General features: G+C 43.4%; 2 protein-coding genes and 2 long non-coding RNA genes across 5 annotated transcripts; 2 read left to right on the forward strand and 2 right to left on the reverse strand.

The window, feature by feature from the left end:
- The first annotated feature begins 16836 nt into the window (after positions 1 to 16836).
- Positions 16837 to 82898, forward strand: MAP3K2 (mitogen-activated protein kinase kinase kinase 2). Its single transcript, XM_007534710.2, has 17 exons — positions 16837 to 17532; positions 43519 to 43587; positions 46910 to 47028; positions 48855 to 48895; positions 50690 to 50789; positions 52205 to 52318; positions 52676 to 52763; positions 54579 to 54709; positions 57393 to 57472; positions 59038 to 59105; positions 59480 to 59572; positions 61616 to 61822; positions 63699 to 63847; positions 64760 to 64891; positions 67681 to 67810; positions 72748 to 72925; positions 74210 to 82898. The coding sequence occupies exons 2-17, from the start codon at positions 43581 to 43583 to the stop codon at positions 74433 to 74435; spliced, it is 1863 nt and encodes a 620-aa protein (XP_007534772.1). The 5' UTR covers positions 16837 to 17532; positions 43519 to 43580; the 3' UTR covers positions 74436 to 82898.
- LOC132534267 (uncharacterized) lies at positions 42078 to 88985 on the reverse strand. The gene is made up of 4 exons (XR_009545977.1): positions 88899 to 88985; positions 74736 to 74772; positions 44172 to 44213; positions 42078 to 42345 (listed from the first exon to the last, which is right to left on the reverse strand). It is a non-coding gene; the product is annotated as an uncharacterized LOC132534267 (long non-coding RNA).
- Positions 87704 to 88890, reverse strand: LOC132534266 (uncharacterized). Its single transcript, XR_009545976.1, has 2 exons — positions 88667 to 88890; positions 87704 to 88281 (listed from the first exon to the last, which is right to left on the reverse strand). It is a non-coding gene; the product is annotated as an uncharacterized LOC132534266 (long non-coding RNA).
- Positions 88986 to 89014: 29 nt separating the features above from the next.
- On the forward strand, positions 89015 to 112828 carry ERCC3 (ERCC excision repair 3, TFIIH core complex helicase subunit). Of its 2 annotated transcripts, XM_007534712.3 has the most exons (15): positions 89016 to 89135; positions 89225 to 89430; positions 91447 to 91683; positions 92474 to 92523; positions 92873 to 93008; positions 93252 to 93422; positions 93856 to 94060; positions 95229 to 95543; positions 98226 to 98410; positions 100162 to 100364; positions 102095 to 102191; positions 102680 to 102797; positions 104354 to 104472; positions 107833 to 107985; positions 112528 to 112828. In XM_007534712.3, the coding sequence occupies exons 1-15, from the start codon at positions 89108 to 89110 to the stop codon at positions 112660 to 112662; spliced, it is 2358 nt and encodes a 785-aa protein (XP_007534774.1). In that variant the 5' UTR covers positions 89016 to 89107; the 3' UTR covers positions 112663 to 112828. The 2 variants fall into 2 exon arrangements, with proteins under 2 accessions (XP_060033922.1, XP_007534774.1); XM_060177939.1 differs by lacking the exons at positions 102680 to 102797; positions 104354 to 104472 and having other exon boundaries at positions 89015 to 89135.
- The last annotated feature ends 3057 nt before the right edge of the window (positions 112829 to 115885 follow it).

Below are 115885 nucleotides of genomic sequence, written 5' to 3' on the forward strand. Positions count from 1 at the left end.
GTGTATTCCTCTACTGTGTGGGATAGAATGTATCACTGTCTCTGCCACATGTCCATTTAAGCTTGAAGCTTCTCAGCTGACTTCTGTAGCCTCTCTCTCTCTCTCTCTCTCTCTCACTCTCTCTCTCTCTCTCTGTGTGTGTGTGTGTGTGTGTGTGTGTGTGTGTTTGTGTGTGTGTGTGTTGCCAGACCAATGTTCAGCTCTGGCTTAGGTAGTGATGGGAATGGAACCTGGAACATCAGAGCCTCAGACAATGAAATCTTTTTGATTTTATGCTATCTGCCTGGTCCTTCCATGGACTTTTAACATACCCCTCCTCCCCATAATTTTCAAAGAATATCTGCTCTCTCTCTAACCAGAGATTAGAGAGATTGATTGCTGGAGATTGATGCTGGTACTACAAATCCACTGCTCCCAGAGGTCATTTTTTTTCTTTCTATTTTTTTTTAATTGCGTAGGACAGAGAGATTTTGAGAGAGAACTGGGAGATAGAGAGAAAGAGAGACACCTACAACCTGCTTCATCATTGTAAAGCATCCCCACTGCAGGTGAGGAGCAGGGGCTTGAACCCAGTTCTTTGCACTTGGTAATATGTGTGCTTAACCAGGCACTCCCTCAGAGAACTTCTTTTTCTTCTTCTTTTTTATAAATCCTAATTATTTTTTTAAATCTTTTAAAAATATTTTTGTTATCTTTATTTATTGGATAGAAACAGCCAGGAATGGAAAGGGAAGAGGGAGAGAGAGAGGGAGAGAGAGAGAGGGACACCTGCAACACTGCTTCATCACTCGTAAAGTTTTCCCCCTGCAAGTGGGGACTGGGGGCTCAAACACAGGTCCTTGCGCACTGTAACATGTGCACTCAACCAGATGCACCAAACTACCCCGCCCCTCCCCCACTAGAACTTCTTTACTGTTGTTTTGTAAGGTGTCACACTCTTGTGTTTCTGCTCTGACCCTGGTCTCCGTTAGTGGAAAATGGTATTCAGAAATCAAGATTGGGGTTAGACATATACTTGCCATTACTGCTGTTTCCAACTTCTAGACCCCCTCAACCTGCAGGCTTTTAAGGCAGCAAATTAACTGAATGGGAAGATATAGATGTGGACTCTTAACAAGAGCTTAGCAAATTTAGGCTGATGACAATACAGAAGACACACTAAGTTCCAGGCTCATGGGGTGGGAAGCCCAGGCTGGGACAACCAGGTAGTGTAGCTTCAAGCTCTGAAGTATCTCTATAAATCTCCTGAGATAACAGTTTTCTGCTATTCTTGCATTTTGTTTTGTTTTCTGTTGTCAACAACAGGGCTTCGTGGCTCTGGGCCTTTGTTCAGATAGAAATGGAAAGACAGATAGAAACAGGCTGGTGGTATGGATCCACCTGCCAACGTCCATGTCCAGCAGAGAAGCAATTACAGAAGCCAGAACTCGCACCTTCTGCTCCCCAAAAAGAATTTTGGTCCATGCTCCCAGAGGGATAAAGAATAGGGAAGCTGGCAGTTAGGCAGTAGTGCAGCGGGTTAAGTGCATGTGGCACGAAGTGCAAGGACCAGCATAAGGATCCTGGTTTGAACCCCTGGCTCCCCACCAGCAGGGGAGTCACTTCACAAGCAGTGAAGCAGGTCTGCAGGTATCTATCTTTCTCTCCCCTTCTCTATCTTCCACTCCTCTCTCCATATTTCTCTGTCCTATCTAACAATGATGACATTGATAACAACAACAATAACTACAACAACAATAAAAAACAACAAGGGCAACAAAAGGGAAATTAATAACTGTAAAAAAATTTTTAAAAAAAGAATAGGGAAGCTTCCAGTGGAGGGCTGGGACATGGAACTCTGGTGGTAGGGACTGTGGAGTTGTACCCCTGTGATCTTATAATCTTGTTAATCATTATTAAATCATTAATAAAAATTAAAAAATTAAATTTTCCATATAAAAATAGTAACAAATAGAAGAGACTATAGATATTTTCACAAATTCTGTAATATTTTTCATGTAAACAAAGAAATGGAAAGACAAAGTGAGAAATAGCATGCATTGAAGAGCTTCCCTCAGTGCCTTGGGGCTGGGCCCAAGCCGGGGTCATGCACATGCCATAGCATAGCACTTTTCTAGGTGAGCTGTCTCACTGGCCCCAGTCCCTCTTGGTATGCTATGAGTTACTTTCCGGGCAGAAACTGTGAGAAACTGGTTCTCAGATTGGTGGTGGAGAACCAGGGAGATTGGAAGGCATACATAGCAGAAGACTGGTCTAGGGGCATAAGATTGAGCTTGTGTGACAGGGAACAAAGGATTTCTCCTGGCATCTGTGATCAAGGTTGACTGACCCCTGGCTACTGAGCCTGACTGTAGGCGTGAACTCCAAGAATCAGAGATGGTGACTAATGACGTTGAGTCATAATCTCAGAGTTGATCTCCCCGAGAACTGTGCTTTCTGGTGTGCTTGGTCACCATCCACTGTCAAGGGACAGCTTGCTATCTTTGCCATTTCCTGGGGCAGAGCCCCTTCTGGGGACAGGTGCTCTCTGTTTCTACTGGCTTTCATTCCCCACAGGTATCTGCCACAACCCCCCAAGCAGGATGCTTTTTTTCTTTTTTATCATATGTCTACCAGATGAGGAACTGAGCGGGTGAGGTGAGAAAGAGCCATCTTCAGTTCCTTCCAGCCCTCATGTTCCCTGGCTGTCAATTTACGGCACAGGGAGTTCCTCTCTCTGAGGAAGCATAAGCAGCCTGAAGGGACCAAGGTGGGAGGGTGGGTCAATGGGACTGTTGCCTCTCAGGACCCAAGCTTACCAAGGATAGAAAGCCTGGGCTTCAAAGGGCACTCACCCTGTGACAGGATTTTTAGGAACCAGTTATGGAAAGAGCTGTGTGTATGCATCATGCTAGATTGAGAAATGACTAACTCATGCCATGTTTTTTTTAATTATTTTTTTAGTGATTTAATATTGATTGACAAAATGAGAAGATGATAAAGTGTACAAACTCTGCACCATTCCCACCACCAGAGTTCTGGATCCTCATTCCTTCCATTGTAAGCTACAGCAATTCTCCCAAGGTCACAGAAAACTATTTTTTCTAAAACTATCTGTCTATATTTGTATATATTTGGCCTTTTTTTTTTTTTAACATAGGTCCTATCTTCTCTTCCTTTCCAAGTCACACCTACACCCATTACTACATCCAAATGTCCCTCCCTCTTTTCTCCTCTCTCTCCTCTTCCTGATGGAGTTGGAGTTCAGAGACCTCTGGTTATCTTCCCCCTAACATTTCTCCTTCTCTGGGAATATGGACCAAAATTCTTTATGGGGAACAGAAGATGGGAGGTCTGGCTTCTATAATTGCTTCTTCACTGGACATGAGCATTGGCAGGTGGATCCATACCTCCAGCCAATTTCTATCTTTCCCTAGTGGGACAGGGCTCTGGGGAGGGGAGGTTCCAGGACACATGGGTGAGGCTGTCTGCCCAGTGAAGGCCATGACTAACTCTTCACCCTCAGAGTCAGAGTGCTGAGGACCCTGTGAGCCAGCTCTGAGAGGCTGCTGGAGACATGTTGTGAAGGAGGCCTGTGGGAGTAGGGTGGCACGATTGAACGTAGACTCAGCACTTCAGGTACTGGGAGGGACAGGCAGAGGCCAGGACACTGAGTGGCACTCCGGAGCTTAAGCAATCAGGGAGGGGTTCTAGCTTCCTTAGGGAGGCAAGGCAGACATCAGACACTAGGGAGGGGAGGACAAACTCTCTTCATTGGCCCACTGGGTATCTCAGCCTAGTGACAGTCAACAAACTTTCTCTGCCACTTTTTCCTCACACAAAAAGGAGAACAGTAGTCCTACTGATCAACTTCTCAGGAAGTTTGTAAAAACAAAAATTAATTAACTGAACAAAAAAAGACTAGAGAGGTACTCAATGGTAAAGCATAATAGGACTTGCATGCATATGCACAAAGCACCAGAGTTGATTCCTGACAGTATAATATATCAGAGTTTGAGCAGTACTCTGATATCTTTCTCCCTCCTTTTTTTGTAACATTAATTTTATTTATTCCTTCATTTATTAGATAGAAACAGAGAAACTGAGATAGAAGGGGGAAGGAGAGAAAGAGAGAGAGGGAAAGAGACCTGCAGCTCTGCTTCACCGCTTGTGAGGAGACTGGCTTGAACCTAGGTCCTTGTGGACCTCTCCTCAAAGTTCTTTAAGTTTAATAAAATGTGGTAACCTAAACATATTGGAGAAGAGACAGTGACAAGAAGGAAAAAGAGGAAAAGGAAAAGAAGATAGTGTAACAGGAGACAGGAAAGAAACATGAACCTTGTTTTGCTGTGAATACTCAGCAGTCAGAAGCAAGGAAAGAATCTGAAAGGGGCTTAGCAGGGGACCACTAAGAAGCAATCAACTGATCTAAAAACAATAGATAATGATGTCTTCAAAGTATCTCTAAAAATAAATTCTAAAATGTACTGTCTCCCGTAAACAGTACAACCTTTATATCTGTGTCCTTTTCCAAACTAGAAAGCCCCCCCACACACACACCAGATTGCATCCAAGAAGATTCCGTTTGCATTGTTCCCAGAAAGAGAGCAAAATTAATGTTAGCAAGAGGACTAAAAAAATGTAAAATGGACAATCATTCCCTGTGAGAGTTTCACTTATCAAATTTAAGCCAGCCTTGGTATCCACTTGGTGGCCCTCACTAAGCCAAAATAAAAAATGTATCTGTTTTGTTTAACACCAGCAAAGAAATTGTTGTTCATTTGTTTATTTTAACTCTATATCCATTTTGTTTTCTAAGGGTCTTTCTTTTTAAGCAATTACAAGAAAGCTGAAAGGCTAACATGCAAATGTGAGTTATTAAAATGTGCTAGATCAAAAAAGAAACAGAAACTATTCTTGCTGTTTGTGTGGAAAAAGCAGGGTCCACAATTGCCTGTCCTCTGCACATTTGTGCTGGTCGTCTGCCAGGGAGGAGGGCACTTGCAGATAGGGCAGGAGATCCATTTTTGTCACCATGTACCACTCCTTGTACCTGGATTTTTCCAGTGATGGAAGATTAGGAAATTTAGGCTCCCCTGCATTTCAAAGACCTGCCTGTAGGTTAGGAGTTAACAGGTGGAGAGGTTGGGCAGGTGCATTGAGAGGTTCAAGTGTGCTTTCTTGACACAACATGACATGTACACACACACAATAATAATAAATCAAGAGGAGGAAAAAAGACATGGCAGGGTCTCTAGGACTGTTGACATCCTGGGACAAGAATATGAAATTCTACCAGAGTAGAAAGGCCTTGTCTGCACTCTGTGTGACTGGTACAGGGGTGTGTAGGTATGGAATATCAGAAACAAATGTCCAAGCCAGACCTGGTCACCTTGTAGGGAGCTAAGGGCAGAGCCTGGAGGTATGGAGTGGAGATGTAACCATATCACCAAGAGGGCAATCTCTTGTCTGAGGCTTCCATGCTCTAGAACCTTCTCAAAAGGGAATCAAGTCCTCAAGCTGCCCCTTTCGTGTTGTCTGAGGGTCTATAAAACTTCACTGCTCCTCTTTTGCCTCTGATATTCTGCAAAAAAGACCTGTGTGCCTGTTTGAAGAATTCTTTTACTGTGTTTTACTTTACACAGAGGTGAGGGCAGAGCTCCCATCTGGCATCTGCAGGGCAGGGAATTAACCTCCCCTACCTTCAGCCATTTCCCTGACAGTAAGGTTTCTATGTTAAGACACTTTTCAGTGCTGATACTGTTTCATGGCAAAATGTACAGGGGAGTGATGGAAATATTGGAATGTGGTTTCAACATCTCAAGAATACTGGAAACAGATGCTATATTTTCTGCTCTTCTTTACAGTGGCTATTATGTAATGCTGGTTCTAAGGCTTTAGATCTTAGGGTATAACTCTAAACCTTTTCACAGGTGCCTGTTATCACACCAGGTACACCAGCAATATTTCTCCAAAAGTTCCACTCTATCTCCTCCTCACACCTATCTTTACTTAAAAAACCAAATCCTCTTGCAAATTCATTCACATTTAACAACAACAAATCATTTTTATTTTCTACTTTATTTCCAGTCTTATAGCAATTTCAAGCATGGCTCTAAAAAAATTCAGACAGTGATTTTATCAGAGCACAGAGCATCTCTCTAAAATGAAAACATCTGCTCTTCCATGTCACTGGTCAATGATCTTTGTAGAACTAACATCTGTATTAAGTAATGCTAGAAATTTCAATACTAAGGGCCAGGAGGTGGCATACCTAGTTAAGTGCACTTTTTACCATACGCAAGGACAGGGGTTCATGCCCTCACTCCCCACCTGCAGGGGAGAAGTAGCTTCATTTCCAGTGAAGCAGGTCTGCAGGTTTCTATGTTTTTCTTTCCCTCTCTGTCTCCTTACTCCTCTCAATTTCTCTCTGTCCTATCAAATAAAATAGAACTAAAGAAAGAAAGAAACTTAGGGTGTCGGGCGATGGTGCACAGGGTTAAACGCACATAGTGAGAAGTGCTTGGACTGGCTCAAGGATCCCGGTTCGAGTCCCTGTCTCCCCACCTGCAGGGAAGTCACTTTACAAGTGGTGAAGCAGGTCTTCAGGTGTCTATCTTTCTCTCCCCCTCTCTGTCTTCCCTACCTCTCTCAATCTCTCTCTTTCCCATTCAACAACAATAGCAACAATAACAAAAATGGAAAAAATAGCCTCCAGGAGCAGTGGATTCAGAGTGCAGGCACTGAGCCCCAGCAATAAACCTGGAGGCAAAAAAAAAAAAATTAACTCTATTCTTGAGTAGCTTCAGGGATGAAATCTATTTGTATAATCATTATGCTATGTCTCTAACCCAATAAATTTACAATGACTGCCTTACTTCTTATTTTCTTTTATTTGATAAAACAAAGAGAAACTGAGAGGGAAGGAGGAGAGAAGGAGAGAGGAGAGATACCTGCAGCACTGCTTCACTGTTCTCAAAGCTTCACCTGCAGATGGAGACCAAAGCCTTGAAGCCGGTTTTTGTGTATAGTGATGTATATGCTCTACTGAGTTAGCCACTGCTCAGCCCTGACTGCCTTGCTTCTTAATAATTATTTTATATTTGTCTTGTTTGGTAAGAAACTTCATAAGACTGTCTTTTATCCTTTCCCTTTCTGATTCAGTCTGTGTCAAGTTTGTGGTTTTACTCTTCAAATTTTGATATCTACTTGAATATCAATGTGTTTTATAAGAAGTGAATCAGATCATTAATAGATGCTTATGGTGTGGAGGCTTGAATCTGGGACTTCAGAGCCTCAGGCATGAGAGTCTTTTGCATAACATTATGCGGTCTCCTCAGCCCAATTTTTTAATTTTATCTAGAAATGAGGTTTCTGTCATGTCTAGGGCATCACTGCTCAAGACTATTTCAGGTGGAGAGACAGAGGCAGAGAGAGGTAAAAACCCACAGTGCCAAAACTGAGGCGTGCCCGTTGCAAAGCAGTGAATTATTCGGCTGCGTATTTTGCCTGCCTGACTTACTTGCCTTTGCTTCCATAGACTGGATTCTAACCTTTACATTTCTATAAGAACAGCAATAATGGATTAAGAATAAATCTCACCCACCTGCAACAGGGTCACCTCACAAACGGTGAAGCAGGTCTTCAGGTGTCTATCTTTCTCTCCCCTTCCTGCAGGTGTCTTACCTTCCTCTCTCAATTTCTCTCTGTCCTACCCAACAACAATAATAATAACAATAACAACAACAACTAATAACAACAACAGTGGCAGCAAAAGGGAAAACATGGCCTCCAGAAGCAGTGGATTCCTAGTGCAGGCACCAAGCCCCAGCAATAACCCTGGAGGCAAAAATACAAAATAAAATAAAATAAAATAAAATAAACAAAATAAAAGTCTCTCTTGTATACTGAAAATTATGAGTCACTACTCAAAGAAATTGAAAAAGACACAAAGAAGTGGAAAGATATTCCATGTTCATGGGTTGGAAGAATTAACATCATCAAAATGAATATATTACCCAGAGTCATCTACAAATTTAATGCTATCCCCAAGCACATTTTTTAGGAGGATAGAAAAAATGCTACAAATGTTTATCTGGAACCAGAAAAGACCTAGAATTGCCAAAACAATCTTGAGAAAAAAGAACAGAACCGGAGGCATCACACTCCCAGATTTCAAACTGTATTATAGGGGCATTGTCATCAAAACTGCTTGGTACTGGAACATGAACAGACACACTGACCAGTGGAATAGAATTGAGAGCCCAGAAATGAGGCTCCATACCTATGGACATCTAATCTTTGACAAAGGGGCCCAGACTATTACATGGGGAAAGCAGAGTCTCTTCAACAAATGGTGTTGGAAACAATGGGTTGAAACATGCAGAAGAATGAAACTGAATCACTGTATTTTACCAAATACAAAAGTAAATTCCAAGTGGATCAAGGACTTGGATGTTAGACCACAAACTATCAGATACTTAGAGGAAAATATTGGCAGAACTTTTTTCCGCATAAATTTTAAAGACATTTTCAATGAAACGAATCCAATTATAAGGAAGACTAAGGCAAGTATAAACCTATGGGACTACATAAAATTAAAAAGCTTCTTCACAGCAAAAGAAACCACTACCCAAACCAAGAGACCCCTCACAGAATGGGAGAAGATCTTTACATGCCATACATCAGATAAGAGTTTAATAACCAACATATATAAAGAGCTTGCCAGACTCAACAACAAGACAACAAATAACCCCATCCAAAAATGGGGGGGAGGACATGGACAGAATATTCACCACAGAAGAGATCCAAAAGGCCGAGAAACACATGAAAAAATGCTCCAAGTCTCTGATTGTCAGAGAAAGGCAAATAAAGACAACAATGAGATATCACTTCACTCCTGTGAGAATGTCATACATCAGAAAAGGTAACAGCAGCAAATGCTGGAGAGGGTGTGGGGTCAAAGGAACCCTCCTGCACTGCTGGTGGGAATGTCAATTGGTCCAACCTCTGTGGAGAACAGTCTGGAGAACTCTCAGAAGGCTAGAAATGGACCTACCCTATGATCCTGCAATTCCCCTCCTGGGGATATATCCTAAGGAACCCAACACATCCATCCAAAAAGATCTGTGTACACATATGTTCTTGGCAGCACAATTTGTAATAGCCAAAACCTGGAAGCAACCCAGGTGTCCAACAACAGATGAGTGGCTGAGCAAGTTGTGGTATATATACACAGTGGAATACTACTCAGCTGTAAAAAATGGTGACTTCACTGTTTTCAGCCGATCTTGGATGGACTATGAAAAAATCATGTTAAGTGAAATAAGTCAGAAACAGAAGGATGAATAGGGGATGATCTCACTCTCAGGCCGAAGTTGAAAAACAAGATTAGAAAAGAAAACACAAGTCGAACCTGAAATGAAATTGGAGTATTATACCAAAGTAAAAGACTCTGGGGTGGGTGGGTGGGTGGGTGGGGAGAATACAGGTCCATGAAAGATGATGAATGACATAGTGGGGGTTGTATTGTTAAATGGGAATCTGGGGAATGTTATGCATGTACAAACTATTGTATTTACTGTTGAATGTAAAGCATTAATTCCCCAATAAAGAAATAAATTAAAAAAAAAACACACACGAGGGGGAAATTCCAAGATTATTTTTGTAGAGATGTAATGCATGAATGCAAATAAAGTACTCCAATTAAAAATAACTTCAGGGTGGTCAGTGGGCAAACTGTTTTCAAATGGGAAACCAGGGCATAGTAAAGTAACCAGGTCAGCAAAGTCACTGAGTAGCTTTGCTGCCTTTCCAGCTCTTCTTCCTTCTATGACTGGAGGTCACTACTACTCTTAAATTTTAAGAACATTTGAAGAAAAAAAAAAAAAAGAAAAGAAAACACAAGTCGAACCTGAAATGAAATTGGAGTATTACACCAAAGTAAAAGACTCTGGGGTGGGTGGGTGGGTGGGGAGAATACAGGTCCATGAAAGATGATGAATGACATAGTGGGGGTTGTATTGTTAAATGGGAAACTGGGGAATGTTATGCATGTACAAACTATTGTATTTACTGTTGAATGTAAAACATTAATTCCCCAATAAAGAAATAAATTATTTTAAAAATAAATAAATAAATAAATAAAAGTCTCTAATGTCTCTGGATGTTTGTCCATAACATTTTCACTAGAACTTTTTTTTTAAGATTTTATTTATTAATTAATGAGAAAGATAGGAGGAGACAGAGAAAGAACCAGGCATCAAGGTGGTGGTGCACTGGGTTAAGTGTACATAGCAAGAGAGAGCCAGGCATCAATCTGGTACATGTGCTGCTGGGAATTGAACTCAGGACCTCATGCTTGAAAGACTAATGCTTTATCCATGGCACCACCTCCCAGACCACAAAGATCAGAATTTTTTTTTTATTTTTATTTATAAAAAGGAAACACTGGTGGTCTGGGAGATGGCACAGTGATAAAGCTTTGGACTCTCAAGCAGGAGGTCCTGAGTTTGATTCCCAGCAGCATATGTGCCAGAATGATGTCTGGTTCTTTCCCTCTCCTCCTATCTTTCTCATTAATGAATAAATAAAATCTTAAAAAAAATAAAAAGGGAGTCAGGGGGTAGTGCAGCAGGTTAAAAGCATGTGGCATAAAGCACAAAGACTGGAAGTGCAAGGACGGGCACAAGGATCCAGGTTTGAGCCCTGGGCTCTCTACCTGCAGGGGAGTCGATTCACAGGCGGTGAAACAGATCTTCAGGTGTCTATCTTTCTCTCCCCCTTTCTGTCTTCCCCTCCTCTCTCCATTTCTCTGTCTTATCCAACAACAATGACATCAATAATAGCTATAACAATAAAACAAGGGCAACAAAAGGGAATGAATAAAAAGATATATATATATATTATTTTTAAAAATTTTTTAAAAAAAGGAAACAAAAAACATAGGATAGGGGGTCGGGTGGTAGTGCAAGTGGCGTAAAGCGCAAGGACCGGCACAAGGATCTGGGTTCGAGCCCCAGGCTCCCCACCGGCAGGGGCATCACTTCACAGGAGGTGAAGCAGGTCTGCAGGTGTTTATCTTTCTCTCCCTCTCTCTGTCTTCCCCTCCTCTCTCCATTTCTCTCTGTCCTACCCAACAACAAACGATATCAACAACAACAATAATAACCACAACAAGGCTACAACAACAAGGGCAACAAGAGGAGGGGGAACAGGCCTTTAGGAGCATGGTGCAGGCACTGAGCCCCAGCAATAAGCCAGGAGGCAAACAACAACAACAACAACATAGAATAAGAGGGGTACAACTCCACACAATTCCCATCACCAGAACTCCTTATCCCACCCCCTCCTGATAGCTTTCCTATTCTTTATCTCTCTGGGAGCATGGACCCAGGGTCATTTTGGGGTACAAAAGGTGGAAAGTCTAGCTTCTGTAATTGCTTCCCCACTGAACATGGGTGTTGGCAGGTCAATCCATACTCCCGCTAGAACTTTTTAAAAATATATTTATTTATTTATTTCCTTTTTGTTGCCCTTGTTTTTTTTTGTTGTTGTAGTAGTTATTATTATTGTTATTGATGTCATCATTGTTGGATAGGACAGAGAGAAATGGAGAAAGAGGGGAAGACAGAGAGGAGGAGAGAAAGATAGACACCTGCAGACCTGTTTCACCTCTTGTGAAGTGACTCCCCTGCAGGTAGGGAGCCAGGGACTCGAACTGGGATCCTTATGCTGGTCCTTGCGCTTTGCACCACCTGTGCTTAATCCATTGCGCTACCGCCCGACTCCCTTATAAACAGTTTTAATATATTTTTCTGTGAAATTTTACTGCCATGAGATAAACACAAAAGATTCATGATGCTTTCTCCTCATAGATCAGTACTCCTGAGCGAACATTACAGATATGTATAGAAGAGGGTTTTTTTGCTTGCTTGTTTTGTTCTTTCTTTTACCATAGCACTGCTCACTGATGGCTTATAGTGATGCCAGTGATTGAACTTGAGAGCTCAGAGTCTCAGACATGAAAGTCTGTTTTGCATAGACATTATGTAGAAGAATTCTTTTTTTTTTAGAATAGTATATCTATGTTGTGTTCTGGATTTTTTTTTTTTTTTTAGGTCAAACTAGCTCTTATTCTTTAGAGAAGAGAGAAAGAGAGAGAGGGAATTTTTTTCTCTCTTTCATTTATGGGAGATCTTATCTAAAGCTGAGATAGCCAACTCCAGAAATCACAGTTCACTGTCACAGTCTGCTTTGGGACCACCCACTTTATTGTTGTTAAATGAGAAAATGAGATTCTCCCTTTCTCCCTCAGCCCTGTTCAGCTCTGGTTTATGGTGAGGCAGGAGATTGAACCTGGGACTTTGGAGCCTCAGGCATGAGAGTCTCTTTGCATAACCATTATGCTATCACCTCTGCTCAAAACAAGATTCTCTAGTCTAGCTGTCTGGGACTAGATGTCTTGTTGCCAGCAGTTGAATGCATCCCAACTGATATTTCTTCCTAAGTGTTTAGTCTGTACTAACATTGTTGTTTTCTTTTGTTGTGGCTCTGGCTTCACCACTTTGAAATGACCTTTCCAGGCAGAAAAACAGAGAAACAGAATGAGGAAAAGACACTATAGTACGGAAGCTGTCTCCAGTGCAGTAGGGGCCAGACTTGAACCTCGATTGTGAATATAACTGAGCAAGGGCATCACCCAGCTAAGCTACCTTGCTAGCCCACTAGCAAGAATCAGTAGATTTCGAATCTCTTGGTTACTGTGTCTCTTCCTGAGCCTTATCCTCTACCTACATCTCTCCTGAAGCTAGAGGCACAGTTGACTTTAAAATTAGACTATCTGGGGAGTCGGGCTGTAGTGCAGCGGGGTAAGCGCAGATGGTGCAAAGCACAAGGACCGGATCCCGGTTCAAGCCCCCAGCTCCCCACCTGCAGGTGTCTATCTTTCTCTCCCCCTCTCTGTTTTCCCCTCCTCTCTCCATTTCTCTCTGTCCTATCCAACAACGATGGCATAAACAACAATAATAACTACAACAATAAAACAACAAGGGCAACAAAAGGGAATAAATAAATAAATATTCAAAAAAAATTTTTTTAATAGACTATCTGGCTTTCTCTCTTTCTGCTGAAGTGGGCCTGCCAAAATGTGAGTAAAAAGCTCTTTACTTTCTCCCTCTCCCTCTCCCTCTCTCATGGCCCACATGTACTCCAACATGTGGGTGTTCTCAGTTTTCTTGAATAAAGTGTAAAATTTCTTGGAGAAAAAACAAAGAATAGATTATGTGGATAGGACTGATCTAGTCATGTCAACTCTCTGACTTCAGAGTTCCCTCCGTCTGGTAGCAAAAGAGGAAGTCAAACAGAGACCTGGTGTACGAAGGATTTGGTGTGCAGGGTTCTCTGTTGTTGGCTGTGACCATGGAGGGTATCCTGTGGCAAAGAGTGTGGCTGGCCACTGGAGCCAACAGCAGGCCCTGGCTGACTATGGGCAAGAAACTGGAATCTCAGTCTGATCCTCATAAGGAACTGACTTGCATCAATAGCATGAGTCTGGAAGAGTTTTCCCATCTTCTGGTGGGAAGTCAGCCTCGGCCATCTCCTTGACACCTTGATTTCAGTTTGTGATGCCCTGTGGAGAAACCCAACTGCCAGCCTTGATGGAGTTTTAAAGCTGCAAGATTCCACTGCTCTCCTGCAGATTTTGTTTTGGCTTTTAAGTTACAGGTAGAGTGTGAAACACAGGGAGAGAAGGAGAGACACAATGACACAGCTCCCCCATTTATGAATCTTCCTCTGATGCTAGGCAAGGTGCTCTTAGATGGTGCTAGAGGTTCGAACCCAGGTCCCTACCTGGGTGTGCTACCCATGGGTTGTCTGTTTGCTTGCTACCAGACTTATCACTGGGGATCAGTGCCTACGTAAGTCCACTACAATAGCTGAGAGATAGAGGTAGACAGAGAAGGAGAGACAGAGAGACAAAGAAGGAGAGATACCTGTAGCACTACTTCTGCATTCTCCATGCAGGTGGGGACCAGAAGGCAGCTTGAATCCAGGTCTCCCACAGAGCAATGTGTGCACTCTACTAGGTGAGAGACAGAGAGGGTGGGAGGGCCTAGGGGGTGGGGAGGAGAGAAGGAGAAACCAGAACACTGCTGATCTCTGGCATATTGTGACTCCAGATATGGGGCTTGAGTTTGGGACCTCTGGGGCCTCAGGCATGACAAACTGGTGCTCTGCCTCTGGTAGTTTGTTAAGCAGCCACAAGAAAATGAGCACACCATTTGTTCTTCTCTGCCATCTCCCCTCAGTCCTCAAGCACACCTGAGAAACCTCCTCTTGGCTTGCATGTTAGTCCACACACACCTCTGCTATGGGACAAATCACCTGTTCATAATGATCTGTTTATCTGTCTACTTTTCTCACAGCACTGAGTCTCTGGAAGTTGGTAAGTGTATTACAATCTCAAGCAAAGCACAGAGAGCAAAATAAAAAAAAAAATTCTTTTTCAAGAAAAACCATAAGGTCTGGAATTTGTAATCACATATACCAAAATAAGAAAAGTTATCAATCTAAAAAGGGAATGAAGGGAAAGCAATATTATTAATACGTGGAATGTTTCTTTTTTATTTTCCCTTTTGCTGCCCTTGTTTTTTATTGTTATTGTAGTTATTATTGTTGTTGTTATTGATGTCATTGTTGTTAAATAGGACAGAGAAATGGAGAGAGTAGGACAGAGAGGGGGAGAGAAAGATAGATACCTGCAGACTTGCCTCACCACTTGTGAAGTGAACTCCTGCAGGTGGGGAGCCAGGAGGCTTGAACCAGGATCCTTAGGCCGGTCCTTGCGCTTCACACCACGTACGTGGGATGTTTCTAAGGAGCCAGACGCCACGTACGTGGGATATTTCTAAGGAGCCAGAAGGAATGAGCAGAGGTATGAGGAAAAATTCATCTCTGAAAGACTAGGTAAATAAACAGCAGCTGAATGCCAGCTATGTGGTCAGGCCAGGAACTGTGGCGAACAAGGCAGAAGTTTAAGATTCAAATTTGATTCAAATTAGACTCTCAAGGACACAAGACCCTCTTTTCTGCTGCTCACCAGACTTGAGACTTTTCAAACTGAAAGGAAGCTGAGAGACCTAGATGATGTGTGCACACTGTGTTCAAGTACTTCACTCTCTCAACAGATACGGGCAGCACGATCCCTTTTCTTTTCTCCTTTCTTTATTGGCGGGCCAATGGATGACAGTGTGCAGGGGTACAATCTCTCACCTCCCTGCAAGACGCTCTCAGCCTTGACACAAGTCCCTTCCTGTTGCTTTAGAGGGTTTCTGTATTTAGCTCAGAGTGCTGGAGGTCCTTGTCATTAGCCCTTTTTTGTGCTGACTACCTAAGTCTCAGCCAAGCAGATGAAACTATTATTCATATCTCAGTCTGACAGTCATTTTGGCGGTTTTCAGGCTTTCACTATTTCATACACATGTTAATGAATATCCTGGCTCCTGCATCTTTGACACCTCTACTTGTTGGGTTGGTAGTAAAAGTTCCAGGAAGGAGAAACAGATGTTCTGATGTTACACAACTGCTCTGTCCCTGGGCCCCTGACCCACGGATGCCTGCTCCTTTGACCATCATAGGACCTGGAGCTGGAGCCCTGCTTCCCTCTGGGACCAGCTCATTCACTGGGACCAGTGCTGTTCTCATCTCCTCATTTCAGCTGGTGGATGGACATGGGGTCTGGCACTGAGGGAAGCAGGTGGTAACCACAGCGCACAGTTGAGCCAAGGGCAGAGCAGCACCAGAAGTTTAAAGAGCTATTGGAAAAAAACATGGGGCAGTTTCAGCCACCAAGTTGCAGATGCTACTATGACGTCATCCTGTCCTCCCCTGGGCAGATGACCTCACCAATGTGTCCTGGAACCTCACCTCCCCAGAGCCCTGCCCCACTGAGAAAGATAGAAACAGGCTGGGGGTGTGGATCCACCTGCCAACACCCATGTCCAGTGGAGAAGCAATTACAGAAGCCAGACCTCCCACCTTCTGCACCCCTTCTGGTGGGAACTGTGTGGAATTGTAGCCCTGTTATCCTACAATCTTGTTAATCATTATTAAATCACTTCAATTTTTTAAAAAAATTAATTAATTCATTAAAAATCAGAAGAAACCATCAGGCAGGAACAGGCTTTCTGGCCAGGAGAGATGCTGAAGGCGGGTGGGCTCAACACGACTTTATGTTTTGTTCTGTGGTGGATGGGGAGGCCGAAAAGGACTGTGACCCGAAGCTGCCATTATCCTTTTGGGGGTGGGATGAGGTGTCAGTTCCTTTCACACTTGCCGGGTGTGACAGCAAAGAAAAGAACCAAAGAGAAAAGACATGTAATGAGATGGTCCATCTCAGGAGTGGTAGCTTTTTCCCATGAGCTGACAAGTCCACAAGAATTTCTTTTTTAAATTTTTATTTATTATTTGATAGAAATCGAAAGAAATTGAAAAGGGAAGGAAGCAATAGGGAGAGAGACAGAAACACCTGCAGCCTGGCTTCACCACTTGTGAAGCTTTCCCCCTGCAGGTGGGGACCAGGGGCTCGAACCAGGGTCCTTGTGCTCTGTAATAATGTGTGTGCACTTAACCAGGCGTTACCACTTGGCCCCTGGACAAGAATTTCTACTTTCCTTAAAAAAAAAAAAGCTGTTAGAATCTTGTAAACCCCTATTCGATAAACATCATCTAAAATTAAATCCCACGAGTTGGAATAAAAAAGAGAAATCTCAGATGAGCTTAAATCCAGAGGCAGAAGGTTTTTCCCTTGCAAAACACTCCTCGAGGGGGACTGGGATGCCTCTTGCTTCAGGCCCAGATCGAAGGCTGCAGGGCCTGGGGAAGCCGAGTTCTTCTCGGCAGCAGGAGGCTCCAGCCGTGGGCGGGGCAGTGGCGGGGGCTGGGCCGGGGATCCCCGCGCCGCGGAGCCGGCTGCGGCAAAGGGGCGTGAGTAGGCGCGGCCGCACTGCGCAGGCGCAAACTCGCGTCCTCAGGGCTGGGCGCGCACCCGCTGCGGGGTCGCGTGCACGAGCCGGTCGGCGGGCCGTGACGTGCGCCGTGCGACGCTCGACGTCACGGGGTCGTGTGGTAGTGGTGGCCGAACTTCACGAGCGGCTGCGCTTGACGCGGGTGCGGCGGCCGCTGGGTGCGGCGTCCCGGGGTCGCAAGGCGCCGCCGCCGCCGCCGACGAGGAGCGGAAGGCCCAGCGTGCCCCTCCTCCACCACCTACGGGGTCGCCCGCCCCCGCCCCTCCCGGCCCGCGCGGCTTCCTCGCTTCCAGTGCGGATTGGCGGGGCCGCGGCGGCCAGGGGAGCGGGGCCCGAGCGTGACGCGGTGCGCGTCCCTCGCCGCGAGGGCTCCGGACTCCATGTGAAGGAAGGACGGGCCTGCGCCGGCCCCTGACCCCTGACCCCCGGTCGCCGGCCCTCGGCACGCGCGGCCTCGGGACTGAGCGCTGGGCGGAGGGGGAGGCGGCGGGAGGCCCGTCCCCGGTGGAGGCCTCGCGGAGCGCCGGTATGTGCTGCTGAGACCGGGCGGGCGGCGGGACGGGGCTGGTCTCCGCGGGCTCACCCCCAGCACCCAGCCTGACCCCCCAGCACCCAGCCTCACTCCCAGCACCCAGCCTCACTCCTAGCACCCAGCCTCACTCCCCCAGTACCCAGCCTCACTCCCAGCACCCAGCCTCACCCCCCCAGTACCCAGCCTCACTCCCAGCACTCCGCCCCCCCCCCCCCCCACTTTACAGCTCAGGAAGTCTGGGACAGGCTGCGGCTCCCGCAACGTGGGCAACCTCGCATGGGGAAGTGTTTCTACTCTGGCAATTGTGTGTGTGTGTGTGTGTGTGTGTGTGTGTGTGTGTGTGTGTGTGTGTGTGTAATGGGGTCGCTGGAGTGTGTGTGTTACAGAAGTGTGTGTGTGTGTGTGTGTGTGTGTGTGTGTGTGTGTAATGGGGTCGCTGGAGTGTGTGTGTTACAGAAGTGTGTGTGTGACTGTGTAATACAGACGTATGGAATCGAGGTCGCTGTACCCCCTAGATTGTAAACACAGCTGGTTTACTCTCTTCCAAGGTAAAATATTTGCTCTGTGTCGCTCTAGTCCAGCTGAACCATTTTCTTGGCGTATTATAAAAACACTTGTTTATTCCTATTGACCCATCTATTCTGTGACCTGAGCGCAGCTCAGCTCTGACTTAAGGGGTACCAGGGATTGAACCTGAAACCTGGGAGCCTAGGCCGTGAATTATTACTATTACTAGTATTATTTTGCATAACTTTTTAAAAAATATTTTTATTTATTTACTATTGGATAGAAACAGAAATTGAGAGGAAAGGTAGAGACACAGACACCTACAGTCCTGCGTCACCACTCGTGAAGGTTTCCCCCTGCAGTTGGGGACCAGGGGCTTGAACCCGGGTCCTTGTGCACTGTAGTGTGTGCAGTTAACCAGGGACATCAACACCTGGCCCCCTATTTTGCGTGACTTTTATGCTGTCTTCCAGGACCTAAACATACTATTTTTAAGATTTTTTTAAATTATTATTATTGGATACAGACAGAAGTTGAATAGGAACAGACCAATTGTGGCACTATTTCATTGCTTATGAAGCTTTCCCTCAGCAGACTGGGATGGGGACTTGAACCCAGGTCCCAGCACACTGTAATGTGTGTGCTCAACCAGGTGTGCCACCGCCCCCTTGGTTTATTTTCATTCAGACAGACATTCAGAAAAAAGGTGAATGTAGAGACCAGAGCACTGCTCAGCTCTGGTTTATGATAGTTCTGGGGGTGGAACCTGGAACTCCAGAGCAACAGATGTGAAAGTCTTTAGCATTACCACTATGCTATCTCTCCATTCCCTAAAAAATAAATTTAAAAAGGTGGTTCTCCGCACCTTTACCATTTTTTTCTAAAAGCTAAAGAGGAAAAGTTTCTCTTGTTAAAAATACATATGTTTAACCGCATGTATTTTGGTAAGACTTGAGTGCCGTTTATTCTTTATGCATATAGGGAACTCACGAGTCATTTGCTTGAGATTTCCTTATTGCAAAATGTGTTGCAGCGTATGTGGCAGTGACAACACAGTCATTTCTGCATTGTCTTATGCAACATTCCTGAATTAGGATAAAATTTTCATTTATAGAGTGTTGTAGAAAGTTAACTTTAAAAAAAAAAAGTTATTGTCACCAGGATTATCGCTGGGGCTTGGTGCTAGCAATGAATTCACTGCTCCTGGCCGCCATTTTTTCCTTTTAACTTTTTATTCTTTGACAGGACAGATAGAAATCTATAAGGGAAGGGGAGATAGAAAGGGATGGAGACAGAGAGACCTGCAGCCCTTCTCCGCCATTCGACAAGCTTCCCCCCTGTAGGTGCTCGTTCAGCAAGTACACCCCTGCCCAGCCCTGAAAGTTATCCTTCATTGTTGGTTTTTTTTTTCCCTTTCACCCTCTGCAGTGTCTAGTCTGTTCATAAACTGACAGTTGTGGGCTTGTACCATTTCTTAATCTGGTCAGTGAAAAGGAGCCTTTACCTTTCTCTTTGTAGATAGAATATTAACATATTTCTCTTGAGTGACTGAAGCATAATTCATGACTGTAAGTAAGTGTTTAAGAAATCAGCTGATGCCCAGCCATAGTAGACTCGAATTCTCTCTAGTGTATTTGAAAATTGGCCGTTGGGTATCTTTGTGATGCCTTTGAAAAGCTGATCCGATTATAGGGTTAACCAGTGAGAGATTCACAGATTTAACCAATCTGTTTAAAACACAAGAGTGTTGAGTCTCATTGACTTACATTCAGAGCAAGTGGAATGGTAGGGTCACCACGTGTCTTGAGAGAAGTGACTGCTGAGGGTGTATCTGAAATGCTCAGGCCCATCACAGACTCAGTCTCCCAAGAAATGTCTTGGTGGAGCCTTGCTTCCCAACCCTCGTGCCTACTGCTGGGGGGTGAACAGTGTAGGCCAGGCGCGGTGCTGGAGTGAAGTCCTGCTTGGTTCTCTCATTCCCTGTGGAAGTCTCAGGAAGACTTGGATTCCTTGTGCAGCTGTGGCGCTGTGCACTGCCCCATCCCTGGCCTTTCTGCGTGAGTCCGCTGCAGGGTGGCGGGCAGCTGACCGCAGTGCACATCCAGTGATGGTTCTCTGCACTCGGTGGGTGTTGACATCTGTCAATGTGTGCGTGTCATCTTTTCAAAGGGCTACTTGTTTCCATAAGCGACCAGAGGACTCTCAGCTATGGCATAGCCAGTGCTGGAAGCTGAGCCCAGGCCCGAGGCAGCAAGTCCTGTGCTCTGCTGCTGAGCCCTCTCCCTTACCCCTGTGTTATTTTAGACGGAACCATTTGAAGCTGAGCCTGAGATACGATGGCTCAAACACACCAGCATGCATCTCCAGAGTCAACGGTTTTGCTGGTCAGAAATACCGTTTTCTTGGTTCACACACACTTAGTGAAAAACTGATCTCTTTTTCTGTTTGGGGTGATTACTAAGCTTCCCACTGCTCCCCACCAAGGCATGTGGTGGTGGAGCGCCACCGGCTGTGTCCCCCGGGCCCCCCCCCCCCCCCCCGCAGACTAGCCTGCCCTCCCCACCTCTTCTGCCCATCAGTCTGAGACTTGCTGAACCTTCGCAGTTGAAGGGGCTTCACTGCTCTCACCTGAGTTTTTCAGACAGAGGCAGAAAGAGGGGCCAGGTGGTGGCATACTCTGTTGAGCACACATATTCCCATGCACAAGGGCCTGGGTTCGAGCCCCTGGTCCCCACCTGCAGGGGGAAGCTTCACAAGTGGTGAAGCAGGGCTGCAGGTGTCTCTCTCTCTTCACCTATGTTCCGTTCCCCTCTCGATTTTTCTTTGTTGTATCAAATATATAAAATGCATATGTAAGTAGTCATGGGGAGGGGAAGATGGGGTGCTGAAGCTGCTGCGGTGCTTTGGAGTCGCTCAGACCAGATGACGTGTGGCAGAGCAGGTGGCTACGTGCTGCACCTTGGCGTCGACCATCTTGTGTTGGTCTATAGAGAGAGTCCTAAGGTGCTTGTGCAGCTGGGTCAGTCAGACTCGGACTTCATGGGGTTTTAAAGTTTCCCAGTGAAGGCAGGCGTCTGCTGTCAAGAATTTTTTTAAAAAATTTTTTTATATTTATTTTCCCTTTTGCTGCCCTTGTTTTTCATTGTTGTTGTAGTTATTGTTGTTGTTATTGTAGAGGACAGAGAGAAATGTAGAGAGAAGGGGAAGATGGGGAGAGAAAGATACCTGCAGACCTGCTTCACCACCTGTGAAGGGACTACCTTACAGGTGGGGAGCCAGGGGCTCAAACCGGGATTCTTATGCCGGTCCTTGAGCTTTGCGCCATGTGCGCTTAACCCGCTGGCTACCAACTCCCAGGAATGGTTTTACAGGCCTGACTTGGGACACGTCCTCGCCTGTGCACTCGGTGTCTGTCTTTTGGGTTTTCCTTAGCCGGTGTTTGCTGCACCAGAGTAGTCAGAAGTCAGTGGAACAGGATGATTCATGAACATTTACAGAAAACTCTCCACTTGCGCTGTCATGCAAGGAGTGCTGAGGTGAATTAGCGTGCATCCGTTCTAGCTTTGTAGCATTCCAAGTTCAGGAATTAGACGGTTTTTAAAGTGTGATGACTCTTACTAAAATTCCCCCCCAAAGACTTAATTGATTGTTTCTGAGAATGAGAATGAGGAAGGCAGACCAGAATACTGCGTAGGCCTGTCATACCGTGGTGCTAGGGATCGAGCAGTCTCTCTTTCCTGGGAACGTCAGTTCTAACTTCTCCATGTTTTCATCTCCTGATGGTTGGTGGTGAATGCTTGCTGATGACTGGTGAAGAAGCAGCTGGTCTTTGTTTTGATTAAGCCGGCTATAGAGAAATAGAAGTAAGTATAACTGGATCTGTTTCCCAACCAGTAAACTGCTCCTTAGTGGGTGACTGTTTCAAGTAGAGGTTGACAGTAGGATTTCTGTAAGTAACTGCTCATTGAAAATGTGATTGAAGTCACAGAACATGTGCAAGTTTTTTCCACACATCCTTGTAAATCACTTGAACTCTCCACATAGAATCAAATGCCTCTCCTCTCACTCCCAGCTCTTGTGTGAGGTGTCTGTCTGTCCTGTGTCTGTGTGTAGGCATGCGTTTACAGAACACGACTCTGAGTACTTGGGTCTTGCGCCTTTGGTGTGCCTGAGGGACACTGGCTGCCTGCTCTCCTCACAGCAGCTCCTCATCTGCTTCTTCTGTGACACTGCTTGCCTTCTTGCCTCTACTGCTACTTGGCTCTTAGGGTGTTGCTTACCTTTTTTTTTTATTATACATTGCCTTCCCAACTTAGAAGAGCATAAGACAGAACTATTTGGAGTCCTTGTAATTAACAGGCTGCTAATTCTGTTAAGAATCTCGAGAGATTTTTAAGAGTCAGAATACTGTGAATTTCAAGAGCAGTGAGGTCTATAGAATTAGGAGTCATTTTCCTAAAAGTAATCCCTTCTCCCACCCCCATTGTGCTGCTACTTTAGTTATTATTTTGTTTTTTTACTAGGCACTGCTCAGCTTGGGGGATTGAACCTGGGATTTTGGAGCCTCTGGTGTGAAGGTGTTCTTTGCATAACCATTATACTATCCCCTCCACCCTGCCCATCTTTTAGTGTGGACTTTAATAATGACAAAACTAAAAGAATAAGGTGTGATTTGTCACTGTTCTGATACTTTTCAGATCAGTCTCTGTTGCCCCTGCCTGGGGCAGGACCCAGGAGCACTCTTAGCCCCATATTTGTGCCCTCCACTTGGAGGTGACTCTCCAGGTGCACAGTCAGTTTAGATGCCCAGCAAGCGGCACAGTGCCTGGGGCAAAATGTCTGTAAAAACACAATTGACAACAGCAACTTTACTGACCAATCACAACACATTTTTTTTTAATTTACTGGTTTTTTTGTTTTGTTTTCTTTTGTATTAAGGACCTCTGTTCTTTTTTTTTTTTTTCTCTTCTAATTGTGTGTGTGTGTATGTGTGTGCTCTGCCATTTGAGTGCCGGGCATTGCCCCCTGGCCTGTGGCCTAGCGTGGACACCACCATTGAGTCAGCTTGCAGGCTCCTTTACTGCTTGCTTCCTTCTGAATTTGCTGTTTATTTCCTCTCTTTTGGTACTGTTTCCCATTATGTAGCAAACTTAATTTCTGTATTTTAGACACTGATTTAAGTGCTACTTTAAAGACACTACTTTAATTGATATAACAGTCCAATAAATTAATTTCTTTAATATCCATATTACAAATAAGGAGCTGAAACACAGAGACAGTGAGAAGCCTGTCCATGCTTACACTGTGTGTGTGTGTGGTGGAGGTGGGATTTGAACGTAGGCAACCTAGCTCCAGAATCTATGCTCTATATTATTATTATTTATTTTACTTTTTTCAATTTTTTTATTTTCTTTATTTTATTGGCTAGAGACAGCCAGAAATCTAAAGGGAAGGAGGTGATAGGGAGAGACAGAGAGACACCTGCAGCATTGCTTCACCACTTATAAAGCTTTTCCCCTGCAGGTGGGGACTGGGAGCTCGAACCTGGGTCTTTGCACATTGTAATATGTGTGTTCAGCCAAGTGCGCCACCACCGTCCCCTTACTTTATCTTTTAAATTTATTTAAAAATAAATATCGACAAAGCCATAGGATAAAGGTGTACACAATTCCTACCACCAGAACTCCGTATCCCATCCCCTACCCTGATAGCTTTCCTATTCTTTATTCCTCTGGGAGCATGGATCCAGGGTCATTATGGGGAGCAAAAGGTGGAAGGTCTGGCTTCTGTAATTGCTTCTCTGCTGGACATGGTTGATGACAGGTTGATCCATACTCCCAGCCTGTCTTTCCCTTGTGGGTCAGGGCTCTGGAGAGGTGGGACTCCGGGACACATTGATGAGGTCGTTTGCCCAGGGAAGTCAGGTTGGCTTCATGGTAGCATCTGCAAGTTGGTGTCAGGAGCTGAACGGTTGACATCATAGGCCTGTGGACACAGTCTGAAGTGAAACATGTTGAGGTGGTATTAGTTGCATTGATTAGGTTGAGGTCAGCAAATGCATTATCAGTTGGTATGGGCCGAGAGAAGACTGCTGAAAAACGAGCCTCACCGCTGAGTTTCCAGAACTGGGAGAAATTCGGATTTTATAGAGAATGGGGAGGGTTCCTGATCTTTTAGGATAGCTATTATCATAGCCAAGTTGTTTGGAAATTTGATTGACTTGGAAAATCCATTGTTAGGATTTTCTGTATCATACAAGACGTCACCATGATTTATGTCATTTTATTTATTTATTTTTAAATATTTATTCCCTTTTGTTGCCCTTGTTGTTTTATTGTTGTAGCTATTATTGATTTCGTCGTCGTTGGATGGGACAGAGAGAAATGGAGAGAGGAGGGGAAGACAGAGGGGGAGAGAAAGATGGACACCTGCAGACCTGCTTCACCACCTGTGAAGTGACTCCTCTGCAGGTGGGGAGCCGGGGGGCTCGAACCGGGATCCTTCTGCCTGTCCTTGCGCTTTGCGTCATGTGCGCTTAACCTGCTGTACTACCGCCCGACTCCCTCCATTTATGTCATTTTAAATAGATTTACATATAGCTGTAGCTAATATAGTGATACAGTCAGTTGCTTCTGGTCTTTCTGGTCTAAGATTATAGGTGATTTAATGTTTCAAAGAAAAAGTCATTATTAGAGAAGTATTGACAATTTAAGCTCACCAGAATCTGTTCTCTGAACATGTGCACTGTAATTCCTCTTAGGGCAGTCAGGAAATTGGGCTTGCATGACCAGAGTAATATTACCATTTGTGGGATACCTAATCTGTACTGGGAAATGGGCCTGGGGGGCATACAGGGGACCTCCAGAGGCCTTAGGAAGGAGACAGTAGGTGAACTGAATTACCAGATCCTACACATTGACTATGATTATAATATTTATTCTAAACAAAAATAAATAGAGAAAATATGAAGTGAGCAGATGAAAGTATGAAGTTAAGAGCCAGCTCTAAAAGACTCGGCTTTGCTGTTGAACCTTGCTAGCAAGCTTTGTTTTCCTTACCTGTGAGAGATGATTTGCCTAATTTTGTAGGTTTGCTATGAAGTGTGACTGAGATCAAATATCTAGTGTAGTACCTTGCAGATATGTTTTTTTTTTTTTTACAATGACAACAATAATAACTGCAACAATAAAACAACAAGGTCAAGAAAAGGGAATACATTTTTTAAAAATGAAAAAAAAAAAACAAAACCAAAAACAAAATGTCAACCTATTTCTAAGACCATGGGAGAACTAGAGTGGTTATTTACAGGGGTGGGGATGGAGACACAGACCTCTGGTGGCAGGAGTGGTGGAAAATAAATACATTGATTAATAAATAAATGCCAGACCTTCTTATGGACAGAAGCTGAGAAATCGGAACAGAAGTTGTCAACCATTAATCCCCTAGTTGAGAAAAAAAAAAGGGTTTGATAAAAGAAAGAAAAGAAAAAAGAAGGAAAGGTGGAAGGAGGGAAAGGTTGTTTTCGCCGGGCTGGCTTCACGGGCGGGTAACAGACGACCAGGGACTCATGGCTGGGCTGTAGGCAGTATCTCTTTATTCATGCAGGACGCACAGCACAATCTAAGACGAGCTAAGTTAAACTCAAGTACAGTACCGATATGTTTTTTTTTTAAAAGACATTAGCAGTGTGGTCCTGGAGGTGGCACAGTGGATAGGACATTGGATTCTCAAGTGTGAGGTCCTGAGTTCAATCCCCGGCAGCACATGCACCAGAGTCTGGTTCTTTCTCTCTCCTCCTATCTTTCTCATTAATAAATAAATTAAATCTTAAAAAAAAAAAAAAGACATTAGCGGTTATTGTAAAAAATCCTTCCTCAATCTACACAGATCATGTTTTCTGGACATAGAAGCCCTGTTACTTTATGTGAGTAGGGTTTGTGTTCCATTTAAGTAAACAAGATTAATATGAAAACAAAGATGATGCTCTTTTAAATCTTAGATACTTAATTTTGTTTTACAATGCAGAGATTCAAAGTAGTCTGCACATATGACATAGCTTATTAGCTTATACTTTCACAGCTATGTATATGTGTTAGAGACAGACGGCAGAGAGTCAGAGGAGAGAGAGACTGCAGTACCACCGGTCCTCTAAGGGCAGTGGGGCCCAGGCTTGAACCTGGCTGTGCCCATGATAAAGCAACACGAGACCCAAGTGAGCTATTTCACCGGCCCAATACTTTAATTTCTTTTTTCTTTTTCCTTTTTAATTAAAAAAAATTTTATTTATTTACTTTCCCTTTTGTTGCCCTTGTTGTTTTTATTGTTGTTGTTGTTAGATAAGACAGAGAGAAATGGGGGGGGACAGAGGAAGAAAGACACACACCTGCAGACCTGCTTCACCGCCTGTGAAGGGACTCCCCTGCAGGTGGGGAGCTAGGGGCTCGAACCGGTATCCTTACACTGGTCCTTGTGCTTTGCGCCATGTGCACTTAACCCACTGCGCTACCGCCCAACTCCCAGTTAATTTCTTTATTATCAGAGCAATGCTTGGCTCTGTCTAGCTCACGGTGGTGCCAAAGATTGAACCTGAGACCTCAGAGCCTCAGGTATGAATGCATTTTGCATAAATACTATGTTATCTTGGTCCTCAATAGTTCTTGAAACCTTGAGTCTTTCTAAACACTCCATTTTTAAGGAAACCTCTCTGTTCGCATTTACACTTTCATCAGTTTATGTAATAGTAAGCTCATGTAAATATTGTAACAGGTGTAGAAACAGGTCTGATTCTTGATGAGGTTATGGTGGTGATGGACTGGTGAGAAATGAGCTTAGTAGGATTGGTAGATCATCAGCAACTTATTGGAGGACTATAGAAAGAGTGGAGAATGTCGACTTATCAGTCGGTTTGTTCAGAGGCTAAGAATATGTACTGTTTTCTTTGCCTCCTACTGTTTCTGAGATGAGATGTGAATATGTGTATTATAAAGATATTTATGCATGGGGTTCACAGTCATAACATCTCACTTTTATTTCAACTCCTGTAAGATTTTTTTCCTTGCAAATAGGCTCTTTTGATTTTTCTGTGTATTGGGAGTCCTGGGCGTTGTACAGGCTTTAAGTTCAGCGCCATCCTCCAACCTCCTTGTTTGCCTAAGCTCAGCATTTTCACCTGCATAGTTTACGTGGCATTCTGGGAAGCTCTGTGCCGTGGCCACAGAGCTGGTCTATCATGCCACCAAGAATTTATGGAAAGTATTTTTTTAAATATTTATTTATTTATTTATTTATTTATTTATTTATTCCCTTTTGTTGCTCTTGTTGTTTTTATTGTTGTAGTTATTATTGTTGTTGTTATTGTTATTGTTGTTGTTGTTATTGATGTTGTTGGATAGGACAGAGAGAAATGGAGAGAGGAGGGGAAGACAGAGAGGGAGAAAGATAGACCCCTGCAGACCTGCTTCACTGCCTGTGAAGCAACTGCCCTGAAGGTGGGGAGCCTGAGGCTGGAACTGGGATCCTTACACCAGTCCTTGCGCTTTGCTCCATAACCTGCTGCACTACCACCCGACTCCCAGAAAGTATTTTTATCACAACATTTTACTTCTGTTATCTTGGCAATCCTTGGTTTTACCCCCTGCATTCTTGCTTTGCATTTTAGCCTAGCCCCTCTTTTACTTGCTTTTTTTTTTTTCCAGAGCACTGCACAGCTCTGGTTTATGGTGTGGTGTGGGGATTGAATCTGAGACCTTGGAGCCTCAGGCATGCCTGTCTTTGTGCGGAACCATCATGCATTCTCCTCACCCCTCCCCATTCTTGTTTTTTAGACACCTGTCATGGGGAGATGGTTGTGTGTTAACAACCATCCTGTAAACCATTAATTCCCATCTTCTCAATAAAATATGTTTAAAAAAGATTATATTAGCAAATAAGAAATTCAGTTGAAGTTACATCAAAGCAAGCATAGTAAGTAAATGTCAAAGAAAATATATTTAAAATAGAACAAAGTTATCATACAATTTAATTAATTTTCACCAGAACATTGCTCAGCTCTGGCTTATGCTTGTACTAGGGATTGAACCTGGGATATCAGCACCTCAAGCATTAAACTCTTTTGTGTAACCATTATGCTATCTCCCCAGCCCTGTCATGTAATTATATATAGGTCTCAAAATACATCTTGGGAGGTAGTAAAGATAATATTTTAGTGTCTGTTATATATTGGAGAGTTTACACATTGATTTTTCAACAACTATAGTAGGCCACATTATCCAGATTTTGCATGTAAGAAAACTGATACAGAGACAGCACAGAGGTAAAGCACAGGACTTGAATGTAAAAAGGCCCAGAGGCTGAAGGTCTGATCCCTAGGACCATTTATATAGCCTGAGCTATGCAGTGTTCTGGAGACTCACACACAGCAGAATTTAAAAAAAAAAAAAAAAAAAGTCAAGAAGTTATTCAGGCTCTTCTTTCTGGTTAGAGTGAGGGTTTCTAGCCACTTGGCCAAGTGCACGTTGGTTATATACCCTTGTTAGAAGAGAGTATCTGCTCTGGACTTCTAGGGCTAGGGCCAATGTGTGGTTAAGTGCACATGGCACAAAACGAAAGGATCCCGGTTTGAGTCCCCGGCTCTCCACCTGCAGTGGAGTCACTTCACAAGTGGTGAAGCAGGTGTCTATCTTTCTCTCCCCTTCTCTGTCTCCCTTTCTCTCTGTCCTATCCAACAACAATGATATCAATAACAACAATAATAACTACAACAATAATAAAAACAACAAAAGGGAAATATATATATATATATATATATATATATATATATATATAAGAAACTTAAAAAGAAAACAGTCACTCATATACAGATACTCTCATCTGTCATTTCTTATAAGTGGCAAGTCAGAAAACTGCTAAGTACTTGTATAAGCATGAATGATTTTTGAAATTCTATTAAGTTCTCTTTTTAGTGGAATGAGAATAAATAAACTGCTCTGTTTTCAGTGAGGAGTGTGGGAACTGGGCTCATTTCTTTAATACCTAGGAGAAACAGCATGGTAAAATTCAATATACTTGGCCAGAGACTTGTTGACAGATATCATGAAATGAACGGGGAGAACGGACATTTTATCTTTATTTACTTGATATAGACAGTCAGAAATCAGGAGGGAGACACCTGCAGCCCTGCTTTACCACTCACAAAGCTTTCCCCCCTGCAGGTGGTGACCAGGGGCTTGAACCTGGGTCCTTGAGCACTCTGATGTGTACGCTTAACCAGGTGCACCACCACCCAGCCTGAACATTAGAAATTTTCATTGTTATTTTTTGAGGGTACGTTTTAGATTCTGTGTCATTCTGAATAGCTGTGGACATTAACTCTCAAGTCTCAGTGTCTTGAAGAAGTAAAGGTTTTCTGGTTCATGCTTGTTTGTTGAAGGTCATTTGGTGGTGGTGAGGTTCCACTATCCATTGTCATTTCTTTGGGACCTCACTTGGGAGTAGCCACTGTGTGGAAGATGACAGATGGCTAGATAGAAAGAAAAATCTCTCTCTTTCGTACCACATTCTTAGTACTCTTGACACTCAGGTCACCAAATATCTGTGGGGGAGGGGTGCAAGGACTCTACACACCTGACATCCAGTGATACCAGGTAGGTGTATTACAGTTTAGCTCAGTTCTGACATATCCTGGAAATAGTGTTAGATTTTTTTTTTAATTTCTTTACTGGGGGATTAATGGTTTATAGTCTATAAATACAATAGTTTGTACATGCATAACATTTCCCAGTTTTCCACATAATTACAACCCCCACTAAGTCCTCTGCCATCATGTTCTAGGACCTGAACCCTCCCCCCACCCACCCCCAGAGTCTTTTACTTTGATGCAATACACCAGATAATGTTAGATTTGTTCTAAAAGAATTTGTTAAGGATATCGAGAATTTACACTGTTCTTTCCCATTATGTAACTCCAGTGCCAGAATGGGGACAAGGATCAAATAGATTTTTCGTATTCTAAAGCAGCGTCACACTAGGACAAAGGGGAAATAGAAGGGGTCAAAGCATACTCTGGCATGTAGAATTTTTAAAAATATTTTTATTGAGGAGTCAGCGGTAGTGCAGCGGGTTAAGCACAGGTGGCGTAAAGTGCAAGGACTGGCATAAGGATCCCGGTTCAAGCCCCCGGCTCCCCACCTGCAGGGGAGTCGCTTCACAGGCGGTGAAGCAGGTCTGCAGGTGTCTTTCTCTCCTCCTCTCTGTCTTCCCCTCCTCTCTCCATTTCTCTCTGTCCTAACAATGACGACATCAATAACAACAACAGTCATAACTACAACAATAAAACAAGGGCACAAAAGAGAAAAATAAATATTAAAAATATTTTTATTCATTTATTATTGGATAGAGACAAAGAGAAACTGAGAGCAAGGGGGAGATAGAGAGGGAGTGAGACAGACACCTGCAGCCCTGCTTCACCACTCATGAAGCTTCCCCCCTGCAGGTGGGGATCAGGGGCTTCAACCTGGGTCCTTGTGCATTGTAGTGTGAGTGCTTAACCAGGTCCGCCACTGCCCAGCCCCAACATGTAAAGGTTTTAATTGGAGAAACGCTTAGCACTGGTACACCTGGCACCCACATGACTGACCAAAGGAAGTTTCAGGATTGACCTTAGTTGAGTGGGGAAAAGAAATTCAGTATTTCCATGGCCAGAAGAAACTAATCAATTATTTGTGAGTATCCCTACTACTGAGGTGACGCTTAAGTCTTTGAGAATTATGAATAGGACTGAGAAAATAAATTAGTGCTTCTGCAAAAGACTGCCATGCCTGATGCCCAGAGGCCCCTGGTTCAGTTCCTGGCACCATCACAAGCCAGAGCTGAGCAGTGCTCTGGTAAATAAAAATAATACAAGAAAATAAAAATTATTAATGTATGTCAGTGACAAGATGTTGAGTTGATATTTATTTTTTCTAAATCTCTGAAACAGATCTGGAGTTCAAAGTCAGTTTTCGTTTCTGAGCTAGTATTTCATATTAGTGAAATGCTTCCAAGTTGTATCTTGTTCCAAGTTGTATCTTGTTTACTTGTGACTTCAAGATCATTTATCGCTATGTACTAAGTTTATTACTGCTACAGATTTGACTTAGCTACATTTTAGTAGTATTTGTATAGTCTAAATTTAAAATATTTTGTTGCTTTTTTAATATGATAATACAATTCTTCTTCTTCTAGCGTTTGCCCTTCTTCCATAGCCAGTCAACAGCGTCAGGTTGAGCCTGATGTAAAGTTTCGAGACCTCCTAATACAATGAGACCAGTGTACTCTGATTTAACTTAAGGATAGATTAATAGCAAGATTTACATGACAGCTTTAATTTACTTTTATGTAAGTACAGGCATTTTTAAGAAGCCTGTTGATGCCTTTTACAAATCAGTCATAGATAGAACATGAACTACTGTGTGTCTGGCTGGGACCTCAGCAGGTAGAGCGCACATTTTGCCCTGTAGGAGGATGAGGCTTCTGCCCCCGGCCACTAGGCCACTGCGTGGGAATTCCATGGCAGGGGGACTTTATAAGTAGTGGGATGGTGTTCTGATGTCTCTCCTCTCCTTTGTCTCTTCCCTCTCTGATGTCTCTCCTCTCTTTTGTCTCTCCCCTCTCTGTCTTTCAACCTCTGTCTGAGCCACAAGGGAGCCCTGGTGACAAGACACATGGACGAAACTTTTAAAAAGAACAAGATGTAGGGGGGCAGTTGGGGTGCCTCTGGTTGAACACACAGGCTACAGTATTTAGGGACCCAGGTTCAAGCCCCCGCACCTGCAGATGGGCAGCTTTGCAGGTGGTGAAGCAGGGCTGCGGGTGTCTCTCTGTCTCTCTCCCTCTCTACCTCCCCCTTCTTATTTCTTTCTGTCTCCATCCAATAAATAAACTGTTAAAGAACAATATGTCAAAACAGATTTCTAGAGTCTCTGAATCATTCATACCCTGAAAGTAAACACCAGTATTGGGGAGATAGGGCAGAAGCAGCGCACCAGACTTATATGCCCGGACAGACTTAGACTTATATGCCCGCACCTCAGAGGTGGTGCTTCAGTTCCTGGCACCACAGTAAGTTAGAGCTGAGTAGTGTTCTCTCTTCTCTCTGTCTGATCAAAATAAATAAAATCAATCTTAAAGAGAAAAGAAATAGAGGCCATCAGCCTTTGCTGCTGCTACCAACCACCTGTGAGCGGCCATGTCTGCTATTCTAGTGGATGGCTTCCCTGCAACCAGCCTGCTTCTATAGCTGCATGCACATGGCTACTTTACTACACTGTGGGAAGGCTTCCCAGCCTTCAAGCTGTGCCCATGTGAGAGACTGCCATGTGCCGCCTCCGGGCTTTGCTAGGGATGTGCCCATAGGTTCTGGCCCTGACTGTGGCTTCTGAAGAGTGCACCGCAGACTCCCTCAGACTGTTTGTAGAACACTGATGGTACTCACAAGTTCAGCCTTAAATCTGCCACTAATTAGACGTAGATCATGACAGTAACTTCAGCTTTACTGAATTTTAAAAGGTTGCCCACTCTGATTTTTTGTTATTATTATTATCATCATCTGTGGTGCTTTAACGTGTGTGTGGAAAGAAACCGTTACATAAGGATGTAAAGCTCTCCTCTCCAGTTTAAAAAGTTGGAACACACCGCAAATTGACAGACCACTTTTTTCTTCTTTGAATCTTTCTGTATCCTTGCTCTGTCTCCATTTTCACAGCTCTAAAAGAGATGTTGTAAGCGTTCTTAGCTAGTTTTGCTTTTAATTAAGAAGTTGGAATTGCCATTTTGTTGATCTGATACTCTTGCTAGTCTTCTCTCTAGTCTTTTTCCTCTTTCTTTCTTTCTTTCTTTCTTTCTTTCTTTCTTTCTTTCGAGAGGACTGAGCAGAGAAAGATGACTTCTTTAGAGTAAGGAGTATTCCAGTTTGGAGGTAAATATGGCCAGTGTGGAACTGATAGGACATGGTTTGAAGGGAGGCTGTGAAAGTACTGAGTGGACTTGAGGTTTTGATGTAGTCATTTGTGAAGATTATAGAACAGAAAGTTGTAGGTTTTTTGTGTGTGTGCAGAGCCAGGATCTTGCTATATAGAGAGTGGGGGAGCTAGAAATTGGTCACACACAACGCCACAGCTGCCTTCAGTGTTTGCAGCCAGGTTTGCACCTAGCTGGAGCATACGGTCAAGCAGCGCACTGTCCAGGTGAGCCAGTGTACTGGCCTGACCCACAGCTTGGTCATGAGCAGTTTCACTGCTGTGGGAGCCATTTCCATTCGGTTAGTAGAGAGGAGGAGACCTATGACATTGGAGTTCCTCCTAGGGCTTTGGTTCTTCTGTGGTGTCAGGACTCAGATGTGGACCATATGCTAGACCAGACTTGTGCCCTCCTGGTGGCAAGCCTTTTCTCCAACTAGGAGTTTCTAGCACTTGGCTGGGCTAGTGTCAGTTGGGGAAGTAAAATTACTGTTAGTTATAAAAGAAGAGAATTATTATCAATAAAGCTTTACATTCTTAAGGGAGAAACATAGAAATTGGAATATGTGGGAGTCAGGCGGTAGCGCAGCCGTTAAGCGCACGTGGCGCAAAGCGCAAGGACCGGCATGAGGATCCTGGTTCGAGCCCCGGCTCCCCACCTGTAGGGGAGTCACTTCACAGGCAGTGAAGCAGGTTTGCAGGTGTCTTATCTTTCTCTCCCCTTCTCTGTCTTCCCCTCCTCTCTCCATTTTTCTCTGTCCTATCCAACAACGAGAGCATCAATAACAACAGCAACAGTACAAACAACAAGGGCAACAAGAAAAGGAAAATAAATATAATAAAATTAAAAAAAATAAATTGGAGTATGTAAGATGGAATTGGCAGGTCAGAGAAAAGTTAGCTGATCATACTTCCTGAAACACTGGTTCTCCAAGAGTTCGCAGGTGAGTTGAGAAGCTCTCCACCTGGCTGCTGGAATACAGAGTCCAGCTGTTGCAAACTCTGTGGAAGGCTGTTCCCTTCACACAGCTAGCTTTTCCGGTCTTCACAGAAGACCATCTGTGAAGCTATGAGGTTGCCCTTGGGCCAGCTTGTTGTCAGTCAGAAAGTAGAGCTGCACGTGAGTGGGAGAGGTGGGAGAGTCACTGCCAACTCTGTGTGCCTGGACTATATGGGGAGGGGATTCTGGGAAATGTGAGCTTAACCTCATTGATTCAGTAGAGTGAAGGTGGGGTGAGGCACCCCACAGGGGACCTTACAGTTGTGGGAGTCCACAACTGTAACGAAACTGACTTTGCATCTTCAAATATTGATTTACTACATATGTGAGAGTTCCACATGACAGAGAGTAAAAGAGAGAGACAGCACAGACCACCACTCTCGTACATGTGGTGCTGGTGATGGAAACAGGAAATTCTGGCATGTTAGTTTGATGCTCCACCACCTAAGCTGTTTCCGAGTCACAGGGAACTCAAGACCTCACACATGGGCAGGACCACTGAGCTGCCTCAGGAACCAGTTTTTTTCAGTTTCTTATCTAGAGAGAGAAGAGAAAGGGGGTTAAGCGCACATGGCGCAAAGTGCACAGACCAGCATAAGGATCCTGGTTCAAGCCCCTGGCTTCCCACCTGCGGGGGGGGGGGGGGTCACTTCATAAGCGGTGAACCAGGTCTGCAGGTGTCTTATCTTTCTCTGCCCCCTCTGCTTTCCCTTCCTCCCTCAATTTCTCTTTGTCCTATTCAATAACAACAACAGCAATGATAACAATGACAGTACAACATGGGCACCAAAAATGGGGGGGGAATGGCCTCCAGGAGCAGTGGATTTGTAGTGCAGGCACCGAGCCCCAACAATAAGCCTGGAGACCAAAAAAAAAAAAAAAAAGAGATGAGAGAGAAAAAGAGAGGTTGGAGCCATACCGCAGGACCAGTCCATCACCCTTGGAATCCTGTGCCATCTTTGGTGACCCTGTGTGTTCTGGGACTTGAACCTAGGGCATGGGACCAGGTGGAACAAAGGTTCTTCCAGCATGTAAGGTCTGTCCCCAGCCCTCACAGTGAGACTTCTATAAAGTCTGCAGGTTCATTCTGATATAAGAGCAAGTTCACTAATTCTCCACCACACCTCTGTCCTTTGTGCTGGGGGGACATAAGGGATTTGTGTGAGGAGTGAAGAAATGTCTATAAAGTTTTTTTTTTCTGAATGTCAGCACAAGAAAAACTATTAGTAAGCAGTAACTAATGGTAGTGAGAAGCAGTCAAGACATAGGAAGGGTGGGGACTGAGAGGGTGCTCCTGTGAGAATGCCACCATGTCCGTGGGGAAGGCCCCGTGGTACATGTGCTGTCTTTCCTCTCTTTCTGTCTCTGTGCAATAAAATGAGTGGGAAAAGCTGGCCCAGGAGCAATAAGATTAATTACACGTGTGAGACACCAGTGCTGCAAAAAAAGAAAAGAAAAAGAAGTAATGAGGTTGTATTTTGAAAAGGGCAGAAAAGTAGAGGAGATGGACAGAGATGGGAGCAAAGTAGTGTTCAGTTCCTATATTTGAGGATGTTGTAATCCAGCTGCAGATAGTACACATAAACGTGGAGTAGTTAGGAAACTGTTACATCTGGTATTAATTCTCGTGCCTCTCTGGTGTTGGGATTGTAACACTGTGCATCTTGAGACAGATAAGAAAAGTAGAGAGAGTGAGTCGGGTTATGCAAAATAGCTTTCATACCCAAGGCCCAAGACCCCAGGATCAGTCCTCAGCACCCCATGAACCAGAGCTGGACAGGGCTCTAGTCTTTCTCTATGTCTCCCATTACAATAAATATTTTTTAAAAAAGAATTTCTTCCACACAAGTGATTGAGTCATTACAAGTCATGAGTGACAGATGCCCATTTCAAGCACAGGCAGTTTTATAGTCTTGAGTTTTTACCACTATCCTTTCCGTGTTTATCTTTTTTTTCTTTCATCTATTGAAAACCATACAATTAAAAATATATTCAGATCCATGCAGTACTGTTTAACTGTAAACTGTAACCATGGCCATTTACTGCACATACTATGGAACTAGTAGAGACAGAAATTGGAGTCAGAAGTAGGTGGTCTGATACTTTTTATCTGCCCACTGAGATCTTTATTTTTGTAGGGAGCATGAATCATTGTTCAGATACATGGAGTAAAGTAAAGGTTAGAAATATGTTCAGTTTCTGTGTGATGTTTTCAAAATAAAATAAAAAATCATTTCTTAATTTGAGAGGACAGATAGAAATTGAGAAGGGGAGACAGGAAGAGACCCGGAGACCCTTGCTTTATCACACACACACCCCCGCCATGTATCTTTTGTCTGCTTTCCGCCCCTCACCCACTTTACGGGGGACGGGGATTGGCGGTTTACAGAGCAGTTTAGGTAAAGACTACCTCAGATTGTTTGTACCTGTGGGCAGTATTCCCTCTGCCGTCCTCCCACTCTTGTAGTCTGCACGTTTTCCTAGCCCTGAAAACTAATGGTTTCCTTTCTGTGTCTGTGTTTGCCTACTTGGGCATCTGACATCAGCGAAGCCACACAAGGCATAGAACCATGCATTGTCTTCTGTGGCTTCCTTCTGGCTTTAGCTTGTTTTCAAGACTCATCTGTGGCAGAAAACCGTTAAGCTTTGTGCTTCCACCACAGTTGTTTAGTCATTCGTTAGTTGATGACCATTTGGATTGTCCACGTTGGGGCTGTTACGAAAATGGCACTGTGAGCCTCCCTCCTTTTCTATTGCCACCAGGGTTATTGCTGGGACTTGGTGCCTCCAAGACTTCACCACCGTTTCTGGCCACCATCTTTTTCTTTTGGCTAAAGGGTGAAAGAGATAGAGAGAAAGCTCTCCGGAGAAAGAGAGTCACATGCAGCTGCTCTGCCACTTGTAGAGCTTGCCCCCTACAGATGGGAATGGCATTTGGACCCATGTCCTTGAGCATGGTGACATGTGCTTTATAGTGGGTCCTCCATCAACAGACCCACATACCTCTCCTTCCTTCCTTCATTCCTTCCTTCCATTTTATCAGGAGGTACTGGTTTACAGCAGAGTTGTCGAGCATTTTTTTGTGTTCTTTGGGTAAATACAAGGAGTAGAATTCCTACATTGTCACACTGTTTTTAATTTTCTGAGAAACCTCTGTGGTTTTCCATAGGGGCTGAACAAATTTGCATTCCCACCAATAGTGTACAAGAGTTCCTTAGAAAAGTATTTTAAAAAGATCTCTAAGTAATTGTACAACACTGTAATAAAAGCCACCAGGCTATTACTGCTCAGACTCTAAGCCTGTATAATCTCTCTGCTCCTGGTGGACTATTTCTTGTTCAGAGAGTAGGAGAGCCATAGGGAGAGAGAAGAAACATTACAGTGCTGCTTCACAATCCATGAAGTCACCACTTTGCTTGGTGTGCTTCTGTTGAGTCAGCTACCTCCCCTGCCAGCTTTCATTTTTGTCATTGCTCGGATTTCACCACTGGGCTTTCTCATAGCAGAGGGAGAGATAACCACTTCCCCTGGTGTTGTAGTGCTCTGTGAGTGCACTGGGGAAATGTGTGTGTTACTGTGATTAGTAGTGGGTCACAAGATTATAAGGGGATGTGATGTGTACAGTTCCATACCACACCCACCATCACCACCACAGCTCTGTAGCCCACCCTCCCACCTCCCAGAGATAAACACCAGAGTTCTCACAACGCTTACAGTTTGCTTGCTTCTGTTTTTTTTTTTTCCAAGTGTATGTGAATCAGATCTCTAGATTCCACATGAGTGAAACCATCAGGTAGTTGTCTTTCATCTCTTATTTATTTTATAGAAAGTTTTTTATATATTTATTTATTCCCTTTTGTTGCCCTTGTTTTATTGTTGTACTTAATATTATTGTTGTTGACATCATCGTTGTTGGATACGACAGAGAAATGGAGAGAGGAGAGGAAGACCAAGAAGGGGAGAGGAAGATAGACACCTGTGAAGCGACTCCCCTGTAGGTGGGGATCCTTACGCCAGTCCTTGCGCTTTGCACCACGTGCACTTCACATACTACACTACAGCTCGACTCCCCTCTTTGCTTATTTTGCTAAGCATAGTCACCTTCAGTTCCATCCATTTTATCCCAAAGGACACAATGCCATCATTTTTTATTGCAGAGTAGTATCACATGGAGTATATAACTTTTCTAGCCTGTCATCTGTCGATGGGCATTAGGCTGCTTCCACTCTCTAGCTGCTGTGAATGATGCAGCCATGCACATAAGGGATGGGGACTCTCGCCTAGGGGTACACATAGTAAAGCAGACAGTCTCTGTGGCACACTATCTAATAGCAGCTTTTAAAACATAGATTTCAAAATGTATTTTTAAAATATTTATTCCCTTTTGTTGCCCTTATTTTTTATTGTTGTAGTTATTATTGATTTCGTTGTTGTTGGGTAGGACAGAGAGAGGAGGGGAAGACAGAGACGGGGAGACCTGCTTCACAACACTTGGGAAGTGACTCGCCTACAGGTGGGGGGCCGGGGGCTCGAACCAGGATCCTTACGCCAGTCCCTGCGCTTTGCACCACATGCACTTAACCCGTTGCGCTACTGCCTGACTCCCTCAAAATGTATTTTTAATGCCTTGTTTATTTAATGAGAGTGACCCAAGCCCACTCTGTCACATGTGTTACCAGGGAATCGGCCCAGAAGTTGTATAAGCAGAAAACGTGCCATACTTCCTGAGCCCTGTCTTTACTCACGAAGATAGATAAGCTAGAGACTAAGCCCTTCTTCGCTCTATAGAAAAGCAGTTCCTGCCATTTGATTTGAGGCCTCGCACATGCAACCTTTGTTTCTACCCAAGCAGCCACCTTCCTGATTATTACAACTTTGGTTTTTGTTGAATCTTTAGGCATATCTACTGTCGTCTGAAAACAGATAATTTAATTCTTTCCAGGTTAGATGAATTTCTTTTGTTTAATTTTATTTATTTTCTTTTCTTGGTAGAGACAAATCAAGAGTGAAGGGGGGAGCTAGAAAGAGATCCCTGAGGCCCTGCTTCACTACTTAATGAAGCTTCCCCACTGTAGGTGGGGACCCAGGGCTGTCAGGGTTGGTTCACTATCTTTACTAATGATAGGTATTTCTTTTTCTTTTTTCTTTTTTTGCTTCCAAGGTCATTGCCAGGGCTTGGTTCCTGTACCACGAATCCACTGCTCCTGGAGGCCATTTTTTCCCCTTTTGTTGCCCTTGTTGTTTTATCATTGTTGTGGTTATTATTATTACTGTTGTTGTTGGCTATTGTTGGATAGGACAGAGAGAGGATGGGAAGACAGAGGGGGAGAGAAAGATAGACACCTGCAGACTGGCTTCACTGCCTGTGAAGTGACTCCCCTGCAGGTGGGTAGCTTGAACCGGGATCCTTATGTCAGTCCTTGCACTTGTGCCACGTGCGCTTAACCCGCTGCACTGCCTCCCGACTCCCACTCAGATACTATTTCTCCACTCTACAGTCTTAGTACGTTTTGTGTTTCTACAAAGTTTTCCATTTCACTTGTCACTAATAATTCTAGTCTCATATGATCCTTTTTACTTCTGTATTATTCTGTCTTTGACTTATGATTTTAATTAGTCAAATCTTTCTTTTTTTCTTACTCTAGCCAAAGGTTGTTAGTTTAGTTGATATGAACTAATTCTTTGGGTTTTGATAGATTTCACCTATTATCTGTTTCACTTCTAATCTTTATTCCTGCCATCTGCCAGTTTGGGATTTAGATTACTCTTTTTCTTATTCCTTATTTACTTATTTATATTTGTAGAGACAGAGAGAAATTAAGAGGGGAGGGAGGATAGGGAAAGAGACAGAGAGACCCCTGCATCCTTGCCCACCACTTGTGAAGTGTCCCCCTACAGGTGGGGACCAGGGGCTTGAACCCGCATCCTTATTCACTGTCATGTGTGTGCTCAACCAACTATGACATCACTTAGCCCCTTTTTCTAATTACTTCACAAGTAAAGTTAGGTTGTTGGTTTTAGATCTTTATTTACTAGTCGTACATTTGTAGCCATAAATTTCAGCAGTGCTTTTGCTGCACCTTTAACATTTGGTTTGTTGTGGTTTATTTTCATTTCTTTGAAGATTTCATTTTGTTTTTCTTGTGGTTTCTTCTTTTGACTCATTGGTTAAGAATGTGCTATTTGATTTCCACATATTTGTGAACTCTTCAGCTTTTATCCTGCTATTGGGCTTTAGTTTTACTCCACTGCAGTTAGAAAAGAAATTTTGATTCTAGTTTTAAGCCTTTTCTTGCGACCTCCCATCAGGTCTCTGGAGAATGTACTGTGTGGAGTCGGGAAGGTATGTGTCCTGCCCTGCACAGGTGCAATGGAGTGTTCTGTGTATTTTTGGCCAGTTGGTCTTTAGTGTTGTTCAAGTCCTGTTTCCTTATTGATCTTCCATATGGTAGTTTACTGTTGAAAAGGTTACTGGACCTCCCAGCGTTACTGTGTATTTTTCTCTAAAAATCCATCAAAATTTGTTTTATCTGTTTGGGAGCTCTGATGTTTAGTATATGTACTTACCAGTTGTTATGTCTTCTTTATGAATTGCCTTATTTTAAACACGATTTGTTTTTATTTTGGATAAAATCAGGGAAACTGAAAAGGAAGGGGGCCATAGAAGAGAGAGTAAGAGAGAGAGAGAGACAGAGACAGAGAAGCACAGACTTGCAGCAGTGCTTGACTACTTATGAAGCTTCCCCCTGCAGGTGGGGACCAAAGGCTCTATTTAGCCCAGCTTCTTATATACTGTTGTGTGTGTGTGCACTCAACCAGGTGTGTCACACCCAACCCCCATTTACTGATATCTAATTTCTTCTGTGTTTCGTGTAGGCTTTTGACTAATAGTCTGGTTTGTGTGATATTAGTAGAGACATCACGGCCCTTCTGGGAGCACTATGGGCTGGCATAGGTTTTGCTCTTTTTACTGGCAGTGTTTGTGTCTTTAGACCTGACATTTGCCTCAGGTGGATATCTTGAAGTAGCATCTATATGGGACGATTGCTCATAGGGAAATATATATATATATAAAACCTTTTTTTTTTGTTATAACTTCCCCCCTCATTTCTTCCTTTCCTGTCTTAATGTTTCGTTGATTTTTTTGGTAATGTTTTGGCTTGGTTCCTTTTTCACTGCCTCCTATGTATATTCTGGACTTTTCCTGTGATTCTCAAAAGGACTACCATAATGTCCTAAAGTTATAAAGGTTTGTGAGGTTAGCAAGGGTAGTTGGTGGGGAATGGGCTGCAAGGTTGGAAGTGGTCCAGAGGAATTTGGCAGAGGGATATTGGTACTTTTTCGGTAGGTGAGATACAGTTACTCATTGTGAAGACATGAGTTGTACTTCTAAAATGTTTGTAGTCTTGTAACCCAAGGTTACTTAAAAAGTTTGATTTGAATTGACATTTGGAATTAACATGATTTGAATTAACTTCAAACATTTGCCAAAACTCTGTGCCTATATACCTCCCTTCAGTTCTTAAAGTCAGAAGTTACATCTTTTTTTTTTTTACAGGTGTCTATCTTTCTTTTTTTATTTTATTTTTTTTAATTTATTTTTTATTTAAGAAACCATAGGATAGGAGGGGTACAACTCCACACAATTCCCACCACCCAATCTCCATATCCCATCCCCTACCCTGATAGCTTTCCCATTCTCTATCCCTCTGAGACCATGGACCCAGGGTCATTGTGGGTTGCAGAAGGTGGAAGGTCTGGCTTCTGTAATTGCTTCCCCGTTGACTGGTCGGTCCATATTCCCAGTCTGCCTCTCTCTTTCCTTAGTTGGGTGGGTCTCTGGGGAAGCAGAGCTCCAGGACACATTGGTGGGGTCTTCAGTCCAGGGAAGCCTGGCCGACATCCTGATGGCATCTGGAACCTGGTGGCTGAAAAGAGAGTTAACATATAAAGCCAAACAAATTGTTGAGCAATCATGGACCCAAAGGTTGGAATAGTGGAGAGGAAATGTTGGGGGGGGGGTACTCACTGCAAACTCTAGTGTACTTCTGCTTTCATGTATATATTTTGCACTAGTTTATGGATATGTGTGAACATATGCTCTCTCTCTCACAGAACCTGGTCTATATCTAGGTTTTGGGACTTTGTTAGAAAGTGAACCACCTGGGATGGAATTAGACAATATTATGAAAGGAAAGGTCTCACCCGAGTAATGAAGCTGAAGGGTTGTCATTCCTCACCTGAAGTCTCTGGACACAGTCTGAGCTGAAGCATGTTGAGGTGGCAATCGTTGCGTTGATTAGGTTGCTATCGGCAGATGCAATATTATTTGATATGAATTGGGAGAGGCATGCGGGAAAGTGGGCCCTATCCTAAGGTTCCAGGACTGGGGGAAATATAGGCTCTATAGTGGAAATGTGAGGTTCCTGCTATCTTAGGGTTCAAAAAGACAATGGATAGTTATTGTTATCATCACATTATTTGGTAATTGGGTTAACTTTGAAAAGTCCTTTTGTTAGGGTTTGCTGTATAGTACCCAGTATCTTGTGTATAGCTGTGCCACAGAAGTTACATCTTTATGGTGTGTCCACAACCAGAGATATGTAATTACTCTGTCAGCTCTGTGCCTTGTCAAAAAAGAAAGTGGAATTGCATACTAATTTGCATTTGTGGTTGTTTTTATGTGTAGCCATTTATCTCTACAAAAGATCTCTATATCTTTATATATCTAAGAGACAGTGTTAATATTCTTGATTTCAGCCTAGAGAAGTCCTGTTAGATATCTTGTCTGGGCAGCTGTCCTAGTAGCTAATTCCTTCAGGTGAGGGTAGCTGTATAGTTATTGGTGGGCAGGTTTTTCTTTCAGCGCCTTTATGTGTCATCTCAGTATTTTTTGGCCTGCAAGGTTTTTGCTAATAATCTTTTTCTGTATGTGGCATGTCATTTTTCTCTGGCTGACTTTAAGATTCTGTCTTTCAGCACTTTTTTTTAAAATGAACTGTTACTGGGTGGGGGATAGGGGACAACATAATGATTATGCAAGCAGACTCTCAGGCCTGATGTTCTGAGTTCCCAGGTTCAGTCCTCCACACCACTGTAAGCCAGAGGTGAGCAGTGCTTTGATTTAAAAAAATTAAAAAATAAAATTATCTGTTACTAATTCTAGAGTACTTACTGTGCCCTCTAAGAGCCAAGTATTATCCTAAACATAGGAGATGCAGTGAAAGTCAATAAAGTCCTGCATAGATTGACAAGTCTAAAAAGACCGAGTCTTAAAAAAAAATTCTGCCTTCTACTAAAATAATTGAATATTTAGAGAAAATATAGTACTTCACAGCAAAAGTTGATAAAGTATTAATATTGGTGTGGTGTTTTACATTGAGTGTGTGTGTGTGTGTGTGTGTGTGTGTGTGTGTGTGTAAGAGAGAGACTGCTGCTTCTGTTTCTTCTTATCATTAATGCTTTTTTCCTTTTCTAAAGGCAGTAAAGAATGCTGCTGGGAGAACCGTTCCCCTAATCTTCAAATTATCAAGCTGGTTGCTATGATGGGTGAGTCCCAGTTAGAAACATTTTTATCTTATCTGAAGGCTACAGCATGGAGAAAGATCTTTCTCTATGTGCCTACATGAGTATGGTGGAGGCTGTGTGCAGGCTCTTCTAGTGAGCACACATTTGAACATAACGCAGGGATCTGGCTTTGAGAGCCTGCTGCAATACAGGGGAGCCAGGCAGTGGGGAAGTGCTGTGTGCTTCCCTTCACTCTCTCACTCTCTGTTTGGGGGTAAAAGAAAGAACCTGGGGGCCGGGCAGGAGCACAGTGGGTTAAGTGCAACCACCTGCGCAAGGATCCTGGTTCAAGCCCCTAGCTCCCCACCTGCAGGGGGGTTACTTTACAAGTGGTGAGGCAGGTCTGCAGGTGTCTATATCTTTCTCTGTCTTCCCCATCTCTCTTGATTTCTCTCTGTCCTATACAACACAGCAATAACAATAGCAACAAGGGCAACAAAATGGAAAAAAATGGCCGCCAGGAGTAGGAGTTTCGTAGTGCAGGCACCGAACCCCAGTGATAACCCTAGAGGCAGAAAAGGGGGGGGGAAGGGAGGGAAGGAGGAAGAAAGAAAGAAAGCACCCACCAGGTGTTGTGGAATCATATAGTCATAAGCCTCAGAGAAGTCCTGGAAAGAGAAAAAAAAAATACAATTACATTTTAGCCAAACGAACCTCTTTGATTTTTAATCTATAACAGAAAATAGTGATTAAAAAAAAAAAGGAAGTAATTATATGTTAATGATAGGAAATGTAAACCAGAGCCTTTCTGGCCATTTATTTTAGCATCCTGATGCTTGAAAATGCCTTCTTTTGGGGCCAGGCAGTGGTGTACCTGGTTAAGTGCATCCACTACAGTGCCCAAAGACCCAGGTTTAAGCCCCTGGTCCCACTTGCAGGGAGGAAGCTTCACAAGTGGTGAAGCAGGGCTGCAGGTGTCTCTCTGTCTCTCTCCCTCTCTATCTCCCCCTACCCTCTCAGTTTCTCTCTGTCTCTATCAATAAATAAAATTAAGTGACTTAAATTTAAAAGAATAAAAAAGGGCCTTCATTCAAGTTTAAAAATGTTGGGAAATTATGCAGATGTGGTCAAACATTGGCAGGGCCTACAAACTACTATATTTCCATGCAAGTGTTATTTACAGATATCCACTACGTTATCCACTCAGGGTATTGCTAATTCAGTTAAAACCGTTGTAACAGTTGCTAAGGACACTTCCACCTTCCCAATATGCCTTTTGCCTCTCTCCACCCTCTTTCCTAGCCAATCTTGTCCCGACTTGCCACTTCTGGAATCCTCCCATAAAAGCCTCTCCTATTTCCGCTTTCACTCTCTTTGCTCTTTTCTTTTCCATGACCCGACCTAGAGAAGGGCTGGTGGGCATAGTGGGAGGCGGCCATTTTGCTAGTTCCACATGGCCTGAACTACTGTGCTCACACTCAATTCTGGGGAGTCTTCGTGAATAAAGATTTGCGTTCCCACTCCGCCACAAGTTCCTGGTCTCTTCTCTCTCCTCTGTGATGCAACCTAACATAAAAAGTTTTTTTTTTAATTAAGAAAGTAGACTGATACATTTAATAAAAATATGTTTAAGGCAGGGGTGATAGCATAATGGCTATGCCAACAGGCTTTCATGCCTGAGGCTCCCAGGTCCCAGGTTCAATCCCCTGCACCACCATAAGCCAGAGCTGAGCAGTGCTCTGGCAAAAAAAAAAAAAGTTTCAGTACTGGCATTTCCTTCTTAGCAGTGTAAATTTATGTATCTTGCTTTTTCTCAGAAACAACTTGTCAGATCATTTCATTCCATTTGAGATCATTTTCAACTTACCTGTTTCCTTTGGAACCAGTCTTCTACTCAGATTTGTAGACAGCACTGGCTTGGTGGCTTGGCTCAAGCAGTGCAATGGTGAGACTTTGCTTGACAAAGGCTGCTCAATGGGGCTAGGAGGCAAACTTCCTCTGGGTGTGTGACGCCTGGGAGGGAGCAACAGGAGAGCAGTGAGGCCAGCACCAAGGGAGCTCTAGGCATGGTGGAGGGATGCTCTGGTGTCTCTCAAAATGCAGAATAGAAGGGGACTTGGGGCTGTGTCTCAGTGGTCTTCTGCAGACGTGGTCCTCAGCACCAGATTGAAAAACAAAAGCAGATCCAGCAAGATAGCTCCCTAAGCTGCATGCCTCACTTGCCATGCCTGTGACCCAGGTTCCAGCCTGACTGACATGCAGCACTGCCGGAAATTTTGATGCTGTGCTGTCATCCCTCTCTGTCTGAAAAAAGTTGACTTGTGGCTGTAAAACCCTAGTGATGACAAAGAAAGAAAATAGAAGAAGAGAGAAGAGAGGGGAGAAAACAGGGCCAGGCATTGACACTGAGTAGTGAACTCATCAGATGTGCAGATACCCAGGTTCAAGCCTCCCGGTCCCCACCTGCAAGGGGGAAGCTTCACAAGCAGTCAAACAGTGTTGCAGGGGGCTCTCTTTTCTCTCTCCTTCTCTCTTTCTCTGTTCCCTCTTAATTCAATTCTGTCCCTGTCAAAACGGAAAAGAAAGAAAAACTTGTCAGAATCTTTTGTAAAGGATCATAGGCCCACATTTAATAAATGCTTGGACCTACTAATTAAAGTTCTTTTTTTTAACATCTTTTTTATTTTTGTTTATTTATTCCCTTTTGTTGCACTTGTTGTAGTAGTTATTATTGTTGTCGTTGTTGTTGGATAGGACAGAGAGAAATGGAGAGGGGGGGAAGAAAGACAGACACCTGCAGACCTGCTTCACCGCCTGTGAAGCGACTCCCCTGCAGGTGGAGAGTCGGGGGCTTGAACTTTATTTACTGCTTTTTGATTCACATTAGTAGAGCTGAGTTAATATTAGAGAAATCAAATGATCTCTTGGAGTTTTCCATAGAGGGTATAATGGGTACTGCTAAAGAAGGAAAGTCCTAGAGGATCCCTACCCCAGGTTGTTTTAAATAGGTCATTTGATGTCTTGTGGACTTTTTGTTTAGGAGTCAGGGAAGAGTTGCTTTCTAGAAAAGAATGTCCATGTTTGAAGCTGTTGCATCTGTAGAAGAATTGGAATGATATCCTCACCTGTAAATGTGTGGTACGATGCTAGAGCTTGAGTCAAGATCAATCTGATGTTCCTTATCGTCAGTTTTTAGCTAACAGAGATTTTATTTCATCAAAGTAGCAGAGGCATGGGCATTGAAAATGTTCCAGATGTGTTTTTGTGTGAAAGGAATGCATTTTTATTGTACATTTTGTGTTTACCAAGTGAGAATGAATGTTAAGACAATAATTCTGTTTTTCCTCATTTTGAAAATGCTTAGATGACCAGCAAGCTTTGAACTCAATCATGCAAGATTTGGCTGTTCTTCATAAGGCCAGTCGACCAGCACTGTCTCTACAGGAAAACAGAAAAACAAAATCTCTATCCCCCAAAAAACAGGTATTTCCTTCAGTAATATTTAATTGTGTTGTTGTTCTGTGAATAATTTCCCTTTATGTCCTGGTCTTATAGAGGAGTTGCTTAAAGTGCTGTTTCCACAGTTTGAATATAATACTTTCTAATTGCCAAGTATTTTCTGGCTTGTTTTTATTGAAGAAATACTCCTCTACATGACTGTTGAGATAGGCAAGTTTCATGTCTCCTCCAGATAGGTGACAGCACACTAAATTGTATCTCCTTTCACCACAGGGCCCCCAGCCCCTTTTAGTCCTCCCCCTGCCTTTGAATCCTTACCTTTGCTAAGATAAGCCATAGTTTGTTGGGTTGGTTTTTGCCCTCTATTTTCCTCTTGTTTTATTTTTTAAATCCCAGTTCTGAGTGAGGTCAGTTAGTATATATCTTTATCTTTCTGGCTTATCTCATTGAGCATGTTTCCCTCCAGATGTTTCCATGTTGTAGCAGAAGAGAAGATCTCAGCCTTCTTAGAGCTGAGTAGTTCATTTTGTATCTATGCCACAGTTGCTTACTTGTTTGTAAGTTGTAAGTTGATACTTGGTTGTTTACAAATCTTGGTGACTACATAAAGCACTGTGATGAACACAGGAATGTCCAGATCTCTTTGGATAAGTGTGCCTTTTGGATAGGGGAATCACTGGAGCATATGGTAGGCATCTTAATATTTTGAGGCATCTTCACACTGTTTTCCAGGAGTATGATTTGTAAAGAAGGATGAGCTTCACTTACTGTGTTAACTATTGATATTTTGACCATCCTTAAACACTTAAGATATGTAGATTGCGGGGCTGGGTAGTAGTGCAAAGAGTTAAGTGCACATGGCGTGGAATGCAAGGACCGGTGTAAGGATCCCAGTTCAAGCCTCCAGCTCCATACCTGCAGGGGTCACTTCACAGGTGGTGAAGCAGGTTTGCAGGTGTCTATCTTTCTCTCCTCCTCTCTGTCTTCCCTATCCAACAACAACAACAGCTATAACAACAGTAGTAATAACAACCACAACAAGGACAACAAAATGGGAAAAATAGCCTCCAGGAGCAGTGGATTTATAGTGCTGGCACCGAGCCCAAGTGATAACCCTGGAGGCAAAAAAAAAAAAAAAGATATGTAGATTGTTTACTGGTTGACTTCCCTCAGAAGTGGAAACTAGGGCAGACATGAAAAACACAAAATAAAGCTTATACTGGGTTTGGTATACTGCGCCAAAGCAAAGGTCTCTGGAGGGTAGGGAATTAGGGTGGGAGGTGGGGGTTTTGGGGTTTTGAGGCACGGTGCTAGCAGAGGACCTGAGTTGGGGGTGAGAATGTCTTGCAGACACCTATCTAGGGAGATGAGGAGTGGTGCCCATGTGCATGTCAACTATTAACCCCCATGTGTATGTTTTAATACTGATGAGTAGATGTGTTTGGCATGCCCAACATGAAAAGTGAAAATATAGCTTCCTTTGTTTACCTTTAACAGGGATACCAAATATTTTATACCCGTGGTACCTGCTATTAGTGACTGTCGGACTGTTGGAAAAATCATGATGATTTGTTAAGAATGATGATACTTTTTCTGTTTGTGTGCAAAACTATGTCATGACTTTTCCATCGACCCAGTATTTTGGTATTCTTTCCTGTTGAGCCTAGATCCAACATGATTTTGAATTCAGCTCTTTGGCAGATACTGACAATTAATTGGAGTTGGCCTTGAAAATTAAAACTTCCAACCTCTCTGCTCTGTTTCAGATGAGTAACTAAGGAAGGAGTCTTTCTCTTGTTCGTTCTAAAAATTTTATCTGATCCCTGAAATCATTTATTATTTTATTACAGAATGATGTTCGAGTCAAATTTGAACATAGAGGAGAAAAAAGGTAAGGAAAGAAGCACTCGTCATTATTGATTTAATCAGGTGTGTGTTACTAGATCAACTATTGGAGGTTCTTTCTAGATATTGAGGAAGCTTCAAGGTTTACATTTGGGAGTGGAAGAGTCCTTGACAATGTGTAACATGAGCTTAGACTTAGCATAGAATCTGTCACAGTTTAGAGTAAGCATTAGAAATGATTGTTTATAATACTTTATAATACTGGTCAGTAATTAAGGGCATTGCATTATGCAGCCTTTATAAACATTTTCATTTTCTTTAATTTTTAATCAGTGGACATTGAACATATTTCTCCTCACCATAATTGTATTATCCTTTCAGATACTATACAGAATTTATATATGTGGACTTAATATGCACAGTTTTTATTATGTGCAAGAGACTTCGGTTATATGACATGTATTTAATTAGTAACATTGAACAGGTGAGTTGAGTTGGAATGTGGCTGTCGATTACTTAGCAGAGCTGGAAGCCTGGCCTCCTGCTGTCTGTCTGTACCTTAGTGCAGTGGGAGAGGTGGGATAGCTGACCAACCACTGGCAGGACCTTAGAGAAAAGATAGGATTTCCATTTTGTTAGAGTGTCTTGGGAAGTACATTTCAGGAAAGGCTTATCTACTTTAACCACATTTTATTTTTTAAAAGATGTGTTAATTAGTATGAGAAACAGGGTGGGACCATCCCTAGCAGGTGTCCTGCTGAGGATCAGACTTAAGCCCCACACGTGTGAGCCCAGCACTTTATCTACTGTGCCTCCAACTAGGCTGCATTAAGAAATTTTCACGAAAGGCTCACAAATTGTATAACCCTGTGATGTTAAAATGTTTTTTTTAAGATGCTATGCCACACAAGCCATACAAATATCATCCAGTCTGTTTTTCTTACTCATCAAGCTCCATACACCGCCCCCAGTCCTCCATAATGCTTCATTTAAAAAATCTCATTACATACTATGTACTGAGTACTGGCTCACGAAAGAATTAAGTGGATAAAGAAAAAAACACACCACAAACTGGACATGGTTCATTTCCCTGCAGAGCTTACAGTCTAGGTTAGGAGTATTCAGGGTTAAGGTGTGTGTTTTCTCAGGGAGAAAATACTAGGTCTTAAAATATTTAATCCTGTAAAAATATTTACTGTATTGTATATGTGCTCAGAAATGTTGAGTAGATGAGATGGTAGAAATTGAGGCTTGAATCTTTAGAAGATCATTTCTTTAATTATTGATATGACTTCACCACTCCTGGGCCAAACACACATCCTTTTTGGTTCAGATAGTGAGAGAGGAATAGTTCCCACAGCAGGTAGCGTCCCCTGGCACCGGGACTTGTGCGGTGCCAGGGCTCAAACCTGGCAGCACACATGCCAGAGCACACGCTCTGCTGCCTTGGCTGCCCTCTGCCCCGACTTCTGTGCTTGTCAAGTTGTTCTGCATTCTGTTGTATAGACTATACATAGTAAGCTTAATCATTCTCCGTTCTAAACATGTTTCTTTAGAAAAAATAAAAAGCTCCTGGACCAGTTTCAGTGCAGTTATAAGCTCACAATATTTTGAGAGTTTTCTTTAAAAAATTTATCAGAATAGAACATACTTTAGATTCTTCGTACTTCATCTTGAGAAGTAATAAGCTTGATAAAAAATGAATCATAGTAGTGTTCAAGCAAAGTGAGTATATGTGTTTACTTAGTTTTGTGATTTTTCTACCAAAGAGATAACTATTGTAACAATGTTGTTTAACTCTACCTAAGGAAACAAATATCTTGAAATTGTATCTCTGTAGAATCCTTCAGTTTCCTAGACCAGTAAAACTAGAAGATCTGAGGTCTAAAGCTAAAATCGCCTTTGGACAGTCCATGGATCTACACTATACCAATAATGAAGTAAGCATATAAAGTTTAATTCTTAGAAGTTCTTGTTTTAAAAAGTAGTGCATTCATTTAAGAGATGGTTTTAGACTGTTGTGATTTTATTTGGTAGTTGATATGGCATGTTAGAGTAATATCACAAATAAATTTGTGAATTTAACGGACTAAAATGGATGTTTTTTTTCCACTGTAAAAAATACTACTTCGTGGGAGTCTGGCGGTAACGCAACAGGTTAAGTGCACATGGCTCAAAGCGCAAGGATCTCGGTTTGAGCACCCAGGTGCCCACCTGAAGGGTGGTCGCTTTCATGGGTGGAGAAGCAGGTCTGCAGGTGTCTTTCTTTCCCCCTCTCTGTCTTCCCCTCCTCTCTCCATTTCTCTGTGTCCTATCCAACAATGATGATATCAATAACAACAATAATAATAACTACAACAATAAAACAGCAAGGGCAACAAAAGGGAATAAATAAATAAACATTTTAAAAAATACTGCTTTGTGATATGTGCGCTGAACTGAGTACACCACTGCCTGGCCTCCTAAAAGGTGCTACTTGGCAAATAACCGAGTGGAAACTTAGTAAAGGAGGAAGTTGTGTATTAGTACAGGTGTGTTATTTATTTATATCTTATTACTATTTTGTTTTCTTTGTATTTTATTTTATATTTTATTTTTATCCCATGTAGTTTATTGATGAACTATTCTCTCATGTACTATTTTTGGCTACAGGGGTAATAGAACTTAGTAGTTTAATTAAAAATTAAAGAGTATTTTTGTGTTAGTTAGGACATTAGATCTGTATATATAGAAGAGAATGCAGTATTCTTTTTTGAAAGATTTGTCATTTTTTAACTTATAAAATTATTGGATAAAGACAGAAATTGAGAGGGAAGGGGTGAGAGAGAGGGAAAGAGAGACAGCTGCAGCTCTGCTTCACCACTCACAAAGTTTCTCCCGTACAGGTGGGCACTGAGGGCTTGAACCTGACTTCTCACACATGGTAATTTGTGCGCTCAGCTAAGTACACTGCCATTTGGCCCCTTAATTATTTATAGCGAGAGAGAGAGAGAGAGAGAGAGAGAGAGAGAGAGAGAACGAACACCAGGACGTGTACAATGCCAGGGGTCTGACTCTGGACTTTGTGCTGTGAGTGCACTGCTACCCCCACCGCCTCCATGCTGCAACCACAGACCCCTGCATTCCTGAAGCCTCCCTGTGGGAGTCTATTCTGGAGAGACCCCCTGAGCCCTCTGTAATCTACATGTGTTCAGAGTTGATTGTATATTGCATTGTATATACTATAGATGTTGACTCAAAACTTGCTGGACTGATAAATCAATGAGCACAGTATCTTGAGATTTATAATGCTGTGAGTAATGGAGAGTCTCCTGGCAGTAGGACTACCTGATTCCTTATGTCCCATTTTGCTTAGTTGGTGATTCCATTAACAACTCAAGATGACTTGGACAAAGCTGTGGAATTGCTGGATCGTAGTATTCATATGAAAAGTCTCAAGCTATTACTTGTAATAAATGGAAATGCACAGGTATGAATTGAGTTTTTTTTTCAGTATAGATTATAAGATTTATGCCTTTAAAAGTCAGTCTATAAAATAGCTACCTGTAATCATTATTTTCAAATGACTTGAGTTTCAACTTCTACCTTGTAACTTCTTGGTTTAATAGCTTTGCTTATCAGAACTCTGTAAAGTGAGCATAGTATATTGTACATATGAAACTAGTAGAGACAGAATTCAGGAGGAAGTAGAGTCAACAATTTAAAGAGTAGATTTGTTAAAGCCTGCAACTGTGTAGATCATCTGGGTTATCTTTGTTATGAAAGAGGGTTCTGCTTAAACCCCTGAAAGGAAAGAATAACGTCAATCATCATTTTTCCTGTATAGGTTACTAATTTAGAACCATTGCCATCACTAGAAGATTTGGATAACACAGTATTTGAAGCAGAAAGAAAAAAGCGGCTTTCTGTCATAGGTGAGGAAGCTAGTGTCTGAATCATGCTACAAGTGATGTTTCAGCTTACTCTCCAGCCTAGAATGTAGGCAAAAGTGGATGTGACCCTGTTAAATGACAAGCTGACTCTGTACTCTAATTCAGTTAGCTCTGCCCACTAGAAACTCTTCCAACTTGGAATGGCTTTGAGTAGTACGTGATAATTTTTTCTTACTTGCCTTTATTTTCATAGAAAGTAGAAGGGGGAAATCACGGGACATGAATAATGTTGCTGGTGTAGAAGTCTGTCAAGAATGCATTGGCACACTTATTACTAAAAAAACGTTAAGGAAAAGGGAGTTTCTTCAAGTAAGGAGATGAATGAGTACATTGAATTATATTTATTTAATGGACTGGCTACGGAAGAAGGGCAAACGCTAGAAGAAGATGATTTAATGGATTTTTTTTTAAATTTATTTTATTTATTTATTCCCTTTTGTTGCCCTTGTTGTTTTATTGTTGTAGTTATTATTGTTGTTGTCGTTGTTGGATAGAACAGAGAGAACTGGAGAGAGGAGGGGAAGACAGAGAGGAGGAGAGAAAGATAGACACTTGCAGACCTGCTTCACAGCCTGTGAAGCGACTCCCCTGCAGGTGGGGAGCCGGGGGTTCGAACCGCGATCCTTATGCCGGTCCTTTTGCTTTGCGCCACCTGCGCTTAACCCGCTGCGCTACAGCCCGACTCCCTGGATTGTTGTTTTTAACCAGAGCACTGCTCAGCTCATTTCGCAGTCAAGTGTAGGACATTTTCTCTGCTACGCACATCTTCTGATAATCATTTCCCCCCCCTTTTCACTACTTCCTCAGTACCAAATACTAGTATATCCCTAAATGACACATTACATAGGCAAAAAAAACTTTTCTGCTTTAAACCTGACCAGAGTTAAATGCTACATAACTTCTCTGTTAATTTCAAGACTTAAGAGGGGAGGGGAGGAATTGTGTCACTACTCACAACATTTCTGTAGAATTTGGCATGGGTAGGTCATTCATTACCTTATAGAAAATACTGTGGTTAATTAAACAAACTATATTGGTTTCTCTAAACTACAGAAAACACAGATTTCAGAAATAGGACTTGACACCAAAAAGCCTACATTTAAGTACTCACAAATAAAATGTAGATTCCAAGTTGAAAACATTCTGATATGGCCTAAGTGACAAAGACTTAGACTCATTTCAGGTTTCTGAAGATTATTAAAGAGAGGGGATACAGAGAACATTATGAAGTCAAATGTGTGTCACAGATATTCATTGCAAATCATTTTACCATTAGGAAACCCTCGCAAAGGAGGGATCTGTTCTCATGTTACAGGCGTGGAGACATGAGGTTAATAATGATATGAAGGACAGGCATTTAGAAAGCTATAAACATATTTAAAGTTTTATAAGCATAAATGTTTTGGTAAATTTAGTAAAAACTGGATTTTAGGGAGTCGGGCGGTAGCGCAGCAGGTTAAGCGCACATGGTGCAAAGCGCAACGACTGGAGTAAGGATCCTGGTTCGAACCCCCGGCTCCCCACCTGCAGAGGAGTCGTTTCACAAACAGTGAAGCAGGTCTGCAGGTGTCTTTCTCTCCCCCTCTGTCTTCCCCTCCTCTCTCCATTTCTCTCTGTCCTATACAACAAACAACAACATCAATAACAACAACAATAAATGGGTAACAAGGAAATAAATAAATATTTTAAAAAACTGGATTTTTGTGGTTAAAATGATTGGTACTGTAGGTCTTGACTTGTTGTGGCCATCATTTCCCTGTGGATACTTATAAAATCATATTGTTTTTCTCCTTTGAGGTTCTACTAGTAGAGATAGAAGCTCCCCTCCCCCAGGATACATTCCAGATGAATTACACCAGGTGGCTCGGAACGGGTCATTCACAAGTATCAACAGTGAAGGAGAATTCATCCCAGAGAGCATGGACCAAGTAAGCCAAAGCTGGGTGTGACTCGTGCCCCCCCCCCCCACTGTCATTTCACTGGGGCTTAATGATTTACAGATCACAGCTGCTGACACACGTCTACAATTTCTCACCTCCCCATGATAGGTGCCTGCAAAACACTGTCACCCCCAACTGAAGTCCATTTCCACCATCCTGCACAGAACCCCAGCACCCTTCCTATACCTCTCCCCTCCTTTCCCAGAGTAATTTGCTTTGGTGTACTATACCAAATACAGTACAGGTTTCATTTTGTATTTTCCCTTTCTGACCTTTCTTCTTATGTTCCATCTGTGAGTGAGATCATCTGGTGTTCACTCTTCTCTTGTATGGCTTATCTCACTAACATAATTTCTTCAAGCAACATCCAATATGAAACAAAGGAGATTACTTTTTTCTAGCTGTGTACTATTCCATTGTATATGTACACACAACTGTCTCAGCCATTCATCTGTTGTTGGGCATCTGGGTTGCTTCAGTGAACATAAGTGTTTGTAGATCTTTTATGATGGGCGTGCTTGTCGCCTTTGGATCTTTCCCTAGGAGAGCAGTTACCGGGTCATTGGGTAGATCCATTCTTAGTGTCAGAAGGAACTTTCATACAGTTCTACAGGCACTGGATCAATTTACGTTCCCACTAGTAGTATAGAAAGGTTCCTTCTTCCCACATCCTCTTCATCTATAGTGCATGACATCCTACTGTTTAAAGTGGCATCTCAATGTAGTCTTTATTTGCATTGATTTGACAATCTGTGACTTTGGGCACCTTCTTGTGTGTCTGTTGGACCTCTTCATCTCTTCCACAATGAAGACTTTGTCTGAGGGGGCAGGTGGTGGAGTACCTGGTTGAGCACACACATTACAGTGTGTAAGGACCCAGGTGCAAGCTTTATAAATAGTGAAGCAGTGTTGCAGGTCTCTCTCTCTTTTTCCTTCCCTCCCTCCCTCTCTCTCCCCCATTTCTCCCTTCTCAACTTCTCACTGTCACTATACAAAATAAATAAGTAAAAAAAAAGTTAATTATTTTTATTTCTTTATTGGGGGCTTAATGTTGTAAAAACCAGTTTTTAAGATTTTGTCCATATCCTGTCCTAGTTTTTAATGGGGCTGTTTATTTTTTGTTGCTGCATTGAGTGCTCTCTTCCTGTATTTTGCTCTTGGTTCTTTACCTGATGACTGTTGTATAAAGATCTTCCATTCTTAGGGTGTCTTTTTTTGGTCATGGTTCCTTTTGCCATACAAAAGCTTTTCAGTTTGATGCAGTCCCACTGGTTAGCTCTTGTTTTTGTTTCCCTTGCTGTTGGACTTGAGCCTCTGAAGTTATTCCTGAAGCATGGGTTGTGAAGTGTGCTGCATGTGTTTTCCCTGATGCATTGGATGGTTGGTGTGCGGTCTGTGTCTTCGATCCCTTTGGACTTGACTTTTGTGCATAGTGACAAGTGTTGGTCTAGGTTCATTTGTCTACAACATCATTTGCTAAAGAAAGACTCTCTTCTCCATTTAATGTTCTGGACCCCTTGTCAAAAATCAGTTGCTTGCAGGTGTGGTGGCTCATCTCTGACTTTTCATCTTGTTTAAAATGGCATTATTAAGACCAGTGTATCTTTTGTATGTCTTTTCATATCTCAATCAACAAAATGGACAGGAAGAAATTGTAGGAAAGTGTCTATTAACATTATTGTGCCTGTGGACATTGATACATATAGATGAAGTTGGCTGTGTGTGTGTGTGTTTGTGTGTGTGTGTAGCTGGGGCTCATGTATGCATGTCACTGTCCTGGGCTGCTTGACTGTTCAGCTAGAGCCTTGACAGAGGGGAGGAAGCACCATAGCTCCATGGCACCTCCCATGTGGTATCTTCCAGGACCGTGTACATTGCAGGGCTTATGCCCTTCCTGATGAGCTATCTCTCCAGACCAATGTGGGTTTTTTTAACATTGTTCATTAAAACATGACTGCTGATCCTAGGTTAAGCACTCAAAATTTTAAATTAACATTTTAAAATAGCAAAACTACAAATCTTTATCTGGGTGGTACTGAATTTTGTTGACTATCTAAAACATTTTTAAAATTTTTTAACAAGTTCAGTGGTATTGAAATGTTTTTATAGAGTTGTTTATTTTCTTAACATATTAAGTACAGTTTATAATTTCTAATTATCTGACCATTGTGTTAGTACTTGTCTCAGTTCTATAATTTTCAGTTAAGCAGAAATTATATAAAGTATTTTAACTTTAATTATTTAGCTAGTAATCTGTGAGTGAATGTTTTACTCTTAGGAGAATTTAGTTGCAGTCTACCTATGAGGAACAAGTACCTTCAAAAACTAGTAACTCCAGAAAAAAATGAGTAATTTTGGTGCTGTTGAGATAGCTTACATGGGAGGGATCCTGCTTTTCTATACTGGCTAAGTCAGTGACTCTGGAAGACCTTGTGATTGGATGTTGCCCTGGGTCTTGTTACTAGAGGTGTTCTAAGTGGTGCTGAGGGCAGCTACACTCTCAATGTGTGCAAACCTCCTGGACCAGCCACACACTTTCAAACTGCTGGGTGGTTTTGTTACGTGAATTATATCTCAGTGAACCTTTTTTTTTTTAAAGAACAGTTAACTTTCCATTATAACTTCATACCATTAATCATGGTGGAAATTTTTCCTTGTTTTTCTTTCCTAGATGCTGGACCCATTATCTTTAAGCAGCCCTGAAAATTCTGGCTCAGGAAGTTGTCCATCCCTTGATAGTCCTTTGGATGGGTAATAGTAATTACAGTTTTTGTTTTTAAGTATACGTGGGTAGCATGTAGAATGAACAGCTCTTGTGCTCCCTTCAGAGGAATGTAATTGGTTCTTTTCTAACTTATGATAAATGAAGCTTGATTGCAGTTTGAACACGTCCCATAACCTCATGCAGATTCAGTATCTTTTAATTAAAGTGATAGCAGATTTCAATATTCCTACTTGACAGTGCAATATATTTGAAGATAAATGTGATCTTAGAATGTATGTATGTATTTTTAAACTGCTGGTGAAACTGCTATCAACTTTTTCATTAGAGATTCCCTGAGTTTTGCAGTTCACAATGACATCATGACACCAAACTATAAATAATTTTCGTTCTTGGCAGACGTGGCCCTGTATGCTCAGTTGTCACTTTATATTTGCATATTTTTGTTGTGTGAGATATCTGGGGGGCAGGGTGCAATTATGAGCTTTTTGTTTAAGTTCCTTTCCTGGTCATAGTTGTGTAGAGCTCACCTGTATCATAGTGTCTTTATTAAAACCTTCACTGGGGCCAGGCAGTAGCACAGCGGGGTAAATGCACATGGCACAAAGCGCAAGGACCACGTAAGGATCCTAGTTAGAGCCTCTGGCTCCCCACTTGCAGGGGAGTCGCTTCACAGGCGGTGAAGCAGGTCTGCAGGTGTCTTATCTTTCTCTCCCCCTTTCTGTCTTCCCCTCCTCTATCGATTTATCTCTGTCCTGTCCAACAGCAGCAATAACAACAAGAAGAACAACGATAAACAAGAAGGGCAACAAAAGGAAAAAAATGGCCTCCAGGAGTAGTGGATTCGTAGTGCAGGCACGGAGCCCCAGCAATAACCCTGGAGGCAAAAAATAAAATAAAACCTTCACTGTTGGCCTGGGGAGACAGCACAATGGTTCTGCAAAAGCCTTTCATGCCTGAGGCTCTTAGACCTCAGGTTCATGACACTCCTGGGATTGCTTTATAAAGTCAGATTCTGAAAATAGAGCTACTTGATTTTAAAAGCAAGTTCTGAAAATATGTCTAGTATCGTGTAAACATACCGTTTTTTGTTAATATATGTAAAACTTTTGTATGTGTGCTTCAAGTAGACGTGTAAAACATTTAAGGAACTCAGGGAAATGTAATGGAAAATTATTATTTGGAAGACACTGTTTTGAGAATTTTCCATATATGCAGGTGTGTGTCTGTTTGTGTGTGTAAGAGCTGGAATTACCATTGCTTTTCTATAAGTATAGATAAAGTCTCAGGAAGGTGATTTGCTAAAATAGGCAGAACTAGGACTGGAACAGATGTTTCTAAGTGTCTATGACTCCAAAACATACCATTCATACCTTTAAATTCTGGATTTGTTGTAAAAGCCAGGCTTATTTGCCTGTATGTATCAAGTAAATACTGGGAAAGAAGTTTCTATTTCAGTCATGTTAAAAGTGAGTTCTTTTAGATAGACATACACACACATACTCCTCCAAACATATACAGATTGATAGTGCATAAAAAAATGAATGTTTTTATGTGTTTTGTCTTTATTTAATGTGGCTTTTTCTACTTTTAGAGAGAGTTATCCAAAATCACGAATGCCTAGGGCCCAGAGCTACCCAGATAATCACCAGGAATTTTCAGGTTAGACTGTCTACATTCTTAGTGCTTAAATGTTGACAAGAATGAAAACTATTTTGATTGGGATGGAGTGGGAAGTTTTGAAAATATAAAAATAAAAAAATTGAAGGGCTGGTGAAATAGCTCACTTGGATAGTGCACTGCTGCATTTGCCCTGTACATGTTCAAGGTTCAAATCCAATGCCTACCCTATTGAAGTACTGCAGTCTCTCTCTCTCTCTCTCTCTCTCTCTGTCTCTTCCTCTCCCTCTAACACACTTGCTCCCTCTCTCTGCCTATCTATCACTGTCTATCCAAAAATAAAATAAATAATGAAAAATGTTTTATATCATCTGAAATATTTAACTCTTACTACATAACTTTTCTGTGCCCTATAGACTATGACAACCCTATCTTTGACAAATTTGGAAAAGGTGGAACGTACCCAAGACGGTATCATGTCTCATATCACCATCAAGATTATAATGATGGTAAGTGTCAGGCAATTAGAGTATAAGAACAATTTCCCTGCTGGTCCTATTTTAAAACACTCATATTAAAAAAGAAAAAGACAGTAGGAGGGACTGCGGCTTCAGTCTCCTTCAAGATGTCCTCCCCCTCCCCAAATCTGAGGCTGTGGGGTGTGCTGACACCAGCTGGGAGATGGAAAGTGCTCCCCCCCACCCCCAGCAGTACAATTCCAGATTAACATCTCTTCAGTGCGAGTGGATCACAGCTAAAACAGTAATACCATCTTGGTTTATGTTGACTGTCCTCATACTTCCTTTTTCCTTAGAAGAAGTAGCTTAAGATGATGCCAATTACAAGTTATTCACTGATTATGAAATTCATATCTACATCTTGTCTTAAGGAAAAATGTCGGTCTCAATAAATGCTCCAGTTTTTGTTGTATATTTTATCATTGTTATAAATGAGAAGAAAGCTTCTTATTCCTTTTTATCCCAAAGTAAAGGGATTCTATGATTTTATATGTATTGTATGTTTTTTAACATAAGAGGTCATTCAGGTGTGAAATTAGGCCCTGTTTGACCCACAAACATTTTTATTTCTACTTTTGACATTTTCATACATTTATGTTTATGATTGATTCTTTTTTTAAATTGCCTCCAGGGTTATCACTAGAATTCGGTGCTGGCACTATTAATCCACAGCTCCCCAAGGTATTTTTTTTTCCTCCCTCCCCTATTTTATTTGATAGGACAAAGAGAGAAATTGAGAGAGGAAGGGGAGATAGAGAGCGAGAGAGAAAGAGAGACACCTGCAGCCCTGCTTCACTACTCATGAAGCTTCCCCGCTGCAGGTGGGGAGTGGGGGTTGAACCCTGGTCCTTGTGTGGATCCTTAAACATAGTACTGTACGTGCTTAATAAGGTACTCCACTGTCTGGCCCCCTTATGCTTCATTCTTTTTTTTTTTTTTTTAAATTTTTTATTTAAGAAAGAATTAATGAACAAAAACATAAGGTAGGAGGGGTACAACTCCACACAATTCCCACCACCCAATCTCCATAACCCACCCCTTCCCATGATAGCTTTCCCATTCTCTAGCCCTCTGGGAGCATGGACCCAGGGTCATTGAGGGTTACAGAAGGTAGAAGGTCTGGCTTCTGTAATTGCTTCCCTGCTGAACATGGGCGTTGACTGGTCGGTCCATACTCCCAGTCTGCCTCTCTCTTTCCCTAGTAAGGTGTGTCTCTGGGGAAGCTGAGCTCCAGGACACATTGGTGGGGTCTTCAATCCAGGGAAGCCTGGCCAGCATCCTGGTGGCATCTGGAACCTGGTGATTGAAAAGAGAGTTAACATACGAGGCCAAACAATTTGTTGAGCAATCATGGATCCCAAGCTTGGAATAGTGGAGAGGAAGTGTTAGGGAGGTACTCACTGCAAACTCTAGTGTACTTCTGCTTTCAGGTATATATTTTGCAGTAGTTTATGGGTACGTGTGAACATAAGCTCTCTCTCACAGAAAGTGGTGTATATCTAGGTTATGGGACTTTGTTAGAAAGTGAACTACCTGAGATGAAATGTACTATAAAAGGAAAGGTATCACCCGAGTAATGAAGCTGAAGGGTTGTCATTCCACACGTGAAGTCTCTGGACACAGTCTGAGGTGAAGCATGTTGAGGTGGCAATCGTTGCGTTGGTTAGGTTGTGATCGACGGATATGCTTCATTCTTAACAATGCTATTTCCTTGAAATACTTTTAAAAGTACTACTTTTGTGGGCCAAGAAGTAGCACAGATACGGCATTGGACTATCAAGATTAGATTCTTAGTTCTATTCCTAGCATTGCATGTACCAGAGTTATTCTGGTTCTCTTTCTGTCTTCTCCATTTCATTCATTAATTTTAAAAACTTTAAAAATCTACTTTGAAACATATAATCAAATAGAACTGGGATTTCATTTTCTGTCTAGGCAAAAGATGAAGTCATCTTTGTTACAAGTAAATCTTCAATACTTTGAATTATAGTATGTTAATAACAGCTATAAGGTAAATCTATTTTCATTTTGTAGGTCGAAAAACTTTTCCAAGAGCTAGAAGAACCCAGGGGACCAGCTTCCGGTCTCCTGTGAGTTTCAGTCCTACTGATCACTCCTTAAGCACTAGCAGTGGCAGCAGCATCTTCACCCCAGAGTATGACGACAGTCGAATAAGAAGAAGGGGGAGTGACATAGACAATCCTACTCTAACCGTAATGGACATCAGTCCTCCCAGCCGCTGTAAGTAGTAGAAACTGCCATAGTGAAACATATAGCAGAAACATGTGATGTTAAAAAGAATAAATGCCAAGTCAGTATTGAACTAACCTCTTAAGTGGTATTTCTGAAGGTGGTTGTGATGCCAGGTATGGACTTGTATAGCATACTGTCTCTGTCATTAAGAAATATATTACCAGCTCTTCCTTCATTCTCCATGTGCTAGTTTAGCATCACCACTGACATTTCAGATGTGACCTGTAAGCTGTGGTCTAATGGAAGAGAATATTGCAAGGAGACATGATTTTAGTATACATCCTAACCTAAATCTTGAATGTAAGTAGGAATCCACAAGTTATTGGAGGTAGCTTGTGTAAGAAGCCAAGGCATGTTTTAATTTTCTGAGTGGAGGGGTGAATTCTTAGCTGACATGGCAGAGATGGGCTCTGATGGTGACTGAATTTAGGGCTCGAGTATCTGAACTTTACCAGCTGGACAAGGCAGGCAGATCTGTGCATACGTTGAATTTTTCCATTTTCTGCTATCACGTTTTACTTTTACGCCTGTGAATTTGCTGCATTGTGAATATTGTTGGGGTGGAGAGCTAGCTGCCAGTTTGTTTTTGTAGGTCTTTGTGGACCCAAGATCCTGTGTGGTACAAAATTATTTTCTAAAGAGTTTCATTTAATTACTTTTGTACCATAAGCCTGCTGGTAATAAATACTTTCAACTTTTGTTTGTTTGAAAAAAAAAGTGTTTATTTCACTGTGTTTTTTGTTTTTGCCTCCAGGGTTATTGCTGGGGCTCAGTGCCTGCACTATGAATCCATTGCTCCTGGAAGCTATTTTTTCCCATTTTTTTGCCCCTAATGTTGCCCATGTTGTAGTCATTATTGTTACTGTTGTTATAGCTGCTGTTGTTGTTGGATAGGACAGAGAAAAATGGAGAGTGGAGGAGAGAAAGATACACATGTGCAGACCTGCTTTACTTGTGAAGTGACCCCCCTGCAGGGGGGAGCCGGGGGCTTGAACCAGGATCCTCATGTCAGCCCTTGTACTTTGCACCATGTGCACTTAACCTGTTGTACTACTGCTCAGCCCCTTATTTCACTGTTTTTGAAAAACAATAGTTTCATATTTTTGAAAGACATCAGTAGAATTTGGGTAACTATGTTTTCTTTCAGTTTACTTAAAACTTGGGTTGTCAGAAAATTCATGATATTTTTATCACAAAATAAGTGTGTGCTGACTTTTCCAACAAGCTGCTATTTCCCGTGACCTGGGAGGTGGTGGGGTGGTGGAGGCCTGCATCAAATGTGAGGCCCCAGTTTCGTCCCTAGAGTTTGCACATGGCAGGCTGTTGCTCAGGCTGTTCTCTGTCTTGTGAAATAAATATAACAGATCTTAATCAAACTTTCACAGTTGTCTTCTGGATGATAGGCTTTCTAAGAAGTCTGTTTTAATTCTGTGTTCCTCTGTTGTATGCTTTTCCTTCTGACTGCTTTCAAGAATCTTATTTGTTGGAATGAGAGTGATTTTCTTTTAATCAGCATCATAAGCTGAAATTGAAATAACTGTTATGTTAACTATTAGAAATAGTGAATATTATAAGTCACTGGTATTTTAGATTGAGTGAAATATGCTATTGTATTTGTAATAAGAATACTGGAAAAACTAGTCATAGTAGATATGAACCTTCTTTGACTTTAGAATTCTTAGGAAATTGACTAGAGAAAAATTTTGAAAGATGGTTATTTTTATGAGTTCTAGTGATTTTCTCTTACACTTATTTAGACTCATGACTAATGTTAATTTAGACTAATGTTAAAAAAGCCCCATAGTCCTTACATGGCTGCATGCCATCTGGGTCTTCCATTTTAAGAAAGTTTTTTCCTTTTCAGCACCTCGTGCTCCGACCAACTGGAGACTGGGCAAACTTCTTGGCCAGGGAGCCTTTGGCAGGGTCTACCTCTGTTACGATGTTGACACGGGAAGAGAACTGGCTGTCAAGCAAGTGCAGTTTGACCCTGACAGCCCAGAGACCAGCAAGGTAGGAGTCACTGTACAGGAGGGCCAGGTGGTGGTGGCATGCTTGGTAAAGTGCACGCACAGCCATGCACAAGGGCCCAGGTTCAAGCCCCTGGTCCCCACCTGTAGAAAGGAAGCTTCATGAGCGGTGAAGTATGGCTGCAGGTGTCTGTCTCTCTCCCTCTCTCTTTCCCCCTTCACTCTGTTTCTCTGTCTCAAAAAAAAAAAAAAAATCATGCAAGATATATTGTCACACTATGAGAAACATTTTTTACTCAAGTCAATGAAAGTACATGCAACACAATAGAATATTTCAGATTTCCATTGTATAAACTATTTCCAAAAATACTAGCAACCTACCTGCTTGTTCTTTGCAGAGCCATTATGCTATCTCCCAGCCCCACCTGCTTATTCTTAATGCATGTTTTCTTTTAATATTAATATTAATATTATTTATTTATTTATTTATTTATTTTTGCCTTCAGGATTATTGCTGGGGCTCAGTTGCCTGCACTACAAATCCACTGCTCTTGGAGGCCATTTTTTTCCCATTTTTTTTTATTGGATAGAACAAAACGAAATTGAGGTGAGAGAAAGAGAGGATAAGAAAAAGATAGATACCTGCAGACCTGCTTCACCACTTGTGAAGCTTCACCCCTGCAGGTGGGGAGCTGGGGACTCAAACTGGGATCCTTGTGTGGGTCCTTGCACTTAGAACTATGTGCACTTAACCCGGTGAGCCAACGCCCGGCCCCCTCTTTTAATATTATTATATTCTTCTAACTTAGTCCTGCATTAGAACTGTTATAAAAATTATTTGGAGAACTTAAATGTTTATTCAGAGTGAAATTGCCATGATGATCCATGAAGTTAAGAGTTTTGTCTTTTTTTTAAGGAATGCGGTAAATATTTAACAGTGAATTTTTTCTTTCAGGAAGTGAATGCACTTGAATGTGAAATCCAGTTGTTGAAAAATTTGCTGCATGAGCGAATTGTTCAGTATTATGGCTGTCTGAGGGATCCCCAGGAGAAAACCCTCTCCATATTTATGGAGTATATGCCAGGGGTGAGTCACCCTTTATGGAGTATGTGCTGGGCTGAGTCAGTGTATCCTTTGAGAGTAGACACATTCTCGACAAGGTCATCGCCAAGGAGATTATAATATTTCAGCCTTAAGGAGTTGGGCAGTAGCACAACGGGTTAAGCACACATGGCGCTAAGCGCAAGGACCCGCATAAGAATCTTATTCAAGGGAGTCAGGTGGTAGCGCAGCGAGTTAAGTGCAGGTGGCACAAAGTGCAAGGACCGGCATGAGAATCCAGGTTCGAGCCCCCGGCTCCCCACCTACAGGGGATTCGCTTCATAGGCGGTGAAGCAGGTCTGCAGGTGTCTGTCTTTCTCTCCCCCTCTGTCTTCCCCTCTTTTCTCCATTTCTCTCTATCCTATCCAACAATGACGACATCAACAACAATAATAACTGCAACAACAATAAAAACAACAAGGGCAAGAAAAAGGAAATAAATAAATATTTTAAAAATCTTTAAAAAAAAAAAAAGAATCCTGGTTTGAGCCTCCGGCTCCCCTCCTGTAGGGGGGTCACTTCACAGGCAGTGAAGCAGGTCTACAGGTGTCTATCTTTCTCTCCCCCTCTGTCTCCCATCCTCTCTCGATTTCTTTCTGTCCTATCCAGCAGCAACAGCAGCAGTGACAACAATAATAATGGTGACAACAACAAGGGCAACAAAAGGAAAAAAACAAATCCTCCAGGAGCAGTGGATTCATAGTGTAGGCACTAAGCCCCAGCAAAAAAATTTCAGCCCTGGTCAACGACTTTTGGAGAATTTGTGAGTTAGAACCTAGCAATATAGTTCTTTTTCCTCTCTTATTTGTGATTAATGGTGGGTTACAAGGTCATCTGGGTACACTGTATAGTCCCACCTGGGCAGTGTAATTCTCTTCTTTATTTTTTCATCTGCCTGTGTACTTTTAACTAATTTTTTTGAAATGAATCACTTTAGTAAGTTATAGACATCACAGTAGCTCATACTCAGCTTTCCCAAGATTTCTCTTCTGTTTTCTGCCAGAACACTGCTCAGGACAGGCTTATATTGGTGTGGGGGACTGGACCTGCAACTTGGAGACTCGGACAAGAGTGTCTCTACATAACCATGATGCTATCTCCCCTGCCTACTTTTCCTAAATTTATTCCTAAAAATGCTCACGATATCTACTTTACCCAAACCAGTGTTCATTCTAGATCACATACCTGTTGTGTCTGTCACTCCTCTTGTAATCCAGAACAATGGCTTTTCACATGACAGACATTTGACAGAGATCAGTATAGTTGCTCTGTGATAGTCTCTTTTCATAGACTCCTCTAATCACATCTGTGATTATGTTTAATCTGTTCTTAGACCCTTATTTCCTATAAACTCCAAGTTAGACCTAACATCTAAATTTGGTCCAAATTCAACACTTTTTTTTTTTAAATAAAACGTATTAGATGATGCTACTTCATTATGTATTATCAGGAAATACATAACTTCTGATTGTTCCAGATAGTTCTGATAGATGAGTAGATTGTGTGATAGGCACCTGATTGTTATAAATTTTGTCGTTGGGTTCTGGGAAGATAGCATAATGATTATACAAAAAGGCATTCATGCTTAAGGCTCTGAGGTCCCAGGTTTAACCCCCAGACCATCATAAACCAGGGCCAAGCAGTGCTCTGATCTCTCTGTATCTTACTCTTTAATCTCCAGGGTTTCATGTGGGCTTGGTGCCAGTACTATGAATCTACTGCTCCTGGCAACCAATTTTTCCCCCTCCTTCTTTCTATTTTATTTGATAGGACAGAGAGAAGTTGAGAGGGGAAGATACAGAGAAAGATAGTCACCTGCAAACCTGTTTCACTCCTTATGAAGAGTCCCCACTACAGGTGGGGAGTGGGGTCACGAAGTCTATTTCTTGTGCATAGTAATGTGTGCACTCAACGAGGTGTGCCACCACCCAGCCCTAATCCAATATTTTCTTTTTTTTTTTTTCCTGTTGCCAGGCTTCACTGGGGCTTCATGCCTGTATAATTCTACCACTCCCAATGGACTACTTTTTTAATCTCCCAGATAAAAGGTGAAAAGTAGAGAAAGACAGAGGAGGAGAGACAGAGATGCCATTACACTGTATCAGTGCTCGTGAAGCTTGTCCTCAACTTCTGTCTGTCCTATCAGATAAAATAGAAAGAAAGGAGGAAAACAAAAGGGAGCGGTGGATTCCTAGTCCTGGCACCAAGTCCCAGTGATAAACCCTGGTGACAAAATGATGATGATGAAATAATAAAATATATATACGTATTGGGATGTCAGAAAAGTCATGATGCATTTTTGCATAGAAAAAGACACATCATGTGGTCCAGGAGATGGTGCAGTTGATAAAGCATTGGATCTCAACTTTGAAGTCCTGAGTTCAATCCCTGGCAGCACATGTGCCAGAGTGGTGACTGGTTCTTTCTCTCTCTCCTCCTATCTTTCCTATCTCTCCTCCTATCTCTCTCCTATATTTCTCATGAATAAATAAATAAATTCTTTTTAAAAAAAAAAGAACAGAAAAGACACATCATGACTTTTCTGACACCCCCATGGTAAACACTTCCTTCAACTATCCATAATCCATAGTTTATAGCCAAGGGATAAAATAGAATTGTATGTTAAGTCAGGTGGTGTGTGAGAGCCCTGCTGAGAATTTCTCTGCTCTCTAAAGCCTCCCAACAATGGACTAAGATGGTTTTAAAAATAAACATTTTATAATGTTTTTTATTTCACACTAGAGCACACTTTTCTTGGTTTTCTTTTGTCTTAGGGGTCAATTAAGGACCAATTGAAGGCATATGGAGCTCTCACTGAGAATGTGACTAGAAAATACACCCGTCAGATCCTGGAGGGTGTTCATTACTTGCACAGTAATATGATTGTTCATAGAGACATCAAAGGTAAGTAAGGAGCTATTCTTATTCTTAGTACAGATTTTTTTTTAATGTATTTGCTTGAAACAAGTCCATAACTGAGAGAAGTTTAACATTGTATTTGCTACCTTTAAGATTACATGGAGAAGCAATTCTGCTTGCATTCTTTTTTTTTTTAACCAGAACACTGTTCAGTTCTGGCTTATGGTGGTGTGGGGGATTGAACCTGGGACGTTGGAGTCTCAGGCATGAGAGTCTATTTGCATAACCATTATGCTATCTACCCTCCGCCCCTGCAATTCTGCTTTCTTAATGACTTCAGTCAATATTTTAACATGCCTAATGTTCAGTTCTCGTGAAATGGGTAGCTCCCCTGTGGGGGTACACAGATCAGGAGTGCTCAAATGGTCATGAAAATGAGACCACGTCTCAACTCAAGAGTAAATAGGCATTAGAATACAGTACTTGAAAGAAGGCATTCTGACATCAGGTAGCCTGATCAAAATTGGGGTTTTGGGTCTGGGTGGTGGAGTGCCCAGTTAAGCATATATGTTACCATGTGCAAGAACCAGGTTCAAGCCCCCACTCCCTATTTGCAGGAAGGAAGCTTCATAAGCAAGGATGCAGAATCTATGTCTCTCTACCCACCTTCCCTTTCAGTTTCTCTTGTCTATGGCTTTGGAAAAGATCTCTCTGTGCCTAAGGAATGAAAGTCATTTGCATAACTATTATGCTGTCCCCCCTGCCCTAGTTCCTTATTTTTTGAGGACTTTTTTAAATTATTTTTTTATATTTATTTATTTGTTGCCCTTTTTTTATTTTTTTTTTTTAAATTTTCTATTTAAGAAAGGATTAGTGAACAGAAGCATAAGGTAGGAGGGGTACAACTCCACACAATTCCCAACACCCAATCCCCATAACCCACCCCCTCCCATGGTAGCCTTCCCATTCTCTATCCCTCTGGGAGCATGGACCCAGGGTCGTTGAGGGTTGCAGAAGGTAGAAGGTCTGGCTTCTGTAATTGCTTCCCCGCTGAACATGGGCGTTGACTGGTCGGTCCATACCCCCAGTCTGCCTCTCTCTTTCCCTAGTAGGGTGTGACTCTGGGGAAGCTGAGCTCCAGGACACATTGGTGGGGTCTTCAATCCAGGCAAGCCTAGCCAGCATCCTGGTGGCATCTGGAACCTGGTGATTGAAAAGAGAGTTAACATATGAAGCCAAACAATTTGTTGAGCAATCATGGATCCCAAGCTTGGAATAGTGGAGAGGAAGTGTTAGGGAGGTACTCACTGCAAACTCTAGTGTAGTCCTGCTTTCAGGTATATATTTTGCAGTAGTTTATGGATACGTGTGCACATAAGCTCTCTCATAGAAACTGGTGTATATCTAGGTTATGGGACTTTGTTAGAAAGTGAACTACCTGAGATGAAATTAGAGTGTACTATTAAAGGAAAGGTCTCACCCGAGTAATGAAGCTGAAGGGTTGTCATTCCACACGTGAAGTCTCTGGATACATTCTAAGGTGAAGCATGTTGAGGTAGCAATCGTTGCTTTGGTTAGGTTGTGATCGGCAGGTGCAATGTTATTTGGTTTGGATTGGGAGATGCATACGGGAAAGTGGGCCCTATCCAAGGGTTCCAGGACTGGGGGAAGTAGGGGCTCTATAGTGAAGATGTGAGGTTCCTGCTGTCTTAGGGTTCAAAAAGACAATCAATAGTTAATATTATCATCACATTATTTGTTAATTGGGTTAACTTTGAAAAGTCCCTTTGTTATGGTTTGCTGGACAGTACCCAGTATCTTGTATATAGCTGTGCTATTGGAAGCTTCTAATCTACTTGGTCTAGGCTTTTGAGAGAGTCCGCATATCAAATACATAGCCTATATATTAAAAAGATTCAGTTTGTCTTTTGAGAAACTTTGAGACATACAATTGATTTCCCCCTCTCATATTAATTAGCTACTGATTTATATGTCTACATTTTGCTAGGAGTGTACATAAACACCATTCCCACCACCAAAGGACTGTGACCCATCCCTCCCGCCCACTCCCACCCCCCACTGGCCCAGGAAGCTACATGCCTACCCCTCACCACTGGGTTTTTACTTTGGTGCCCTACTTACAATTTGATCAGGTCCTGCTTTTAGTTTCCCTTTCAGATCTTCTTAGTCAGCTTCTGTTGATGAGTGGGATCATCCCATACTCATCTTTATCTTTCTGACTTAGTTCACTTAACATAATTCCTTCTAGCTCTGTCCAAGATGGGTCAGAGAAGGTGGGTTCATTGTTCTTGATAGCTGCATAGTATTCCATTGTGTATATATACCACAGCTTTCTCAGCCACTCATCTGGTGTTGGGCACCTGGGTTGCTTCCAGGTTTTAGCTATTATGAATTGTGCTGCTATGAACATAGGAGTACAGACCTCTTTTTGGTTGGGTGTTATGGAGTCCTTGGGGTATAACCCCAGGAGAGGAATTATTGGGTCATATGGAAGGTCCATGTCTAGCCTTCTGAGAGTTTTCCAGACTGCTCTCCACAGAGGCTGTACCAATTTACATTCCCACCAGCAATGTAAAAGGGTTCCTTTGTCCCCACATCCTCTCCAGCATTTGTTGCTGCTGTCCTTTTTGATGTATGCCATTCTTACAGGAGTGAGGTGGTATCTTAGTGTTGTCTTGATTTGCATTTCTCTGATAATCAGTGACCTAGAGCAGTTTTTCATATGTTTGTTAGCCTTTTGGATCTCCTCTGTGGTGAATGTTTTGTTCATTTCCTCTGCCCATTTTTGGATGGGGTCATTTGCTTTTTTGCGGCTAAGTTTGCTGAGCTCTTTATATATTTTGGTGATTAGTTTCTTGTCTGATGTCTGGCATGTGAAGATCTTCTCCCATTCTGTGAGGGGTCTCTCTGTTTGTTTAATAGTTTCTTTGGATGTGCAGAAGCTTTTCAATTTGATGTAGTCCCATTGGTTTGTTTCTGCTTTGGTCTTCCTTGCAATTGGGTTTGATTCATCAAAGATGTCCTTGAGGTGTATGTGGGAAAGTGTTTTTTATATTTATTTATTTGTTGCCCTTTTTTTTTTTATTGTTGTTGTAGTTATTATTGCTGTTTTTGATGTCATTTTTGGATAGGATAGAGAGAAATGGAGAGAGGAGGGGAAGACGGGGGGAGAGAAAGACACCTGGAGATCTGCTTCACCGCTTGTGAGGCGACTCCCCTGCAGGTGGGGAGTCAGAGGCTCGAACCAGGATCCTTACGCCAGCCCTTGCGCTTCACTCCACATGCACTTAACCCACTGCTCTACTGCCTGACTCCCCCTAGTTCCTTTTTTTTTTGTTTGTTTTTTGTTTTTACCAGAATACTGCTCAGTTATGGTTTATGGTGGTGCTGGGGATTGAACCTCAGAACTTAGAGCCTCAGGCTTGAAAGGCTTTTGCATAACTTTTATGCTGTCTCCCCAGCCCTAGTTCCTTATTTTTAAGGAGGGTAGTAGTCTTATTCAATTCATAGAGTCCGTACAATGGCTAAGTGACACGTTTAGACAGTGCATACATAGTACTTAAGAAGCATGCAGAATGTTAGCTATAAAAAAAAAAAAAAGAATGTTAGCTATAATATAACGTTGTTGAGCCCACTTCTGAAGTCATGGGGGTTCTGGGAAGTAACTCACAGAGCCTGTGTGTTCTCTTTGTGAGGCCCTGGGCCTAATCCTGACACCACGTGGGGGCTCCACCGATATGGGAACAGTGCTGTGGTGTCCTTCTCCTCTTTTAGAGAAGAAAGTTGGAGGGGCAAGTGGGTTAGGAATCTCTGTATGTGTTGCCCTGGGTGCTGTTCTCTAGTACCACGTTTACAGTCCTGATAAGTCAAGTAGTCGCAGGAATGGATGTCATTCCTAGAGAGAGAGAGCAACAAGAGGGAAGAAGAGAGCCCAGGACTGAGCTTTGATGAACTTCATCTCAGTTCAACTCACTATCCAAAACTCAGCTGAAATTTCCCCAGGACCAGGTCTATCAGATAATCATGAAGTGAGACAAAAGCAAGTGGTAGAGCTGTTAAAAGCTCTGTTACAGAGTAGAACTGGAGGCTGTGATTCTAGATCTAAGAATTATTGTAATCAGTCAATAGCAATAAATAATTTTATCATAAAAATCTTAATAGGTTAAGTAATTACATGTTTATAGTTTTCTTAGCTAAAATGATTAGAAGATATTGGTGACTTAGGGATCAGGGAGATTTATCTTTTTTTATTTTTTATTATCTCTACTTATTTATTGGATAGAGACAGAAACTGAGAGGGAAGGGGGTGATAGAGAGGGAGACAGAGATACACCTACAGACCTGCTTTACCACTTATGAAGCCTCCCCCGTGAGAGTGGGGACTGAGAGCTTGACTTGGGTCCTTATGCTTTGTAACATGTGCGTTCAACCAGGTGCACTACCACTTGGCCCCTAAGGAGATTTGATATTGGTGACTTAGGGATTAGGGAGATTTTTCTAAGCATAAACAAAAGTGGTGACCAGCGAAGGGAGCAAAGATGGTACTCAGCAACATACTGTGGTACTCTTAAGGATGTACAACAGCTTCAGTAACAAAATGAAAAAATGAGGAAACAGTAGTTGCATATATATATATATATATATATATATATATATATATATATATATATTATGGTTTAAAAATTTACCTTTGGAGCTGGGCAGTAGCCCACCTAGCAGAGCACACATGTTACAGTGCACAAGGACACAGGTTTAAGCCCCCAGCCCCCAGCTGCAGGTGAAAGGTTCAGGAGTGGTGAAGTGAGGCTGTAGGTGTCTTCTTTCTCGCCTCCTTTCTCCCCTTTCCTATCAATTTCTCTCTGTTTCCATCTAATAAATACAAATAAATATTCTATGCCAGTGTTCTTTTAAGGTCTAAAATGTTAATACAATAATGAAACGAAGGTATTTCTTATTTTTAGGTGCAAATATTCTGCGAGATTCAACAGGCAATGTCAAACTAGGAGATTTTGGAGCCAGCAAGCGACTTCAGACTATCTGCCTTTCGGGGACAGGAATGAAGTCTGTGACAGGCACACCATACTGGATGAGCCCGGAAGTGATTAGTGGAGAAGGCTATGGCAGGAAAGCAGACATCTGGTGGGTTCTGGTGCTGCGTTTGCTGAAAACACTTGTTTCTGTATCTCCGCTCAGGAGGAAAGTCAGAGTCTACTTTCAGTGACCATGTTCAAATGGATGCCAGGACCGCAGGATCAGCATTGTCTGAATTGTGCTTCTTTTTTTTTCTTAATATTATTTATTTATTTATTCCCTTTTGTTGCCTTTGTTGTTTTATTGCTGTAGTTGTTGTTATTGTTGTTGGATAGGACAGAGAGAAATGGAGAGAGGAGGGGAAGACAGAGAAGGGGAGAGAAAGACACCTGCAGGCTTGCTTCGTCACCTGTGAAGTGACTCCCCTGCAGGTGGGGAGCCAGGGCTCAAACCGGGATCCTTAGGCCGGTCCTTGCGCTTTGTGCCACCTGCGTTTAACCTGCTGTGCTACCACCCGACTCCCTGAATTGTGGTTCTTATAATTGACTAAACTAAGGAGGTCCTTGACTGTGATTCTTTAGAAAGGACTTCATCTTCAGCACACATCAGCTAAGATGACCATCTTTGCTTTATTTCCCTAAAGAACTTTAGAGAAACTGACTTCAAGTCTGTGGAACAATTCTGTTGTAGGGCCGGGGAGACAGTATAGGTCCTGCAAAAAACTTTCCTGCCTGCAGCTCTGAGATCCCAGGTTCAATCTCTCTGTCTCTATATCTCTGTATCTCTCTCTTAATATAAATAAATACTTTAAGAGGAACAATTTGTCTAAAAAAAAAAACCAATTCACTTATGCATGGCTAATTGTTTAGTTCTTTAGGTTTGTTTCATGTGTTACATATGAGAGAGAAGAATGAGTTTCACATGACTTAGGGCACTGCTCTGCATGTGGTGCTGGGAGTCGGACCAGTCACTACTCGGTGCTTTTAAGTAAGGATACAAAATAAACATTTCCTGGCTCCCATCAAGAGAATCAGTCATTTTCGTAGGTACTTAGAGACAAAGAAAGAATATCTAGTGGTTGTAATTCTTTGTGAGGTAGAAATGATTATATTGCCAATATAAAATGATTATATTGATTATATATTGCCATGTAATATGAGGAAAATATTTAAGTCCTTTGCCTCACCACTTAGTCCAGCCTTAAATTGTGATTTAATTTGCATTGATTTTTATGTGTAAGTTGTAGTTTTGTATAATTACAACTGTTATTGAAATTTTGAACTGGATATCCAGTCCTATTTTAAAATGTAAGGGTGTTAATTTCTCTCTCTCACTTTGCAGCTGGCTCTCATGCTGATACTGTTCCTGTAATGACTCTCTCTCTTGTTTCAGGAGCGTGGCCTGTACTGTGGTAGAGATGCTTACGGAAAAGCCTCCTTGGGCTGAATTTGAAGCAATGGCTGCAATCTTTAAAATTGCCACTCAGCCAACAAACCCCAAATTGCCCCCTCACGTTTCGGACTATACCCGGGATTTCCTCAAGCGGATCTTTGTAGAGGCCAAACTGCGACCTTCAGCAGATGAACTCTTACGGCATATGTTCGCACACTATCACTAGCGGCTGGCGGCTCCCCCGGCCATTTGCCTTCTCTCTGACTGCACTTTGCTTTTTTATAAAAAGAGAGATGGGGAGGAAAAAGACAAGAGGGAAAGTATTTCTCTTGATTCTTGTTTAAGTTTATGTAATAATAGTAAACTAAAGTTTTTATATTTAACCTTTGTTTTCCCTTGCAAGAGAACTTGAAACCTTTTTTTTTTTTTTTTTTTCATTTTTTTATAATGTACTGATGTGGTTCAGAGAGACAAAGCACTTTAGTACATAGTCACTCTTTATAGTACAAACAAATCATTGGGATACCTGTAGATCGTAGAGTCTTCATCCTTCATCACTGACCCTTTGGTGGTGGTGGTGAGACATGGAAAAGAAAAGGAAATATAATTGATAGTTTTTAGTGATAGTGTTTAAAGTAGATCCTGATTTGTGGGGTTGAACCCTAAACTGGAGTTTAGGGCAGGGACTCCACTTAAAAGAAGATAGACTCCTTCCTATATCTGTATTCCAAGCCAAAACTCTGTGTCTACCAAGCTTTTTTTGCTCAGTAGAAATCTTGTTTTTTTTTAAAAAAAAAAAAAATACAAATCTTAAGATGTATATTTGTTAATTCCACCAGTATAATAAGCAAATATACCATAATAGACCCATGTTACTGGAACCTGTAAATCTTGAGGGATAGCTCCTGCTTAAAACAAAAACCATATTTTAAAGCAGATATGAGAAGTCAATGTGCAAATAATCCAAATGAAAACACAAGGAAATTGCTCTAATTAAATGTGTGAGCAGAAGAGGAAAAGCAAAAGGGAAAAGAACAAAATGTTGTTTAGCGCATTTGAAAGCGTTCTTCACTTGAGACGTGAGTCCCAAAACTTAAGAGAAAGGAGGGGGGAAATCAGAATCATGTATACTATCTTCCTGTTTCTGACTCCTGGTTGGTTCTCCGTAGGTGACATCCTTTAGGAACTAAGCATATAGCCCAGAGCACCCATGTCTTAAAGCTAGCAATTGTTGATGAGGTAAAACCTTCATCCCTGGAATCACAGAATATTAAAACACCTCCAAAAGCAGCTGTCATGTCAAACAGTGGTTCTTAAGGGCAAGAAGGCAATACTTGACTTTGGGCAGTACCTGAAGAGTCTTTATTGTCACAAGGAGGAGGATGAGACTAGCATCTAGTGGGCAAAAGCCAGGATGCTGCTGAACAGACCATAATATGTATACAAAGACAGCAGTCCCCCCCCCACCACAAGCATGTCCCTGCCCAAAATGTTACAGGTGCTGAAGTTGGAAAACCTATGATGTCATGGCCAGACCTAGTTATAAAACAACAACTGTTTGCAGAACCACAGTCCTTGTAGAAAATAAACCTGAGCAGGTGATGTAGTGAAAAGTGAAGGTTTGTGAAAACAGATGCTATTAAGGGTGAATGCCCTTGACAGACAGCCTGTAGTGATCCTTTGTTTACCAGCTGCATGAATCCAAAAAAGCAGCCTCTACTTTAGAAGTGAACTAAGTTTCTTCACAGTCTCTAAACTCAGCCAATGGTGTTTTTCTTTGCTCAGAAGTCAATTCACAATTGTAAGAAGGTTATCAAAGCAAAGTATTAACTACTTTATAAAAACATTAAAAAATGCCAGGTATTTCCATTAAGAGCTAGAACATTGAAAAGACAGAGACAGCTGGGAAAGTCCCACTGTCTCTAATAGAATTGTGCTACTGAAAAACAGTATCTTTATTTTGGCTACTTAGAATTGTTCTCAGCATATTAAAGCAAGTGCTGAGTACTCAGGTTTTAAAGGTCTAGAAAACAGTTTTCCTGGAAGCCCTCAATGGGAGGCATTTCATGGAATGAAATACTAAAAAGTATGCTTTTTCAGAGACTTTTAGATACTTTATTCCTTGGTTACTATTTGGCTTAAGTGTTCAAATTGTATTTGTCATTCCCTCTATAAATACCGAAATCCTACTAGCTAGTCTCAAAAGAGGCAGCTTGCAAGGAAAATAGGAGTTGGACTCTCTCTCTTTCTCTCTCTCAAAAAGCAACTGCCAAATCTCATGCAAGGATGCAGGTCTGCTATCATTTCTATACCTTTAATGGGCGAGGGAATCTCTTCTGTTTGTGTGAAAAGATCATGGTAGTTGGGGCAGTGGACTTTTTATTTCATATTTATTTTTTCTTGTGTAGTAGTGACTCCCATTTAGCTCATTCTTTTCAGGGTAACAAGTGATGCAGAATATGAGGCAAGTGTTCATTAGAGAGAAATTTTGGGAGACTGAAATCCAGTACAAATTGTTTGCTTTTTTTCAGTCTTTTTCTTTCCTAAAAGAAAATATAACCATTTGAAAAGAACGTACTCTTAACATTGCTGCAAACAACCTTTGTTTTATAAGGAAAATATTAGTAGTTATGAGAAAGTATTATTCTTTATTTAAAGACTTAACAGACTTAATCATTTACAGAATTACTATATAAAACATGTGAATTTATTTCAAACACCTTGTGAAGGTATCAAAAGCCACATTAAATTTTTTTCCCATTAAATCTAATATATATATTAATGCTACAAGAAAAAACTTGAAGGTGGATGGGAAATACGAGGCCAAAATTAAATTCACAAAAGAAAATTGTGAAGGAAACACCTTTATCAGGGGCAGCTAAATATAACACTCCAGTTTTTCTTTATAATACTGGTATGGATCAACATGAAATGTGGACTTTTCAGATGACTCTCCATGTGTTTTCTTGTTGAAATACCAGCTGGCACTTTACTGTTTGCTGAGGCTGGACAGTGACCAGACTGCTTGCAGACTTTGTGCCTTCACAGTGCATTCTGCTTTTGGTAGAACAGACTTTTTGGTGCTGGAGAAGATTTTACTTGCAGTTTTTTTCTTTTTTGAATATCTTTCTACCTAGGCCTTGAGAGACTGACATTAGTATGACTTAAATTTGGACCAAAATATAAGATCTTTTACGCTGCAAAGTATATTGAATAAAAGGGTTGAAAGACACCATGACTTGTGGAAATTTTGATGATTGGTAATTCTTAAGAATGCATTAAAAATGTACACAGACTCTGAGATTTTTCATCTCACAGAACATATTTCCAACTTGAGAAATGGTTGGCATGTTGCCTTAAGTAGTTTTCAAAGGCACCGTCACATAATTTGTGTGAGGTTGAAGTGTGATGCACATGCTGAACTATAAAACACTGAAGCTTATAGTAAATTAAATTGGCTTTCACTTGGGAATCTCTATTTTATTAATCTATTCCCAATGGAAATCACACTAAAATGATAAAACTATTTTGGAGCCTCAGGAATGAGAGTCTTTGCATAACCATTATGCTGTCTAACCCCATAAAACTATTTTGAGTAGCTTTCTGCTACTTCAGCTATTTCATGTGTCAGGTCTGGTCTGTAGCATTTCTGAGCTGGGAATATGCGAAATCACCAAGAAAATCAAGTCTGAATAGTTTGTAAGGATGACCAAGCTTGGATGCACAAGCCAAGACCCTCACTAAATACAAACCCATTGACCCACAACAGAGTTCTGTGCTGTCTGTCTCACCTGGAGTCTGGGGACTAGGAGTTTGATAGGAAATCAAATCGAATGACAGTCAAGCATAGGAATATAGCTTTCTTTTTTAATCGGGTAGGTTTTTTTCATCCCCTGTTCCAAATCATGGCTTACTATACCAGGCAGGAAACTCCTCCTGAAGGATGTGGCAGCCTAGCAGGAAACCTGGGCAAACATAGTTATAAAGTCAGGGGAAAGCTTTTGAGGGGACTACTGGCTCTTAGGAAGTAGACCAAGGTCATTAAGAATAGGGACTGAAACACAACCTCCAGAATTGAAGCAACCTCTTAGGATCCCCTGCGAAACCCAGCTTCCGTGTTTTATAGTTCATTCTATATTATACATTCTATAACATAGTGGGGTTATTTTTCCTGCTGTTACCTTAGTCTGAATTGTTAAAACGCCCAATACATTTGCTAGGAATTGAACAGTTAGCAGCTATGTTATGTATGCTAGGGTCAGGATCATTTTTTGAGACCAGACTGATTTATTATTATGTTTTGCCTTTGTCACAAATGTAATGTTTATATTTATTTGAATTTTTCTATTCCTTAAATGTTAATGAAAAGAAATTTATTAATTTCAGTAGTGCCTTTTTCTCTGTATGCCTTAATTTTATTTTATATCTATGGTAATTCAGATTACCCGCCGAAATGAAGGTTTCTCCCGAATCAGTATGCTGCAAGAATTCCTCTGGCCTTAGACTGTGTATTGACCTGTAGACATTCCTTAATGTCTGCTGCTTCCTCCTACCCTTTTCTACCTTTTTTCTTTTAATAGCAGACAGAAGTAAAATATCAGCGCTAGTCTGTAGTTGGCATCCTGTAGTCAGTGTCCACTAGAGAACCTCCTCTAGAAAGACAGAGAACTGGTTAGTGACTTGACTCACACCGTCCCACTCTCACATGTCATGGCTCTATCATGGTTCCATTACTACTTGCACAGCTGAATTGGAATGGTGAGTTTTGCCCTGAAAAGGTTTAAGTGGTTTGCAGACCTGAAGGCAATGTCTTATTTTGGACAATGAGCAAGAAATCCAGGTCTATTGGATTCTAGTCTTCACTTTTTAATGTTTTGGCTGAAGTTCTAGCTTACTTTTCTGTGAAGTGTGTGTGTGTGTGTGTGTGTGTGTGTGTGTGTGTGTAGTTGGGCTGGGAAGAAAAGAGAGGGATGAATGTTTAGCTAGATTAGAACCTGTTCAAGAAGAACAGATCAAGTGTATTTAACCTGTTGACGGATGAACATAACCATCCTCAGGTAGAAATGCTAGCACGTCCTACAAACAGCTAGTGCAAAGGATTATTTGTTAAAAAGTATTTATTGTAGATTGCCAAACTCTTGTTTGCTAAAAGTAGATTAACATTAAATGTGGATGTATGTACAATAGTGAGCTTATATATAATTCTTAAATGAAAGTAATTAATTTTCAGTAGTTCTAAACTCTGGAATAGAAATTCTAACAGACATAATCAAAACAGACTTCTGTGTGTTACTAAGTATTCAGAAGGAAACTGTCTCATACCTCTTTTCGGTTGGCTAGGGAAGGTGTGCTGTGAAGCCGTTGTTTATGCTTTGTCTTCAGTTTGCTTTGACTCCTGCCATGGTCTGAATGGAGTGGCTAGCATAATAGGTTTGGGCAGCTTCAAGGCCAGCTCTCCATCCTTATCTGTCAGAGCTGTCACTGGCAAAGAGCATTCAGGGGAGTCTGGAGAGTCTTCTCTCAGTGGAGGTGACAGTGAGGACGGCATGATTTAATTTCAGAAAACAGAGAGGAGTCAGCTATAGGAAGGTAAAAGAGAAATTATGTGCTGCCTGTATACAGTCTCTTCTGGAACTCTTGGCATTTTTCATAATTGTGCACTTATATTGACAGTCCTATTACTTTTGTTCCTAACTGCAAAGGCATTAAAGTCCTACTATTGTTCCCTATGCTTTTTCTTTTACATCTCATTTATATCTACTGTCTGTTACCAGAGTCACTTTAAACCAAAGCTTTTATATTCCCTGTACATAGAGCCACAGTGATTAGCACTGTTACTTCTGCCCAGCTGTGAGCTAATCCTGGAAAAATTAGAGAGCAGGTACTGGTTGAATTTGTCTTGATTTCTCCAAGTGAAAAGTCAGGTGCTCAGTGTTCACATTTAGAAATGCTGAATTTCCTTCAGTGACAATGAATCAATACAGATGTTCCAAACTTGAGGTTGTACATGTGCCAATCTTTGTAAAGTCATTTGACCACAGACACTTGGGCATGTTCTCTGGCATAGGGTGTCTGTTTGGGGGGCATCCTCTTTTCCTAGTGTCTTAACATTTATCAACTTGTTTGTGCTGAGCAGTTCGGGACAACTGCAGAGGAATAGGTCCTAGACTGACAACTGCTTTGTGCCATAGACATTTGGGAGCCTGAGTCAGCACCAGTGGACATGGCAGAACTTGTTCCCAAATAAGGATTTCTGAATCCTTCCGTGCTATTGAGTGAAGCTTGTGACCATGCAGAAAAGCACTTTTTTGTTGACTTATTTATATATTTAAAATTTTTGTTTTATAAAAGCAATTATATGTAGCTAGAAGTAATTTTGACATTAATATTGCTTGGAGGGGAGACAGAAATAGCAAAATTACATCTTAAAGTTTTGAGATACTTAGCATAAATCAAAATAGATCTGGCACATTCTTGTGTTTCCAGAGACTTTTATTCCCGAAATACAAGGATAGTGGGAATATTGGGGCTGGGAAGTGTTAGGAGCAAAAGCAAGTGGCCAAAACCTCACAGCACGCCCTACACCGTTGAAAGTATAGTGTCTAAGGATAAAAAGACTTCTAGAACAAGCGGTTGTTTATAATTCAATCTTAATTAGGAAGTAAAAGGTTTACATTCTTTTTTATTGCTGTTGGTTTTAAAACGTGCTACCCTACATTCTGAAATATTATAGAAGATGAATACCAAAAAAACACTGACATCTCATATTTCACATGGTTCTTTTTATTCAAATGTCATTGTAAATAAAAGTAAACTTGGTTATTGAGAATAAACTTTTAATTGTTGCCAATGATGGTTATAAATTTGTAAATTTTCCCTTTGACTTAATGTGCATTTTTTAACGTAGTCATTAAATTCTGTTAGTTTCTCTTTGTAGACATTTTTAGTCTCACTTGAATGCTGGGCAGTTTATAATTATGTACAAAGGGTTTTCTTTTTCCTATCAAGATTGACTTTTTTGCACATTTTTTGGAAATGTTTAATTTGTACACTGATTTATTACTCTGACCAATAATTAATTGCTTATGAGTGTCTGAGCATCATGAATGTGTGCACTGAACTACTGTCTGTGTCTGTGTTTTAACTTCTTCCACAATGTAGCTATCAGTAACTGCACTGCAATTACTGATTGACTGAAACAACCTTCTTGTTTTCACCATGTATATATACTTATCTCTGGTTTCCTTTGTTGAGGAAATCAGGAGTTCAGTCACTTTCTGATTGCATATGTGTCCTAAAATCCATGGCTAAGTTGAAAGTATTCTTGTAACTCTGTATCAGGGGATGTGTGTGTGTGTGTGTGTGTGTGTGTACGCGCGCGCGTGCCTGTGTGAAGATGTTTTTTCCTATCTGTTGGCACATGTATATATTGCAGTAATATCTTACTTTCATTTCATTTCTACATTTTTATGAACTTGTTTTATAAGGGTACTGTTTAGTTAGAGTAATTAAATATATATAAAGGATTTTGAGAGATTATTTACAATATGAATATATTTTCAGCTGGCTGATCAAAACTATTTTTTTAATTTCATTTTTAGCCATCCAAAATGTATTTGTATTTTCAGAATTGGATGTAAATTGTACTTAGACATCAATTAAAAATACTGTTGCAAAGCAGAGCATTGAACTCTCTTGGAGATTCTGTGAAATGCAATTTTAAAGGGAGAAACAGATTTAAACAGCAAAATCACACTCTTCATTAAAATGGCCTTTGAATTCTCAGAGCTATGAAAAACGGAAGGAAATAAATTGTCTTCAAGAGATGTCAAGATTTTTTATATATCCAGTTGCTCTTGGCCTGTCCCACTATTTTCTATTTAAATATTTCCTTTATTCTCCTCAAGAGTTTTCAATTTCTAGTTTTTTCCTTACTGGGCAAGGTCAGTCTGCATTCATGAAACTGTATGTTGACTATTGTGATTCTCTGTAATTGACCATAAATTGGGTTAGAAGTGTCCAAACATGAATTGCTGTATGTCTTTCTACTGTATTGTATATTTCAGTAACTGGCAGAAAAACCAACTGGAAGTTAAATCTCCAGTAAATGTTACTGTAGTTAAGGAAACAAAAACCAAACTCGTTTTTAATACGCGGTACCAGGTAAAGTTTAACTGTGTTAGAAGTAAAGTTCACGGTTGAAGTTGAATGTCCCTAAATTGATTGTTACAAAGGAACTGGTGTGATTAGAAAAACCTACCCAGAAACTAGGTACCATGTGCTTATGTGCCACATTCCATGCTCATTGACTTTGTGTTGTTCTTTCAAGACTGTGCTTGTAAAAAATGTGTACAATTTTTTAAGTTTTGTAGTTTTCATGTACTTGTTTTTTCTTGCTGGTAAATAGCTTTTTTAAAAAAACCTAATGTACAAGAAACCATGTTTATATTTTTAGTGATCAATGACTGTTTCTATGAAAATTTGTATATTGTTGACACACAGCTTTGTTTAGACTTATGCATGAAAGCTTGCAATAATTAGCACAATGAAAATTGCTTCTTACATGTTAGTTCATTTTCTGGAAGATTGTGGTGCAAAGGCTTACTCTAGGTAACCTTCTGGACTATGGAGTGAACATAACTGAATGGCACTTTGAGTGTTAATAAAGCTGATATTTATTTCCACTGTGTTTGGCTTGTCCAGATCTGCCTTGGGACATCGTGTATTCAGTCGTCCCTCTTTGCCTAAGTTGGTCACTTTGTAGAAGCCCAAGCACGACTGACCTGGAAACACTACACTGCAAGTAGACCTAGTTGCAGTCTAAGTCTAAAGGAAATGCCCTATCTGGCATTTTCTAGCACGCCATCTTGTGGACTACTTAATTAAGTCAGAAAGTAACAGTAATTAAAAACAAAATGTAGGTTAGGGAGAGAGCATGTCTATCAGACAAACATGCCTGAGGTTCTGAGGTCCCAGGTTCAATCCTGTGCACCACCATCAACCAGAGCTGAACTATGCTCTGGTAAAATTAATTAAACCTACAAATGGCCTTGCCAACATGTCGCAGAACCTCACCTCCCCAGAGCCCTACCCGACTAGGGAAAGGGAGAGACAAGCTGAGCTGGGGGGATGGACCCACCTGCCAATGTCCATGTCTAGCAGAGAAGCAATTACAGAAGCCAGAATTCCTTCTGCACCCCATAAAGAATTCTGGTCTGGGAGTAGGGCTATAGCACAGCGGGTTAAGCGCATGTGGCGCAAAGCGCAAGGACCAAAGTAAGGATTCCAGTTTGAGTCCCCGGCTCCCCTGTAGAAGAGTTGCTTCACAAGTGGTGAAGCAGGTCTGCAGGTGTCTTTCTCTCCCCCTCTTCCTTCCCCTCCTCCATTTCTCTCTGTCCTATCCAACAACGACAACAATAACAAAAATAATTATAATAATAAAACAAGGGCAACAAAAGGGAAAATAAGTATTGAAAAAAATTTTTTTTGGTCCATACTTCCAGAGGGAAAAATGTTAGGGGAAGATGATCACAGGGCCCTGAACTCCAGTTCTACTAGGACCCAGAGCTTCTGTAACCAGGAGCCTTTGATTTTGGGGCATCACTGAAAGGGAAGAAAAATCTGGAGAGCACCTGAGGAAGTCAGGTACAGTTCTCTGTTCCTGACAGGGAAGAGGAAAAAGGAAAGACACCTGAAAGTTGTAACAGGTGTAGGTGTGGCTTAGGAAGTGAAGGTGAAATAATAGAAGTGAATAAAAATGGCTGTCCCGTTTCCTTGTGAGGTCAGCTAGCTTTGCTCAAATGGCCCATGCACATCCCTGGTGCCCGCCTTCTCATTTAAAATATCAGTGTGGGGGGGAAGGGGGATCCAATGAGGAATACTTAGGGTTAGAGGGGCTGGGGGGGGGGAAGCCTTTAAGAATGAAATAAATGCACTAATTTGAGTCTAATACCAAAAAAAAAAGTCATGGGAGACATACTCAGTGGAGTACTTTCAGCAGTTTAAAAAAAATACTGTAACGTATCATTTGGGACTAAATGGATGGAACGGCAGTGATAATGAGTGAAGTGAGGTGAAGGACAACTATGGGGTTTCACTCATAAGTAGAACATGGAGCCGGGTAGTAGAACACCCAGTAGCTGCACATATTGCCAAGCACAAGGACTCAGGTTTGAGCCCCCACTCCCCACCTGCAGGGGGGATGCTTCACGAGCAGTGAAGCAAATCTGCAGGTGTCTTTCTCTTCCCTTCTCTCTCGAGCCATCCTCTCTCAATTTCTCTGTCTTGTCTAATAAAAATTAGGAAAAAAAAAACACAGGAAAACATGAATACTGGGAGTGGTGGATTTGTAGTGCTGGTACTGAGCTCCAGCAATAACCTTGGAGGGAAAAAAAATTTTTTAAAAGAATTGAAATACATAAACTTGGGGGAAAAAAGCCACCAACATACATATATGGTCAACCCATTTCTATGACCTTGGGAGAACTGTGGTGGTCACTCTGGAGGAAATGGGGACACAGAACTCCGGTGGTGGGAATGGTGTGGAATTATACCTCTATTATAATCTTGTAAGTCATTATTAAATCACTATATATATATATATATATACACACACACATATATTAAAAAGCCTATTTTTAAGTGCAAAGAACTGATGTTTCCAGAATGTGAGATCATTTAAATATCTTTGTACAGAGAATAACTTTGCAATACAAGTCAGAAGCAGAATTTTTTATATCCTCTCACCTAGGTTTTTTTTTTTTTTTTCCCTGAAGACTTGTTTTATTAACAAGAAAGCCTGCCGGAGTATCATTCTGGCTCACTTAGTACATGGAACTGAACTCAGAACCTCAGGCTTGAGAGTCTAAAGCATTCAGCTGTGAACATGTTTCAAGAAAGGGGGAGAATGGGTGGAGAGCAATTCAGAGCAGTGCTTTGACAGATCATCCCTCAGGGGCAGTTCCCTGCCTTTTGGGTGTCATTCCACTAAGCTCCTGAACACACAGTATGGAGTCCGTGAGGACTGTTCTCTGGTCTAAAATCCCCATTAGTTTTCCCCTTTCTCCTGTATGGAATGGAAATATCTATCCTCTGCCTGCCTCAATGAAAAGTCTTGAGTCCATTTTTTCCGGTTCTCTCGGGGGCCATACTGCTCCCTCTCTTCCTCTTTTGCTATGTAGCTCTTATGATATCAGTGCATCTTTAAAGAGAAAGAAAAATAATAGAGCAAAAGCAATAACGATAGCAATACTGGAACCAAGAACAATCTCAAATGAAGTCAAATCTCACAGGAAACTGAAGTTAATCAGGAGGCATATAATAAATATTAGAACAAACAAATGAAATTGAAAAATGGAAAAGATTAATACAACTAAAACTAGTTGAAAGTGAAAAGGAGAGGACTCTGGTAAATAGTTTGGGAGGAGAAATCACAGCATACAGTATAGAATTATGACGGTCATGAGAAACAGCTATGAGCATATATCACTAAGGTGGAGGACCACGAAGAAATGGAAAATTCTTAGAATTATACAATTCCCAGTTGGGAGAAAGAAAGCAGAAATCCTCAACAGTTCAACTGCAAGTAAAAAAAAAAAAAAGAAAGAAAGAAAGAATAATCAAGACTCCTCAAAACTGAAAGTCCAGGACCAGATGAAGTTATCAATGAGGTGGGTTTTGTTGTTGTTTAATAGAGGCAAAGAGAGTGGAAAAGGATACAGCATAGAGGGGCCAGGTGGTGGAGCACCTGGTTGAGTGCACATTACAATGCGCAAGGGCCCGAGTCCAAGTCCTCCTCAGTTCCCACCTGCAGGGGTAAAGCTTTGCAAGTGGTGAAGCAGGGCTGCAGGTGTCTGTCTCTTTCCCTCCCTACCACTCCCTTCCCTCTTGATCTCTGGCTGTCTCTATCCAATAAAAAAATAAAAATGAAAAAAATAATAATAAAAATGATTTTAAAAAAACCCTGGCTCCCCACCTGTGTGTGTGTGGGGGAAGTCGTTCCACAGGCAATGAAGCAGGTCTGCAGATGTCTCTCTCCCTTTCTATCTTCCCCTCCCGTTTCAGTTTCTTTCTGTCCTATCCAATGGAAAAAATGTCCTCCAGGAGCAGTGGATTTGTAGTGCTAGCACTGAGCCCCAGCAATAACCCTGGAGGCGAGAAAAAAAAAAACAACACCATAGCATCAAAGCTTTCCTTTTTTTAAAAAAAATATTTATTCCCTTTTGTTACCCTTGTCTTATTGTTGTAGTTATTATTGCTGTTGTTATTGGATAGGACAGAGAGAAATGGAGAGAGGAGGGGAAAACGGGGAGAGGAAGGTAGACACCTGCAGACCTGCTTCACCACTTGTGAAGCCACCCCTCTACAGGTGGGGAGCCGGGGGCTCGAACCGGGATCCTTACGCTGGTCCTTGTGCTTTGCGCCACCTGCACTTAACCCGCTGCGCTACTGCCCGACTCCCACATCAAAGCTTTCAATGGGGTGGGGACTGTGCTTGAGCCTGGGTACCACACATGGCAAAGCAACGCATTATCCAAGTGAGCTATTTCACCACCCCTCCTATTACCAGTGATTCTAAAGCATGGGGATCAGAATCTTCCAAGGGGCAAGACAGTTGGGTCTACCTCCAGTCTTTATAACTCAGCAGGTCTGGGTCGGTGAGGCCATGCATTCTCAGTTTGTGCCTTTTTTTTTTTTTAATTATTTTTTAGATTATTTATTTATTCCCTTTTGTTGCCCTTGTTTTATTGTTGTAGTTATTGTTGTTATTGATATTGTCACTGTTGGACAGGACAGAGAGAAATGGAGAGAGGAGGGGAAGACAGAGGGGGAAAGAAAGACAGACACCTGCAGACCTGCTTCACCGCCTGTGAAGCGACTCCCCTGCAGGTGGAGAGCCAGGGGCTTGAACCCGGATCCTTAAGCTGGTCCTTGTGCTTTGCGCCACATGTGCTTAACCCGCAGTGCTACTGCCTAACTCCCTTAAAATTTTTAAATATTTATTTATTTTCCCTTTTGTTGACCTTGTTTATTGTTGTTGTAGTTATTACTGCTGTTGTTATTGATGTTGTTGTTAGATAGGTCAGAGAGACAGACACCTGCAGACCTGCTTCACCGCCTGTGAAGCGACTCCCCTGCAGGTGGGGAGCAGGGGGCTAGAATCAGGATCCTTATGCAGGTCCTTGCACTTTGCGCCATGGTTTGTGCCTTTCTAACTGGTTTGACCAGCATCCACAGTATCATGATGGACAGGTGACTCCATCCAGAGAACGACAGCTCTACCCCTACTATGTCCTCTCCCAGTCACACTGCATCCCCCTCCCCCCACATCTTTTATCCTAAAGTCAAATCTGTGATCACATCCTAAACCTATGATTCTCCTCTCTTGGTACTTACATACATACCATCTCATTTCCTCAGCTCTTCCGAGAGGTAGGCCTACACCTCTCTACTCAGAACAGTACTACCAGTCACTCTGTGGCCTTTTTTTAAAAAAATTTTATTAGTGACTTAATATTGACTTAGAAAACTGTAAGACAGCAGGCATAATTCTGCACCGCTCCTGCCACCAGTATCCCCACTCCCTCCATTGGAAGCTACAGCAGTTCTCCCAAGGTTGCAGATGTGGGCTTTTATTTCTACAACTACCTGTCTATATTTGCATATATTTGCTCATATTGTCTATGGTCCTGGTTTCTCTTTCTTTCCAAGTCACACCTATACCTAGTACTACTTCTGAATGTCCCCCCCTTTTCCTCTCTCTCTGGGTCCTGATGGAACTGGGGTTCAGAGCCCTCTGGTTATTTTCCCCTAACATTTCTCCCACTTTGGGAGAAAGGACCAAAATTCTTTATGGGGTGCAGAAGGTGGAAGTTCTGGCTTCTGTAATTGCTTCTCCACTGGACATGGATGTTGGCAGGTAGATCCATACCCCCAGCCTGTTTCTATCTTTCCTTAGAGGGGCAGGGCTCTGGGAAGGTGGGGGTTCAGGACACATTGGACCTCATTCCACTAAGGAGTCATCTGTTCAGGGAAGTCAGGCCGGCATTAAGGTAGCATCTTCAACTTGGTGGCTGGAAAACATTAAGATACAAAGCAGGACAAACTGTTTAATAAACAGGAACTCAAAGGTAGGAACAGAGCAGATGACACTAGGGGTCTTCACGTGGGAAGAAGCTATAAGTCTATTTTAGGTATGTTCCAAGGGGCCTGTGACTTTACTATTTTCCTGAGCCCCACAGCTAACATGCAGGTGGGCTAAAAGTTTTGTCTGGGGAGATGACGTCAGAGTGGAGAAAAGGACTAGAAAGCTGGGTCAGAGCAGAGAGTAGCTCCCAACTTGAAGAAAATCTATAAATAAAATGAACTGTTTGCCCTACCGACCTGCCCCAGGGCCTACTTTAATTTTCCTCTTAATAGTGTGCTGCAAGGACCCAGGTTCGAGTCCCTAGTCCCTACCTGCAGAAGGAAAGCTTCACGAGTGGTGGAGTAGGGGCTGCAAGGTGTCTCTCTCCCTCTCGAATTCTCGCTGTGTCTTTCCAAGAATTAAATACAGATAATAATAAAAAGAAACAGTATGCTGCCCACATTTCTCCATTAGCAAGTTCCAAGAAACACAGCCTAAACTTTGCTCATCGTCCAACCCCAGGAGCAGAAACAGTGCCTACACAACATCACTCTAGTTTAATACCTCGCAGCCAGATCTGCCTGGAGAGCCGGGGGCTCTTCGCCCTCGCGACTGCTGCCACACTGTCCCCGCCCACCCCGCATGAACCCGCCTGGGGGCTGGACTTCCGCCTGTGGGGAAGAGCTTCCGGTGTGAGCCGGAACTGCAGCCGGAAGCGAACTGGACGAAGGGACAGAAGCGCTACACTGCCGGCTGGGCTCTGTGGCCTCGCGATGGGCAAGAGAGACCGAGCGGACCGTGGTGAGCGGGGCAGGGCGCCGGGGCATGGCGGGGGCGGGGGCGCGGATTGTGGCGGCCGCGCGGGCTCAGCGCCGTGTTCGCATCCGCAGACAAGAAGAAATCCAAGCGGCGGCACCTGGAGGACGAGGAGGATGAGGACGACGACGCTCCCGGCCACGAGTCCCAGGAGGCGGTGCCCTCGGCAGCCGGGAAGCAGGTGGACGAGTCGGGCACCAAAGTGGACGAGTACGGGGCCAAGGACTACAGACCGCAAATGCCGCTCAAGGGCGACCACCCCTCGCGGCCCCTGTGGGTGGTAAGCGGCGCCCGAGGGTGCTGAGCGGGTCCCACGGGGGGGGGGGGGGACAGCGCTCGAGGGTGGGCGGGGGATCAGCTGCTGAGGGAGCTGGACGACAAAGCTCAGGTTCCTTCATCTTTCTTAAATATGTATTTTAAACTTAAAAAAAATGTTTATTTATCCCCTTTTGTTTTTATTGTTGTAGTTATTATTATTGTTGTTACTGATGTCGTCGTTGTTGATAGAGAGACATGGAGAGAGGATGAGAAGACAGAGAGAGAAAGGGGAGAGAAAGACACCTGCTGACCCGCTTCACCACCTGTGAAGCAACTCTCCCCTGCAGGTGGGGAGCCGGGGGCTCGAACCAGGATCTTTACGTCGGTCCTTGCACTTAACCTGCTGCGCTACTGCCCGACTCCCTTTTCTTATTTTTAAAAATTGTTGCCTTTTTTTTTTATTTATTTATTGGATAGAGACAACCAGAAACTGAGAGGGAAGGGAGAGAGACGGAGTGAGAGAGACAGAGACACACCTGCAGCCCTGCCTGACCATCCCAGAAGCTTCCCCCTGCAGGTGGGGACCAGGAGCTTGAACCTGGGTCTTTTGCTCATTGTAACAGCTGCTCTCAACCAGGTGCGCCATCGCAGGCCTAGGTTTCTTTCTTCTTTACCCTTAACTTTTATTCTCAGACCCTTTCTTTAGATACTGCAGATTTAGATATACTTAAAATATAATTGAATGGGGGCCAAACAGTGGCACACTTGTTTGAGTGCACACATTACAGCAGATAAGGACCCAGGTTCAAGCCCCTTGTCCCCACCTGCAGGGGGGAAGCATCACAAGTGGCGAGGCAGAATTGCAGATGTTTCTCTTGTCTTTTTCCCTCTCTCTGCCCCCCTTCCCTCTCAATTTCTCTGTTTCTATCCAATAATAAATAAAACAAAGTCTAATATATATATATATATAATTTAATTAAGTTAAAGGGTGTGGCTCTGCCTGTCAACGCCCATGTCCAGCGGAGAAGCAATTACAGAAGCCAGACCTCCCACCTTCTGCTCCCCATAAAGAATTTGGGTCCATGCTCCCAGAAGGATAAAGAATAGGGAAGCTTCCAGTGAAGGGGATGAGACACAGAACTCTGGTGGTGGGAACTCTGTGGAATTGTACCCCTGTTATCTTATAGTCTTGTCAATCATTATTAAATCACTAATAAAAAAATAAATGGATGTGGTCAAGGTAAAAATAAAAGATGTGAGTATGTTTGTGATAGAGAGGGCAGAGCACTGCCGCCTCGTGAGGACTGAACAAGAAGGCGGAGCCTCTGGCTCCCAGGGACTGCACTCTACTGACTGAACCCCTGCCCTGGCACCCGAGAACTTTGTTAGATGAACGGCATTAATGGTGTAATGCGTTTGTTCTTCATTTAAAAAATAAATAAAAAAGATAGCATAAGAGCTGTATTTGCTAGATTGCCTTTGTTCAGTTTGAGGGAATTAATATTCACTGTTCACTTAAATTGTAACCAAAACGGGGAGGTGACACACCGGTCTTGCTGTGTGGTGACACCAGTACCCAGTCCCATCATCTGATGGGACTCTGACAGCACTGCTACATTGACACTCCAGCATTGACAGAGTGGTGTTGGAGTCTCTCCTTTTGCTCTGCCTCTTTCTCCTCTTCCCCTCCCCTCTGTCAAAAAAATAGAGTGAAAGCACTTGAGATTGAGAGGCTGCCCCGCAGTGGGGTGGCACCGGAGGAAGCCCCTATATTCATAGGACCCCCATGGCTAAAGGTCATTGTAGCTGGGTAGCTGGTCAGCTGTGCCTCCCTGTGGATGGGGATGTGATTATTGACTGGGTTCCTATAGCAGACTCCAGAGCTGCCTGGAGGGAGTTACCAGCCCATCCCAGATGCCGCTTACCTTACAGATCCAGTCTTGGACCAAGTACCCTTTCTTGACAAAGCTACGAGAGATGGTCTGATAGTCTCTGCACCCTGATTTTCTCGTCTCTTGTGTCTGTCGGCGTCTGTCAGGCTCCTGATGGTCACATCTTCCTGGAAGCCTTCTCTCCTGTGTATAAATACGCTCAAGACTTCCTGGTGGCTATTGCGGAGCCCGTGTGCCGACCGACTCACGTGCACGAGTACAAGCTCACGGCCTACTCTCTGTACGCAGCCGTCAGTGTTGGGCTGCAGACGAGTGACATTACCGAGTACCTCAGGAAGCTCAGCAAGACAGGGGTCCCTGATGGGATCATTCAGTTCATTAAGGTAGGTGGGGTGGGCCGCCTTGACTGTGGAGAGCAGGTGCTGTCCCCTGGTAACTTTCAGTGACGGTGAGAATGTCAGCGGGCTGGTTGGTTGGGGCAGGGGCATGGTGACTGATTGTTCCACAGGCTGCTCCTCTGGAGCTAGCAGCTGTCTGTTCTGAGGCCGCACTTCTCCCTAGCTGCTCTTAGGCAGTGTACACTGACGTGGTCAGAACTTGTGCCGCTTGGCTCTGGACAGGACTGTCTCGGGGCTCTGCCCACAGTGAGTGGTGCCATGAGCCGAGGCATGGCCCTTCTGAAGCCCACACATTGAGATGAGATCAGACTTGGAGGGAGAAAACAAAGTGAGATAGGGTCCTGATCAGATACAACTGGTGCAGAAACAGAGTTTGTTCTGGAATATCACTCTGGCATCTGCAATGCCTGGAATTGACTTCAGGACTTCGTGTCTGGGGCCTTCAATACTTCAATCCTAAATTTAAAAAAATAATAATAATAGTATTGGTGCTTATGGGAATATAGAAGAAAGGGTAGCGAAATTAAATTATAAATTAACACGCCTCTTAGAAATTAAGTGATTCATGTAAAAATTAGCCAGGCAAGAGAGTGGCTTTGCTCTCAAAGACATCGAGGTTAACATTAGATTGGGCTCCTTGGGGATTGCACAGTGAAGCCAGCTAAAGTGAAGCTGACTCTTGGGTTGGAGTGTCAGTGGTGAGATGCACACAGCAGGGAATGTGTGCTGTGTGAGCTGCCCATGGCCATTTCTGCATGTCTGATGTCCCTTGCAGCTGTGCACCGTCAGCTATGGGAAAGTCAAGCTGGTCCTGAAGCACAACAGGTAAGCGGCTCTGACAGGCCCACCCAAGCCACTTCTGCCCTCTCCACACCTGGAATTGAGAACTACCTGTTCACTACCAACCCATAACTTCCAAAAAGTCGTTCACGACCCACTGTGTTCCCCCAGCAGTGGAGATGGGACTCAGACCCCAGATTACCTGACTTTCAAGCGGGATTTTGCCCACCAACCCTCATGGGTTGTATTATGACCCAGACTGGCAGGAGGCTGTGGGGGAGAGAGGAAGAGGGATATGTCTGAGCCCACAGGCTCCAGCCAGCTGAGTGAATGAGCACTGCTGCTTCCAGGAAAAGGCACACTGGTCAATCAGTGCCTCCTGCCTCGCTCCTAGGTACTTCGTTGAAAGCTCCCACCCTGACGTCATTCAGCATCTTCTCCAAGACCCAGTGATCCGAGAGTGCCGCCTGCGGAATTCTGAGGGAGAAGCTACTGAGCTCATCACAGAGACTTTGACGAACAAATCTGCTGTATGTAGGCTCCTGGGTTCCCAGTGGGATTGGGGGGAGCAGGGAGGAGAGGACATTGAGAACTTGAACCCTCAGCTGGCAGGAGTAGGGAGGAGAGGAAACTGAGAACTCGAATCCTCAGCTGCCTGGAGCCCTTTCTTTGCAGCCTGCAGGTCTTGTGGTGTTCTGCAGCCATTAAAGCCTTGCAGCATGCAATGGGGCGAGATACTATATGCAGGCCCACAGCCTGGCCTCATCTTTCAGATAGCCAAGACTGCTGACAGCGGTGGTGGTGCTGGGCCCTCCACTTCCCGGCTAGCAGACCCACAGACCAAAGCCGACATCCCTACCGACCTGTTGGACTTCTATGAGCAAATGGACAAGGATGAGGAAGAAGAGGAAGAGACACAGACAGTATCTTTTGAAGTTAAACAGGTGAGTGGAGACACACCTGCTCCTTAGAGAAGTGCTTCTCCAAGTGCCCCTTGTCTGGCGTAAGCAGTGCCAGCTCGGCATTAGGCTGTGGTCTGCTGAGGGAGAAGTCCTGATTTGCTCGCTCGCTCGCTCGCTCGCTCTCAGTGTCGTGATGGAGTGAGGCCTGTGTGTTCTTTTCCCTAGACCAGAGGAGAGATTTTCTAAGTTCCTGGGAATCTGTTTTGGTGACTAATTGGATTTCACCTTGCCTTTGCTCTTAGGGTGGCTTTTCTGTGCTGTCATCTGGCTGTCAGCAGATCTGGAATTGAGATGTCTAGGTGAACTTTTGGCTGCTTTGTTTTGTCAGTGTCCTATGACCCTTTAGGATCTGCTGCTTTTGAACTCTTCTCAGAGTGAGTTAGACTGTGAACCTTCTATCCCACTCACCCCACAGGAAATGATCGAGGAGCTCCAGAAACGCTGCATTCACCTGGAGTACCCCCTATTGGCAGAGTATGATTTCCGGAATGATTCTGTCAACCCCGATATCAACATTGACCTGAAGCCCACAGCTGTGCTCAGGCCGTACCAGGAGAAGAGCTTGCGGAAGATGTTTGGGAACGGACGAGCACGGTCAGGTGTCATTGTTCTTCCATGTGGTGAGTGATGCCTGCATGGAGGAGAAGACACGTTCTTGTCTCCTGCCTGGCCTCTGCACATGTCTTACCACATTTTACCAAGGGCTGTTCAAGCTCCATGCCTCCCTGGTCTTACCTTGGCAGTGTTTTGGTACGAGGTCCTGCCTCAGCTACCAGGGCAGTAATGGGAGGTAGAAGCAAACACCTTAGCCTTGCGGGGCTTGGTCTGGTGGGGCAGAGTTCAGCGTGTTCAGCCAGCCCACTCAGCTGTGTGTCAAGTCTTGGGCAGGGCAGAAGAGCAGTGCAGGGTAAGGGTCTAGACAGTGAGGTGAGCTGGATGCCGTCATGGGGCTGGAGCTGGGTTCTCATTGTTTCTGTGCAGTCATGAGCTAGGAATATTTTCACAGGAATTTTGCTTTTTTTTTCTGGATGGCATGTGATTGTACAGCCAAGAAAGGACAGTAGTAATCCCCCTTGATCTTGAGTCCTGCCAGACCTTAGCTCAGGCTCCTCAAGGCTCTAGCCCAGGCCAGAGGTGAAGCTCCAGATGAGGGCCTTCATCCTGCATCCTCAGATTCTTTATTTTCAGCTCCCTGGGCTCATTGGATGTGAGTCTCTGGTAAAGAATTGCTGTTTAAAGGAGCGACTTTATTTTTATCACAATTTTTTCAGATGCTACATGGGAGAAGTTCTTGAAGTTTTATCTTCATGGCCTTCAACACTGCCCTGCCTGCCTCCCCCATGCTCACCCAGCTTGCGCAGCCAGAGCTGCTGTATACTGAATTTCCTTTGGGTAGCCTGTGTTCTCGTACCCGAGATTCCAACAGTGCAGTTTCCCCTTGGTCTTGGGAAGCTTCTGCCTGGCTTCATCTTCTCGTGTTGAAAATAGCAGTAATGGAAATGTTTCATCTCGGTTGGCTTGAGGCTTGAGGCTTCAGCATTTAGTAAGATGTTTGTAAAGGTCTATAGTAGGTCTTGGCTGACATCTACCTCTTAGTTCTCACGTTGGCATAGGAAGTGGGCATGTCTCCTGCTTACAAAGAAGCAAGTGCTGTGAGCAGGAAATCCCTCAGTGTTAGCTGGGAAAAGATTAACAATAATTTGCTAGATTTGTAAGCCAAGCCACCCTCTCAGCCTCCGTCCTTCCTTCCAGCCTGGTCGTGGGTAGTATCACTTTATTTTTTCATAGGCGCTGGGAAGTCGCTGGTTGGTGTGACGGCTGCGTGCACCGTCAGAAAACGCTGTCTGGTACTGGGAAACTCTGCCGTGTCTGTGGAGCAGTGGAAAGCCCAGTTCAAGATGTGGTCTACCATCGATGACAGCCAGATCTGCCGCTTTACCTCCGATGCCAAGGACAAGCCCATCGGCTGCTCCGTTGCCATCAGTACCTACTCCATGCTGGGCCACACCACCAGGAGGTCCTGGGAAGCGGAGAGAGTCATGGAATGGCTCAGAACTCAGGAGTGGGGCCTCATGATCCTGGATGAAGTCCACACTATTCCAGGTGACAGCTCTCCGGAGAGCTGAAGCTCCCCTGTGCAGACAAGGCACCACTGGCCTGAGGGAGGGCTGTTGGGCGGCCTGTCCATTGGCTGGGTGTAGAGCAGGCACACTGAGCTCCACACTCAGATTCCGTGATCACTGGCTCTGAATAGTCCTGTAGGAGTTTTTATTTAAGAAATAACATTTTTTGCTTTTATTTTAACTTTTTATTGGTGGGATTAATGGTTTACAGTAAATACAGTTTTTGGTACATGTTTAAAATTTCTCAATTGTATGCAAAGCACTCTCAACCTCAGCTTAGGTCCCCTACCACCATCAGGCCCCAGGACCTGAAGACCATCTCTCTGCTCCCCCACACCCACCCCAGAGTCCTTTGCTTTGGTGCCATTCATCCAAACCAGTCCAAGTTCTGCTTTGTGTTGCCCCTTCTGTTCTTATTTTCAACTTCTGTTTATGAGTGAGACATCCCATATCCATCCTTCTCTTTTTGGATGATCTCACTTCACAGGATTCCTTCAAGCTCCGTCCAAAATGGGGTGTGCCAGGCTAGCCTGGGGGTGCCTCTTCCTGGGCGCGTACTCTCTGGGTTGGAGAGAATGCGACAGGAGCCATCCTGGGCTGCTACTCACTCAGCCACGATAGGGAGATGACTCATGAACAGACTCGTGGTGGGGAGGCAATTTGATTCTTTATTGATCAGAGAGCCAAGGCTTTTAAAGGGCAGACCTGCAAGTGGCAAGTCGGAAACGGAAATGGCTAGGAAAGGGCAGAGAAAAGCAAAAGGGAACTGGAAAGGTAGGAATTTCCTTAGCAACTGTTGGAAGGGTTTTAACTGGTAGGATTAATAATACCCTGCAGGCAGGGAGGGTCTTGAGGGTAGAAAGAAGATAGATCAAAGGAATAGAATGGGTGGGGATCTTTCAGGCAAAACTGATTATGTAGATAATAAGTTTGATAAGATGAGACGTTTGATGTCCCCTCAAGTCAAGCCCTGCCAAGCTCAACCACATCCTCACAATTTCCAGACATCTCCTCCTTTTTATCTAATGGCCATAGTATCAGGAATGCAGGGTGCTTTGTGAGGCAGGGAGTCTGATAAGATGGGGCAAACCTTTTTGGTTACTCCTGTCCCTTCTTGCTCAACCTCTCGGTAGAGAGAGAGAAACTGACAGGATAGACGCACTCCTCAGGTCAAGCCCTGCCAGGCTCTACTACATCCTCACAATTTCCCAACGGGTGAAGAAGGTGAATTCACCGTTTTTAACAGCTGAGTAGTATTCCATTGTGTATATATACCACAACTTTCTCAGCCACTCATTTATTGTTGGACACCTGAGTTGCTTCCAGGTTCTGGCTATTATAAATTGTGCTGCTATGAACATAGGTATACACAAATCTTTTTGGATGGATGTTGTTGGTTCCTTAGGATATATCCACAGGAGAGGAATTGCAGGATCTTAGGGCAGGTCCTCTTCTAGCCTTCTGAGAGTTCTCCAGACTGCTTTCCACAGGGGTTGGACCCATTGACATTCCCACCAGCAATGCAGGGGGTTTCCTTTGACCCCACACCCTCTCCAGCATTTGCTGCTGTTACCTTTTCTGATGTATGACATTCTCACAGGAGTGAAGTGGTATCTCATTGTTGTCTTTATTTGCATTTCTCTGAGATTCATATTTGTTGGCCTTTTGGATCTGTTCTGTGGTGGATATTCTGTTCATGTCCTCTCCCTATTTTTGGATGAAGTCGTCTGTTTTTTTTGTTGCTCAGTTTGGAGAGCTCTTTATATATTTTGGTTATTAGCATTTTGTTTGATGTAAAAATCTCCCATTCTGTAAGGGGTCTTTTTGTTTGGGTGGTGGTTTCTTTTGCAGTGCAGAAGCTTCTTAATTAAATGTAGTCCCATTGGTTTATTTTTGTTTTTCTCTCCTGTTCAGCTGGACTTGTGTCATTGAAGATGCCTTTAAAACTTAGATGGAAAAGAGTTCTACCAGTATTTTCCTCCAAGTATTTGATTATTTCTGATCTGACATTCAGGTCCTCGATCCACTTAGAGGTCACTCAGTGCTCACAGCTCTTTAGAGGCATAGGGCATGCTTCTCTTTGCCATGTGTGTTCCTGCTGATACCATGGCTGCTGGTGTTTGCTAATTGGAGCTTCCTTAGAGTCACTTCACTCTCATTCTTCTCCTTGGAAATCTGTTTGAAGTGCTCGTTAAGCCTTTTTTTTTAAATATTTTATTTACTAATTTCCTTTTTGTTGCCCTTGTTTTTATTGTTGTAGTTATTATTGTTATTGAGATCGTTGTTGTTGGATAGGACAGAGAGAAATGGAGAGAGGAGGAGAAGGCAGAGAGGGGGAGAAAGATAGACACCTGCAGACCTGCTTCACCCCCTGTGAAGTGACTCCCCTGCAGGTGGGGAGCCGGGGCTCAAACTGGGATCCTTACGCCGGTCCTTGTGCTCTGCGCCACCTGTGCTTAACCTGCTGCACTACCACCAACTCCCTCATTAAGCCTTTCTACCTCGTCATCCTTGTGTAGAACCAAGTGACCCTATGATTCAGGAACTCAGGCCTTAGTCAATGGAACACCTTTGGGTCCAGAGCCAGTGTTCAGACATGCACCTGTGTGGGACACTTGCATGTCAGAGGGTGTCACTGTGAATATACTATTTGTTTCCTCAGCCAAGATGTTCCGGAGAGTGCTCACCATTGTGCAGGCTCACTGCAAGCTGGGCTTGACTGCAACCCTCGTTCGGGAAGATGACAAAATTGTCGACTTGAATTTTCTGATTGGGCCCAAGCTCTATGAAGCTAACTGGATGGAGCTGCAGAACAACGGCTACATTGCCAAAGTCCAGTGCGCTGAGGTAGCTTCCCCCTCCTTCCCAGCACGGTCTCTTAGGGCTAAGGGAGATGGACCGGGGAAAGCCACCTGCCGCCTCACACAGTCCCCTCACACAGCTCGGAGGGAGGCAGAATCCCTTGTTCAGGAAGTCAGCAGGTGGTTCAGTCAGGGTGCTGGTCCTCACTGGCTCAGCTCCTGCATCCACGTTTCTCCTCCTTCTCTTCTGGGGTGCTGCTTTCTCCCATCCTCCAGGGCGTTCCTAGTTTTTAACCAGCCCAGGGGACTCTTACGGTAATCATCGTTTTGTTTTGAAGAACACATCTTCCCAGTTATGTTCTGTACTGAATACCAGTCATTCTGGGAGGTGGTAGCCCAGTGGGTGAAGCACTGGGCTCTCAAACATGAGGTCCTGAGCTCAGTCTCTGGCATTGCATATGCCAGAGATGCTCCGGATTTCTTTCTCTCGTCCCCTACTTCCTCCTCCTCAACCATTAGGGAAATATATATAATGAATACCTACGTAGGTATATGCTAACATGCATATCCAAAAATGTCTCTTTAAAATGAATACAGAAATCCTTTCTAGGACCAGGGAAGATGAGTGAGCTTCTAGCCCCAGTAGAATATGAGCACAGCAAAGATAAAGCCAGGTGGAACTCATGGATGGGGGAGCAGTGCCGTGAGCTCACTCTTTCTCTTGAAATATTATTTATTTACTCATGAGAAGGAAAGGACCAGCGCATCTCTTGGGCACATACAGTGTCAAAGATAGAAATCAGGTCCTTGTGCCTGCAAACCCTATGTTCTACCTCTTGGGCTGCTCATTCTTATTTCAAAATAGGTGGACAGCAGTTGGTGGTAACTGTAGCAGTGATGCCAGGAATTGAGCTCAGGACCTCGTGCTTGAAAGTCCAACCAACACTTTATTCACCATGACACCTTCTGGGCCATTGATGGCCTTCTTTTTAATGAGGCATATATGGAGGGATGGGGGAGAATGAGGCACACCCGAGCCCTGCTCAGCTCTGTCTTATGCTGATGCTAGAGGTTGAACCTGGGACCTCAGAGTCTCAGGCATGAAAGTCTTTTGTAGAACCGTTATGATGTCTCCCCAGCCCTCCTTGAATGTTGATGCATTAAAAACTGTTCTTATATTGCTGAAAACTCAGATAGAATACATGCCTGATGTGAGGTACTGGCTTCAGTCCCTGTCACCACATGGGAGCCGCACAGACGGCACCCAGGGAACGTCATGGGTGTGCAGTGATGCTCTGAGGTCTGTCCTCTGTCTCCCCTTTCTAAAAGTCTTTGCTGGGGATCTAGAGATAGAGTATACCCTTCACCATGCACAGAGACCCAGTCAGGCCCTGGGCCCCACATGGGGGAAGCTTCATGAGTGGAGAAAGGACCCTGTGAGGTCTCTCTTCTGTTTCTCTCTCCCTATCTCTTTTCCACTGAAGAAGTGAAAGAACGAGAGAAAGAAAGCCCACCCGCCCACCCCTGGGAACCACAGTGATAGCACTAGGTGAAAAATAAAAGTTTTTATTGTACAGCTGACAATTGACTGGAGTGCCTGGCTCAGTATCAGTGTCAACAAGAGGGGTTGGGTGTTGGGATCTGCGTGCTTATGGTTTCCTTGAGATAGTGTTCACTTGTGGTTAGTTATCTTTTGATTTGTTTCAAGGCTAATTCTTCTAAATGGTCTTCAGATGTTTTCCCTTATGTAGCATTTAACTTAGGGCGTCACCCCTGTTTTCTTTTTTCCCATTATAGGTCTGGTGCCCAATGTCTCCAGAGTTTTATCGGGAGTATGTGGCGATCAAAACTAAGAAAAGAATCTTACTGTACACCATGAACCCCAACAAATTCAGGGCCTGTCAGTTCCTGATCAAGTTTCACGAAAGGAGAAATGACAAGATTATTGTCTTTGCCGACAACGTATTCGCCCTGAAGGAGTATGCCATTCGATTGAACAAGTAAGCATTGCAGAGTGGAAGTTGCTATTGGTGCATTATCTTCTCCCTTGGGAGTGAAGAAGGTGCCTGTTTTCTTCATGCTCTTTGCCATCTTAACACATAGGTTGTCAGGGCTTTGTGCAGTGCAGCTGGCATGCCCTCCACCTCCTGAACCTCTCCCGGTGTGACGGCAGTTTAGCTGTGTCAGCAAGTGCTGCTTAGTCAAACCCAACCATATTGTGTACTATTATTAGATTTTCTTTTTTGTGCATTTGTTCTTCCTGAAATTAATCATTGCTTTGTCATTGTTTTTGCTTCTATTTCTGTTTGTTTAATAATTACTTTCTAGATGCTTCACACATGCATGAACTCCCTTTCAGTTGGGTCATATCCTTGTCCTTCTTGTAGACTGTCCACCAGCCTTTCACCCTTCTCATCTGCTCCTGATTGACTTCTGGTCTCCCTTCTCTCATCATCCTCTGAACTTTCCCCCCTTTTTTTCTTTCCTTCTTGCCCCTGTGTTAGAACCCCTATTTTCCTCCTTGGTCATTCATTTTGATGGAACACTCCAAGAAGTTCCTGAAGAGAAGGTTCCAGTAGGTTCTTAAGGAAGGTACCTAAAATTTTCACCATCTTTTAAGACTCTGCTTCCAAATACACTCAACCCCATACTTGACCAGAAGCCTAACTTGGCTACTAATTTGTTGTAGGTAGTCAGTGGGGAAAAACTGAAAAGGGCTCTTGAGAATACCTGTGTTACTGGGAGACTGTTGTTACTGTTGCTTCCAGACCTGTTTGCAAAGAGTGTGTTCTTAAGCACTACACTGTGCATCTTGAAATCCAGGGTATTCTTTTTTTTTTTTCTTTTAACCAGAGCACTGTTCAGCTCTGGCCTATGGTGGTGTGGGGGATTGAACCTGGGACTTTGGAGCTTCAGGCATGAGAGTCTGTTTGCATAACCATTATGCTATCTACCCTCTGCCAGGGTGTTCTTGTTTAAGCGCTGGGTTCAGAGTATGTTTGTGTTTGAAGAGCTGGGGGACCAGGCATTGGTGCATCCAGCTGAGCACACACATGAACTGTGTGCAAGAACCTGGGTTCAAGCCCCCGGTCCTCACCTGCAAGGGGGAAGCTTTGTGAGTGGGGAAGCAGTGCTGCAGGTGTCTTTCTCTTTCCCTCTCTGTCTCCCTTTTCCCTGTCAATTTCTGTCTTATCAAATTAAAAATAAATATATATATTTTAATTTAGAAAAATAAAAAGAGGTGGGGAAGATGTGTAGCCACACTTTTTTTTTTTTTTGGGGGGGGGTCTCTGACCAGCGTGTTATCTGACAGACATCTTCCTGGGATAGGCCTTGCCTGAACTCCCTTTTCCTGTGGCAGTACATCTCAGGAATTTAAGAATTGGTCCTGGAGCAGATCAGTGGCACACCAGGCTAAGCGCACATAGTATGAATTGCTAGAACCCACCTGAGGATCCTGGTTTGAGCCCTCGGCTCTCCACCTACAGGAGGGTCACTTTACAAGTGGTGAAGCAGGTCTACAAGTGTCTGTCTGTCTGTCTCTCCCTTTCCCTGTCTCCCCCTCCTCTCTCAGTTTCTCTCTGTCTTATCCAATAAAATAGGAAAAAATGGCCTCCAGAAGCAGGGCATTTGTGGTGCTGGCACCGAGCCCCAGTGATAACCCTGGAGGAAAAAAAAAATAAAAGAATGGGTTCTGTGGTCTTTCTGAGGGAGCCTCATTCCTCCCTAGGCCCTACATCTATGGCCCTACGTCTCAAGGAGAAAGAATGCAGATTCTCCAGAACTTCAAGCACAACCCCAAGATCAACACCATCTTCATATCCAAGGTCTGTGTGGAGTAGAAGGCAGTGAGGCCCCACAGGCCCAGCCTGGGGATGATTGGCCTCACTGGACGGCCCCAGGCCATGACTTAGTGTTTGTTGAGGAGGCATCTTGTGCCATTTTTCTGTCCCCTCCCATCAGAATTCAGTCCCGTAGAGGCTGTGATGCCTGGCAGGCCATGTGCCCCATGCGCTGCTGGTCTCGGTATCCTGGCAAGAGTGAGTGATTCTGTGTGAGGAGTCGCTCACAACAGGTTCCATGGAAAGGGCCCTGATACTGAAACTCAGCACAAGTGGCGTCTACACCTTTTGGACTGCACTCGGGAGGGAGAACTCTGCTGATAGTAGGTCTGAGAATAAGATGGTGACCGTTTCTTGCTGTTTATCTAGGGAAAGCTACATTTAAACTTGAGGCCAGCCCATCTCACTCACTCTTTACTCTTCTTGTCCTATCTCTGAAGACCTTCGTGTCCACAGTGGCTTCCTTTCTGTAGGTGGGTGACACATCCTTCGACCTTCCGGAAGCAAATGTTCTCATTCAGATCTCGTCCCATGGCGGTTCCCGCAGGCAGGAAGCCCAGAGACTAGGACGAGTGCTCCGAGCCAAGAAGGGTAATGGTGGCTGGGGGAGGGTTGGGTTCATGGACCTTGGTAGTCAGCTTGCCCTCGGGCAGAAGGAGGGGTCCCAGAGCAAGGCCAGGCTCTACCAGGTGCTACTTCTCGTTCTTGTGGCTGTTCCCCGTAGTTGTGCCTGTCGATACACATGGCAGCCAGGAAGCGATGCTTGGTACTACAGGCATGGGAGAGAGGAGGCCGCAGGACTAGAAGTGCAGGAGCCGGCAGCCGTCCCTGGGATGGGACGGAAGGGGAGGTCTTGCCCAAGGTGGAGGCTTAAGAAGTGTGGTGCTCCCTAACAGTCTGTGCAGGAGCGCTGCAGGCTCAGTTAGCAAGGACATGTGGCCTGGCATCTAGTTTCAGCTGCAGGAAAGGGCCTTAGGCCCCTGCAGTCCAGAATGCTGCCAGAGGTGGCTGCATCAGGTGACCCACCAGGTGGGTCAGCTGGGTTTCTGGCTCAGGACAAGGCCCTACTGTAGGGATTATGGCTCCTGGAAAGCTAGGATGTCTGACAGGTACAGGCTAGGAGGCGTTTCTCGGAGTCGGCTGCATCTGGTCACTGACTGGGGTGTTTAAAGTGGAGATGGCAGGGGATGAGGGGATAATAGTAGCAGCCTGAATGTGGGCCCTGGGCCAGCTGAGGTGCACCTTGGGTTGTCATCTTGAGTGGGAGTGCTGGTCACATCCTGCAGGACTCTGAACACTAAGACATAAGGCATACGCCAGATGTCTGTGGGCACTGGAGCTTATTTACATGCACGGGATACTGCCTGGCCAGCATATGTGAGAACAACTGATTCTATTCTTACTCTTCTCCACTCAAAATAAATTTAGTTTGAAAATCCCTTTCAGTTTGGCTTAAAAAAACAAATAGAGTAGGTATAAGAGATCTGACTTCTTTACATCTCTAAGGAGTCTGTGAAATGAAGAAACAGTTGAACTCAGGTAGTAGCACACATGCACGCATGCCCGCCCAACCGCCCACTGATGTTTGGGCTGTCACGTAGTTTCATAGGCTACTATCTTTCCTACTCTGGTTCCTCTAAGCAGACATATATTTGGTGAGCTGTTTCTCCCATTCATTGAGTTGTCAGCTCACTCTCTTGGTGTCCTCTGAAACATTTTATTTATCTTTATTTCTTAATTTTTATGACATCCCACGCAAAGTCAGGGTGATCAGCCAGCACAGCAAAGCTTTTTTTTTTTTTTTTAAATATTTATTATTTATTCCCTTTAGTTGCCCTTGTTTATGATTGATGTCGTTGTTGTATAGGACAGAGAGAAATGGAGAGAGATGGGGAAGACAGAGGGGAAGAGAAAGATAGACACCTGCAGACCTGCTTCACCGCCTGTGAAGCAACTCCCCTGCAGGTGGGGAGCTGGGGGCTTGAACTGGGATCCTTAGGCCAGTCCTTGTGTTTTGCACCACCTGCGCTTAACCCGCTACTGCGCTACCATGCGACTCCCACAGCAAAGCTTTATTGCTGTGTCACCAGGGCTTGTTTGGCCCTGCCCTCCTTCTAGTAGCTGACACCCCTTCCCTTGCCCCTCAGGGATGGTGGCAGAGGAATACAATGCTTTCTTCTACTCACTGGTGTCGCAGGACACGCAGGAGATGGCCTACTCAACCAAGCGGCAGAGATTCTTGGTCGATCAGGGCTACAGCTTCAAGGTACGTGCCCAGCGGTTCCTGCCTTCTGTGGTATCCAGAGTGTGTCCACACCAGCGTAGGCTCAGCCACAGGCAGGCACGGGATACCGTCATCATGAAAATGGGGCCTAGGGGCTGGATGGTGGTACACCTGGTTGAGCGCACAGGTTACAGTGTGTAAGGACCTGGGTTCGAGCTCCCAGTCCCCACCTACAGGGGGAAAGCTTTGCAAGTGGTGAAGCAGGGCTGCAGGTGTCTCTCTGTCCCCCCCCCCCCTTCCCTCTCAGTTTCTGGGTGTCTCTATCCAATAAATAAAGATAATTAAAAAAAAAATTTAATAGTTTCACATGTTATTCTCATTTGATTTGCAAAGCATATTAATAAAATTATCTTAAAAAAGAAGAAGAAAATGGGGCCTCAGAAGCAAGAAGTCATTTGTTGACCTTTTTTTAAAAAATATTCCCTTTTGTTGCCCCTTTTTTATTGTTATTGATGTCATCGCTGTTGGATAGGACAGAGAGAAATGGAGAGAGGAAGGGAAGACAGAGAAGGGGAGAGAAAGACACCTGCAGACCTGCTTCACCGCCTGTGAAGCAACTCCCCTGCAGTTGGGGAGCTGGGGGCTCGAACTGGGATCCTTATGCCTGTCCTTGCGCTTTGCGCCACGTCCGCTTAACCCGCTGCACTACCGCCCGACACCCCACTTGTTGACTTTTTAAAGTAGCTTATTTAAAAATATTTCATCTATGTATTTATTTACTGGATAGGTACAGAAACTGAAGTAGAAAGGAGAGAAGAAGGAGAGAGGGACAGAAAGATAGATGTACAGCCTTGCTTCACCACTCATGAAGCTTCCCTCTACAGGTGGGGACCAGGGCTTGAACCTCGGTTCTTGTGCATGGTAATGTGTGCGCTCAACTAAGTCCACCATCACCTGGCCCGTTGTTGACCTTTTATGGCTGTCTTATCAGATAATGTCTGATGTAGTGGGAGGTGTTCTTGAGCTCTGATGGGCAGTGTGTTAATGTCAACTCCCTTGGGCTCGCAGGCATCAGAGGACTACACAAACTGCCAGTTTGACTTTTTAAAACTTGAGAAATTTGAGATGAATGCTGGCATTACAGTGTACAGAGACCCAAGTTCAAGCCCCTAGTCCTCACCTATGGAGCTACATGAGCAGTGAAGTAGGCTTCAGGTGTGTGTCTCTCTGTCACCCTTTCCTCTAAATTTCTATTTCTATCCAAATTAAAAATTTTTTTCTAACTTGGGAAATTGAAGTTGTTGGTTAGTTCTCATTGACTCAGGCTTGACTTTCATTCCAATTGACAGAGTAAGTTTATGTTAAAATTTAGTGTCCTGAGGGTTGGGCGGTAGTGTAGCTGGTTAAGTGCAATGGCACGAAGCGCAAGGACCCACCAACGTAAGGATCCTGATTCCAGCCCCTGCCTCCCCACCTGTAGAGTGTCGCTTCATGAGCAGTGAAGCACATCTGCAAGTGTTTATCTTTCTCTCCCCCTCTGTCTTCCCCTTCTCTCCATTTCTTTCTGTCCTGTCCTATCCAACAACAGTGACGTCAGTAACAACAACAATAATACCCACAACAATGGTAAAACAACAAGGGTGGGAGTCGGGCGCTGGCGCAGTGGGTTAAGCACACGTGGAGCAAAGTGCAAGGACCAGTGTAAGGATACCGGTTCAAGCCCCCGGCTCCCCACCTGCAGGGAGTCATTTCACAAGCGGTGAAGCAGGTCTGCAGGTGTCTTTTTCTCCCCCCTCTGTCTTCCCCTCTTCTCTCCATTTCTCTCTGTCCTATCTAACAACAACGACATTAATAACCACAACAATGTTAAACAAGGGCAACAAAAGGGAAAATAAATAAATATTAAAAAAAATTTTTTTAAAAAGCAAAAAACAAGGGCAACGAAGGGGGGAAGTATAGCCTCCAGGAGCGGTGGATTCATGGTGCAGGCACTGAACCCCAGCAATAACCCTGGAGGCAAAAAAAAAAATTTCAGTGTTCTGGAGGCTCACCAGGCTGAGTGCACACAGTACCATATGCAACGACCTGGGTTCAAGGTCTTGGTCCTACTAGGAAGAAGCTTTTCAAGCCCTGAAGCAGTGCTTTAAGTCTCCCCTCACCTCCCTTCATTCAATTCCTTCTCTCTCTCTCTCTCTCCCTATATACACACACACACACACACACATATTGGGGGGCTGGGTGGTGGCACACCTGGTTGAGTGCACTTGTTACAATGCTCAAGGATCCAGGTTTGAGCCCCAGGTCTCAACCTGCAGGGGGGAAACTTTGCAAGTGTTGAAGCTGTGCTGCTGGTGTCTGTTTCTTTCCCTCTCTGTCTCCTTCCTCTCAACTTCTGGCTTTCTGTCCAACAAATAAATAAAGATAATGAAAAATTAAAAAAAAAACAAACACACATTTCTAAGTGGTCTGGGAGGTGGCGCAGTGGATAAGGCTTTGGACTCTCAAGCATGAGGTCCCAAGTTCAATCCCTGGCAGCACATGTACCAGAGTGATGTCTGCTTCTCCTATCATTTTTCATGAATAAATAAATAAAATCTTTAAAAGAAAAAAATGTCCTAGAGCTCATGTTGAGTGGAAGGTGCAAGTTCCCAGGTTGTTGACTTACACAAGACTTTAAGTTTTCTTTGCAGATCCTTGATTGTTGGCATCCACAGGGTTTCACTGTTCCAGACTGACTTTTACCCTAGATGGAGAGAGTGAGGGGGAGGGAAGACTCCATAGCACGAAGCTTTCCCCAGCGCAGTAGGGGTTGAGGCCTAGGTAGTGTGCTTGGCAAAACAGATGTTGTTTTCAGGAGAGCTGTGTGCCAGCCCTTCCAGATGCTTTAGGCTGTGTCCTGTACAGGCTGGTGGGAGGACAAGGCTGTCTGACCTCTTCATCCAAAGCCAGACAGTTGCAGACTACATGGCGGGCTGCAGGAGATTGAAACAGATGTGCAGTCCCCTCCTACTTGTCTGTTGAAGGTGCCTGTTAGGAGCAGCCTCAGGCTTCCCAGCTCCTGGAAGTGCCAGAGCTTGCAGGGGCCGGTGCTGGTGCCTCTGATCTGGTAGAAGACGCACATTCGGTGCACAGGGACGCAGGTTCAAGCTCCTGGCCCCATCTGCACCAGACACACTTCATGAGTGATGAAGCAGGGCTGCAGTCTCTCTATCTCTGTCTCTTCCTGTACGGAGTCCACTAGATGTCCCTCGGCCTCCTGTCTTGTGTTTCATTATTTCAGCTCCTGAGTTCTCTCAGAATGGGAGAGAGGAACTTCCCGTGGTTAGCCACCTGATCGCCTGGGCCGAAGGGAGAGGACTGACAACAGAATGTGGATGTTATGTGCTGGTTTTGTCAATGTAGGTGATCACTAAGCTTGCTGGAATGGAGGAGGAAGACTTGTCCTTTTCAACGAAAGAAGAGCAACAGCAGCTTCTGCAGAAAGTCCTGGCAGCCACAGACCTGGATGCAGAGGAAGAGGTGGTGGCAGGAGAGTTTGGCTCCAGATCCAGCCAGGTGAGTGGGTGGCTGAGAAGCCAGTGTCGGGGCTGGGCAGGGACGCACCTGGTTGAGCGCTCACACTGCAGTGCACAAGGACCTGGGTTCAAGCCCCTGGCCCCCACCTGCAGGGGCCAAGCTTCACAAGTGGTGAAGCAGGGCTGCAGGTGTCTCTCACCTCTCAATTTATCTCTGTCTCTATCCAATAATTTTTTAAAAAGGACAGTTGCCGGGGGCTGGCTCCAGCCACAGTTATTAGAGTCCCTGAAGGATGGGGGAGTCAGCAATGAGAAATGAAGTGAGTGACATGTCAGCTGTGCTTTAGGTGCAGGAGAGAAGTAAGTGTCTCTGCCCTCTGTCTGCAGAGCTTTATTTTAAATACTTTTTGCCTGGATACAGATGACATCATGTATAGTTTTCATTAACATCAAGGATACAGTTGACATCATGTAAGACTTTTTATTAACATTAGAAATAACTCTAGACGTTATTATCATTATAGGTATGTTCTCCTTGAAAGTTTTTCTGGTCTTGAGACAGCCTCTACCTTCCCCTAGGTTTTGACCATCTGTGTGGCCTTGGTGTGGCCAAAATAACTTTAAACATTATTCCCTTTGTTTCGGCTGTTTGTGTTGGGTATCTTTTCTGGAGCTCCGTCTTAACAGCTTTTATTCTTTTTTTTTTTTAATTTTTTTTATTTCAGAAAGGATTAATTAACAAAAACATAGGGTAGGAGGGGTACAATTCCATACAATTCCCACCACCCAATCTCCATTTCTCACCCCCTCCCCTGATATCTTTCCCATTCTCTATCCCTCTGGGAGCATGGACCCAGGGTCGTTGTGGGTTCCAGAAGGTGGAAGGTCTGGCTTCTGTAATTGCTTCCCCGCTGAACATGGACGTTGATTGGTCGTCCATAATCCCAGTCTGCCTCTCTCTTTCCCTAGTAGGTTGGGCCTCTGGGGAAGCGGAGCTCCAGGACACATTGGTGGGGTCTTCAGTCTAGGGAAGCCTGGCCGGCATCCTGATGACATCTGGAACCTGGTGACTGAAAAGAGAGTTAACATACGAAAGCCAAACAAATTGTTGAGCAATCATGGACCCAAAGCTTGGAATAGTGGAGAGGAAATGCTAGGGGGGTACTCACTGCAAACTCTAGTGCACTTCTGCTTTAAGGCATATATTTTGCAGTAGTTTACGGATACGTGTGAACATATGCTCTCTCTCACAGAAACTGGTGTATATCTAGGTTTTGGGACTTTGTTAGAAAGTGAACCACCTGAGATGAAATTAGAGTATACTATGAAAGGAAAGGTCTCACCCGAGTAATGAAGTTGAAGGGTTGTCATTCCACACGTGAAGTCTCTGGACACAGTCTGAAGTGAAGCATGTTGAGGTGGCAACAGCTTTTATTCTTAACCCATTTTTGGATGGGTCTAACTAAGTAACACTTTTCTATTATCTAGCAAACTGTCTACTTAAAGAAATCTTCTGTTGTAAAGTAAGCACACACCATGAGGGCTCCCTTCTGGCTAACCTTTGAATATATAAGAGTTCACTTAACTTTCGCCTACATGAAAGTTTACTAACTTCTACCCAGTAACCCTTTCATAGCTATTTAACTGCACAGCTTCTATATTTATATATCATAGATACCTGTAAGTGGATGCAGGGGGTCTGTGGGTAAGGGTAAGCAATAGGACCTTTTTATAACTAGGTACAGACCACAGTCTGTCACTCATACTATAAACCACCCATAATTTTGGCTTTTGGTCTGAGTCCAGCTAATTGAGAAGTTGTAGTGGTGATAATGGGTACTACAGCTTCTGCTCTAAGACCATTTTTAGTCTTGTTAGACTCACTGCCCTAATTGTTGTCACTATGTACTTCCCCTGGGGATCTCTTTCTATTGTCCCCAGGTAATATTTGTGTATTTGCAATATAGCCAATAATTCCTCAAATTATCAGTGTAATTAAGAACAAATAGTGGGAGTTGGGCGATAGTGCAGTGGGTTAAGCGCACATGGAGCAAAGTGCAAGGACCAGCGTAAGGATCCCGGTTTGATCCCCCAGCTCCCCACCTGCAGGGGGGTTGTTTCACAAGCAGTGAAGCAGGTTTGCAGGTTTTATCTTTCTCTCCCCCCTCTCTCCATTTTCTCTCTGTCTTATCCAATAACAACAACATCAATAACTAAAACAATAACTACAACAGTAAAACAACAAGGGCAACAAAAGGGATTAAATAATATATTTTTTTAAAAAATAGCTTCAGTTTAGTCTAGAACTTCTCACTCTGCAGTAGGTTCCAGTCTGTTCAGACTTTGTACAAAAAATACCTCCACCATTGTACAAAAGAATGAATAGTTTCAGTTTAGTCCTGGCTTGTTCAGACTTTGATAGCAGCTGTCATGTCGCCTCCACCAGACAGTGTTAGTTCTCTTAAAGGATAAATTGTCACACTCATTAGTCACTTGCTATGAGTGTATGTGATATATATATATATATATATATATATATATATATATATATATAATCCCTCCCCCAAAAAAAAGAGCTTGCAAAGCATACGAATAAGAGAGAAGAGATTAACAGGAAAAGACAACCCTCAGCCTGTTGCGGGATGGCTGTTGGAGCAGTGAGGGGGCCTGGGGTGAACTGCTTCATCTCTGGTTTCTCATTAAGAGAACGGAGTTGTTCAGTAAGACGGGCCTGCAGACTTCAGTACCTTATGAATGCCTACTGTGTTGATGCCACACTGAAAGCCTAGCCCATATGAGGAAGGCAGGAGGAGACTAAAGAAATTGGTAATGAGTCCAGGTTGGCAGGCGTCGATTTTCATACCCAGGGGACCATGTTAAAGAGGTTTGTCTTGCTTGGCCGTAACTGAGGAGACGCTTACATAGAGACCAGCTGGGAACAGCCCCAGACGCCATCTGGATGGCTCTAGCAGTGCTACCCTGCTCTGGCCGGGCCTGGTCAGGTCCTTAGAGTGGTTCCTGGGGCCAGGGGGCGGCCACAGCCTGATCCCCGAGGCTTGTACAGTATGGGGTGATTGATGAAGGTACTGTGGCCAGCACTGTCAGGACCTCAAAGGAGAGGAGTACAGCCTAGCCAGCTCCTGCTGTTAGAGGCAGAAGTCCACAGTGGAAAGCAAGTGAAGCAGGTCGCTGGAGAAATGCTATCCTCCTCCCACCTAAGACCTTGTTCCTCCCAAATGTGGGACTGGGGGTTGGCGTTCCCTGCTCTCTCCAGGGAGGCCAGGGAGCCCTTCTGTCTCACTGCATCTCACATTGGCGTCTGGGTGGCTGAGGCCAGTCTGCTGAAAGCCTGGCTTCCTGGGCTTCTTCAAGCCTCTTGGTGGCCTGCTTCCTGTGGAGGTCAGATGTGTATGTGTTCTTGTTCTCTCTCTCTCTCTCTCTCTGAGTGGGTGTGCAGAGTGGGTATGTTTGTGCTTTCTCTGAACGCCACGTGTTGCAGCAGAATGTGGTTGTCCCGCTTCACAGTGAATCCACTGTTCACCAAGTGCATGTCACCAGCATCTGCCCCACTCACTCAAGGAGAGGGGAAAGCCCCTAGCCTCCCACTCGATTCCAGCCGCATGATGAAGGCTTGGACGGCTTCTGCTCTCACTGTTACATGTTTCTTTTCAAAAGTTGTGGTTACATTGCCAGTGTAAGGGTTCGGGTTTGATCCTCTACATGCTGTGTGACAGAACAGTGCTCCGGCATTTCTCTCGTAAATAAGTGTTTTAAAAAGAAATTGCTATTACAAGAGGCAGGTAACACTGTACTTAAAAACAGAATCTGGGGCTGGGGAGGTAGCATAGTGGTTGTGCAAAAAGATTTTAAGGACTGAGGCACCAGAAGTCCCAGGTTCAGTTCCCAGCAGCACCATAGCCAGATCTGAGCGAGGGTCTGGAAAGAAGCAGAACAAACAGAACCTCTTGCCTAGCCTCCTGGGTTCAGAGCCCACCACATTCAAGAGCTGCGTCACCTGGAATTAGTTCCTTAGACTCCCTGTGCTCCACTTTCTCCTGGCAAGGACTTTAATGGTTGTGGGGATTGAGAGAGGTAACAGGCTGGGTGGTGTAGCACCTGGTTGAGTGCACTGGTCAGCATGCACAGGACCAGAGTTCAAGCCCCCAGTCTCCACCTGCAGGGGAAAGCGTCACTAGCAGGGCTGCAGGAGTCTCTCTTTCTGTCTCCGTCGCCATCTCCCCTTTCCCTCTCAATTCCTCTGTCTCTATCCAAAATAAAAAATATTTTTAAAAGCATTATTTAAAAAAATAGAGTGGGGGGAGATAGCGAGCGTAATGGTTATTCAGAGGCTCATGCCTGAGACTCCAGAGTCCTAGATTCAGTCCCCTGCACCAACCACCACAAGCCAGAGTTGAGTAGCTCTCTGGAAAATAATAATAATAAGAGTTAATATAGTTTTCTGCTTAGAAGAGTCCCTGAGACATGGTCAGTGGATGTCACTTGTAAAACACTGAAATGCATTAAATAGAAACGGGGTCAGGTCAGTGTGAAGTGTTGTAAGGAGTCGTGTGTCCTTCCGCAGGTGTCTCGGCGCCCAGGCACGATGAGCTCCCTGTCAGGGGCTGATGATACTGTGTATGTGGAGTACCACGCGGCCCGCAGCAAGGCCTCAGCCAGCAGGCACGTGCACCCGCTCTTCAAGCGTTTCAGAAAGTGACGCCAGCGCACGGCTGAGCACACGGCCTCAGTGTGAGGCTTCTCTCCACACCCACACTCTTCCCCTAGCCCGGGTCGAGTAGCAAATGGTTTCTGTAAATAAAAGCTTGTAATTTTTAAAGAATGTATTTATCTTCGTGTTCTGAATAAACAGGAATGGCAGTCCAGCCCCTCTGTTGTAGTCTCTTTATTGTGGTCATTTCCAAGGTTTCACCGCTCCTAGAAGCTGGTAGAGACGGGAAGGCAGGGAGAGAGGGAGAGAAGTCCCAGCTTGAGGGCCGCCTTCAGTGGGCGGGGGCTGGCCTGGGGCTCTTGCTGTCTGCATGGCCAGCCTCCAGGGAAGCCCCCCCCCCCTCCTGTGGGCTCAGACACACTGTGGGGCCTCTCTCTCCCAGAAGCCAGAGGAAGACACGCAAGCAGAGCAGAGAAGGCTTGTCCCTTGGTGCTGAAAAGGCCATGGGAGTTTACATAGAACTTGAGCACTTCTTTTTTATGTATATTTTCCCCTTTTTATTTGGGGGGTGGTGGTGAGGGGTGAGGGCTGGGGCTGATGGTGCACTGTCCGGTGCAGTGGATCCCTTACAGATCCTCTAGGTCCAGGTGGTTTTGGGAGCCACTGCACACACAGCTCCTGACAGTTGGCCTTTCCTGAGAGGATGGTCTCTTTACTTCTCCCCCAGACACATTTAAGCATACTGTTGGGAGTCTGGGTACCTCTTAAGAGCAGTTAGTCCCCCTAGCAGCTTTCGTGGCTAGTTCCTTTATTTGAAAAGACACCTTTGGGATTCCTGGTATGAAGGAAAAAGAAAAAAAAAGCGTTAAGGCGTGTGTTCCATTAAAACAAGAAGGCACACAGACCTGTGTCCCAAAGGAAAACTACACATTCTCCAAGGTGGCAGCACTCACCTGGGTTGTTAGGAAAGCCTGTGCTTCCAGGGCCTCAGCATTCAGGGTCTGCCCACCCCTTCTCTTTCTGGGCCTCAGCATTCGGGGTCTGCCCACCCCTGCACTTCCTGGGCTTCTGCATCCGGGGTCTGCCCACCCCCTGTACTCAGCAGGGCTCCCACCTGTGGCGCCAGCACCCTTGCACCTGGGCTGAACGGGAGCGGCTGCAGACCGAGTCTAGTGAGAAGGCTCTGGTCCTTTTGTTAGTTCTGGCAGCAAGAGCCACCCCCCAGGGTCCCACTGCTCTGCACTGACCCAGCACTTGGTACTCAGCCCTTTGCTCACCTGGAAGCAGCCCCCGGCACCCACACTAGGCCAGTCTCAGTCACACCTCTGACAGCCTGCATGCTCCCCCAGATCTCTGCAGTTGATTATAGCCACTGTTATGTCCAAGTTTCATCAGCTAGTTTAGTTTCTAGGATGTTGAAATAGTACCAAACACTGCTTATATTTTCACATTTACTTTTACTAACATCAATAATAACTACAGCAATAAAAAGGCCAACTAAAGGGAATAAATAAATAATATAAATAAATTATAAAAAAATTTATTTATGTATGTACTCACTTCGGATAGGGACAAATAGGGAGAGAGAGAGACCTGCAACCCTGCTTCACTACTTCCAAAGCTTCCCCCTGCAGGTGTGACTGAGGGCTTGAGCCCTTGTCCTTGCACATGGTGATTTTGCACTCAACCAGGTTCGCCACCACTCAGCCCATGCTTTCACCTTTTTGTCTCTGGCGCTTACTAATATTCCCTAACCAAGAAATTTCCCAACTTTCATGTTCTGGAAAACAGTTGGCCACAAAGAACCACCTTCCACATCTGACTAAGACTCAGGATGATCCCTGTTTACCATAACAAGGCCAGACACAGACCCACCAAATCCTTATTCTTTGCCTCATGTGGTTAGTTGAATTGCTTGTCTCCACTGATCAACTGGAAAAAAGTGCTTTTTAGCTGGACTTGGTTAAGGTCTCTCCTTACCTCAGGCCTCTGGACCTTGACCCACTTTGTGTCCACCCTCCTGTGACATAGGCTGAGCTCACTATGTGTCTATGGCATTCCCGTTTACCCCACTTCCTGGCACTTTCTTCCCCATAAGAAGAAAACCATTGGCAGGGGAGACAGAATAATGGATACACAAAAGACTGTATGCCTGCTGCTCTGAGGTCCCAAGTTTAATCCTGTACACCACCATAAAGCAGAGCTCAGCAGTGCTCTGGTTTTTTGTTTTGTTTATTGTTTCGTTTTCTCTGCAGTCTCCCTCATTAATAAGAATATTCTGAGAAGCCTGTTTTTGCTCAGCCCTTTTGGCGCTCAGATCTTACCGTGGTCACCTGACTGCGGTGGTCTCTCTCACACACCCTGACAGCACCTTGTGCGACACTGCTTTCAGCCCTACCAAGACAGACTGGGCACACCTAGCTGAGCACACACTACCAAGGCTGAATTTGGTGTTTTATGTGACAACGTAGAATGAAGTCCTACTTGTTCTCAGAAGTCAAAGTGAAGTACCTCTAGGAAGGCCAGTGCTGGGCCTAGCCTGAAAGTGTTCTCTGCACGGTACTAGTTCCTGATTGCTGCACCTGCACTGTCTCTTACTTGTTTGTTGTTTTCCCCACCTGTATTCTCTTTTTTTTAAGTGTTTTTATTTATGATTGCGTAGAGACAGGAATTGAGAGAGAAGGAGAGACGGAGAGAGAAACCCTGTTTCTCCACCTACTCCACCGCTTGTGAAGCTTTCCCCTGCAGTGGGGACCAAGGGCTTGAACCTGCAACATTGCACACTGTAATGTGTGCGCTTAACCAGGTGGGCCACCGCCTGGCCCCCTCTTATTTCTTTCGTGTGTGTCCTGTTACTCTGAGCTGTGCCCTAGAGTGTGGCATATGTTAGGTGCTCAGTGATCGGGACTCGAGAGTTTGCATACTCAGAAGGGACACAGAGACCCAGTCTGCCTCCTGTTGGAGGGAAGCTGTGAGCTATTGGAAACCTTTATCCCTGCCTTTCAGTCTTCAGCTAGCCCCTCTGCCCTGTAGAAGAAAGGTGCACAAAGGTCTCTAGAGAATCGCTTAGGGTCCCACCTGTCTGCAATGTGTAAGAGGCAGCACGTCTATGAGGAAGGAAGCCAAAGCTGAGGTGTGGGCACAGGACAGGAGCAGACCCTCTGTTCCTGCAGGAAACCCCAGAATGTGCACAATACATGGTAGGGCATTCCAGTTTTCCCTCTGTTGTATGCAAAGTTAGAACTCTCAGAAGCTTAAATTCAGCCACTAA

The sequence above is a fragment of the Erinaceus europaeus genome, chromosome 18 (assembly GCF_950295315.1).
Source record: "Erinaceus europaeus chromosome 18, mEriEur2.1, whole genome shotgun sequence".
NCBI lineage: Eukaryota > Metazoa > Chordata > Mammalia > Eulipotyphla > Erinaceidae > Erinaceus > Erinaceus europaeus.

Excerpts from the sequence above, each read along its gene's own strand:
- ERCC3 (XM_007534712.3), top strand. The coding sequence starts at position 89,108 with ATGGGCAAGAGAGACCGAGCGGACCGTG. Across the intron at positions 89,431-91,446 it reads CCTCGCGGCCCCTGTGGGTG|GCTCCTGATGGTCACATCTT; the intron begins GTAAGCGGCGCC and ends GGCGTCTGTCAG. Across the intron at positions 94,061-95,228 it reads TGTCATTGTTCTTCCATGTG|GCGCTGGGAAGTCGCTGGTT; the intron begins GTGAGTGATGCC and ends ATTTTTTCATAG.
- MAP3K2 (XM_007534710.2), top strand. Across the intron at positions 54,710-57,392 it reads TCCCAGAGAGCATGGACCAA|ATGCTGGACCCATTATCTTT; the intron begins GTAAGCCAAAGC and ends TTTCTTTCCTAG. Across the intron at positions 61,823-63,698 it reads CATCAGTCCTCCCAGCCGCT|CACCTCGTGCTCCGACCAAC; the intron begins GTAAGTAGTAGA and ends TTTCCTTTTCAG.